This window comes from Thamnophis sirtalis, unplaced genomic scaffold, assembly GCF_051295495.1.
Source record: "Thamnophis sirtalis isolate CommonGarterSnake01/CBP01778 unplaced genomic scaffold, rThaSir2_p1.2 scaffold_4, whole genome shotgun sequence".
Taxonomy (NCBI): Eukaryota; Metazoa; Chordata; class Lepidosauria; order Squamata; family Natricidae; genus Thamnophis; species Thamnophis sirtalis.
In genome coordinates, this window is record NW_028261384.1 from 117,170,578 (window position 1) to 117,305,539 (window position 134,962).

At 42.0% G+C, this 134,962-nt stretch overlaps 2 protein-coding genes and 1 long non-coding RNA gene across 3 annotated transcripts; all 3 read right to left on the reverse strand.

Moving 5' to 3' along the window:
* Nucleotides 1-840: 840 nt before the first annotated feature.
* Nucleotides 841-11,218, reverse strand: LOC148046309 (immunoglobulin superfamily member 1-like). Its single transcript, XM_087714667.1, has 4 exons — nt 11,209-11,218; nt 5,610-5,912; nt 3,596-3,886; nt 841-1,058 (listed from the first exon to the last, which is right to left on the reverse strand). Exons 1-4 carry the CDS (start codon nt 11,216-11,218, stop codon nt 841-843), a joined length of 822 nt encoding a protein of 273 aa, XP_087570793.1.
* A 14,392-nt stretch (nt 11,219-25,610) lies between these two features.
* Nucleotides 25,611-39,056, reverse strand: LOC148046310 (uncharacterized). Its single transcript, XR_015696484.1, has 3 exons — nt 39,031-39,056; nt 26,668-26,763; nt 25,611-25,649 (listed from the first exon to the last, which is right to left on the reverse strand). It is a non-coding gene; the product is annotated as an uncharacterized LOC148046310 (long non-coding RNA).
* Nucleotides 39,057-39,171: 115 nt separating this feature from the next.
* LOC148046311 (immunoglobulin superfamily member 1-like) lies at nt 39,172-100,675 on the reverse strand. The gene is made up of 8 exons (XM_087714668.1): nt 100,648-100,675; nt 100,486-100,521; nt 94,432-94,716; nt 91,242-91,544; nt 83,623-83,913; nt 44,009-44,290; nt 41,195-41,251; nt 39,172-39,293 (listed from the first exon to the last, which is right to left on the reverse strand). The coding sequence occupies exons 1-8, from the start codon at nt 100,673-100,675 to the stop codon at nt 39,172-39,174; spliced, it is 1,404 nt and encodes a 467-aa protein (XP_087570794.1).
* Between the last annotated feature and the right edge of the window lie 34,287 nt (nt 100,676-134,962).

Below are 134,962 nucleotides of genomic sequence, written 5' to 3' on the forward strand. Positions count from 1 at the left end.
TTTATTCATCCCCACTTCCTGTGTTCATGTCCAATGTTTATACTTATACCTGTTATCTTGTAAATAAATAAATGAAATACATAAAACAAGTAAATAAAATCTTAGAATGTATGATTAAATACATGTGTGATTACCTGTGATTATTTAGACAGCTTCATTTTGTTGTTGTTAGTTGCGAAGTCATGTCCAACTCATTGCAACCCTAACACTGAAGGCCTTCCCTCGTGAAAGCTAGCCTGCTGCTGCCTCCACCGCCCACACACTTTCAGCCACGTGGTGTACCCCAGCTCACGGCTTTCATGGGGGAAGGCCTGAAGACCTTCCCTTGCGAAAGCTAGCCTTCCACTGCTGCCACTGCCACCGCCGCTAACCTGCTTTTGGCCACATGGCATATGCCAGCTCACAGCTAGTGAAAGCCGCGAAAGCTAGCCTGCCGCTGCTGCCCACCCGCTTTCGGCCACACGGTGTACGCCAGCTTGCGGCTTTCATGAGGCAAGGACTGGAAGGCTTTCCCTCATGAAAGCTGCAAGCTGGCGTAAGCTAGTCTCCCGCTGCCTCCCTTCGCACTTACTTGCTTACCTGAGGGAAGCAGCAAACTGCTGGAAGGCAAAGCGAAACAAAGGGAGGACCGATCAGCAAGCGCAATGCGACAGCTGCTTTGGAAAGAGCGCCACACTTTTAAACAGGTCGCCTCCAGCCTGCTCACTGATTGGCTGGATTCCAACCAATCAGTGAGCGGCGGGCTGGACTAGTTTAGTGTGGACAGGCGGGTGTGCAAGCGAGCTGCGATGAGATGGCCAGGATGAGCGAGTGACAGAGCCAGGGCAGGTGTTCCGGACATTACTTCCCGGTCCACCGGTCAAACCTCCTCTCACCGGATCGGTAAATTTCACCAACCGGTTCTTCCAAGCCGAGACGAACCGGGAGAAACCCACTACTGTCGCAGTCACACAGCAAGTTCAAAAGACTGATAGTGTTTTGTTCACAATCTTCCTCAGTGGGAGCTGCTAACAATAAATCATCCACATGCCTGTTCTGTAGTATGGTGCTCTTGGTTCCTGGGTGGGAGGGTGGGGGTCTATCAGAAGCAAGAGCTTCCCCAAATAGGGTTGGGCTATTTTTATACCCCTGAAGTAACACAGTCTGATGCATCTGACTACCTTGCCCATGCTCATTTTCTGCCCATTGAAAAGAAAACAATTCCCTCATGCAGATAATCCTCATCTTCCAATAGTTCATTTGGTGACTGTTTGAAGTTGTAACATGACATAATCATTTTTCACACTTATTTCAGTATCCCTGGGGGTTTTGTGATCAAAATTCAAACATTTGGCAACTGATTCACATTAATGACGATTGCAGCGTCCCGGGGTCCTATGATTTCCTTTCTCAATCTTCTACAAGCAAAGTCAATGGGGAAGCCAGATTCATTTAACAACCCTCTTACTAACTTAACAACTCTAGTGATTCACTTAACAACTGTGGTCAGAAAGGTCATAAAATGAGGAAACATGAGGGAGAAGAATTAACAACTTTCTCACTTAGCAACAGAAATTTTGGGCTCAATTGTGGTCATATGTCAAGCCCTATCTGTACTGCCTGTCAAGAGTTTATTTACCTCAGCAGCCAGTTTAGAAATTGAGTAATAATTAGTCAATTACTCAATAAGGGCTCTGAGATTGCAGTTTTCTCACAAATTGAGATCTGAGTTTCCTCTTTCCAGTTTATAGCTTACTTAATTGTTTCAGTTCCTGCCTGAGCAGCAAGAAAGGCTGCTCTTTCTCCATCTTCCCTCCATTTTTCTCCTCTGATCCACACCTTCCTTGCTGATTTTTTTCTAACTGCTCTACCCTTTCCTTCAAGCTTCTAGTAGAAGCCCATTCCATCTCTCCATATTTTCACCCAATCTCTCATCTTTTACCACATTTGCACACCTTTCTTTCCTAAAAAAGCCCTCACTGAAAATATTGCCACACAGCAGCAGCCACGAGGTGACCACATTCACTGCCTCCTGCTCCTCAAAAATAATAAGACCTCCCCAAAAATAAGGCCAAATGCTTATTTCAGGGGTCAAAAGAAAATAAGATCCTGTCTTATTTTGGGGAAAATATGGTCCATAAAACTACAAATTTGTGTCAGTGTCTCTCACTTTATTTGAACAGGTGCTACGCAATTCCTGTACAAATAATAATCCTAGCTTCTTAACAAGTTTCTCCATCCCTTCACAATATATAAAACCCATTTCACCTTCCTCAGGATTTTCCAGTGGAGCTATCACACTCTTTTGCTGGGTGTCCCCATATTTCAATAAAGCATAACTATTATTATGTTATTATTTATTATTCAGATAATAAATTCCCACATCTGTCACCATTAAAAATGTTATATGTCTGCTCCCAGGCTTGGCTTATCATCACTCAGTTGCACACTCCCTGTCCTGGAAAATAGTCACACTCAAATCACTTTCACCCAAACATTCAGGCTGTCAACTCTCTGTGTTGACATTCCATGCAGATGTCGGCGGAGCCGGATCTCAGATTACAGTAGTTGGGTTGAGATGAATGAAAATATTGGATAACATGATTTATGACACAGACTGAAGGGAGGAAAGGAACACGGGGCAAGATTCAAAAGCATATAAGAAAGCAAAAAAGATGACTGTGAATAAGAAATGCCTAATGAAGAATGTCTAATGAAGCTGTTAATAAATCACTGCTTTTTATATTACAACATCGGGTCACTTATTATGAAGCAGGCATCATTAGGGTACTTTACAGACAGCCATCTTTTGCTTTTAAATATCGGGGATGTCGAGAAGGAAACTCAGAAGACTATGGCAAAAGGCCAGCTATCCAAACAGAGCTGGTGCTCTGGAGGGCCCACCCGTCCGCCCGCTCTCCTTACCACTATTTGAGCCTACCTGGGCATTTGCACATGCGCACGGGGTTTATGGTGCCTGAGTGATGCTCCACCAAGCAACTGGAGCATCATGGGCAGTGGGTATGCATGTGTGTGCTGTGCATGTGCACATGGTGGATGCCAGGCTCCATTGCAGTTTACCGGTTGCAACAGCAGCCAGAACCCAGCACTGAACTAGTTATTTGGCAACTTGCCAAACAAGATAAGGTTCGTGTTTGATAAACAACCCTCTGAAAGACTGGAGCCTTGTGGACTCTGAATGAAAGGAATTCACAGTTGTATAAATAAAAGGGGTTTTGCTGGGACCAAGACTCCACTTCTTGCTTGTTAAGGAAGCCTGGATCAGAACACTCCGCCTGCAGGGCTTAACAGGCTGGGCTTCACACTTCCTCTAGTAGAAGTGATGAACCTACGCATATATTACACAGTCCCTTTTCTTTTGACTCTACGCCTGCTCCTTTTCACACCTACAGTATATGCATAATGCATACGAAGTTGGCTGTATTTTTTTCACTTTCTCATTCTGGTTTTTTAAAATACTTTCCTTATTAAAGCATCTCATTCTCAGGTTTCCTCAAATGGTTCAGGATAAATGGTCCCCAATTTTACTCATGGTTCTTATTCAGGATATGGGGTTTGGAAGATAGCGGGGATTGGGGAAGAACTAATTCCTTACCTCTTACTTGAAGCTGCAGAGGGTCACTTAACTTTGAATACATAAAGGGTTTATTTTCAAGCTGATAGCAACAACTGTAGTTTCCTATGTGCTCCATCCTGACTCCCAAAATGGAAAACTCAGCCAAGGAACTGTCTGGTTTTGCCGTTTGGGAAGCTATGAAGTCTGTTGACTTATAGAAGGAATACTTCAGCCCCCCTTTTGGCCCCTGGCAGTAGATCCGGGCGTTTGTTTCAAGCATTTGCTGTCCCTTTGGTTCCATATAGATGGCAGGCCCTGTAATTCTGGGTTCTGAAGGCAAGAAAGTATTAGATAAAGAGCAAAGGTATTAGAAGCACCAAATGACAAGCCTTAAAAGTGGCAAGAACCTACAATTTCCCCCACTTTTAGATTTATGCAAAATCACTAGTAAGACTGATATACAGTCTATATGGGGTGAGGAATTTGCTGGATAGGAAAATAAACACAGAGAAATAACTAAAGGAACAGCTTTCCTAAACTTGAACAAGGCTACACATTCATTGTTAACTTAAAAATAATTTTGTGTTTCCACTGAGCGTTCCATAACAAACTTATCAACTCCATCTAAATGTAATTTCTTAATCCTTTTAGAACATAGAATAATAGAATTGGAAGGTACCTCAGAAGCAGAGGTGAAAGGCTACAGGTTCGGACCAGTTCCCCTGAACCATTAGCATTTTTTTGATACCGGTTTGGGCAAACTGATAGTTCTGACGATCAGTTGTGTGACAATCAGCTATGCCGCATGATTTATATTCATTAGAAGGCGGAAATCCTGCTTTATCATCCATAATATTCTAGATTCCTATTCCTTAATGCATCCTGCAATCTTAATATATAATATTAATATTTATATATAATAAAAGCACTTTTCCCATGCTTTATGCAGTCAGTGTAGTGTGCGTTCTTTTAATAGATCTTAGGAAATAGTGACATAGCAGATTTTGTATATATAACAATAGCACTTAGAGTTATATACTGCTTCACAATGCTTTTACATTCCTCTCTAAGCAGTTTACAGAGTCAGCCTCTTGCCCCCAATGATTTGGGTCCTCATTTTACACACCTTGGAAGGATGAAAAGCTGAGTCCACCTTGAGCCTGGTGAGATTTGATCTGCCAAATTACAGGCAGCCGGTAGGCAGCAGAAGTAGGCTGTAGTATTGCACTCTAACCACTGCACCATTGCAGCTCACACATATGTATGTCAGAGATGGGTTGCTACCGGTTTGCACCGGTTCAGGCGACTCAATAGTGAAAATTGCAACTGGGTTGCCGAATTGCCGAACCAGTAGGGGCGGCAGGCTCTCCATGTCCCCGAACCAATTCCCCAGCTGCCGTGGCATCTTTTTTGGCATTTTAAATCTTATTTACAGGCAACTGGACATGCGCGGAGCAAATCGCGTGGGCACCGAACTGGCAGTAACGCCAGCAGCAACCCACCCCTGATGTATGCATGCATGCATGTAAGTATGTATCTGGAGCAAGTTTGTGTAGTAGTTAAAGGATCAGGCTAGAAACTGAGAGACGGCACATTCCAGTCCCTCCTTCCTAGGCATGGAACTTACAGGGGATCTTCAGCCAGGAGACTGTGAGCTCTAGTCCCTCCTTAGGCAAACCAAGAAAGGATCTTGAGCCAATCACTCACTCTCAGCCTCAAGAAGGAAATGGCAAATCCCTTGTAAAAATCTTGTCAAGGAAACTGCAGGAACTGCTAGTCCAACCAATCATCAGGAGTCACAAATTAACTCAAGGGCCTTCATTCTACAGCCTGAGCTATTACCATACAACACAGGGAAGATCACAATATGATTATTACATTTGTATATTCTTTGATGTTCAAGAGAATAATAGCAATTTAACTGATGCATGAAGAGATGAAGGAAAAAGAAAATTCAAGTGCTAATATTATTTGTATTCTAAGTACAGAAAATACAAAAACTCTGAACTCTCTTTTGTGAAGTAACTATGAAGAATAGGAATCCATATATTACCCGTTATATTGATATATATTTCACTACTGATCTTCGAGTATATATTGTATTTGTACTCCTGGTTGGAGACTTGATAGTCACAAAAGTAGATCCCTCCATCTGATTCTTGGGCACTGAGAGTAAGGAAATCAGTCACTGTGTTCTTAACAATTTGGGCTGCTGGTGCATGTAAAGCCCCCTTTTTATAGAGGTTAAATGTTACAGTTTGGTACAATTCCTGTTTGCACTGGATGACGACTTCTCTTCCTAGGACAACCAGGCCTTTGGGAATCACTGAAATTGAGGGGCTGGGATAATATTGTCCTGAGAAAGGGGGAAAAAGATGTAATTTTAATACTGCAATATTTGCAACAAACTGAGTCATTAAAGTGGCAAGATACTGTATTTGCATTTCAGAAGGAAACAAACAACTACGGTTAGGTCCAAACCCAGCTGGGAAGGGAGGCAAAGACTCAGGATAGGATCTCAGCTGATCTAAACCTGTCCCCTTTTTACCTGTGTGGCTCCTGAGATGAATGTAGAAATATTGTCACAGCCATCAAGTTGCTTTAATGATCCCATCCTGGAGACTTTGATTAGGCAAGTGTTAAATTAGCACCTTCTCAATTTTTTAAAACCCTTTTTGCTCTCAGTGACAGAATGGATGGTGATCAAGGAATGAAACTTGATCAGTGACCACTTCCCCACTGATTCCCTCCTTTTTCAGCAGAAGAAGAGGCAAAAAGGGGATCGTGTCTATTTCTCTATTATGTCAGGGGTGTCGACTCCATTTCATTGAGGGCTGCATTAGGGTTGTGTGACATTGGGGGCAGGGATGGGCGTGGCCAGCTTGATGTCACCCATGTCAGGAGTGCCTGTGGGGCCCAAGCACTCTGCCAGTGAAAATGAGTCCCTGAGCTCCGTTTTCAGCTGCAATGGCCTCCTGCAACCCTCTGCCAGTGAAAATGGAGCTCAGGAGAGTCGAAGGCAGCCCTCGTTAGCTCCATTTTGGGCTGTGATGGCCTCCTCTGTCAATGAAAACGGAGCTTGGGAGGGCCGCACACGGTCCTCCCGAGCTCTGTTTTAGCTGGCAGAGCCACCACAGACTGGTCCTTTGCTGTTTCCATTCCTCCTGCATTTTGGGGGAATGCAGACTTTGGTTTCCATTTATAGGTGGAGGAAATACAGGTGGTCCTTGACTTCCGATCACAATTGAACCCAAATTTCTGATGCTAAGTGAGACATTTGATAGCTGAGTTTTGCCCCATTTTAAGACCTTTCTTTCCACAGTTGTTAAGTAAACCACTGCAGTTGTTAAGTTAGTACTGTGGTTGTTAATCGAACCTGGTTCCCCATTGACTTTGCTTGTCAGAAGATCACAAAAGGGGATCACATGACCTCGGAAACACTGTGATTGTCATAAATATGAGTAAGTTGCCAAGCCTCTGAATTTTGACCATGAGGATAAAGCAGTGGTCATAAGTGTGAAAAGCGGTCATAAGTCACTTTTCCAATTCTGTTGTAACGTCAGATGGTCACTAAACAAACTGTTGTAAATTGAGGTCTACTTGTAGTTAGGTTAGTCTCATGGATGAAAGCAGCACGGAAAAGGACTTACTTTGCACAAAGATATAAACTGGATTGCTGTAGGATGACCAAGTTGAATATATATGATATATACATTCGTATCTTCCCTGATGTGATTCTTCAGCATTGGAAATATGAAATTCAATCTCATTGTCCTCGGTATATTATGATTTTCTTTCCTTAGACTGAAGGTGGATTTCCCTTTTGCGTACCAATCCCTCTTACAACTGATGCTTATATTCTCTCCCACATCAACCAAGTTACTGGGATTCACCGAGATGGAAAGTAAGAGATGATGACGTTGCCCTGGATAAGAGGAGAAGATGAAAGCAGTTGTTTGTGTAAGAGATTGGTAGGTTGTACTTTTAGCCAACAAACAATATTTAATGTGACATATGAGAGCTATATATGAAATTGTGCTAAACCTGAAACAGCAGCAACATTTTCCTTGCTCAATGACTCACACTCACATGAATTTAGAGAGAGAGTGTGTGCGTGCGAGAGAGAGAGAGAGAGAGAGAGAGAGAGGGAGAGAGAGAGAGAAAGGCTGCACGAATGCAAGATACTGTAGTTGTCTGAAAAGAAAAATAATTTGGGCCACTCTGGTTCCAGGAGTTGATCCCAATGTATGGAGGGATTTCCCCGCACCCCATCCTTTGGAAGGGATACCATCTCCCACCTTGATTTGGGGAAGAAGGGCAGAGTTATTTCACGTGAGATTTTTTTTTAAAAATTGATGAGAGAGGAAATATTCAAGAAGGCAAGAGATGAACCATTACAATACAAGGGAAAATAATAGGTGGTCTTGAAGCAGGTTCCTCGGAGAGTGAGAGACCTACAGAAACAATATCAATTATTGACTGTGATGCTGATTAAATGTAATGTAAACTACAGATGGCTGATACCTGAGAGAATACAATTGGAATGACAAAAGATACAGATTGGATTCACTAGACAAAGCAATGGAATTTTAACTTTCTGAAAGAGGAGGTGGGGTGGGGGATCCTTGCTGCACCAAGCTCAGAAAGCAGCGATCCCACTATCTCCCCCACACCTCCTCTTTCTCCCTCTCATTCTCTTTTTGGGGGGAAGGAGGAGAAAGAACAAAAAGGAGAAAGAGGGAGAAATGGCTGCAGGGAGAGCGGCGCCCGAGAGAAGCGGGCAAAAAAAAAGCAAGAAAAACCTTCTGATGGCTGAGCTGCTTGGCCCGGGACCGAGCCTCCTCCTCGCCACACTGCCGCCACCAGAAAGCCGTCGCTCTCCATGCAGAAAAACGGCATGCATCAGCGCGTGCACGCACAGGAGGGGAGGGAGCTTTGCCCCTAGTCGGGCGCTGAGAGCGAGCCAAGGGGAGAGATGGAAACCACTGCCCTCTAAAGGCCACTTCGGGAATGACACTTCAGACAAATAAAAACTTTTTTTTAACGGCGTCCTTTTAAAAATTGTTTTCTTTCTTTTGGAAAATCGGGACTTTTTGAACACGCTGCGGGACATAACCGTGACTGTCCCGCCAAAAGCGGGATGTCTGGTCACCTTATTCATGATGCAACAATTAAAATGTGTAGACTTTGGTGAAAAATTTATAAATACGATCAAGACAATATACTGTAGTTTTCGGACTATAAGACGCACCTTTTCCCCCTCAAAAGAGGGAGAAAATCTGAGTGCATCTTATACACTGAATACAGCATTTTGGCCTCCTGAAACCCTGTCCCTTCACAAAAATGGATGTGCAGAGGGTTTGGGAGGCCTGCAAAGTGCTCCTGGGGGCTGGGGAGGGCAAAACTGAGTGAAAAATGGCCTGGTTTTTTGCTCATTTTTGCACCCCCCCAGTCTCCAGGAGCACTCTACAAGCCTCCCAAAGGCTATGCATGCCCTGTGTTTTTGCAAAAATGGGCTATTTTTTGCTCATTTGTGCCCACCCAGCCCCTTGGAGCACTTTGCAGGCCTCTCAAACTCTCTGCATTCCCCGTTTTCCACAAAAAAATGAGGCCTGCAGAGAGTTTGAGAGGCTTCCAAAGTGCAAACACTTTAAAAAAAAATTACCTCTTCAAAATCTTGGTGCATCTTATATTCCGAAAAATATGGTATACCGCTCAAGGGGCAAAAGTGATGGTGAATGGGGACATGACAGGGAATTTTTATATAAAAAAGACACTAGACAAGGAAGTCCATTGTCACCACTATTACTTATATTGACATTGGAAGTGTTAATTAGAAACATTAGGCAGGATCCAGAAATAAAAGGGAAGGAAATAAAAATATAAGTTACAAACATTTGCAGATGACCTAATATTCATCTTAGAAGAACCATTAGAAATCAGCCCCAAACTAATAAGAAAAATAGAAGAATATGGAGAAGTTGCAGGACTGAAAATAAATGAATAAAAAACCAAAATAGTAGTTAAAAACTTTACAGAGAAAAAGAAAAATGAACTGACAAAGAAAATAGATCTTCTGATAGTAAAGATGGTGAAATATTTAGGAATTTACTTAACAGCACGATGCACAACAATTAAAGAAGATAACTACATGAAGTTAATGCAACAAATTAAATTGGATTTGAAGAAATGGAAGACCTTACAACCATCAATGGTAGGAAGAATAGCTACTATAAAAATGAATATATTGCCGAAGCTACTCTTTTTATTTCAAACAATTCTGATAAGATTAGAGAAAAAATATTTTGAGGAACTGAATAAAATAATTTTGAAATATATCTGGCAAGGGAAAAGAGCAAGAATAAGATTGAAAATGCTACAGGAGTCTTAAAGCAATGGTGGGGTTTGAGTTACCAGACTGGGAGCTGTATTACCAGGCATCTGTACTTATGTGAGTGAAAGAATGGATAAACCTGAGGCCTAGAAGATTACTGTTGCTGGAGGGACATGATTTACAATTAGGTTGGAGTGCCTTTTTGTGGTACGGAAAAGAAATGCAGTACATGGATATTTTCAAAGACACTATGTGAGGAATGCCCTATTCTTAGTGTGGGAAAAAGTTATAACTTTTAAATGAGGAAGGAGAACTTAAAACCAGGCAGGAATTGCAAAACCAAGGGGTGGATTCAGCATGGTGGCCACACCTGCAAATACAGTCTAGATATGAGAAAGATGCCAAGACATAAAGAACCAACAGCACTTGATCGGATACTATTATGGACAGATGAAAAACTAATAAAAGAAACGATATAGTTACTTATTAAGCATTAAAATGGAAGATGAACAAGTGAAAGAAACAATGATAATATGGGCAAATCTTTTTGGCTATACTATAGAACTAGACAAATGGCAAAAACTTTGGGATAGGAAGTATAAAATGACAATGGCCACCTCATATAAGGAAACCTATACAAGGTGTTCTATAGGTGGCATTTGCCACCAGCAAGGCTAGCAAAGATGTCTAAAAATATGTCTGCCAAATATTGGAAATATAATCAGGCTCCAGGTACTTATTATCATATGTGGTGGACATGTGTGAAGGCAAAAAAATTTCTGGAGGAAAATATATGCATGGTTAGAAAAGATAATTAAGCAATATATAGATCTAAAGCCAGAAATATTCTTCAATAAAAGGGATACATATTTAATATGTGTTGACAGCAGCAAGAATTGTATTTACACAATATTGGAAAAAAGATGAAAATATAATTCGGAAAATATTAGACTGTGCAGTGACGGATAGACTGACATTAAACATAAAAGATGAAGCAGATACAGAATATTACTCAACATGAGATATGTTTTGCCAGTGGTAAGATATAAGAGGTAGAAATTAGAAGAAGAAAGATTATTACTGCATATAAGTAAAAAATGAGTTAGTATGACTACGAATATAAATAAACATAATTAGTTTTGTTATTATAATTATGATTTTTACTGTTACTATTACTGTCAGAACATTTGTTATTTCTCCATATGTAGCTAAAATATAAAATATAAAAAAGAAAATAAATGGATTTGCTTTGGGGAGACCATGATATGTAATTCTCATTTTACGTCCATCCAATAGTTGTGTATCTAATGAGACTCACCTTCAGCCATCCATCTATGCTGAGTCAGCCACCATCCTGGAAAAAAAATGATTCCATTAGTGTCAAAATACCTGACCAGTAGAAATTGACACAGGATCTTTGACCTTGGCCCCATGTCTCCATCCCTACTGCTCCCATCTTCTGTTTACTAACAATACCAACCCAGGATCAGATTGAAAATGAGCCTCATGCTGGGATTTTTGTAGGCAGCAGAACTTCTGGCTTCCTGGATCTTCTGAGTTGTCCTGTCCTGTCGCTCAGAGGAACAGATTAGTGCTGAAATACCGCAGGAATTATGGAAAAGATCTTGTCCTGCACCCCTCCCCCCAAAAAGCAGTTTAATTCAGACAAACATTTTCTTCTTCTGCCTGATGATTCTCTAAACTTCCAGTTGTGAAAGAAAGAAAATAGAGAAAGTGACAGCAATCTATGGGTGTGTTGAAATGGAGGAACTGAAGAATCATTTGCAGGAGACCCAGAGTTTTAAGGCTCTGAGACATTCTCTTTGAAGTGGGGGGACAAGGAACCCCCCCCCCCAAGGTCCAAGTTTTTCTCACATTGCCTAGCAGATGGAAAAAATAGAGCTAGAATCATAGAGTTGGAAGGGACCTTGAAGGTCTTCTAGTCCAGTGTTTCCCAAAGTGTGGTACGCGTACCCCCAGGGGTACGGGAAGAGATTGGTGGGGGTACACATTGCACCGGAGTTTGGTGGGGATCACGTGGGAATATCCACTGCACTGTGCTTAGCTGCGCCCACAGAACAAGGAAAGAAATAGGCGTGTATCGCAGTTTTTACATGGGAACTGGGGCCATCGTACATCGTATCGTAACTCATTATGGTGGGAACTTCTGCGCATCCTTCGCACAGCTTGGATTCGGCCATTTTTAAACTGCGGTTACATTAACAGTTGACGTTGAGCCACGGAGCTGTTTAAACGCCAAAGAATTGCAGTGTTATCTAACGGTTAGACAGTCTTGTGAGGCGTGACACAGAGACAACTTACTTCTTTAATAGTTAGTTCCGGGTGCCTGTTATCGTGCTTTAGTAAGTTCCACTGATTTTGATTATTTTTATAAAATACAATTTTTATCCTTAACAGAGATTATGGATCGCTGGTTGAAATCTGGAACTACTAACAGAAAAAGTCCTGAAATACATCTTGCCTTTTCCAACTTCATATTTATGCGAAGTTGCTTTTTCTGCATTTGTAGACATTAAGTCGAAAAAAAGGAACAGACTATTGGACGTGGAACCGCATCTCAGATTAAAATTAACAACCAGGGAACCAAATTATGATGATCTGTCATCTCAACATAAACAATTTTATCCTTCTCATTGAATCAAATAAATGTTCTTTATAATATAACTTTCGTTTATTTTGCGTATGTACCAAAAAAAGAAAAAAGAAATATATTTTGATTTTTATTCAAGCATGTTTTTTATGAGGGGTACTCAGCATTACGAAAATTATAGAAGGGGTATACATATGTCAAAAGTTTGGGAAACACTGTTCTAGTGCAACACCTTGTCCGAAGTAGGACCATCCTGTACAAGTGGATATCAAATCTTTCATTGAAAACCTCCAGTAATGGAAAAAATAGAGCTAGAATCATAGAGTTGGAAGGGACCTTGAAGGTCTTCTAGTCCAACACCTTGTCCGAAGTAGGACCATCCCGTACAAGTGGATATCAAAACTTTTCTTGAAAACCTCCAGTGATGGAGAACCCACAACTCCAGAAGACAAGCTGTTCCATTGATTGATTGTCATTTTCGGGAAATTTGTCTTTAGTTCCAGGTTAGATTTCTCTTTGATCAGCTTCCACTCATTGCTTTTTGCTCTACCCTCAGGTGCTTTGGAGAATAGGTTGATCCAATCTTCTCCATGAAAATCCCTCAGGTGCTGGAAAACACGTATCATGTCGTCCCCGCCCTCTTTAGCCTTCTCTTCAATAGACTGAACACACCTAGTTCCCTTAGCCATTAAACATACAACTTAGCCTCCAGACCCCTTATCATCTCTGTTGCTTTTCTCTGTACTCTTTTTAGGGCCTCAGCATCTTTTTTGTATCTTGGTGGCCAGAGCTAGACACAGTATTCCAATTGTGGCTTCAGTAGTGCAGTAAAAATACCATGAGCAAAAGCACTTAGACTTATTTACCGCTTCACAGTGCTTTGCAGCCCTCTCTAAGTGGTTTACAGATTTAGCATATTGCCCCCAACAATCTGGGTTCTCATTTTACCAGTCTCGGAAGGATGGAAAGCTGAGTCAACCTTGAGCCAGTCAGGATTGAACTCTTGACAGTGGGCAGAGTCAGCCTGTAATACTGCATTCTAACCACTGCGCCACCCCGGCTCATAGAGGAAGTGACATGGAGTCACTTTTGCAGTGCGTGATCTTGATGGTATCCCTCTGTTAATGCAGCCCAGGATGGCATTGGCTTTTTTGGTAGCTGCAGCATACTCCTGGCTTATATTTAAGAGGTTGTCTACTAGGCTAGGGCCCCAAGATCCCTCTTACAGCTGTTGAGCCAGGTACCACTTATTCTATACCTCTGAGTTTGGTTGGTGCGATGGAAGGAGGATTGGGGGGAATTTTGTATTGTAAAACCAACATCCAATCCACTTCTCTCTCTCTCTCTCTCAGTTTGCTTGTATCCAAGGGACTGTCTTCTCCCAGTTGTCTCCACTTGTCCCATTTGGTCAGACGGGTTGGACATGTTGCAAGAAATGTTAACTGGTGGGGACCAGGAAACGAACCTTCTCTGCCATATTCCCTGCCCTCTAGAATATTTTCCCTTTTGCTATTTGGATGACCCTGTTTGCCTTCCATAAGACTATGAAGACTTGGATGCTTGCCCAGGATTGGAGCCCAGAGTGTCTTAAGGGGCCTTTTTATGGATTGAATTAACATCCATATTAATAACACTACTTGGTGTCATTTTTACAAAATTAATTAATTTAATCCAATTTTAATATTGCCTATCACACTTGCACACACCTGGAGGATTTACAAATAAAACAGTAAAATGATATAAAAGCTATAGTTAAAAATAAGTGTGCTACACAAAAGTACATTTTGTATCGTTCTGTTTTTATGTTTTACTAGCTGTACCCGGCCATGCGTTGCTGTGGCCCAGTCTGGTTAAATGGAAAAGAAAGAAAAGAGAAAGTGCAAGTTTCTAATATGTTTCATTTCAAAATGCTTTTGGGTATACAATAATTTTTTGTTGTTCCATTATTTGTGCAATGAGCACTTGAGCTTGTATGGTTGGGGAGATAGAATATTCCATGAAAATCATCCTGGCTCTTGCAGGAGATGGTGACATCTTTTCCCAAAGCAACCATCCCACTGAAGTTGGTAGATGTCAAAGGTGTGGGAAGAGTTTGACCTGGACAAGACTAATAATAATAATAATTATTGATCAAATGTGGAAGGTGGAGCATCTGTTTATCCTCAGAAATGGAACAACCAAAGGCAAAATCAGGACTCTTTCTGTGTTTGGAAGCATATTTTTCTTTACGAAGAGTGGCCAGTTCTTTTTGGAAGAAATGATTTCCATCAGGAGCACTTAACCAGAGAATAGACCAGCAATAATATCCATTTGTTGCTATATATTACTATTACTGCATATCACAAACCTCTAGTTTATTCAATATTTTATATTTAACATTTTCTAGTTCTGCTTCTGTGTATTTATTATGTATTCCATTTATTATTTATTCTAGGACATCATACATAGATTGCAACATCCAGAGGTTTAAAAAGAAAAAAAACCTACGCCAGTGATGGCTACTTTTTTATTGTTGCGTGCCGAAAGCACTCGCCTGCGTGCCCATTCACCCACAACCAGAATGCAATGTGTGCTCCGCCCCCTGTGCATGCACACGCAATCCGCCCTAAATGCAACCACCTTCCATGTGCAACCCCCTGTGCATGCGCACGTGACTCCCTGTGCTCTTCTTCCCCCACGCATGCACCCTGTCCCCCTCGCCCATTTTTGGCTTCCAGGTTGGTGCAGGAGGCTTTCTGGCCCAAAACAGGGCACAGAGGGACCTGGATGGCCTCCTGCACAAACCTAAAAGCCAAAACGTGGCAAAGAGGGGGGGGGGCGCACGTTCCCATGCCCCCCCACCCCATTTTGGGTCTGGAAGTCCTCTGAACCAACCTGGAAACCAAAACGGGGCACATGGGTGCTGCACAAAGCCCCAAAATGTGATGCAAGCAGCCCCCCACGCATGCACCCTGCCCCCATGCATTCACATGCCGTCCCCCACATGCGTCCCATCCCACATGCATTCATGGCAGAGACCCAAAGATCAGCTGGCCAATGGGAGGCACACTTGCATGCACGGTGGTGCTGGGCTGGGACGACGGCTGGGGTGCCTACAGAGGGAGCTCTGCGTGCCACCTGTGGCATATATGCCGTAGGTTCCCCATCACGGACCGATGCCCAACTTCTGTCATTGGTCAAAACCAGTTGGTCTTTCTTTCTATATGAAAGAATTCAGGTCTTAATTCTTTTTTGTGCCTTTCTTTTACCTGTGCTCTCTTTGGTTTCCTCACTCTCTATAATAGAAACATTTATAGTAATGGGAGCCAAACATTTCAAATGTGACATCTGCTTAGTTTAAAACAGACCGATCTGCCTTTAGTAACGCTATTTTGACCTTGAAACCCGGGATTTGGCTTTGAAATGTTTTGCACACCTGTCATTTACTCTCCTTGAAAAAAAAATATCTTTGGAAGTGAACAACCTCAGGACAGGTTTCTATAAGGAATTATCTCTTCATGCTTAGCCTGTTAAAAAGCGCCCTCTAGAGGAGGAGGCTGGAGAATGATGTGTCTCACCTATGTCAGGAATTTTTCGGCTTTTAACTCTTGCTTAACTCTGCTTGAGTGATCATAAAACAATTAAAGTCAGACTAGATGAGGCATGTCGTTCTCCTGCCTCCTCCTGTAGAGGGTGCTTTTTTAGAGGCTTTTTTAAACAGTTAAGCAGAGTCATCCACGGTGACTCTGGCAGCAAGTAGCTCAGCCTGACCTCAGCTCTTGCCTTTTTTCTTTTACATTTTTTTTCTTTTCATGATGACAGTGGTGAGACTCTGCCTCCCTTGAGTGCATGTCCTGGTCTATATGCATATCACCCAAAGAAGCCTGTAAAGAAAAATATTGAAAGCAGTTCAAAATCAGCAAAATTGAGGCCATTTTTTCCCCAATTGCATCTGTAAAGGTTTCTATGAGGCTTGCACTCAGCTTTAAATCTGCCTTATTCATTCATCGGACCACAGTGCAAAGAGGTTGGGTGCAGCTGTAATTATCCTAACACTTAGTTAACCAAGTGACTCCAAACTCAGACAAATGCTTTGCCAGTCTGAGGGGAAAGGAACTGTGATTGAGTCAGCTAATATTCCTTTTCCTAAAAAATCAGGTGAAGGAGAAAATGCCATCTGGAAACCATTCTCTCTGTCTTTAGGCATAAATAAGCAACAAGGCTATCATTTGCAGTAGGTGAAAAAAAAATTGCCTAACATCCTTTCCCCCCCAGAAACTCCAGACTGTGGTTGATGTACCTGATAAGTCTTCTGTTCAAAGGGAAGTCTTAAAAAAGCAAGGCTGATATTTACACATCAGACAGAGTGAAGAAGTCACAATTGGGCTGAAATCATTATAATACCAATTCTAAGTAGCAAAAAACTCACAAATTGAATGATTTGGAGAAGGCACTATTTTCTTTTATTATCTATTCCAGGTTATACTGTGTTTCCAGTGGTGGGATTCAGCCACTTAGCACCACTTCGGGAGAACCAGTTGTTAACTTTCTGAGAAGTTTGATGAACTGGTTATTGGAAGAAATCATGAGGGCAGAGAACCGGTTGTTAAATTATTTGCATCCCACCATTGCGTGTTTTCCCGAAAATATGACCTACTCAGAAAGTAAGTCCTAGCTTGATTTTTACATGTGCACCCAATATAAGCCCTAACCCCCAAATAAGCCCTAGTTAACACCCTGCCCACTCCAGGGTGCACAGGTAAAATTAAACTAGGGTGGGGATGGGGGGGTGGAGCTGCCCTACTACTTACCTTCGGACAGTTGCAGCCAGGCCTCGTACCCCTCGGCCCATTTCTTCTGCTGCAGCCGGCAAGGATTTCCTGAAGGCCTCTATAACTGATAACAGAGCTCCAGATCGATTTGGAGCTCTGTTACCGGCTGCAGAAGCCTTCAGGAAAGCCTTGCTGGCTTTGCCAGGGGAAGACATTACTGAAGGCCTCTGATAGCAAAAAAGAGCCTGGGGGGTGACATGCGCAAGTGAGGTGAATCAGCGGACAGCTTCCTCCCCTGAAAATAAGACCTGGTGCCTTTTCTGGTGGCAAAAGACATAAGACAGGGTCTAAGTTTTGGGGAAACACGATATGATGAACAAATAACAAGGTTATTTTCATTCTGGCTTGATTTTTAGGTTTTAATCCATTCAAATAGCTGGGTGGCTGTCTTCTACAATCCTGGGTTTTCTAGAATTCACTAGGTCTTAATGAAAAATTTTCTGAGCCGGATATCAAATGAGAACATCTTTTCTTCATTAGTATAAGCATCCGTCCCCAACATGGTATATTCTAGAGATGTTGGACTGCCACGTTCATTCCTACAAACAAAGGATTCTTTGCTTGCTGCAGTTGATGGGAATTCTATGAGGATATGGTGCCACCAAGGCGAGTTGGTATGATGGACTATGATGAAGAGGCATATTCCCAAGGAGGGTGTGCACAATCCAGAAAAAGGGGCAAGATAAGAGGCAGAAGACAGGAGGAGAAGAGGAAATAGAGGAGGAGAATCAGGATAATCACTCCCTATATCCCCATTAAGATGAAAGTAGTAAGGGTTTAGACTGGCAAGATTCTGTCCATTGTCTGTAAACAAATCATTATTGGGCTTAACCTGACAAAGATGTCTTCAGACCAACAGATTGGAGGAGGTAGGTGCAAAATAAACTATTTCCGTGTAAATTCACAAGGAGCACCCTACTGCTCAAGGTTGCCTAAGAGAAAGTGTCAACCATCAGGGAAATCAGTGTAGGAGATGACCAAGCTGGGCCCAAGGGAGAGGTCAAATGCATCATCAGATTCAATGTCCTTCATGCCCACAAGAGATCTGCAACCACCCCACCTTGAATGCCTTTCTTATCTCCTGCTATTTTCCCTTGACCGTTAGTAGTTCAGATTCTTGTAGAGAGCTAAAGCTTACAATAAATTTTTATACTCATTTGAACCGCCTGATTCTCTTGATTTTCCTGGCACTTGAAAATTAGGAGATCCAGGCAGTTCAAATGGATATAAAGATATATTGTGAGCTTGAACTCTCTACAAGAATCTGAGCTACTAATGGTCAGAGCAGTATAGTGGTGGATAAGGAATTAACAGTGGGCTGAACTTAGATCTCTTGTGGGTGCAAAGGGACTCATGACTGATGATGCATTTGACCCCTCCCTCGGACTCAGCCTCATACCAGAATCAAAAGCATGTGATTCATTTGCTCCTCCCCTTTCCTATGACAAGAAAAGGGAAATCTTTTTTACACGGTGCAAGATTTAAATCCTATCAAGTGGTAGAAAAATGGACCATTTTTGGAAAAAGCTGCAGATGAGATCTTCTCTTAGAAGAAATGTTGGTTTTAAATTCTTTCTTGGTAAAACCTGCCTGTTTAGCATGGATTTTGTTTTACATTAACTTTAGGCTAAATGGCAGATCAATGTTATCTTGAAGGTTAAAAGATAACTTGGATTGTTTTGAATGAGAACATGTCCCTTTCATCCCAAGCATAGGTATAAAAAAGGAGTATATAGCTAAGATATAATCATAAACAGTTAAGATTTTGATAGAGGAAAATAACTATGAAGATGTAGCTCAGGGTTGAAGTGAGTGAGTGAAAAGTCTTAGATGACTGCAAAATAGCCAGAAGATCTCCTACGGTGACTTATAGTTTCAATAGTTGGAAAAAATAGATTATGGATAGTCCTCAACTTATAACCATGCATTTAGTGACTACTCGACGTTACAACAGCATTGGAAAAAGTATCTTGCAACTGATCCTTGTGCTTACAAACCATTGCAGCATCCCCACAGCTACGTGAACAAAATTTGGGCACTTGGTTACCAGCATGTGTTTATGATGGATAAGCATCCCGGGGTCATGTGATCATCATTTGCTACCTTCTCAGATAGCTCCTGACAAGCAAAGTTAATAGTGAAGCCAGATTCACTCAATGACTGCATGATTTACTTAATAACTGCAGTGATTTGCTTAGCAATGGGTCAAAAAGGTTGTAAAATAATGGACTTGCTGGACAATGTGAATTCTGTCCTCCTTCGCAACGGACGGTCAGCATATTGTGATCATAGACTGTATCAGGACAGCAACACATTCAAGGGCTGGGACTTGTAGCTCTCCAAAGGTGAAGAGTAGCTCCTTAAAGGAGGATGCCTTGGCACAAACTGTTTACACTGTTTTTATTACTTAGAAATTACTAAGCCAATCCAGCAGGTGGCCCCCTCCAATTGATTTCAAGTCATTTTGAAAAATGAAATAAGATCAGGTTTAAGTAGGCATTGGATAGGAAAGTAATTGTTCTTTGTCTCTCCTGTACAAACATCCATCTTTTCCTGCCTTTTGGAAACATCAGAGGCTCCAGTTGGCATGCAAATGTTTGTCCTTATTGCCAATGCCCAAGGATCAGACGGAGGGGGTCTATTCTCCTAATTATGTATTCAGACAAAGCTCTGAAGTCGGGTACTAAAAGTTTAATAACAAATATACATCTACATAAAAGGTAAGGACAGGATTCATTTTCTGCGCATTTCTTCCACAAAGGAAACTTTCTTGGTTTTCCATGTTGTAAACTTGAAATGAGCATCTAAATCTGCAGGAGTTGCAGTCTTGTGAATTGTGAACTCACTGAGGCCTCAGCTATGACTGAGTTCATATATCATTCTAATTAGGGTCTTTCTTATGTACTGTTTTAAATAATACTGAACAACTAATAAAGTTGAAGTTAAATTAGCAGACGTCATAATATCATAAAAGGCAAAACTAAGTTTGCTATCTTTGGGTCAGATTGGAAGGCACAGTACAGGTAGCTTACAATCACAATTGAGCCCCAAATTATGTTCTTAAGTGAGAAATTTATTCAGTGAGTTTTGCCCCATTTCATGACTTTTCTTGCCACATTTGTTAAGTGAATCACTGCAGTTGTTAAATTAGTAACACAATTATTAAAGTCCCCATAGGTTTTGCTTGTCAGAAGGTCACACAGGGTAACCCTGGGACAATGCAAGCATCATAAATGTGAGTCAGTTGTCAAGGATCCGAATGTAAATCACGTGACTATGGGGATGCTTCAATAGTCATAAGTGTGAAAAACACAATCATAGGTCACCTTTTTTCAGTGCCTTTGTACATTTGAATGGTCACTAAGTGAATTGTTGTAAGTCAAGGACTACCTATAACTCCACCAGTTATTGTTATCATCTCAGAGGATGCCCCATTGTGTGTTGAAGACTATCTTTTAATTCAATTATTGACTAAGAGTGTATAGGAAGGAACCATCGTTACAGATCAGGAGTAGATTTCGATGTTAACAGCTTCCTTCAACTTTGGTTAACGATGGATGGTGAGAGTGATGATGAGCAGTTTTTCACCTATTTTGTTGTTCATATTTCCTTAGTTAAATCAAAGTTCTATCGTTCATTCTTCCATTTTTCAATATCTTCTTGTACAGTTTTAGTATCAATAATGATCATTTATATATTTAGGGTGTTTCTATTCATATTATTTCCAGTTCTTCAACCCATATAATTCTACTATTAATACACATGTTTAGATTAATATATATTTATATCTATTTCCTTAATTACCCATTGCTTAGTTCTAACCTTCCACTGTTATTCATATTTTTATACATATTTAGTTACTACTAAATATGACTGACTATACTCAGTCATTCAAAATCTTTCCCATTCTTCATATCTATTTATATTACAATATTATACTGATGTTTATCACACTGCTAAAATAATAATCCAACCTGTATAGTTCTGATATTAATTATACACATTATTGAAATATATTCATAAAAATATTATTTTACTCTATTTTTCTTTATCCTTCATCTGTTACCCGATTCCAAACCTTTAATCTTATTTTCTTTTTAGTTTCCCTCCCATATTTGTGTCTTTTATTCCCTCTATTTGACTCTGCAATCTAACTTTTGCTCCCAACTCTATCCTTTCCCACTGTCTAATTCCAGAACTATCCATTCCATCTCCTATCTCTTTTCCCCAGTTCTCTTCCTGTTCCTCCCATTCCCTTTGAAAATATTTTACATTATTTCCCTCCTTTTTTAGTTCCTCAATCGCTATTTGTTTTGGCAACATCTCCTCCTTGTTATTTTCTTTTTTGCTGATTTCTCTCCACTTTTCTCTCTGTTTCTTCTGGTAGCTCTATTCTTCCTTCCTTGTCCTGATCATTGTCCGTTATTATTTGTATTAAATTTCCCAATTTTTGGTCTATACGATCAAATATTTTCTCAATCCTTTGAGAAAACTCCATTCTGTTTAGGTTCTCCTCACTTCCATCTTATGTTGCGTCTGTGTTTAGTCGATCTCTTTTTTAGTCCACTGTCCAGAGTTCAATAATTCAAAAAGCCAATCTTCCTAGTCACAATTTTAAATGTCTCATCAATAGTCAATCCAAACAATTTAAATTTACCAGGAGGTTATCTCTTCAAATTAATTTATATGTTCAATAATATTCAATGATGTTCAGGGCTCTTAACTGAAGTCCTTAATTAATAATCAAATCTCTAGTGGTCTTAGAGTAGATATTTCCAATCTTTTGGAATAATTATTTCCAAGTTTCCATTTTTCCCTTTTCGTCAGCAGATGGCAGTCTCGCTTCTGTCTGCTGCAACTTCTCTGTAATATTGTTACTGTGTTTCCCCGAAAATAAGGCAGGGTCTTATTTTCTTTTGACCTCCAAAATATGCCTTAGCCTTATTATTGGGGGAGGGGCTTATTATTTTGGAACCAGGCTCTTTGGGAGTCTGCTTGAAAGAGACCAGCCACCCGGCAACCCCCTTCTCCAGCTGGGCAGAACTTCTCTCACAGACTCAGTGGTATCCTGAAGATCACTGTTCCCTCTAAGGTGCGCAGCTGCGCGGGCGCGCACATGGCAAGAAAACACCGCGCAGGACTTTTCAACTCCCGCGCAGTGATTTCCACAGGCTCCGGAAGCTGGGGAGGAGGTCCTTTGCAGTCCGGACTAACTGCTGCTGCCTCCTCCTCCTCTAACAGCACTGCTGGATTTGCTGCCCGGCGCTGCGGATTTGAGGAGCCTTTGAGGCTACAGGAGCCAGTAGGAAGGCGGCGGAGGGGCGGGAGCAGGAAAAAAAAGCCCCGATAGCCTGAGTGTTTTCCAGTGAAAGTTTTTTCCCTACTTTTCTTTGTTTGCTTTTTTGGCCTCTATTCCTTCTCTTCTCTTCTCTCCTCTCCTCTCCTCTCCTCTTTTCTTTCTTCCTTTTTTATTTCCTTCCTTCTTTCTTCCTTTCCTCTTTCTCTCTCTTTCTTTTTTCTGCCTCTTTTTCTTATCCTTCCACCCTCCTCTCCCCTTTCTTTTTCTCTTTCTCCTCTTTCCTTTTTTGTCTCTCCCTCTGTCTCTGTCTCTCTCTCCCTCTCCCTTCTTTCCTTCCTCCCTTCCTTCCTCTCCCCTCTTTGTTTGCTTCTTTAAATGCTCCAATTGCTAATCTATATCAGTTGGTAATTTATTCATAACTTGCTAATATCACTGCAGACTATTGGATAGTAAGGGGGAAAGTATAGTCCTCAACTTACAACAGTTCACTTAATGACTAAAGCTACATCAGCACTGAAAAAAGTGAATTACAGCTGTTCTTCACACATGATCATTGCAGCATCCCCATGGTCATATGATCAAAATTTGGATCTTTGGCAACTGCCTCATATTTATGATGGTTGCAGTGTCCTGGGGTCACCTTTTGCAAACATCTGCCAAGGAAAGTCAGTAGGAAAGTCAGACTGACTTAAAAACCAGGTTACTGATTTAACCGCAGTGATTCACTTAACTGTAGCAAAAAGGTTGTAAAATGGGGCAAAACTCACTTAACAAATGTCTCACTTAGCAATAGAAACTTTGGGCTCAATTATGGTCCTAGATTGAGGACTACCTGTATAGGGAGATTTCTTTACTTAATGGATATTTACATGGTAGAATTGAGTTTCAAATAACACTAATTTCGTTGTCTTGGGTGACATCTATGAAAAAAATCCAGGTGCTCAGGTATGAAAATGTGCTGCTCAAACACTATACTTTTCCGCTCACACTGAAAAAAAATTAGAGGGAGCATTGCTGAAGATGCCAAGCTGCACGACTGGCGGGGGGGGGGGACCAGCCCTCGTGCGGCTTGAGACCTTCTAGATACTGCTGGGTTAGTGCGTATTGCTGTGCCCAGCTGGAGGAGGGTGTTGCATGAGCACCTGTTTCCACCCACTCGCGTATCTCTCAGTTCTCAACACGACCTGGGCCAGCTGTCCCTACAGGGCCAGGGCCAGGCCACGGCTGCCGTCTCCTACACTGCCACTGCCAACCCAACACTGAGGATGGCTTCTTCTGAAAGTCCGGTCAGGCCAGCCGGCCTGCTGCCGAATCTTCCGGGAGCCGGGGTAGAGAGTTTTTTGGCAGCCAGGCCACAACCATAGAATGGTAAGCCCACTCCCAGAGCGGCCACTGCCGGAAGGCTTAGGCAGCTTGGCGCCTTTGAAATGCCGCTGGGCTAGTGAGTAGTGCTCTGCCTGACTGGAGGGGGGAGATTGTCCACTGGGCTTATTTTGGGGGGAGGGTGTATATTTTTGCCCACGCCAAAAATCTGGCATGGCCTTATTTTCAGGACATGTCATATTTTGGGGGAAACACGGTAACAGTTCTGATTCCAAGTTTTCAATTATTCAAATAATTTTTAAATTATAAATCCAATAATTGAGCAATGTTTGTAAGGAGCAATTTGGGACTTTAATCCCAGCATTTTAAAATGCTCTCAACACCATGTCTTTTAGCTTTGAGGAACCAGGTTTCTGTTTATTATTGAAAAAGTATTTTTTTTCCTTTTTCAATTCTCCGGTATTTTTCTTGTGTGCCCATTCTCAGCTTCAACAAATAGCTTTAAATATGCTTCCCCCTTGGATTTCTGGGGTCAAGTTCCAATAAAAAGTATTTTCTCAGCCAGATGACACTCCATTCACTTTCTCCTCTCCAGCACAGTCCTGGGTATTCAGGCTGTCCCCGGCTTCATGGCAGCCATTTTGACTGCCGCTGCTCCTCGTCCTTCCCAATCAGGGAGGAGAGGTGCGGCTCTCCTCGACCTACCAGGCGGTCCTGCCTTAGTTCACCATCCCTTCAGAGTGGCTATGGTCCAAAATTGGACCCTCCAACAGGGAGAGGTCGGAGCTGACTGCAAAGCTTGCCGATCAGGCTTCCGAGGGCGCCAGAAGTACAGCCAGAAATGGTGGGGAAATATTTGTATTTATTAGTTTGTCAAACATGTATAAGATAGAAGGCATAAATATAAACATGGATAGAAATGAATACAAATTGATGGGGACAGTAGGACAGGGACGTTATGCAGGCTAGTACACTTATGCAGGCCCCCTTTATGGACCTCTTAGGAATGGAGGAAGGTCCACAGTAGACAGTTGAAGGTTGAAGCTTACTTCACTGTCCAAAGTAACATAGTCAAGACCATTCTGATGACCTCATTTCTGGAGCCCCCAGTATGATCCGGTCCTTACATTTGGAATTAATATTATTCAAAGTTCCAACCATTGGAACTTTGAATCCACGTTGTAAGTAACCCTTGGGATATCTATAGTAACTTTGAATGGTCACTAAGCAATCAGTTGTAAGCGGAGGGATATCTGTAATTCAAATATTGACCAAGAGCATATAGGAAGGAACCATTGTTACAGATCAGAAGTAGATCTCAATGTCAACAACTTCCTTCAACTTAACAATGGATGGCAAGAGTGATGATGGGAAGAACCTGTGCCTCAGTGCTAAAGGATCCACCACTGTCCTAAGTAACGTAGTCCAGAGAATTCTGGTGATCTCATTTCTGGAGCCCCCAGTATGATCCTTACATTTGGCATTAATTATTACACATTGGTGGGGAAATAAAAGTAAGCCATTCTTGCTTGTCTTCATCTCAGGAGTGTCTCCCCACCCCCAAGGTCTTACGACATATATGACTGAAAATCTGTATTTTTGACTATTGATGCATATCAGTAAAGTTCAGAGGTTTGCCTAGGATTGGTTGCCTGTTGGGATTTCAATGGCTGGTGATTCAAAACAGCTTCCGGATGTTTTCCAGCATCCGAGGTCTAGAAAGAAAAAGAAAGGCTTAGAAGGCATACTTTCCTTCTATGTTGCAATACAAGCACATGAGGTGATGTAATGGTGGGTGGGAATGAACTTGGAAGGGGAAGAAATGCTGCCTAAGGAATGAGAAGATAAAAGGAGGGGGAGCCTGCAGATGAACAATGGGCCGAGAAAGAAGCTTAGAAAGGATACATCCTAACTGCGCATGTAGTAAAAAGAAAAAGTGGGTGCTTTGTACTTTGAGATTTGCAAGGTTGATGTTAGCCTCTCAAGTACTAAGCACCTTCTGAAAGCACAAATCTCTGGGGCAGATTCTTTCTATGATTCAGTGGTAGGATTCAAACATTTTTACTACCGGGTCTGTGGGTGTGGCTTGGTCAGCATGGCAGGGGAAGGAGACTGCAAAATCCCCATTCCCTCCTGATCAGGACTCGGGGAGGGGGGGGCAGAGAATAGATGGGGTGGAGCCAGTCAGAGAGGGTATTTACCAGTTCTCTGAAATACTCAAAATTTCTGCTACCGGTTCTCCAGAACTGGTCAGAACCTGCTGAATACCACGTCTGCTACGATTCTTTCACAAATTCATAGATTTCATAACTTCTTTCTGTGGGGAAAAATCTTTAACTTCTTTAAGGCAGCCTATGTTCATCTCCTACTTTATTTTTTCTTAATTCTCTTTCACTCTGCAATTAGGGAAAGTAAAGAGATATACAAGACTTTTCTCTTGGATTATAAAAAATCTTCCTGGGCCAATATTAAAAGTTTTCTAATTTTGTCACCTATTCCTAGAAAACTTCAAGTTTCTCTTTAAACCACAGGGTCCAAAAATGTGCTTTGCTTATCTCTCTGATACTATTGTCCATTATTTTTTATGGGGAACCTTTTTTATGCTGCTCTCTGAAAATGAAGGCAATGCAGTCATTACATGAGGCTTATAGACCATAGTTAGCATGCTGTGTTTAGAACATTATTTATCCACTTTTCTCTAATCATGTTTATTACAATATTATCTCCACTTACTTTTTCTTCTTTTGTACCATACCGCGACCAGTAGTGACAAGACAAGCAGGAAAAGGCTCACAGCCATACGTACCCATATGTATGTGTTAATAATACCTGTAAAGCCAAAATATTTGCATTTTATTCTTCATTTTTCATTTCAAACAGCCCTACTTTCTGTGAGTTTCTGTATCAGATCCAAAAAACAATGGCTGCTATAGACTAACGTGACTCTTCTACAATGTTTATAAGATACAGTAAATGATTTTTGTAAAATTATATCATTCTTCTCATTAGCTGTTTTGTATATTATAGCTCTTCTAACTAAGTCATCATGTCCTGGTTTGATTTTATAGGATAATATAAATATGTGCTCATTAATGGGTAAATTAGGGTGAGAAACATATCTACTATTTAGATAAACTTTTGAGCATCCTTTCTCATTGATACACCAGTTATTGCTTCTGCATGGTGATTCAACAACATCTGCCCTTTACAGAGATGGTTTTGATAGACAAACCCTAGTAATTAAGTAGAAAATCCTTTATTATAAGCATTTTTAAATAAAGTAACTGAGACAGGTAAAGCTAATGGAGGACAAAGAGGAATTATACACTTGATTAAGGTAGATTTGAAGATGCCTTGAAGGACACATCCTCATGACGTAGATTTGCTCATCCATCCATAGCCAAGGATGCTTTAGATTTACCTAATTCAGTGTTGAAGTAGTATTTTCACCTTGCTACGTGCCACTTTTGTAGCAACTGTAGTGACGGTGATGAATCAAGGACTGAGACCTTCTGAGCTCCTAAAGGTTGTTTTTGGCTGCTATGAACTCTTTTTTAGTTCTGATTTCTCTCTATGTCCATTTTAGCTTTTTGAGAGCAAACATGACCAGGCACTGGGGTTTTGCTGTATAATGCTTGGTCTGTGCCTCACAATATCCTAATCAGGCATTACACAAACTCCTTATGTACTGTGCTCCTTATTTGCACAGTTCTAGCAGTCTCACATATTAGACACAACAACAACAACAAAAAAATAATAATAATCCCATGGGTGATAGACAGTTTGTGGGGTGGAGTGTTACTGGTGAAGCAATGAGTCCACCCACCAGTGTTGGTCAGCTGTTTTTAGACAGAGCAAATCAGCAAGAGAGTGACCTTGAGAGACAGGAGGAAAAATGGCATTTAAAGCAGCATTGAAAAGATCTCTCATCCCACAGAAATAATGAGGGGGTAAGACACCCCTAACACCCCTCAGGGTATGTGTTCTGTTAAGATGCAGTCTGTTGTGCCTTTAAATGGCTTTACTGTACTGCCGTAAAATGGCTTCTACTGTACAGCACAGTGGAATTGCCATGGTAACTGTTTCACAGTACTCCACAAGGGGGCTCCCTCTGGTAAGAGGGGAAATCTAACATTAGAAATTACATTTGGTCCGTACATTTCCCCCCTATAAATAAATACCCTGGCAACGCCGTGTTACCGGCTATAAATGATAAAGTACAGGTAATCTTTAACTAGAGATCATTTCTTTAGTAACTATTTGGAGTTGTGATGGGGCTGAAAAAAATACAATCCTTACACTTACAATCATTTCTTGCACTTAATTATTGCTGTATCACCATCATATGGTATGGGATGCTTGGCAACCAGCACAGATATATGACAGTTTCCAGTATCCTGTGCTCATGTGATCATGATTTGCAACCTTGGGTGAGTGGGTCGGTGGGTGGGGTTTCTGGCAAAAAAATAATAATTTAGAAGAATGAATTTGCATTTATGACTGTGGCATTAACGGCCATTGGTGGTCATTAACGGCTGTCATAAAATTGGCCATAAAATCAGGTATGGCTTGACTTATGGCCACAGTAACTTCACAGGTTCCAATCCCAATTGCGGTTGTAAATTGAGGACTACCTATAAATCCAGGAAATGGAAAATCAGAGAGCATGAAAAAGTGTATAGGTGTAGGGATGAAGGGGAAAACAAGACCAGTTGTTCAGCCATGAAAAGAGAAGTACGAAGGAGAACTTCTCAAATCCCATGAAGGGACATCCCACAGGAGGAAGTCAAAACTTGTTCATTTCTTTCCAAAGTACAAGGCATAGAATAATGGAACTACTTTCTGTGAATTTCGGTATCAGATCCAAAAAACAATGGCTACTATAGATTAACATGACTCTTCTACAATGTTTATAAGATTCAGTAAATGATTTTTGTAAAATTATATCATTCTTCTGATTAGCTCTTTTGTATATTATAGCTCTGCCAACTAAGTCATCATGTCCTGGTTTGATTTTATAAGATAATATAAATATGATATGTCCTCATCAATGGATAAATTAGGATGAGAAACATGATGCTATTTAGATATAGCTGAAATAAGTTTTTGAGCTGTTTTTTTTCCCCGTGTGGCCAAATCACGAAAGTGTCATCAACATACCTAAGCCAGACCCAAACTCTGGCTTGGATATGTTGATGACACTTTTGTGATTTGGCCACATGGGAAAGAAAAACTGAACAACTTCCTCACACATCTCAACAGCCTACACCCCAAAATACAATTCACTATGGAAATAGAAGCAAACAACCAACTTCCCTTTCTGGATTTCCTAATCTACAAAAAGCCCAATGGCTCCCTAGGACGCACCATCTATTCCTGCCAATGGTGTGGAAATATGCATCACTACAATAGAAGCCCAGCCCCTTTGTGTGTGTGTGTGTGTGTGTGTGTGTGTTTGTGTGTGTGAGGGGGGGCGAATGCAAAGAAAGGAGTAGGGCTTTGATAGCATTGTTGCATCACCCTCTTTCCTGTTTTGACCAGTCCTTCCAAGCAACCCTGATTTCAGCCCAGAGCAAGTGCTTGGAGTCCAGGCCCAGAGTGGAATTTTTCAAGAGTAAAATTCTGTGATTCAAAATTCAGTCCAAATCACAGTCATAAGAATTCTTTGCAAAGATTAAAAGAAAGCTAATGTGAAGGGGACAATCCAAATTGGTAGGTGATGGATATAAAAAAATCATCATTGTGAATGTTGAAAATCCATGTAATACATTTAAGGAATAAAAATCAGGGTCAAATATACAGTAGATTAGAGTAAGCAGAAATAGAATTCCATCCGCCATTAAATCTGCAAAAAGATCCATAACCTCAGGTGTCTTTATCTGTTTTCCATTTCCATCCTATTTTCTGTAAGATCTCCACACGCTGGAAAGTAACCACAAATAATTGCCTTGGAGCCAGCCAGGTTCTGTGTCCTACAATTTTAGCAATGCAGCCAAACAAAGCAATATTCCTTAACACGTAGGCCCAAGAAACACGATAAGAAAAAAATGAGTGACTGAAAATTATCAGTATCCTTCCCCTGCCACGCCCACAGACCCGGTAGTAAAAAAAATTGAATTTCATCACTGCTTTGTCCCCAGGTGCTATTTGGGAAGTGAGCATCTTTTGATTAGTGGAACCATCATGGTGGCTATTTTGAGAAGAAGAAAGCTCTCAAGGCCGTCATCATGGTCCTTTCCCAAAGCATCCTTCTGCTTTTCCAGACATGCTCACTTAACCCCCAAACCTGCTGCTCTCTTGGTGGCTGAGCACCAGTCTCTACCTCTGGAAAATCTTCCACCAGGGATTTCTGAGCGAAGAGATTATACAATCATTAAAAAAAGCATATGCCTCATTGATTGGAGGTGTCAGGTGCAACTTCATTTAATAATCAGGAAAGAAACCACTCAACTCCATTTGTTTGAAATCAAGTGTACTTTTACTAATTATAAACGAACAGTAGCAAAGCTAAGCTGAATCTGCTTAATTAGGCGCGAAAGCAAAGAATATGATGTATAATTCAATCCCCTCCCCTTGGCACCCCAGTCCATAGTCCAATTATAATGCACCCAACTGTCAGGTGGGAGATATCTTCAAAAGACATCACCAGGATGGAATGCCGGACAGTTAACCTTGGTGAGAAACTCCCTTCCTCCACATGCGCAGTCATCTCCAGTAAGGGCCTTTTTTAGGTTAGAAAGAAAGACCTGAGTGACCTCTACCTTAGAAGTTTCTTGACTTCTAGTAACAACAGGAGCAGCGAGGCTCTTCGCGGGAATGACAGGCTGGACCACACTGAGCTTAGAACAGTTGTACTGAGGGAGTCTGGACAAAGCATCAGCCATAAAGTTTCCCCCCCCTGGAATGTATTTCAAGGTAAAATTGAATCTATTGAATGCTGAGCCCAGTGCATCTGCTTAGGAGAAAGTTTTCTGGGCGTTCTCAAAGCTTCCAAATTCTTATGGTCAGTCCATACCTCGAAAGGGTGTTTGGCGCCCTCCAAAAAATGGCACCACATGGACAAAGCCCAGCAAACAGCAAAAGCTTCTTTCTCCCAAATGGCCCAACGTCTCTCCGTGTCGGTTAGTTTGCGAGAGGGGTAAGCGCAGGGTTGTAATTTACCTTGGCTATTAGCTTGAAGTATTACAGCTCCCACTGCCACATCACTGGCGTCAGCTTGGACCACAAAAGGTGCATCCATGTCCAGGTGTTTGAGGACTGGTTCCTCTGCAAAAAGGCGCTTTAACTTCTCGAAAGCAGCTTGACAGTCCATAGTCCAATCCAGCGGTTTGCTAGGTTTGGGTTTGGTCCCTCCTTTAGACTTAAGGAGGTTAGTTATGGGGAGAGCTATCTTAGCAAAGGAGGGAATAAATTGACGATAGAAATTAGCAAAACCCAAGAACTTCTGCAATTGCTTACGTGTATGAGGGGCCTCCCACTCGGTGACCGCTTTGACCTAATCGGGGTCCATTTCAATGCCCCTGTGGGAGATGTGATAGCCCAGGCAATCAACCTTCTCCTGATGGAATTCGCACTTGGATAATTTGGCGTAGAGTTCAGCCGCCCGGAGTTTTTTCAGCACTGTGCGAACAAGCCTCATGTGTTCTTTACGTGTCTCCGTGTATATAAGGATATCATCTAAATAGACGATTACCCCTTTGTAAAGATGGTCATGTAAAACCTCATTAATTAGCTGCATGAATACCGCTGGCGCCCCCTGGAGGCCAAATGGCATTACCCAAAATTGGAAACAACTAAGGGGGCAGTTGAAAGCAATTTTCCATTTGTCCCCCTCTTTAATTCTGACTCTATAGTACTCTTCTCTTAGGTCCAATTTAGTGAAAATATGGTCCTTCCCCAGTTGGGCCAGCATGTCCTTCATCAGTGGTAATGGGTACAGGTTCTGAGTTGAGATGCAGTTCAGGTTTTTGAAGTTCACACATAATCTGAGGGAGCATCTTTCTTTTCTCTGAACAATACTGGCCCTGCTACCTTGGGCCTCGCTGGCTCAATAAAGCCCCTTTCCAAGTTTTTATCAATGATTTTCCTCATTTCCTCCATCTCTCTAGGGGACATTGAATATATTTGGGGCTTTGGAAGCTTTACTCCAGGTAAAATATCAATAGTGCAATTTGTAGGCCTGTGAGGGGGCAATTTATCAGAAGATTTCTCACTAAAAACATCCTTGGGGTCCCAATATTCCTTTGGAATTCTTTCCTCCCCCTCAATTCTCTCCTGCCCCCTGGCTGCCAGTGTGGGGGTAGTAGTATCAGAGTCTGGAGCTTCAACTTTCCCCTCAGGGGGTGTGGTTGTTCGAATCCGTAACCAACCCTCTCTCCAGTTAATGCGTGGGTTCCATCTACGGAGCCAGGGGAGTCCGAAAATAAGGGGCCGGTCCATCCCAAGCGCCACAATAAAAGTTATTAATTCTTAGTGAGTACCCATCCACATCTCGATGGGTTCAGTGGAAAAATGAGCAGGGCCGCCTCCCGCAATAGAACCATCAATTTGGCAAAAAGCAATAGGGATTTTTAAAGTCTTTAATTTCAAGCCCAGCTTCTCCACCATCTCAGGGCTTATCATGCAACGGGAACACCCAGAATCTAATAGAGCTAGAAGTTTCTCTGTTACGCCAGAAGAGGGCACTCTAAGCTCAATTGGGATAAGCATAGGACCCAGCGATGAGAATTCTCATCATCAGATTCGTCAGACGAGCTGGGGCTTCCGTCTTCCTCCTCCTCTGGCTAGAAGCATCGAGAAACATTCTCAATAGCGAAGGCAGCCTCCTTCCTCTTGCTTGGAGTCCTCTCAAGTTTCCCCTCCCTCCGGGGTGTGGTGGAGCGGGTTGAGTCAGTTTGATGCGGCAATTCATAGCCTGATGCCCCTCCTTTCCACAGCAGAAACAAGTGAAAGACTTGGCTTTGCCTGCAAAACCTCCCCTGCCTTCACTCCTTGGGCGAGGGGATTTAGGAGGTGCTGGGGGGGGGATTTCTCAACTTCTCCCTCTCTCATGCAACGAAGTCTGACTAAATCCAATTCCACATCTGCCGCGTTCTCATACCAAGCTTCTAAACGACGGGGAAGGCGTCTATTTATGCATTGCTGGTAAACATCTTTATCCAAGCCATCAGCAAATTGATCCAGCAAGGCCTCTTCCGACCACCTCCTCATATAGGCTGACAATTCCTGAAATTCTTGCACATAGTCAGGCAGTTTTCTTTCCCTGTTTAAGGGCCGTAAATTTCAGCCTAGCGCGACGCTCGGTCAAAGGGTCGTTGAACCTTCTTCTCATAGCTGCCATAAATTCATCAAAATTCCTCAGGAGAGGGGAATTGCATTTATGTAGCCCGACCACCCAGTCGGCTGCTTTCTTCTCCAAGGCCATTAACACCATTCTCACTTTAGTTTCATCTGTCTCTAAATCAGGCCCATATATTTCCATATAATTCCAGACCTGAATAATAAACAACCCGAGACCTCCGGGTTCTCCATCATATTTTATGCTTAAGGGTGGGACCTTAGTCATCTGGCATTGCCTGGCCCCCCCTCCTTTTGGAATGTCTCTAGCTGCAGGGGGGGGGGAGGCTGGTTCTGGGTTTTCTTGCGCACATCCCCCTTCGGCCCCTCCAGTTTCCCTTAAGCTATGCATTGAGTACCTTTTTTCCAGCTCCTCTGTTGGCTCCCTTTCCACAGCTCTCTCTCGAATTCTACATTCATTCCATGCCTCTTTGAGGAGCCTCATGGCGTGGGAGAGTTTGTAGTCTTCTTCTCCAGTGCCACTCCAGTCAGCCGCTGTTTTTTTCTTGGGCCTCCTTCTCGTGACTCCAGCTTGTAATTCCTCAGGTTCCTCTTTCTGTCCCACACCCCAAGTCCATCTGGGACGGACGGCAGGTTCTTCCACTCTCAGTTCGGCTAGTCTTTCTGTTAGAGATGGTCCCGCCACTGCCCCCACTTCTTCCTCCTGGTCGCTTCCATGCAAAGACATTTTCTTTTCTTCTTGTGAGGGCACCCCCCTCGGTAGTTGTTCGCTCCGGGTTGGGTGCGAGGTGCAGATTCAGCTTATTGTCAGGTGCGACTTCATTTAATAATCAGGAAAGAAACCACTCAACTCCATTTGTTTGAAATCAAGTGTACTTTTACTAATTATAAACGAACAGTAGCAAAGCTAAGCTGAATCTGCTTAATTAGGCGCGAAAGCAAAGAATATGATGTATAATTCAATCCCCTCCCCTTGGCACCCCAGTCCATAGTCCAATTATAATGCACCCAACTGTCAGGTGGGAGATATCTTCAAAAGACATCACCAGGATGGAATGCCGGACAGTTAACCTTGGTGAGAAACTCCCTTCCTCCACATGCGCAGTCATCTCCAGTAAGGGCCTTTTTTAGGTTAGAAAGAAAGACCTGAGTGACCTCTACCTTAGAAGTTTCTTGACTTCTAGTAACAACAGGAGCAGCGAGGCTCTTCGCGGGAATGACAGGCTGGACCACACTGAGCTTAGAACAGTTGTACTGAGGGAGTCTGGACAAAGCATCAGCCATAAAGTTTCCCCCCCCTGGAATGTATTTCAAGGTAAAATTGAATCTATTGAATGCTGAGCCCAGTGCATCTGCTTAGGAGAAAGTTTTCTGGGCGTTCTCAAAGCTTCCAAATTCTTATGGTCAGTCCATACCTCGAAAGGGTGTTTGGCGCCCTCCAAAAAATGGCACCACATGGACAAAGCCCAGCAAACAGCAAAAGCTTCTTTCTCCCAAATGGCCCAACGTCTCTCCGTGTCGGTTAGTTTGCGAGAGGGGTAAGCGCAGGGTTGTAATTTACCTTGGCTATTAGCTTGAAGTATTACAGCTCCCACTGCCACATCACTGGCGTCAGCTTGGACCACAAAAGGTGCATCCATGTCCAGGTGTTTGAGGACTGGTTCCTCTGCAAAAAGGCGCTTTAACTTCTCGAAAGCAGCTTGACAGTCCATAGTCCAATCCAGCGGTTTGCTAGGTTTGGGTTTGGTCCCTCCTTTAGACTTAAGGAGGTTAGTTATGGGGAGAGCTATCTTAGCAAAGGAGGGAATAAATTGACGATAGAAATTAGCAAAACCCAAGAACTTCTGCAATTGCTTACGTGTATGAGGGGCCTCCCACTCGGTGACCGCTTTGACCTAATCGGGGTCCATTTCAATGCCCCTGTGGGAGATGTGATAGCCCAGGCAATCAACCTTCTCCTGATGGAATTCGCACTTGGATAATTTGGCGTAGAGTTCAGCCGCCCGGAGTTTTTTCAGCACTGTGCGAACAAGCCTCATGTGTTCTTTACGTGTCTCCGTGTATATAAGGATATCATCTAAATAGACGATTACCCCTTTGTAAAGATGGTCATGTAAAACCTCATTAATTAGCTGCATGAATACCGCTGGCGCCCCCTGGAGGCCAAATGGCATTACCCAAAATTGGAAACAACTAAGGGGGCAGTTGAAAGCAATTTTCCATTTGTCCCCCTCTTTAATTCTGACTCTATAGTACTCTTCTCTTAGGTCCAATTTAGTGAAAATATGGTCCTTCCCCAGTTGGGCCAGCATGTCCTTCATCAGTGGTAATGGGTACAGGTTCTGAGTTGAGATGCAGTTCAGGTTTTTGAAGTTCACACATAATCTGAGGGAGCATCTTTCTTTTCTCTGAACAATACTGGCCCTGCTACCTTGGGCCTCGCTGGCTCAATAAAGCCCCTTTCCAAGTTTTTATCAATGATTTTCCTCATTTCCTCCATCTCTCTAGGGGACATTGAATATATTTGGGGCTTTGGAAGCTTTACTCCAGGTAAAATATCAATAGTGCAATTTGTAGGCCTGTGAGGGGGCAATTTATCAGAAGATTTCTCACTAAAAACATCCTTGGGGTCCCAATATTCCTTTGGAATTCTTTCCTCCCCCTCAATTCTCTCCTGCCCCCTGGCTGCCAGTGTGGGGGTAGTAGTATCAGAGTCTGGAGCTTCAACTTTCCCCTCAGGGGGTGTGGTTGTTCGAATCCGTAACCAACCCTCTCTCCAGTTAATGCGTGGGTTCCATCTACGGAGCCAGGGGAGTCCGAAAATAAGGGGCCGGTCCATCCCAAGCGCCACAATAAAAGTTATTAATTCTTAGTGAGTACCCATCCACATCTCGATGGGTTCAGTGGAAAAATGAGCAGGGCCGCCTCCCGCAATAGAACCATCAATTTGGCAAAAAGCAATAGGGATTTTTAAAGTCTTTAATTTCAAGCCCAGCTTCTCCACCATCTCAGGGCTTATCATGCAACGGGAACACCCAGAATCTAATAGAGCTAGAAGTTTCTCTGTTACGCCAGAAGAGGGCACTCTAAGCTCAATTGGGATAAGCATAGGACCCAGCGATGAGAATTCTCATCATCAGATTCGTCAGACGAGCTGGGGCTTCCGTCTTCCTCCTCCTCTGGCTAGAAGCATCGAGAAACATTCTCAATAGCGAAGGCAGCCTCCTTCCTCTTGCTTGGAGTCCTCTCAAGTTTCCCCTCCCTCCGGGGTGTGGTGGAGCGGGTTGAGTCAGTTTGATGCGGCAATTCATAGCCTGATGCCCCTCCTTTCCACAGCAGAAACAAGTGAAAGACTTGGCTTTGCCTGCAAAACCTCCCCTGCCTTCACTCCTTGGGCGAGGGGATTTAGGAGGTGCTGGGGGGGGGATTTCTCAACTTCTCCCTCTCTCATGCAACGAAGTCTGACTAAATCCAATTCCACATCTGCCGCGTTCTCATACCAAGCTTCTAAACGACGGGGAAGGCGTCTATTTATGCATTGCTGGTAAACATCTTTATCCAAGCCATCAGCAAATTGATCCAGCAAGGCCTCTTCCGACCACCTCCTCATATAGGCTGACAATTCCTGAAATTCTTGCACATAGTCAGGCAGTTTTCTTTCCCTGTTTAAGGGCCGTAAATTTCAGCCTAGCGCGACGCTCGGTCAAAGGGTCGTTGAACCTTCTTCTCATAGCTGCCATAAATTCATCAAAATTCCTCAGGAGAGGGGAATTGCATTTATGTAGCCCGACCACCCAGTCGGCTGCTTTCTTCTCCAAGGCCATTAACACCATTCTCACTTTAGTTTCATCTGTCTCTAAATCAGGCCCATATATTTCCATATAATTCCAGACCTGAATAATAAACAACCCGAGACCTCCGGGTTCTCCATCATATTTTATGCTTAAGGGTGGGACCTTAGTCATCTGGCATTGCCTGGCCCCCCCTCCTTTTGGAATGTCTCTAGCTGCAGGGGGGGGGGGAGGCTGGTTCTGGGTTTTCTTGCGCACATCCCCCTTCGGCCCCTCCAGTTTCCCTTAAGCTATGCATTGAGTACCTTTTTTCCAGCTCCTCTGTTGGCTCCCTTTCCACAGCTCTCTCTCGAATTCTACATTCATTCCATGCCTCTTTGAGGAGCCTCATGGCGTGGGAGAGTTTGTAGTCTTCTTCTCCAGTGCCACTCCAGTCAGCCGCTGTTTTTTTCTTGGGCCTCCTTCTCGTGACTCCAGCTTGTAATTCCTCAGGTTCCTCTTTCTGTCCCACACCCCAAGTCCATCTGGGACGGACGGCAGGTTCTTCCACTCTCAGTTCGGCTAGTCTTTCTGTTAGAGATGGTCCCGCCACTGCCCCCACTTCTTCCTCCTGGTCGCTTCCATGCAAAGACATTTTCTTTTCTTCTTGTGAGGGCACCCCCCTCGGTAGTTGTTCGCTCCGGGTTGGGTGCGAGGTGCAGATTCAGCTTATTGTCAGGTGCGACTTCATTTAATAATCAGGAAAGAAACCACTCAACTCCATTTGTTTGAAATCCAGTGTACTTTTACTAATTATAAACGAACAGTACCAAAGCTAAGCTGAATCTGCTTAATTAGGCGCGAAAGCAAAGAATATGATGTATAATTCAATCCCCTCCCCTTGGCACCGCAGTCCATAGTCCAATTATAATGCACCCAACTGTCAGGTGGGAGATATCTTCAAAAGACATCACCAGGATGGAATGCCGGACAGTTAACCTTGGCGGGAAACTCCCTTCCTCCACATGCGCAGTAAGATGGTCAGGTCAGCGGCTAGAATCTTCCTCCAGCACATCATGATTCCCCTCCCAAATACCCCCCCCCCTGTTACAATGGCAGCCGAAGCAGCAGCAAAGCAGAGGCTGACAGGAGGCAAGAAATGGGAAATCATGTTAATTTTGGTCTATATTCTCAAAATCCAACTCAGACCAGATCTGAGCAATTTTCTCTCTCTTATCGCAATCCTTAGAGCCTGATTGAAGATGTTCATCAGGCCCCTCCCTTCCTCAAAGGAGTGGTTCAAGATCTGTGTTCTTGGTCCCAAGGATAATTAACCAAAGTTAAACCTAACTATGCTTAGTAGGTTGCAGCTGCTAAGTTTCTCATTGGTTCAACAGGTTTTGTCAATGGGGTCTGGAGAAAGACAGTCCCCTTTCTTATTTATGAAGGGCAAAAATCAGACCTTTTCTTAGCCCCTGGGACTCTATGAGGGGATTCCCACCTGAACTACTGGACCCTCCGGGTATCGTCTTCATGGTGGGATTCATCATTTCAGTATCTAAAAAGAAGAAGGATTCAAGAAAGAAATTCATTTATTCCTCTATATTTCATCAATATTTCTTGTGAAATCTCTTAGCAAATACACATTTGCAACACATCTTCATTTATTGGCAAAGAAAAGGGAACCCCCCATAAAACAATGAGGATGGAAGCCCAGCATCATTCTACACACAACATATGACCCCCACCCTCCAATGAACAACAACAGTGAGTTAACATAACCCGCCACCAGCTGATTCCCAACAAGAGAGGAATAAAGGAATAAAAGGAATAAAAATCAGGGTCAAATAAACAGTAGATTAGAGTAAGCAGAAATAGAATTCCATCCACCATTGAAGATGCTAAGTTTCTCATTGGTCCAACAGGTTATGTCAATGGGGTCTGGAGAAAGACAGTCCCCTTTCTTATTTATGAAGGACAAAAATCAGACCTTTTCTTAGCCCCTGGGACTCTATGAGGGGATTCTCACCTGAACCACTGGACCCTCCGGGTATCGTCTTCATGGTGGGAGTCATATTCTCCGGATCTAAAAACAATCAGGATTTTTGAGTGGAGAGATTATACAATCATTAAAAAAAAACCATATGTCTCATGGATTGGAGGCAAGAAATTAGAAATTGTGTTCGTTTTGGTCTATATCCTCAAAATCCAACTCAGACCAGGTCTGAGCAACTTTATCTCTCTTTATCACAATCCTCAGAGCATCCTTGAAGATGTTCATCAGGCCCCTCCCTTCCACAAAGGAGTGGTTCAAGATCTGTGTTCTTGGTCCCAAGGATAATTAACCAAAGTTAAACCTAACTATGCTTAGTAGGTTGCAACTGCTAAGTTTCTCATTGGTTCAACAGGTTTTGTCAATGGAGTCTGGAGAAAGAAAGTCCCCTTTCTTATTTATGAAGGACAAAAATCAGACCTTTTCTTAGCCCCTGGGACTCTATGGGGGGATTCCCACCTGAACCACTGGACCTTCCGGGTATCATCATCATGGTGGGAGTCATCATCTCCGGATCTAAAAACAATCAGGATTCAAGAAAGAAATTCATTTATTCCTCTGGATTTTAACAATATTTTTTGTGAAAATTCTTAGCAAATACACATTCGCTACACATTTTATTTATTGGCAAAGAAAAGAGAATTCCCACTCAAAACAATGGGAATGGAAGCCCGGCACCACTCTACACAAAACATATTAAAGGGGGCATGCATAAGCGCACCAGTGTGCATAGCGTCCCTGTCCCACTGTCCCCATTTATTTGTATTAATTTCCTTCATTCATGTCCATGTTCATATTTATACCTACTATCTTGTACATGCTTGACAAACCAATAAATAAATAAAATGTGATCCCTCCTCCAATGAACAATAACAGCGAGTTAACCTAAACCGCCACCAGATGCTTTCCAACAAGAGAGGTTCGTTCTGCTCTGGGCACACTGCCACACCATGGGAATCGATCTCAAGTTGGTCACATGATCAACTTCAGAGGATAAGCAGAGCCCACCACTAAAGGTCCTTGCAGGTCCTGTCTTGACCAAGTTCCTTCTCCTCTTCTCTCTCTGCATAAAGGAATACTCACATTGCTAATACTGCCCCCCTTCCGTGTTTCCAATTTCAGCAACTGCTGTCAAGGGATAACTTTAAAATATTATCATCCAAATCCTATGCTTAACCCCAACAATCACTGCAAGCACTCACCATTGGAGCAATATCCTTTAGTGTTTACAATTGTTCTAATCTGGTGATGGGAGACCTTAAAAGTGCAGATGGTCAATATTGCAACATGTGTCTGTTCACCTTTCTGTCTCTCTATCTCTTCTCATTCTTCTGAACATTACTTTTATTGTTACAACCGAGCTATACAGAGCTTGTAGGTCTGCATATATTCTCCCCTTATTAGAGAGATTGCCAGGGAGGGCAGACCATTTTTATCTAGGCTTTCTCCTCCAGGACACTAACCTGTTTACCATGTATGCAGTGGCAAAGTTCTGTGCTGCTGCAATGTCCATAAGAAAAAAATTGACTACAGAAGTATAGTACCATCTTGTATCAATTATCTGGACATATCTTTAACAACCTTTGGACCATTATGTTATTATCCACTTTTAATGTCAATATTTTTTAATTATATTTTAATGTTAGTATTTTTTAATATAGTGTAAAAACTATTGTGTATTGCTGGTCTTTCACCGTAATAAAGATTTTTACTTACTTCCACCAGGGATTTCTGAGTGGAGGGATTAAACAATCATTAAAAAAAAAACCCATATGTCTCATGGATTGGAGGCAAGAAATTGGAAATTGTGTTCGTTTTGGTCTATATCCTCAAAATCAAACTCAGACCAGGTCTGAGCAATTTTATCTCTCTTTATCACAATCCTCAGAGCCTCCTTGAAGATGTTCATCAGGCCCCTCCCTTCCTCAAAGGAGTGGTTTAAGATCTGTGTTCTTAGTCCCAAGGATAATTAACCAAAGTTAAACCTAACTATGCTTAGTAGGTTGCAGCTGCTAAGTTTCTCATTGGTTCAACAGGTTTTCTCAATGGAGTCTGGAGAAAGAAAGTCCCCTTTCTTATTTATGAAGGACAAAAATCAGACCTTTTCTTATCCCCTGGGATTCTATGGGGGGATTCCCACCTGAATCACTGGACCCTCCGGGTATCATCATCATGGTGGGAGTCATCATCTCCGGATCTAAAAACAATCAGGATTCAAGAATGAAATTCATTTATTCCTCTGGATTTTAACAATATTTTTTGTGAAAATTCTTAGCAAATACACATTCGCTACACATTTTATTTATTGGCAAAGAAAAGAGAATACCCTCTCAAAACAATGGGAATGGAAGCCCGGCACCACTCTACACAAAACATATTAAAGGGGGCATGCATAAGCGCACCAGTGTGCATAGCGTCCCTGTCCCACTGTCCCCATTTATTTGTATTAATTTCCTTCATTCATGTCCATGTTCATATTTATACCTGCTATCTTGTACATGTTTGACAAACCAATAAATAAATAAAATGTGACCCCTCCTCCAATGAACAATAACAGTGAGTTAACCTAAACCGCCACCAGATGCTTTCCAACAAGAGAGGCTCGTTCTGCTCTGGGCACACTGCCACACCATGGGAATCGATCTCAAGTTGGTCACATGATCAACTTCAGAGGATAAGCAGAGCCCACCACTAAAGGTCCTTGCAGGTCCTGTCTTGACCAAGTTCCTTCTCCTCTTCTCTCTCTGCATAAAGGAATACTCACATTGCTAATACTGCCCCCCTTCCGTGTTTCCAATTTCAGCAACTGCTGTCAAGGGATAACTTTAAAATATTATCATCCAAATCCTATGCTTAACCCCAACAATCACTGCAAGCACTCACCATTGGAGCAATATCCTTTAGTGTTTACAATTGTTCTAATCTGGTGATGGGAGACCTTAAAAGTGCAGATGGTCAATATTGCAACATGTGTCTGTTCACCTTTCTGTCTCTCTATCTCTTCTCATTCTTCTGAACATTACTTTTATTGTTACAACCGAGCTATACAGAGCTTGTAGGTCTGCATATATTCTCCCCTTATTAGAGAGATTGCCAGGGAGGGCAGACCATTTTTATCTAGGCTTTCTCCTCCAGGACACTAACCTGTTTACCATGTATGCAGTGGCAAAGTTCTGTGCTGCTGCAATGTCCATAAGAAAAAAATTGACTACAGAAGTATAGTACCATCTTGTATCAATTATCTGGACATATCTTTAACAATCTTTGGACCATTATGTAATTATCCACTTTTAATGTCAATATTTTTTAATTATATTTTAATGTTAGTATTTTTTAATATAGTGTAAAAACTATTGTGTATTGCTGGTCTTTCACCGTAATAAAGATTTTTACTTACTTCCACCAGGGATTTCTGAGTGGAGGGATTAAACAATCATTAAAAAAAAACCCCATATGTCTCATGGATTGGAGGCAAGAAATTGGAAATTGTGTTCATTTTGGTCTATATCCTCAAAATCCAACTCAGACCAGGTCTGAGCAATTTTATCTCTCTTTATCACAATCCTCAGAGCATCCTTGAAGATGTTCATCAGGCCCCTCCCTTCCTCAAAGGAGTGGTTCAAGATCTGTGTTCTTGGTCCCAAGGATAATTAACCAAACTTAAACCTAACTATGCTTAGTAGGTTGCAGCTGCTAAGTTTCTCATTGGTTCAACAGGTTTTCTCAATGGAGTCTGGAGAAAGAAAGTCCCCTTTCTTATTTATGAAGGGCAAAAATCAGATTTTTTCTTAGTCCCTGGGACTCTATGGGGGGATTCCCACCTGAACTAGTGGACCATCCGGGTATCATCATGGTGGGAGTCATCATCTCTTGATCTAAAAACAATCAGGATTCAAGAAAGAAATTCATTTATTCCTCTGGATTTTAACAATATTTCTTGTGAAATCTCTTAGCAAATACACATTCGCTACACATCTTTATTCATTGGCAAAGAAAAGAGAATTCCCCCTCAAAACAATGGGAATGGAAGCCCGGCACCACTCTACACAAAACATATTAAAGGGGGCATGCATAAGCGCACCAGTGTGCATAGCGTCCCTGTCCCACTGTCCCCATTTATTTGTATTCGTTTCCTTCATTCATGTCCATGTTCATATTTATACTTGCTATCTTGTACATGTTTGACAAACCAATAAATAAATAAAATGTGATCCCTCCTCCAATGAACAATAACAGCGAGTTAACCTAAACCGCCACCAGATGCTTTCCAACAAGAGAGGTTCGTTCTGCTCTGGGCACACTGCCACACCATGGGAATCGACCTCAAGTTGGTCTCATGATCAACTTCAGAGGACAATCCCACCACTAAAGGTTCTTGCAGGTCCTGTCTTGACCAAGTCCCTTCTCCTCTCCCCTCTCTGCACATTGCTAATACTGCTTCGCCCTTCCGTGTTTCCAATTTCAGCAGTTGCTGTCAAGGGATAACTTAAAAATATTATCATCCAAATCTTATGCTTAGCCCCAATGATCACTGCATGCACTCACCATTGGAGCAATATCCTTCGGTGTTTACAATTGTTCTAATCTGGTGATAGGACACCTCAAAAGTGCAGATAAGCCTCTGGTCAATATTGCAACATATGTCTATTCACCGTTCTGTCTCTATCTCTTCTCATTCTTCTGAACATTAATTTTATTGCTGTGACCTATTAAAACAAGAATGATCTGTCTCTTCTTGCCTCTCCATCAGCCTTCATGTCAATCTTTCTCTTTCCTTGTCTCTCCTGAAACATTCAATGGTCCCAAGACAGATACTTGCCTATCAAGGGTCTCTGACTGGCCTAATGTTTACCAATCTATACGATATCCATTACTGAAAGTTCTGTTTCAGTCCGAGATCTTCCAGAAATTCAGTCCATCTCAGATGGGCAAATGGAGAATTGGAATGACTTACCTCTCGAAGGGAACTCCAATGGGTCACTTGGCACTGACCAGACAAAGGGACTCCTTTTGTTGTGGTACTGGCAGGTATAACTTCCTGCCTCTTCCAACCTTCTCCAATGGAGGAAAAATTTCACTCCCTTTTCCCCTGGCTCTGCAGCCTTGTAAGCTATTTGCTGGCTTGAGTTCATAAGAGCAAATGTCAGACTACGTTTATTCCCCACACACTGTATGGAGAAGTATAGACCTACTATTTCAATTAAAATCTGGATGGAAGGCTTGGTCATGCTGGGATCTAGAAGGAAGAAAGATGCAATGAAATCTCACAGATCCTTGTATGCAAATAACTCCTACTTCATTCAGCCACAAATAAAATCCCCCCCTTTTCAGTCTTTTGGCAATAAATGGATCGTCTTCTCCATTCTCAATACTTTTTCCTTTCAAATATTTATAAGAAAACCTATTTATTTCTTCCCCATTCTATTATTCTATCCAAGGCCTAAGCGCCCAAATTTTCCTTATCTCACATTCTGTCTCTTCAAAGTGATATACTAATCAATGTTAGCTCACAAAGAATGGCATCTATAAAAGCAAAACGATATCAAAATGAAGTTATCGGTGCCACGATGCAAGTGCGCAAATGGCTGCATTGTCTCATGAGGTGAAGAACATCTGATGCAAAGATGTAAGTGACCACATATCTATTTGGCTATCCTCATGCACACGTAGACACGCTTTGTCAGGGGTGAAATTCAGCAGGTACTGGAGAACCGGTGGGGGAAATTTTGAATAGTTTGGAGAACCGGCAAATACCATTTCTGGCTGGCCCCAGAGGGGTTAGGGAATGCAGATTTTGCACTATCCTTTCCCTGCCACTCCCACTAAGTCACACCCACAGAACCGGTAGTAAAAAAATTGGAATTTCACCACTGCTCTTTGTCCAACCCAGTGGGGGCCCAGGCATAGATGTGGATTTGGCATTTCAAGGACTGCAAAAGAACCTAAGTCACATCAGGAGAAGAAAATGAACCAATTTTAATCCTGATTAACATTATACAGAAGGGAAATCTCTTGCAAAAATGCCTTTTAATTGAAGCAACTTGGCTTTCCATTCAGGCATTACAAATGCTAATTTCCACACCTCCAGGCAAATAAAAATTTGACTTTGGGGTTTACTGATTAGACACGTTTATTGTTATAGAAATGGCTGGTTTATATTATTAAGTAAAAGTAAAAAAGTTGAAGTTTGATGTTACTGTCGTCTTATTCTACTGCACCAAAAGGAGTCAGGAGTTTTCTTTCTTTTCCCTTCTTTTCTACACTTTTCTCTTCCCTTTCCCCTCCCCCATTTTTCCTATTATTTGCTTTTTGTATTTTATATCATAAATGAATAAAAAGGGCAAAATACAAACAAACAAACAAACCAAAATGCAGAGAGCTATTTGCCCAAAATTGTCCTATAAGCTTCTCTAGCAGTGAAAGGAAATATTTGGCTGATGAAAAATTGTGAAACTCTTTGTAGTGCCAGTTTTGTGAAAACCAAACAGTTACTAAGCAGACCTCACCTATTAGGTTGAGATAAATTGTAGCACTTAAATCTGAGCATCGCCATCCATCTAGGCAAGATCTGCAGCGGTATATGCCGCCCTGTGATTTTCTAAGATTGGGCAAGGAAAATGCAGCCTGTTTGGATGTTGCCTCCTTAGTGTCTACAACTTTCCCTCTATCACTTGAGCTTGCAAATTTGACGAGATGGAAATTTCCATGAAAATCATCCTGGCTCCAGCAGAAGAAGGTGACATCTTCTCTCAAAGCAACCATCTCATTGAAATTGGTAGATATGAAAGGTGGGGAAAGAATTTGACCTGGACAAGACAAAAAATAATAATAAACGTGGATAAAATATGGAAGGTGGAGCATTCTGTTTATCCTCAGAAATGGAACAACTAAAGGCAAAATCAGGACTCTTTCTGTGTTTGGAAGCAGTATTTTTCTTTATGAAGAGTGGCCAGTTCTTTTTGGAAGAAATGATTTCCATCAGGAGCACTTAACCAGAGAATACACCTGCAATAATATCTATTTTGTTGCCATCTATGCAACAAAACCATTTACGCATTCAGATTTTTGATCCTGAAGGAGTATATGAATCAATATGAATCAATATTGGCTTCTGTTTATATTATTGTATACTGTCTGAAATTAGTTGTTTTCTAGCATAGCAAATTGTAACCTTAATACTGGACTTCAAATGTTATCTCACTGCTGCGTCTCGCTTCTATTCTTGGCTTCAAAGCTTGGCACATTTTTGGAAGCTAGTAGAAGAAATTGTTACACGGGAATATCAAAACTGTATAGATCAGTGATGGGCAACCTTTTTGGCGTGGAGTGTCAAAAATCGGCAAAAAATCGAGCATAACGCATTGTGTGTCACTTCGAAGAAAACATAATTTTGCGCAATTTATAGTTTAAACTACAAAAATGTATAATTGCAATATATAATTGTATTTAATAAACCAAAAACAAATTATTTAACATACCTGCTTAGTAACTTCTTTGTTCATCAGTCGATTTCGTATGTTGCCCTTGATATTATTGAACTTGTTTGGGGTGCCGTGAACCAGGGCTGTGGAGTCGGCTGCTTCCAGCTCCACGTCCTCATCAACATGCCGCTCCAGCTCGCCCCTGCTATGAATATTCCTAGTGACGCGAGGGCGAAGAATATGAATATTCATAGCGGGGGCGGGCCGGAGCGGCATGTTGATGAGGACGTGGAGCTGGAAGCAGCAGACTCCACAGCCCTGCCGTGAACTGAGATAAGTGTGGTGCGGTCGTAACCGACAGTCCCAGGAGTAGACTCTCTGTGCCGGCCTGACTGGAGAGAGGCGCGCACTGTTCCCGCGCTCCTCTCCTGCGGGTCCTCCCTCGCCGCGCTGATGACGTGTGTGCGCACGGCACGCACGCCTTACCAGCAGCCCCTGCGCTCAGAAAGGGGCGGCGGCGATACAGTAAGTGAGTGTGGGCAGGGGAGATCACACGTCCCGCCCCCCCCCCCGTTCCTCCAGCACAGATTCTTTCATCCTTGGCGGCCGTGCAGGAGCCGAGGATGAATCGCATGAAATCCTGTGCGTGTCACCCCAAATGGCTACGCGTGTCAGCACTGACACGCGTGTCATAGGTTCGCCATCACTGGTATAGATAAACGAACCCAACTAGGGAGTTTTCCTGGCTCATAAATCCTTAAAGCATTCTGCCGAAAAACAACTTGGCAAAGGGGAGCAGCCAACCCTTACCCAAGGCTATAGGAATACTCCACAGATAAGGTAGACAGAGACAGGAGCTTGAACAAAAGAATGCTTTAAAGATAATGAATCTTTGTCTCTGATTGGATAAACTTTGTTTCTACCTGCCTAAAATGTATATAATACTCTGTAAGGAATACAAGGTGTGGCTATTCCTTACATGCTTTTGTTTGTATGCTTTGGATATAGTTTTGTCACCCAGCTTTTGCTATGGCCATAAATAAAAGCTGATATTTTTTGGAAGCCTCGTCTCGAGTCTCACTCTTTGGCATCTCAGTGGCTCAGGGAAAACTGCTGGAACCCTACAATACCATTGATGAGACACTGCAATAGAATTCAGCAAATAGGTTGATGATGTGTTTGAGCCTAGAAAGTAAACCAGGGAAGATCTTACTCCATGTCTCCAACCTCTAGTTCTGTGATGGCGACCCTATGGCATGCGAGCCACAGGTGTTGCCCTGTCAGCTCCAGCGCGCATGCGTGCGCTGGCCAGCTGGTTCTGCCTTCATTTCTGGCCATTTTTCACCCTCCGGAGGCTTCCCTGAAGCCTCTGGAGGGTGAAAAACAACCCAACGTACAAACCGGAGGTTTGGGAATGGGCCTCTGAGGGGGAAGGGAGAGAGGCCATTTTTATTCTCTTCAGGTTCCTAGAAAGGGTCTGGAGCCTGGGGCGGGGGAAAAACAGGTCTACCGTGACATCACGTGGCAAAAGCGGGGGGAGCACGGGGGGGAGTCACACATGCATGTGCAGGGGGTGGGCGCATAGAATTATGGGTGTGGGCATGCGCATGCTCCCTCCATGGTTTTGGCATGTGATGGCAAAACGTTTAGCCATCACTGCTCTACTTCATTCAATATTTTATATTTCACATATAAAAAGGGATGTGCCTTGAGCAGCTGCTTCATCTTGTCCCTGGAGAAGAGAAGCAGCATTGCCTTGGTGACCGGCATTTATCACCTTTCTGGGCCTGAGTTTCCCATAACATCTTCACACCCGGGGATTGGCTCAATCGTGTATTGGACTTTGGGAGGGGCTCTATCTGCAAAGGTTTATTCTAACGAAGCAAGTGGAAAAAGTTACTTCCCGCCTACGTCTCTTGCTGTCACAATCTTCCAATAAAAGTTTCCCTTTGAAATGGCTTTTGTTTCAAGAGTTCTGCTTTCTTGAGAAGACTGGCATTAGGCAGGAAGTTCAAAAGGGTCAACCCAGAGAGACAACAGCCCTACCATGGGGACCATGCACCCAAAATCCAGGGCAGCAATCAAGAAGATGCTGAATGCTGGGGAGAAACCTCCGCCAAAACCCAGCAGGAGGAGATCCTCAGTGCCTGGGCTGAGGAGGACATCGCCTCTAGCAGCTCTACAAAACCTAAGTGGTCCATCAGGGAAGAAGGGAGGATGGAACAGCAGAACCAAGAAAGTCAATGATGGGATTCATATATTTTACTACCGGTTCTGTGGGCATGGTTTGCTGGGTGTGGCCACGTGGTCATGTGACTGGGTGGGCTTGGCCAGGTTGTCATGTGACTGGGTGGTCATGGCCAATTTAGCAGTCCATTAGATAATACACTGCAGCCCCCTTTTCTATTCTTCTTTTTAACACTGCATGAAATTTTTGCTCTAGGTTTTTTTTTACTAGGGGGGAGGCAATTCCTGGGGATTTCTGGGAATTTCTCCTCTGTGTTAGAGGCACCAAAATAATTAAGATGACATAAGTTCTCCTGCTGAAGGAGGGGGTTGGACTAGATGACCTCCAAGGTACCTTCCAGCCCTAGATTGCTGTGCTGATCTTCTGGGGCAGCAGGACTGCACAGGAGGAACTCTAGAGACAGCATGCCAGCTGGGAATCATTAAGAGGTGCACGGACAGGAAGCGGTTGTGCTTCCAGAAGACCAAGTGGCTGACGCACATATGCACGTTTGAAACAGGAAGATCATTTTCCTGGTGTGTGCATGCACATGGGGCAGCTGCTCTTCCATTTTCTGGCGTACCTGCATGGGTGAAAACCAGCTGGCCAGCATGCTGGAACCCGAAACAGCATCAGGAGACACCTCCACGTGCCCAGAGAAATGGCTCTGTGTGCCACTTTTGACATGTATGCCATAGGTTCACCATCACAACTATATACCTTATCAAATACAGCTTGACGGGTCTTTGGCACATTAACTTTCAGATAATGTTCCCTGTTTTATCATACATTATTTCAAATATTCACTGCAAATCATTCAGATTGTCAGCCAACCAGAGGTCATCATTTGCAAACTGCACACAGAGAAGTTATCCACAAAACACCAAACGTGCAGCAAAGATGCACACAAACACCACCACAACTCCTTTTGAATACGTTTCCTCCAAATTATGCTGTCTCACAAACACTCTAATGCATACATATCCCTATAACTCAGCTTGAGCATCTGATAATCTAATTAAGTAAACTGAGGTCAAAGAACATGTTTAACCCAGTTAAAGTAGCATGAACTGACACAACCTATTATGATACAAAAGACAAAGAAAAATTAAAGGTAACTGAGTTTTATGCATAATACAGATGTAATTGCCAATTTTAATGGGACCACTTAAGAGTAGATTTAGCTATTGAATCATGGCCCACCCAGAGTCAATCAACATTGAAATCGGCAGCATATAAATCAAATAAATATATTTCCAAGAAAAAAGATGTTCTTTGAGATTCTGAAAAGCAAGGGATTCCTCCCAAATTTCACTGTAAAAGAGACTTTTGAAATAAATAATGTACCTTGAATGACTCTTGTAGTCAATGTCTGGGATAAAAAATATTCATCAGTGGAAATGATTGCTTTTTGAAGTGCTTACATTGTACTTCTGTCTACGCTCAAATTCTCCAGATGCAAATAATTATTTCAGATGGTCCATAAGCATCCAGAAAGTCAACCCCAGAACCTCCCAGCATTTTGGGAAAGGGAGGCAAGACATAAACACCCAATTTATTGACTCACCTCTAGAAATCCAACACTGCCTGGCCAACCACCATCCTGGAAAAAAGATCAGGCCATTAGAAGCACAGCAACCAAGAAATAGAAAGCGATGTTGACTCCCCCCCCATCAAACAGCATATATGAGTCTCTTTCCATTCCATATCAGGTACCAACCACAGAAGAAGATGTTGAGGGATAGCTTCATCTTCAAAGTTCCCTCAGCCCTATAGCCAGGATAGTCTTCTCAGCTCTTCTTGTGTGCAGAAAATGGTCCCCACTGAGGATTTGTGCCTCCTAACACAGAACACTGGCTGGACTATTGTCTAATCGTAAGTTCTTTGAGATCCCACTTTGGTGTTATTCACAGTCAACTGGCCACGTCATCTGCAAAACCACATCCCATTCTTCTATTACAGAAGAAGCATAAAATACCCCAAGGGGAAGGAGTGGGCTACATACACTCATAGTTGTGAGATTCCTCAAGATGAATCTGGATATATTAATGATTTTTAGGGGCATTAAGGGCTTTAGTTTTTCAGGAAAAGGATTGCAGTTTCTGGGATGGAGAGCATCTGGCTTTGTCTCCTTCTTCCTTTGACCTCCTTGGGGGATGATGGCTTGTTCTGTAAAGAGAAGGAAAATGACCTACTTTCATGAAAAGCATGAAAGATTGTGCAAAGCAAGTAGAAGCTTCCAAACTTGTTATATAAGAAGAAAACCAATCGTCCTTACAGCCCTAAGCAACATACACAGGCATGAAGAACAGATGGTATGGCATCTCTGAAGAATACAACTCCCAACAGCTGTAGAATGAAGGATCAAGTATAATACATCCTGGGAGCTGGGATTCAGCAACATTCAAAAGGCCACCTAATCTCCAGCTCCTGTCATGATAGCTGGCACCCAGCTAACCTGCAGTCTTTTTTTCCTGTCATATTTTTAAAATAAGTATAGTTCAAAGTTCGCTAATTCATCTTGTGAGACTGGGCATATGAAGCTATGCATTAAGATGGAACAGGCACTGTTCTGACCCAGTGATGTAGATTAGCCGGGGCAGCAATTTAACTCCACGCTTAGGACGTTCTTTCTTTAGATCAAGTTTATTATCAGGCATTCTTAATAGCAAAACTTACAGTTCAGGGTTAAGATACTTCTGACTTTCCATGATCTGTCCCATCACGTAGTGTAAAAAGTCTGTGGTCTTTCTATTCCTTTGATGAGCGGAGATGAAGAAAGGGATGAAGGGGATGAGCGGTGGCTGCCATCCTAGTTAACAAAGGGCGATTCAGAGAGTGTCCGATAATAAATCACTTTTCCCGGGCAGAATACCCGCTGCCCAATCAGAGAACATAGATGTGGTCACATGTTATGGAACTACATTTCCCATTTGGCAGTTCTGCCTATATTTCCCATAAGGTAGTTTCTTAAAGGAGACAGTTCTTAATTCCTACATTAGCTATATAGTGTTGGGACAGCACACTCCCCGCCTGGAATTATAAATTCCACTACTTAGTAACTTTTAACAAACTTTTAACTTACTAACTTTTAAAGACGAACAAAAACATGGCATAAAACAATGCAAACTTGACTATATAATTAACTGAGTTACACAAAGACATAGCATGACTATCTAATTAACTAAGATAAATAAAGGCATAACATCAAACATGTAACTAATTGACTAATTAACTGATTAACTGGGTTACACAAAAGCATAGCATCAAACAGTGCAAACAATCATTTTAGTCATTTTTTTTTTAGTCATTTATTTGACATTTATAGGCCGCCCTTTTCCCTGAGGGGACTCAGGGCGGCTTACAATTAATAGGGAGGGAGTGTAAGACAGAACACAAGAAAAAAAGAAAAATGTGAATAAAAAAAATAAACCAGTAAAACACAACATTCATTCAGCATTCGGGTGGGGCGAGGTTAGGGTCTTATCCCCAGGCCTGACGGGATAGCCAGATCTTGAGGGCTGTGCGGAAGGTCTGGACGGTGGTGAGGGTGCGAATCTCCATGGAGAGATCGTTCCAAAGCGTCGGAGCTGCAACTGAGAAGGCTCTCCTCCGCGTAGTCGCCAGTCGGCACTGACTGGCGGATGGAATTCGGAGGAGGCCTACTCTATGCGATCTGATGGGACGCAGGGAGGTAATTGGCAGAAGGCGGTCTCTCAAATAGTCAGATCCACTACCATGGAGGGCTTTATGAATGGTAAGTAGCACCTTGAAGCGCACCCGAAGATCAACAGGTAGCCAGCGCAGCTCACAGAGGATCGGTGTTATGTGGGCGAACCGTGGTGCGCCCACGATCACTCGCGCGGCCGCATTCTGGACTAGCTGAAGTCGCCGGATGCTCTTCAAGGGCAGCCCCATGTAGAGCACATTGCAGTATTCCAGCCTAGAGATCACAAGGGCTCGAGTGACTATTGTGAGGGCCTCCCGATTCAGGTAGGGCCGCAACTGGCGTACCAGGCGAACCTGGGCAAATGCCCCCCTGGTCACAGCTGACAAATGATGGTCAAAAGTCAGCTGTGGGTCCAGGAGGACTCCCAAGTTGCGGACCCTGTCTGAGGGGTATAAATTTTGACCCCCCAGCCTGAGTGATGGAACGTTGGCCAAATTGTTGGGAGGAAAACACAACAGCCACTTGGTCTTGTCTGGGTTGAGTACCAGTTTGTTAGCTCTCATCCAGTCCCTAACGGCCTCAAGACCCCGGTTCATCACGTCCACCACTTCATTGAGTTGGCACGGGGCGGACAGATACAACTGTGTATCGTCCGCGTATTGATGGTATTTTATTCCGTGCCTCCGAATGATCTCACCCAGCGGTTTCATGTATATGTTGAATAGTAGGGGGGATAAGACCGAGCCCTGCGGCACCCCATAAGTTAGGGGCCTCGGGGACGATCTCTGCCCCCCCACCAACACCGACTGCGACCTGTCCGAGAGGTAGGAGGAGAACCACTGCAAAATAGTGCCTCCCACTCCCACCTCCCGCAGTCGTCGCAGAAGGATACCTAAATCATGTAAGCAGAAAGCCTGCAAAGCTTGAGGTTCAATCTTCTAGTTCAGTCTTTCGTAGCAGCAGCACTAGGTCGGCGATTGATCTGGTGTAGAGCTTCTTGGTGGAAGTCTGCTTTGCGATCTGAGCTTCCATCTGGCGAACTAGTTCATCATTACAGGGTAGGGCTTGGTGCACAAGTCCCATAGGCCGTGAGTTCCAGTGGATACAAGTCCCTTAGGCCACAAGTTCCAATACATGTCTTTGGGAACGAAGTTCCCTGCTGGTGCTGGCCAGTCACCTGTCTTCTGGGTCAGCAAGGTGGCTGGGATGAGGACAGTTGGTTTTTCAGAATCCAAAAACTCTGGAACCAAGGCTTGAGAGTTGATGACGGCTTCCCCCTCTACCACGACGATGATCATTGCTAAACCCAACATGAGAGGCTTCTGTCTGGAGAGGTGTTTGAAGCGAGTTGGTTCTTGGGACTGGTTGACAGGTAGTTGTGGTGCTAATTTCACAATTCCCATGATGAGACTGATGTTAACGTTGTTCTCCCCACGGTTGACGATGTGAACGTTGTTCTCCCTGCCGTAGACAATGTGAACGTTGTTCTCCCTGCCGTAGACGATGTGAACGTTGTTCTCTCCACCGTAGACCCTGATGTATCCTACGGCTGTCATCACCTTCATTGTGGCGATAGGCAAGATGGGGACATAATTACGCTGCACAAAAACACTTTGGAGACAACTCACCATATTTGCCATTCTTCCTTCTGTTGGTTGTGCTGTATGTTGCTGGATCACATGAAACATAAGTAGCTTTGATGGTCTTCTCTAACAAGGAACAAGTAGAACATCGGCTGGATGTTGTCCAGGATGGCTATGGCTTCCTTTCTGAAGTGATGGAGCATGGTGAGCAGACTGTTGGTGAGGTCAGGTCCTTTGAGAAGCACTTTGTTCAGAGAGGAGCCTTGGGATTGCACGCTGGTATTGAAAACTGCTCGAATCTGGCCTGGCTCTTGTGGCTGGTACTTTCTAAAGGATGGCAGGTGCCAGCATTCCTCATCAATTCTCGGACGTGGAGCAAGTTCTGCATGTCCATTCTGGACCATCTTGTCTGGGAACTCCACTAAATGAGCTTTCATGTTTATGATTTGTCTCAGATTGAAGAGGCGAGAGAGAGGTTGCTCATAGTTATTTGGAAACCGTTGACTTGGTATGCGAAAGGGTAATGGAGCCATCCAATTCTTGGTGGCATTCTGTTGGAATTCCTTGACCATGAGCCTCAGAAATTATTTGTTCTCTATCGACAAGGTCAAGTAATCTTCTTTGCTGGTCTGGAAAACTGTTGTTCCTAGAACTGGTTTGACTGACAAAGTCGAGAAGTATCCTTGATACGGTCTCGAGTGGGAAGTTGTCTCATTATTGAGAGCGGAGTTTGCAAAGACATTCGCCTGGGTTGGGACCTGTGGTTGATTGACACATACCGTCCCAAAAATGCCCCTTCCAAGTTCTCCCTTGAGGGCGAATGGGGAGCCCTTTGGACCTTTGACCACTTCTTGAGGGGTGAAAGCATTGGAGGTGTCTGCTCCTGGCAAGAGCAGGATTTTGGCTTTGGGATCTAGAGCAGGAGAGTAATTACTCATGTGCTTCAGGTGAGGTGTGGTGCTTGCCATCTCTGGTGCCGCAATCTGACTGCGATCATCTGGTGGGTTAATGGCGGCAGTGGGAACTGTGCATTCTCATCTAACACTTCTATGCAGAGTCTATCCACTTTCCTCCCCACCGTGCACAACTACATTTCCCACAAGGCAGTTCTGCCTACATTTCCCATAAGGTAGTTTCTTAAAGGAGACTGTTCTCAATTCCTACATTAGCTATATACAGTTGGGACAGCACCTATGCAGTGTAGATTTCAGAAATCCATCACGGCAGGTTGTGCCCAAAATGTCTGTCTGCCTACGCAGAGTTTATTTGGCCTTTTTCTACAGTTTCAACCAGCAGAACAGAGCATAGACAGCAACAGTATTGCTTATGGGTTAATTCCCACTTTTTTCCCTTGTGAATCCAGAAGGCTATCCCAGCCAAGGTTGAATCTCACATAACTCCCTGATACGGCCTGTCTCTGCTCGGTAAGATCATAGGCTAAAAGATCAACGGCTACTGAGATTATGGCAGTTTGCTGCACATGTCTTTACGTAAACTTATCTCTTATTCCTTCATCTCACTCTTTTTTATTTTGTTTGACAAGGCATCATAGGAGGGACCTGTAAAAGAATCATAATCAAAAAAGGAACATCCTTGCAATTGTTTATACATGGCATCTACTTGACCCTGAGTCAATGTAGGAGAGGGTTTAGGGCAAAAAGCTGTCATGCACATATTTTGCAAAGGGAGGGAAGACACTGAATCAGCACCCACCAATCAAAATAGCACAAATGGTGACTAAATAATGTGGAACAATAGACCTGTGGCAACCAAGCCTAAAAGCTTTCCCACCACGATCTTAAGGTATCAAATTTCAAATCAGAGGCCAAATTGTGTAAATTATTTAATTGGTGCTGGATAGTTCTGGATTCATCTGAAAGATTGAAACAACACATCCCTTCAGAACTTTCACAACCCATATGCTGGCGAAGAAGCAAGTAATCAGTAGCAGCACGATTTTGCAAAATAGCTTTACGCAAAGCTTGTAGCTCATGGTTAATTGCTGAAATAGCTAAAGAAGTAGCATTAATTGTTTTTACCAAATTACACAAAACAGCATTAATATTAAAATAACCATGAGCAGCAAGTGCTGGAACACCCACTATGAATATAGCCAATGCTACATATTCTACTTTATTAAGCAAAGCTATCTCAAAGTCACAAGTGATGTCTGAAATTGCTGTTTGGAAAGCAACACAGGAATTAACAAGCTAAAGCAACATTGCTTCACTAATATTAACTGGAATGTAATTAAAAGTTTCTTGACCATATATAAAAAACCATCCTTGCAGGAACCAAACATAAGCAAAGTGAAAGGAAATCTCAAAGCTGTACAGTTGAACTAACATGAAGACAGTGAGGCTTTTTACTTGGAGATGTACAATTAACTTCTTTAGTGCACGTTGTATTCTCAGGAACTGCTACTATTGGAGTATACAAAGCAATTGCATCTGAGGACGGATCATAGGCAGCCAACCCACAACTAGATACAGTCTTATAGCTAAAGTTTTCATTCAATGGCAATCTACTCAGTGAAGTGTTGAATTACTGCAGGCGGGATACAAACAGGAACCAAGCATGGAGAAAGCAAATGTTCCATGTCACATGATTCAGATAAGCAAAAGACATCCGTGTGTGTGATGTTAGCTGCACCTATAGATTTTCGCTTCAGTCTCTGTTCAAAAGAGTTTTTGGGTGAGATGACAGCAGCTATCGCTAAAGGGAAGCAATTAGGAATTAAACACAAACAAATGATGACTAAGGAATTGGCAGTTACAAGTGCGAAAATGGCAGCGCATAAGTTCTCAGGGGTTTGTTCCACGTATTGTTGTTGCAGCATTGCTTGCGCTTTAGTGGTCAGGGTTTTTCACATCACTGGACAGCTGGTCCGACAAGATCGTATTGGCCACTGTGCTGTCTATAAAGTCACCTTGTTCATCTCTAAAACTGGATTTGCGGACTGGTACCGCGATATCCTTAGCTGGACAAACACTACGTGCTAAAATCCACAAAGACCTTGACTCCGCCTTCCATCCTTCCGAGGTTGGGAAAGTGAGGAGCCAGATTGTTAGGAGCAATATGCTGACTCTGTAAATTGCTTAGAGGGGACTGTAAAGCACTGTAAAGCAGTATATAAGTCTAAATGCTGTTGCTATCAACTCTTCACAATCATGAAGATAGATTTTCTCCAGGGTGACCTTGAGCGTTGGACTTGGTCCACCAAAATGAAGTTCAGTGGTGAGACAAGTAAGGTCCTCCACTTAGGTAAGACGCAGGTACAAAATAAGCAGTACCTTGTCAACAGTAGTGACTGGGAGAGGAATCTAGGAACCCTGGTGGACCAAGACTTTAAGTGTGAGCCAGAAATATGCTGCAGCTCCCAAAAAAGCCAAAGCAGTCCTAGGCTGGGGATAGCATCAAGATCGCTCGGTCATACTATCACTCTCTGCATCCAGTTCTGGTCATCAAGATACAAAAAAGTTGCTGAGTCCCTAGAAAGAAGGCAGAGCAAAGCAACAAAGATGACAAGGAGTCTGGATGCTAAGTTGTAGGATAACCGGCTAAGGGAACTTGGTAGGCTTACTCTGATGGAGAGAAGGCCTAAGGGGTGGCACAATAGCCATCTTCCAATATTAAGGGCTGTCACAGGGAAAAACAGGTTGGTTTATTCTAGATAGCACCAGAGGGGAGCGGAGGAAGCAGTGGGTGGAAGCTGGTCACAAGGACATCCAACATGGAACCAAGGAAGAATTTTGTGACAGTGGGAACAATTATTCAATGGAACAGCTTGACTCCCAGAGTTGTGGGTGCTCCATTAGTCTTGTCCTATTACTCTTGCAATGTGAGTTAACACTGGTTTGTTAATATAATTCTGGATCAATAGTGATATATTAAGGAGGTATGTGATATTGGGTATATGACCAGGTTTTAGTATCTACCAAGGTATCAAGAATTGTGGATTTTTTCAATCATGGGTTTAGATAAAAGAGTTACTGTATAATATTAAAGGGAGAAATCTGCACCTGATGTAACGAAATGGATGGATTTATGTTGTCTGCCAACACTAAACTTCCCCCCTCCCTTCGCCAGACAAAAAAAAAGTTTTAAAAGATATAGTAGAACCTTTTGGGGATGTTTTCCTTCCCTCTAGCCAGGGGTGGGTTTCAACCGGTTTGCGGCGGTCCTTGCGAACCGGTTGGTCGGCGAACCTGGAAGTAAGTAACTTCCAGGAACGGCGAAGGGCGCGCCCGCCCACGGTCCTTACCCGGTTTTGATGAGTTCTGCGCTTCCACGCATGCGCAGGAGCAGCTGGAGCATCGCGCAGACGCTAGTACGCATGCGTGCACCGCACGCGTGCACAAGGACGCCGCCGGCCCCGTTCCAACCGAACCGGTTGGAACGGGGCAAAAAACCCACCCCTGCCTCCAGCCCCTCCTTCCTTCCCCCATTTTTTCTATGATTCATGCATTTGTATTTTTTTGCAGTTTGCATAATACAATTGCTTTAAAAGTGAGCACTTTTTAATTGGCAAATATCTCCTTATTCCCAGATAAGTTCCCAAGTTCCTTAGATCATAGTTTTTTAAAGGAGACAGTTCTTAATTCCTACACTAGCTATATACTGCTGGGGCAGCATAGACCCAATATTGATCAGGTTCACAGCATGCAGAAAAGCAAGTTTTATCTCTTTCATTCTGGCTTCATTCTTCATCAGAATTGCACCCTTGGGCTGCAAGTATCAATGCATTTTCTTAGTTTAACATGAATTCCAGAGAGCTGGGTCAAGTTTTGATCTCTATGACAGTTGGGGAGGAAGCATTAAGGTTCCCTCCGTGGTTGTGGTAAAGATTGTAAAAAAGAAATCTGACTTATTAAAGTGTCAGTGTGGTTCCAGTGGTGTATTTAGCCACAGTAACCTCAGTCCCCAGAGGAGATTGGGAACTTGTGTATCAAAGGAAAGCAGATGCCTGAGTTGAAAAATTTCAGACAGAACTGAAATAAAGTGACATGGTGATTTTTCACATTGTCTTCTGTTGTGGCATCCCCATGGTCACATGATCCAAATTCAGACAATTGGTCACTGATTCTTATTTGTGGGGATTGCAGTGTCCTGGGGTCATGTGATCCCCTTTTGCAACCTTCTGACAAGCAAAGTCAACTTGGAAGCCAGTTGTGATACGATGGTGGATATGGTGGATGTTACCATCCATCCATAATTAGATCCCCCTTTGGTTGCTTTGGAGCTGTTGCTCCCAGCTTGCAAAAGTAGGATTTTTTGGAACTAGAGGACCTTGAGAATCTGACCTTGGTGGGTCTTAGTCAAAGATTGGGATTCAGTTTGGAATTACATGGTAACTACCGTACATCAAAATCTCTTATTTCTCCATTCTTTCCATCTCTGCAGATAGCAGTTTCAAGTGACCATGTGATTCCTCGAACAGGATCTTAAATTCTATCAGTCTGACAATTTTTTTAAAGGATCCATGCCCATCCTGGTTAATTAAGATTTGCAAGGTCATGGTGTGTGTTTGGATCTATGTGAATGTTTCTTTGTGTGAAGGGATGGTGTTATTTGCCCTGAATAAGATGGTGACATGAACTCTCTTTAAAAAGGTATGGATGGATCTGATGGTCTTAGGCAACTTTTGTCCAGTCTCCAACCTTCAGTTAGGAAAATAGTTTGGAGGTAACATTTGTGAGTCCATTTGTGAATGACCTCTGACAGATCCCAAGTGGGAGTGGTACAACAATCCAGACTCTTCTTGGTCTCTCAGTAACTTTCAACACTATTGACTATAGTATCCTTAATCTACAGGATTAAGAGTGGGAGGCACCATGTTGAATGATTCTCCATTCTCCTTTCACTGAGCCGAGGTGGCGCAGTGGTTAAATGCAGCACTGCAGGCTATTTCAGCTGACTGCAATTCTGCAGTTTGGCTGTTCAAATCTCACCGGCTCAGGGTTGACTCAGCCTTCCATCCGTCTGAGGTGGGTAAAATGAGGACCCGGATTGTTGTTGGGGGCAATATGCTGACTCTGTAAACCGCTTAGAGAGGGCTGAAAGCCCTATGAAGCGGTATATAAGTCTAACTGCGATTGCTATTGCTCTTAGGTGGGTTGTAATCAGTGTTGGCAGGGAGTGGGGGGATGCAAGATTTTGCCTCCTTATCTGAAGGGTATATCAGGGCTCATTGTGTCCTGTTTAAAACCCACTAAAAACAGTAGGTGAGACTCTTTCCTGGACCAGGATTTCTTTCTCACAGTCACTCATGCTTTAATCGCATGACATGTGGACTATGGTATTTGTAGTTGGCCTTGAAGATCTCTTGGAAGTTGTGAGGCAGCCACATGGACAATTATGGACATCCCTCAGAGTGTCCATGAGTTATCTCTTCTGAATAACCTACGCTGGTTGCTGGTGTGCTTCTAGGTGCAATAAAATAACAGGTTGCAATCTGAATGGCATATGGCCTTGTTTGTTTGTTTGTTTGTTTATACTTCGCATTTCTGAACTGACCATCTGTAGGAGATGACTAGGCTGAGTCAGAGAGAGAGATCAAATGTGTCATAAGTCATGAATCCCTGTGCACCCTAAGAGAGATCTAAGTTCAGCCCACTTTGAATGCCTTCTTAGTCATTTCCTTTGACTATTAGTTGCCCAGATTCTTCTAGAGAACTAAAACTTGCAAGAAATCTTTATACACCAACACTGATGTTTCCTAAACTCCACTGAAGATGTTACTTATCCTGGTAACAAAACATTCAGAAACAAACCCACAACCTCGGAGATCGAACGCTCACCCTCATCCTAAACCCAAGCAACAGATATTCACCATTATCTCAAACAAATGGTTGTAAGTCAAGGACTAGTTGTAGTGTTGCTCAACTTCCAGCCAGTCATTTTGTAAACATCACTTCAAGTGGAACTTTAAAATAATATTGCAGGATCCAATCTGGGTCGGTCATGGGGACCAGAGGTTTTGTCTTCCAAGCTTATGTACTCGTGCTGAAACTCACATGGTGGCTGATCCAGATTTGACCCTGCAACATCATTCTTGGACACATATATTTACTTTCATTTGTATTAAAATGATATGTTATGTGTTAGATACCAGAAACATTGGTAATGGTTTACACCAAGTCCTTTGTTCCAGTGGGAACAGAGATTCAATCTGATTGGTCGAAGGGTCTGACAGCTCCATGTCAGACTAAACCTTTACTGGATTGTACATAGTGCTAATAAAGAGCTGTTTATTACTCTGAAGCCTGAGGGTGCCTTCATTGACACAATCTAACATTATGAAATGGCTGTAGCAACTTCTCAATTGAGGCTGTCTCAGAATTTCATCTATAGAACAACTAGATGAAACAGCAAGTTGTTTGGAGAATTGCAAGCAGCTGATCCCGGCAGCCGGTTAGGAGGGCAGCAATGAGGAATCTGGCCACAAAGCTTACCCATTCCATCTGTCACTTCAAATAGCTCTTTCATTTCACCTAACTACAGGGTCAGCCCTGGTTATGGTGGCTTTGCTGGCTGTAGGTAACCTGGATGTGAAGAATGTTAGTGTATAAGCTAAATGTATATGAAATGGAGGAGCTTCACCAAACTGAAATACAGGTAGTCTCGACTTACAACAGTTCATTTGGTGACCATTCAAAGTTACAACAACACTGTAAAAAGTGACTTATGACCAGTTTTCACACTGATGATGTTTATAGCACCCCCAGAGTTGTGTGCTCAAAATTCAGACACTTGGCAATTGACTCACATTTATGACGATTGTCCAGGGATCATGTGATCCCCTTTTGCGACTGTCTCACAAGCAAAATCAATTGGAGAGTCCGATTCACTTAACAATGGTTTGACTAATTTAACAACTATGGTGATTCACTTAACAACTGTGGCAAAAAAGCTCGTAAAATAGGACAAAGTCACGTAACTAATGTTTCACTTAATGACAGAAATGTTGGTCTCAATTGCAGTCGTAAGTCAAGGATTACCTGTAAAGCTAAGCTGAGTGAAAAGCAGCGTTTCAGGCACATAAATGTGAGGAACTACTCAATTCAGAATGACTCAACCTTCAGCCTAACTACACCCAAACCAACCAGCCACTTTTTGGTTTGCTGCAGTTTACGAAATCAGGTTCCTTTGATGTGTGGCTCAGCCAAGACTTTCTCAGATTAATTGCTATATAACCACATCAGAGGCTTTGATAATTACAAGAGACATTCTCTATTCCTTCCTTTGGTGGAGGATATTTACCTATCTTGACTAAGCCTCTGGGGTTTCCTGGTGATCTCCTAGTCACAAATCTACTTTGATTAGCTTTCTGGGATTAACCAAGATCGACAACATGCACTTAGTCTGGCTAAATTTTGTGATAGAATGGGGATTTTGAAATTACTGGAGAAAAAAAATCCACTTAAGTTTTTTGCAGAACTATAACTATCACTGTGAGAAAAATATCTGACTTTTTTGGATGAAAAGTCCTAAACCATGTTAAACTTCCCATGATAGGAAGAATTGATCCTGGTCAAGTTTAAATAAATAGTTTCAGCACACCAGCAAAATGTGTCTAGACCTAAGCACCAAGCAGAGAAAACTCTACATGCATAACTGGGAGTCAATTTGTCTGAAACAAACAAACAAACAAGAAACAAAGAACAGATTTTTTCTTTGTGACACTTCTGTGTTCCCCTAAAAATGAGCTGTGGTGGCGCAGTGGTTAGAATGCAGTATTGCAGGCTAATTCTGCTGAAGGTCAGCAGTTCAATTCTCACCAGCTCAAGGTTGACTCAGCCTTCTATCCTTCCAAGGTTGGTAAAATGAGGACCCAGTTTGTTGGGGGCAAAATTGCTTAGAAAGGACTACAAAGCACTGTGAAGCGGAATATAAATCTAAGTACTGTTCCTGCGGTGATGTCACTTCCACAAGGGCGAAGAAATAGTAACTCTACTAGTTTTCCTCAAGTTTCTGTTGTAAAGATCTTGAAAAAGGATGAACTGAACCTGGAGGAATCAATAGGAGAGAGGAGAAATCCGGGTGCCGAAGGAGGAAGCAAGCAACTTCCCTATCGGATAAGGGAAAACCCTTTGAAATCACTGGAGAAGAAATCAATGTCCATGGCCGATTTTGGGTGGTGACTACCGCACATGAGGGAGAGAAAATAGCAACACAGCAGCATTGGTGAGAATATTTAAAACTACTAAAATGGTATAAATTCTATTAAAGACTCATTCAGCTAGAACTTCAAAGCTTTGAAACTTGCTGGATACAGCTTAATATCGGCAGCTACAAGAAGAGGGAAAGCAAGAAATTTCCTATAGCAATAGAAGGTTTGGAGTGACTTGAGAACAGAACTAAATAAGGAGATATTTGGAAACTAAATAGAAATTGGAGCCAGACAAAATAGTGACAATTTTGAAAAAGAGGAAAGAACTATTTTGGAATACCCGAGAGAAAGTGAAATATAGAAAAGCAAATATTGGACTTTTCGGAGGAAAAAGAAAAACCCTATATGAAAGAAAAGTAACAGCTACATCTATTGGAGAAAGAAATAAGAATTAAATAACAATATACAGTATACAGGATTGCTGATGCAATCTGGAAAAAGATTTTGTTTTTTGTGATCTCTGAAATCTGATTTAAAAAATAGAAGGAGAACATTGAAAGAAGAAATATAAATATAAACTGAACTGTAGTGAGATAAAAGATTGTTAAATGGTATTGAATCATATTATATTTGGAAGAGATTGGGTAGAGGATATATGAACTATTGTGAACTATTGGTAATACTTTAAAATTATCAATGTTATAAATAGATGACATAATATTATATTAGAAATAAAATTAAGGAATTATTAGCTTAAACATATTGTTTACCGAGAGAATAGTAAAAAAAAAAGTAATATAGTGTTGAAGTGGGGATGCTAGTTTGTAATTATTAAAGAGATGATATAAGATTGCATAGTCAATCAAATTAAGGAAGTGTTAGGTTAAATATATTCAATATTGTATGAATATTGTGTGGATTGACTTGCATACTAACCCGAATATATAGAAATTAAGTTGTTAGATTGTAGGATTGAATGATACTGAATTGAATTGAAATGTGCATGTAAGAGGGAAAGTTCAAAGATTGAAGGGGCTGGTATAAGAGAGTGGAAACAAGTAGTGGGCAGAGAGAAGTATATGTTATTGTGGGGAAAAATTGTAAGGAAATTAAAATAAAAAATGACAAGTACAACAACAATTAGTAAAACGAATAGAAAGGCAACATCCAATCCAACATCAGCAACATCTTCACCCTCAAATCAGTGCACAATTAAGAGCACACTGGGTATAAAGAAAGCGAGCTCAACAACGAACCTTCAGTGTATGCAAGATGCATTAGCAATGATACAAGAAACAATGCTAAAAACACAAGAAACAATTACAAAAACACAAGAAACAATTATAAAAAAATCACAAAGAAATTAGGAGAAATCATGAAGAAATTAAACTAGAAATGGGAGAAATGAAGAGTGAGATTAGAAGAATAGATGATAGAGTAGAGAAAATACAAAGTAAAATAACAAACAATGAACAAAAAATTCAAAAAGTAGAAACAAAGGTAGAAAAAACGGAGAAGAGAATAGAGATGGTAGATGAAAAGCTGACTACACTAAACAGACAATTAGGGGGGAAATAGTGTTTTTGGAACTAAAAAAAACAGCTTCTTTCTGTGCTTTCAAAATATAGTAGAAGAAAAGGAGGAGGATTTAGGGGAAACAATTACAGAGAATGTTGTGAATATATTACAAAAAAACAAACAAGAAATGAGAAGGGACATAGACAAGGTGTATAGAATCCACACAAAATATGCCAGGAGACACAGGCTCCCAAAAGAAATCCACATACGCTTTACTAGAAAATCGGTAAGAATGAAGTATATAAGAAAGTGAGAGAAGAACAAATAACATATAAAGGAAAAGAGATACAAATCCTGAGACAAATCCTGAAAATAGTGAGAGACCAGAGAAGGCAATATCAATTCCTTATACAACAACTAATAAGGTACAATGTAATGTTCAGAGGGAATGATGCTTACCTGGCAGGATAAAAGACACAGTTGAGAAAGCACATGAGTTCTTTGAACATCATTTCACCGCTGAGGAAGAACAAGAAAGTAAAGAGGAACCAGAGAGTAGAAGTCAAGAAGAACAGTCAGTTGAAAACAAGGAGGAAGAAAGAGAACAAAGAAGAAGACAGAAAAGAGAACAAATAAAACAAGAAGGTAGTAAAATAGGAATAGAGACAAGAAATGCAAGGAAACTAAGGGTGGCATACAAATAACACAATGGAATTAAGTTACTCTCACTAAATATAAATGGATTAAACTCACTGGAAAAGAGAAGGCAATAGCAATAGCAGTAGACTTATATACCGCTTCATAGGGCTTTCAGCCCTCTCTAAGCGGTTTACAGAGAGTCAGCATATTGCCCCCAACAATCTGGGTCCTCATTTTACCCACCTCGGAAGGATGGAAGGCTGAGTCAACCCTGAGCCGGTGGGATTTGAACCGCTGAACTGCTGATCTAGCAGTAGCCTGCAGTGCTGCATTTAACCACTGCGCCACCTTGGCTCTTTGACTAGAGCAAACTTTGACTAGATTATAAAAAGTGAATATGAACATAGTATGCCTTCTATAGGTACATATTAAAAACCAATATAACAAACTACTAGAATATCCAAAGTTAGGAAAATTATTTACAACATTAGCACAAAAAAAGAATTGCAATATACATCAAAGAATGGATAAATGCAAAAAGAAATATGCAGATGAAAAGGGGAGGATTTTAATGTTAGCAATAGAAACAGAACCAAGAAAAATTCTTCTCACAGCAATATACGCTCCCCCAAAAAACTCAAAAAGAATTTTTCAAGAAGATCCACCAAAAAATAACAGAAATAGAATATGAGGATATATGTCTAATTGGTGGCTTCAATGCTATAACAGATATCAACAATGACTACAAGAGTAACAAAAGAAATAAGAAAAAAATGAATGCTATCATTGACCTTTTTCAAAATGGTGCAGGAATTGAGCCTGAAAGATGTATGGAGAGAAAGGAATATAGGAAACAAACAATTTACATATTATTCAAAGCCCACAAATCATGGTCAAGGATAGATATGATTTGGTCAACTCAATAATTGAGAAGAGATACAGAACAGATTGAAATAATGACAAACACCTGGGTGGATCAGAACCCAATAAAAATAACATGGAAAGGACCAAAAAAGAAAAAGATGGTCAATGAATCCAAGAATAGTGAATGATAAAAATATATAAAAATGATAGAAAGAGAATTAAAACTTTCCTATGAAGTAAATAAGAAAGAAAAAACATGGTTACAAAATTTATGGGATACTACAAAAGCTTTTACAAGAGAGTTGACAATAGCGTATTTGGCAAGGAAAAACACGGAAAAGAGACAAAAACAAGAAACATTAGAGAAAGAACTTAAAGAATTAGAAATTGCCCCTCAAAAATCCCCACAAGAATCAAAAATAAAGGAGAAAAAAGAACTAATAAAACACAAATTAAATGTGATGACACAAGAAGAGATGCCCCCCCCCAAAAATCAAATTTGCAAAACAAAACTATTTTAAAAATGTGAATAAACTTGGAAGATTGTTAGCAAACAAATTGAACAAAGAAAAAGAAAAAAGAATAATACATCACTTACATCTTTTCATCTTGAAAGGGGAAACATACAATACTGGAAAGAGGAAAAAAATAGTACAGAAATTTTTCGAGAATCTGTACAGCAAAGAAAATATATTACAAGACAGTATCGAACAATGCTTAAATACAAGGAATCTAAATGAAATTGAAGAAGAGACAAGAGAAATGCTAAACAAAAAAAAACACAGTGATAGAATTAAAGAAAGCATTGAAGAGACAAAAAATAATAAAACACCGGGCCCAGAAAGTATGCCTGTAGAATTTTATAAAGCCATGCAAGAGCAGACAAAAACAGTGATTTTAGACTTATTTAATGAAGCACTTATAGAAGCAAAGTTACCAAAATCATGGAGGGAAGCATATATAACATTGATATCCAAAGAGGATTCGGACCATCAACAAATAAAAAATTACAGACCAATTTCTTTACTACACGCAGATTATAAAATCTTTACATCAATAATGGCAGAGTGAATTTAAAAAATATTAAATGAAATTATCCACACAGATCAAAATGGCTTCTTCCCAAAACGTCAGTTTAAAAACAATATGAGGATAATTATAAATACACTAGAATATTATGAAGAGAATCTGGAAAAACAAATTGCACTGGTCTTTTTAGATGCCCAGAAGGCCTTTGATAAGTTGAGTTGGCATGTCTTTATATGCCAATTAAAAATGAGATTTGGAGAAAAAATTATTAAAATGATAGCATTAATTTATTTGGCCCAGATAGCAAAAATAATAATAAATAGTGATACTACAGAAGAAGTTAAGGTATGGAAAGAAGTGAGACAGGGTTGTCCATTATCACCTTTATTATTTATCCTATCACTGGAAGTTCTAATAACAGAAATTAGAAACAATCAAGAAATAAAAAGATTAAAAATTAAAAGAGGAATATAAAACACAGGCATTTGTGGACGATATGGTATTCATATTAGAGGATCCATTAAAACCAGCAATTAAATTAATCCAAAAAATAGAGGAATTCGGTAAAGTAGCTGGACTTAATAACAACAAAACAAAGATCATTACGAATAATTTTACTAAAATACAAGAGCAAGAATTAGAGGAAAACATGGGAATGCAAATAGCAAAAAAAGTAAAGTACCTAGGAATTTGGCTGACAGGGAAATGCTCAACAATTAAAGAAGATAATTATGTTGAAACGATTCAGAAAATTGAGAAAGATCTGAAAAATTGGAGGAAACTACAAATATCCTTAACAGGAAGAATTGCCATCATTAAAATGAATATACTACCAAAATTTTTATTTTTATTTTAAGTGGTGCTGATTAGGGAATTTTTTTTTACATAGATTTAAACAAATTAATTGCTCAGTTTATTTGGTCATGGAAAAAAACACGAATTAAATTAAAATTGTTACAAGACAGTAGAGAAAGAAGAGGATTTGGACTTCCCGATTGGGAGCTTTATTACCAAGCAGCAGCAGCTCTCACCTGGATAAAGGACTGGATGAATTTAAAAACAGAAGATTATTAACAATAGAAGGTTACAATTTGGAATTGGGTTGGAACGCCTTTATCTGGAATGGGAAAGACAAGATTCATAGCTATTTCCAAAAACATTTAATTAGAAAAGCTCTACTACAAACATGGTTAAAAATCAAAACAAAACATTACAATTAAATCCCAACCTGGCTATCCACCATGGAAGCTCTGATATAACTGAACGTATTGGACATAAACATAAGGTGACCAGATTTTCAGATTGGTAAAGGGGGACACCTTTGACCGGGGCGGGGGGGGGGGTTGATTAAAAATTTTATACGGAACAACAAAATTTTTCATACAACGCAAAAATAGTATTGCAATATTTTTTTTATTTCAACATAACTATAATTTACAAATATAAATTGTAACTGTTGCCAAACTTCAAAATTTTGATCACATGACCACGAGGATGTTGCAACGGTCACTAAGTTTGAAAATGGTCGCTAAGTGTGAAAAATGGTCATCAGTCACTTTTTTCAATGCCATTGTAACTTTGGTCACTAAGCCCATTATACCACCTTTCTTACCACAGTTCTTAACTGAATAACTGCAGCTGGTATTTTGTATTTTGGATAGAATCTTTTTTAAAATAGCCTAAGACAATTTAAAAAAAGAATCCACAAGAATAAATTGAAGTAAAACATTTCAAACTATTCTACACAGAATAAATTGAAGTAAAACTATTTTTAAAAATTCTATGCACAATATATTTCAAAGTATTGTGCATAGAATTTTTAAAAATAGTTTCACTTCAATTTATTTTGGATAGAATCTTTTTTAAAATAGTCTAAGACAATTTAAAAAAAGAATCCACACAGAATAAACTTCCCATTCCCCTCCTGACATCAGTAGACCTGAACTTTGGAACATTCCAAGTGATTCTTTAATGTCAATAAAGAGTGAAAGTTTTCTGCATCTTATTGCTGCCATGTGAACAGTTCTTGGAGTTTAGTGGCCTGGACATGATGCTCCAAGTCTGAGGGATCCTAAGAGGAGTTAAAGTGGCAGAGGAGGGCAGTGAAAAGGAAGGAACGAGCAAGGGTAGAATTGCTAACCCCAACCCCTCACAGGTGTGCCTACCATCTCCTTCTCCAGTATCATTCCTGAATCAGTGGTCACTTGAGGACTTATTGCATAGATTGGCAGCACAGAGATCTTTGTGGTCCTGATGACCTCCTTATTGATTACTGCTGGCTGATCTCTTTTTCTTCCCCTCTTCTTCTAACATATGTTCCATCAGAGCTGTTTAGACTGGCCTTCCAGTGTATAGGTTTGCCATCACTGAAAGATCTTCGGCTCTTGTAATGGTATGTGAGAGACAGAAGGAAGAGCTGCATCTAGGGCAACGGACGGATAAGCAACAATTTAGCCCTCAGAAAGAATATATGTGAGACAAATGTCTCAGAAGGGACCCTTCTTAGTTTCTTGAGTTGTAAAGGCAACAGGGGGGAAACGTACTAATAAGGGAGAATATTTGTAGTTCATGGTTGACATGAGGGGTTCTTGGTGCTCTCCGTCTTGGTTGTTTTCTTGCAGACGTTTCATTATCCAAATTATTACTAATCAGTATCAGCACTGATGATGTAACCTAGTTTGGATAATGAAACATGTGCAAGAAAACCATCATGCTCAGTGAACATCAATAACCCCTCATGTTGGGGCGGAGCCTGGATGCCGTGACGTGACAACGTGCGATCTCAAAGCTCTGAGATCAGACTCGATACTTTTATTGCTGGGGGGTTCTAACGGACCTAAATCATCCAGAAGAGATGATGAACAGGAAGATTACATCTTGCTGATCTCAGGGATATCGCAAAATCTCCGAGAGAGCAGGTTTAAAGTCTTCATCTGGCAGTAAAAATTCCAGACTTTTAAGGCTGACAAAGTCAGGGCAATTTGAAGGAAAAGTTTTTCAGCTGGTAAGAAAATCTTATTGTTTAAAGAAAAACAGACTAGTACAATGGTTATGAATAAAATTTTAGAAATAGCAGAAATGAATAGATTGACAATGCTGATTAACGAAAAAGAAGACACAGACTTCTACAAAGTCTGGGAGAAATTATACAAATGGTTTGATAAGAAAGACAATAAGAATTAAGATATAAAATGAGATAGTTGATTAACCTAAAATGACTTAAGCAACAACTTAAATATACAATACACAAAGACTAAGTGACAAATGAGAGAAGAAATGTATTAAAGGTGAGAATTCACCTACAAGTAATATCATTAGACCACAGTGTTGGAAAAACTTGATGATCTGATAGGAAAAATCCGTTATAAATACCTGCATGGAATTAGTAACCTAGTCTTATACTAGGCAAGGTGAGATGAACTATGTGAGATGAACAGCGCAGTCTGCGCTGTAATTATATAAAGAGTTTTATCTCTTTTTTGTATTTTGTAAATCTTGCCTTTTTTATAACTTTCAATTAAGAAAAAAAAAAGAATCAGGTCACCCCCTGAAAAGGAAAATATGTAAACAGAACAATGGAAAGAGGGGATGGAGTGAGGAGTAGAAGGAAAGTAGAAGGGGGGGAGAAAGAAGAGGAAAAGGAGAGAGGGAAAAGCAGAGGAAGAAATGGAGGGAATGCAAGAGTAGGAGAGAGGGGAGGAAAGGGAAGAAGAGGGGAAGAGCAGAGGAGAGGAAGGGGAAGGAGAGAAGGGAAAGGAGAGGAGGAAGGAAGGAGAGAAGAAAGGAGGGAAGGAAGGAGGGAAGGAAGGAGAGGAGAGAAGAAAGGAGGAAAGGAAGGAGAGAAGAAAGGAGGGAAGGAAGGAGAGAAGGAGAGAAGAAAGGAGGGAAAGAGGGAGGGAATGAAGGGGAGAAGAAAGGAGGGAAGGAAGGAGGGAAGGAGAGAAGGAGAGAAGAAAGGAGGGAAGGAAGGAGGGAAGGAAGGAGGGAGGGAAGGAAGAAGTAGGATTGTTGTAAAATAAGATGTGTGTATGGGATGGTAAGAAAGCAATCTCAATTATATTGTCAATTGTAGGGGAGAAAAATTGTTATAAATACATATTATTAACAACAGTTATGAGATTATATAATTGTGAATGTATATATGAGAAATAAAAAATTTAAATAAAAAAATGTAAATAGAAAAATGGACTGCCTAAAATTTTTTAAAACTATTTAAATTAAAGAACAGAAGAACTTAGCGGCGATTTTGATCTTTCTAATGGTTTTGGACAGTGGTTATCTTACTTTTTAAATGTTATTCACATGGATTGATTCTAAGTAAACCCTTTCAAATGGATAGATTACTCCAACATTTCTTCTGACTCTCTGTAAACTGGCTGTAAGCTAATTGACTACAATTAGACTGTTTACATCTTGACACTTTTATTGCTTGGCTGTTCTAGCTCAAGATCTGATAAGATTGTACAGCTGTTCCTTTTGTAATCTGCTTTCACTTGCGAATGTTTCAGAGCTTTTAAGAAAAAATACAACTGCGTATAAACATGGTGTCTCTTCAAGCGTCTCTCCAAGCAATACTTTCAGCTTTGAAGAGGGTCTTTGATACAGAGGACAGAATTCAGAGAAAATTCGATTATTTGGTATTTTTGGCAACAAATTCTGAGGATCAAACACAAAATAAGATGGAAATTCAAAAAATTGAAATGGAAAACGGAGATAAAGAATTTGAGCTTGTTGATATTCGTGACAATTGTTTTATTTCTGAGGGAGGAAAGAATGGAATATTTGAAGAGGAGTTAAATGGAGAGACAATTTACTTCAAAGGACAGAGCATAGAAGGAAAGAAAATATCAAAGAATTTGGGGACTATGACATACTATTTGTAAAACATTTGATACCACTGCTGAGAATTAAAGACAAGCTGATAAAGGAAACAAAAAGAGGGCGTCAACATTATATGAGAGATACCACAAACAAGAAGGTGCAAAGATTTCTTCGTATGGACTCATTCAAAAACATGCTTGGAGAATTGGATCCACAAATGGCAGCAGATATAAGACTGTTCGGTTATTGGAGATATACAGGTTGATAGATGGAAGAGTGTAATTTAAAATTAGCTAAACCTAGTTAAATCCATTGGTAATAGGTATAGTTAAATAAAAATTGATAATGATAGTAATGTATATAATGTTGAGCCGTTAGGATAAGTAATAATTGGATATGAGAAGGGAAGGTTAGAAATATTTTTGGACTATATATAAAGATTATTAATAACAATAATAATTATAATAAAAAAACAAAACTATATACAGCTAAATTTTATCTAATAGGGGGGAAATGCTATGATATAGGATATAGTTAAATAAACAAAGGATAATAATAATAATAAATTATATACATGGAGGATTAGAAAACCTGGTATTAAATATTATGGATGTTTAGCTAAAACAGGATATGAGGACTTAATGTTAATGGAGGATTTTATAAATAAGTAAATGAAATGCCAGCATGTAGTTATGGATTGAATCTTGGTATACTTAAGGATGAAGGATGTTTAAATAACTGTAGTCAAATAAAAGTGGAGGTATGATGATGTCAATATAGTAAATATTTGAGTTAAGATATTTGAATTAATATGAATTATATTTGATGACGGTGGAAGAGATGCACAAAAGCATTTTGTAACCAGCTGATATACTTTTTACAATATATGTTTGTTTTGAAAATAAATAAATAAATAAATAAATATTTTTTTTAAAAAAATAACCCTTCATGTTAACCCTGAGCTACAATATTCTTTATTGGTGCCACATATGGGTATTAAATGCTTCAGAAAATACATGGGAAAATATATGGGAAATATTTGCCTGCAGGGACACTTCCACCAAGGAACAAGTTTTCTTCCTGAATAGACACCTATGAAAGAATCTCTGAGGCCACCCCCTCCAACACTAACAGGGCAAATCACTAGAATATAAACTGAGAGCAAACCCCACTCCTTACTAGCACTGATGATGTTACTGTTATATATCCCCCCCCCCACTTACAGTGGTTTCCACCAAGGTCCTCTGTTCTGGTGGGAACAGGGGTTTAATCCCATTGGTCAAGAGGTCTGACAGATCCCTTTAAGAGGGGTTGCTGTCCGACCCAGCTCCACTGGATGTTTTCCTATTTGCAATAAAGAGCTGTTGTTACTGAAGCTTTTGTGTGCCTATCCATTACCTGATCTAACACTGGTGATGAAACTGGGATAGGAAGGCAACTAGGCGAACAAAATGAGCAAAGAGATTCTGCAGGTGACCTCCAGTCGTGCCAGCAGATGGCGTCTTAGGTGAGGGTCCCTTATGCTGCAAATGAACTGCTCCACCAAGTTATCATCCAGGTTCGCAAATTCACACTGGATCACTGCCATGCACAGAGACTGTAGGAATTGGCTGACAGTCTCTGCTGGGTTTTGTACGCATTGGCGAAATGCGTAGCAGCGGGCGATCCGAGAGGGAATGGGAGCATAGTGGTTCCTCAGTTTGGTCATTAATGTCTCCCAGCTTAATTGATAGACAGGCAGAGGAGAGGCTAGGTCTCTAGCGGAGGTGAACATTGCCGGACCACAGCAGCTGAGGAAAAAACTGCACTTTTCCTCAGGTGGCAGGTTGTAGTTATTTGAGGCGATTAGGTAGCACTCGAAGCGCTCCAGGAACCTGGCCCATGACTCACCAGAGGTTCCAAACGGGCGAATGGAGGCAGGGCTGCCATCTCGAGTCTCGTGAGGCGAGGAAGCAAAGCGAAAAAAATAGATGGAAAAAGTTTAGAGGATATTCACGGCCTTGCGGTTGACAGTCTTCTCGCTCGTCTTAGGTAGACGTTCAGTGGAATCGCCGGTATCCCACCCTCGTCGCCAGTTTTGAAGATTGACGGAAGGATGAGGCAGGAGCCAGGACTGTAGAATGATCAACAGCTTTATTACAGGTTAGAACTATGACAAGGCGATTCAGCACCTTCCCTGCTTGACAGCTATTTATACAGAGCTGTCAAGCAGGGAAAGCCAATAAATGCGCCCCTAATGGCCCACGTTTACCCAAGCTGCACCTTAGCCAATCAGGGCACAGCTTGGCTTGTTGCTAGCCTCTAGGTCGTACGTCGAGGACTTTCTGAGTCCTCAACACCGCTGCTCCTCATCTTCAGATGAGGGGGCTTTTCCAGTGAGGGAGGAGATATGTGGCTCTCCTCGACCAGCCAGGTGCTCCCACCTTACTTCAGTAGCGCTTCAGGGTGACAATTATCCGAAATGTGACCCTCCAACAGAGAGAGGTCGGAGCTGACGGCAGAGCTTGCAGATCAGGCTTCCGAGGGCACCGAAAGTACAATCGGAAGTGGTGAAGAAATATTTGTATTTATTAGTTCGTCAAACATGTACAAGATAGAAGGCATAAATATAAACATGGATAGAAATGAATACAAATTGATGGGGACAGTAGGACAGGGACATTAGGCAGGCTAGCACACTTATGCATGCACCCTTTACGGACCTCTTAGGAATGGGGTAAGGTCCACAGTAGACAGTTGAAGGTTGAAGCTTACTTCACTGTCCGAAGTAACATAGTCAAGACCATTCTGATGACCTCATTTCTGGAGCCCCCAGTATGATCCGGTGCTTAGATTTGGCCCCTATAATTACACATCAGTGGGGAAATAAAAGTAAGCCATTCTTGTATTCATCTCAGGAGTCGTCCCCTCAAGGCCTTTTTTGTATTTTTGACCACTGGTGCATATCAGTAAAGTTCGGAGCTTTGCCTAGGATTGGTTGCCTGTTGGGTTTTCTGTGGCTGGTGATTCAAATTAACAGAGGAGACTTCATCCAGATGTTCTCCAGCATCCGAGGTCTAGAAAGAAGAAGAAAGGCTTAAAAGGCATACTTTCCTTCTCTGTTGCAATACAAGCACATGAGGTGATATAATGGTTGGTGGGAATGAGCTTGCAAGGGGAAGAGAAGCTGCCTAGGGAACGAGCAGATAAAAGGAGGGGGAGTCTGCAGCTGAACAATGGGCCAAGAAAGAAGCTTAGAAAGGATGCATGCTAACTTCTCAGATGGTAAAAAGAGAAAGTGGGTGCTTTGTACTTTGAGATTTGCAAGGTTGATGTAAGCCTCTCAAGTACTAAGCTCCCTCTGAAAGCACAAATCTCCCGGCATCTCTGGGGCAGATCCTTTCTATGGATTCAGTGGTGGGATTCAAATATTTTACTACCGTTTCTGTGGGCGTGGCTTGGTGGGCGTGGCAGGGGAAGGATACTGCAAAATCCCCATTCCCTCCCAATAAGCTGGGACTCGGGAGGCAGAGAATAGATGGGGCCAATCAGAGATGGTATATTTACCGGTTCTCTGAAATACTCAAAATTTCTGCTACCAATTCCCCAGAACTGATCAGAACCTGCTGAATACCACCTCTGCTATGATTCTTTCACAAATTCATAGATATCATAGCTTATTTCTGTGGGGAAAAATCTTTAACTTCTTTATGGCAGCCTATGTTCATGTCCTACTTTCTTTTTTCTTAATTCTCTTTCACTCTGCAATTAGGGAAAGTAAAGAGATATACAAGACTTTTCTCTTGGATTATAAAAAATCTTCCTGGGCCAATATTAAATGTTCTCTAATTTTGTCACCTATTCCTAGCAAACTTCAAGTTTCTCTTTAAACCACAGGGTCTAAAAATGTGCTTTATTTATCTCTCAAATACTATTGCCCATTATCTTTTATGGAGAACCTTTTTTATGCTGCTCTGTGAAGCTTTTTTATGCTTTTGTGTGAAAATGAAAGCAATGCAGTCATTACATGAGGCTTATAGACCATAGTTAGTATACGAAGTGTTTAGAATACTATTTATCCACTTTTCTCTAACCATGTTTACTACAATATTATCTCCACTTACTTTTTCTTCTTTTGTACCATACCGCGACCAGTAGTGACAAGAGAAGCAGGAAAAGACTCACAGCCAAACGTACCCATATGTATGTGTTAATAATACCTGTAAAGCCAAAATATTTGCATTTTATTTTTCATTTTTCATTTCAAACAGCCCTACTTTCTCTTTCGGTATCAAATCCAAAAAACAATGGCTACTATAGATTACCATGACTCTTCTACAATGTTTATAAGATGCAGTAAATGATTTTTGTAAAATTACATCATTCTTCTTATTAACTGTTCTGAATATTATAGCTCTGCCAACTAAGTCATTATGTCCTGGTTTGATTTTATAGGAGAATATAAATATGATATGTCCTCATCAATGGATAAATTAGGATGAGAAACATGATGCTATTTAGATATAGCTGAAATAAGCTTTTGACACGAAAGTGCCATCAACATATCTAAGCTAGACCCAAACTCTGGCTTAGATATGTTGATGACACTTTTGTGATTTGGCCACACGGGAAAGAAAAACTAAACAACTTCCTCACACATTCAACTGCCCACACCCCAAAGTACAATTTACTATGGAAATAGGAACAAACAAACAACTTCCCTTTCTAGATGTCCTAATCTACAAAAAAACCAATGGCTCCCTAGGACACACCATCTACCAGAAAAAAACACACACCAACCGCTACTGAAATGCACAATCCCATCACCACCCTGCACAGATCAACTCTGTAGCCAAGACCCTCATCTCCAGAACCAAATGCCTAGCCGACAAAGACCACCTGAAAACTGAATTACACACTCTCACAAAGGTATTAATCTCCAATGGATTCCAAAGAAAAACAGTTACCAACCTAATCCAAAGGGAGTCTCCCCCCAAAAACCGAGACACAGAACAGGACAACGGCATTGTCCTCCTCCCTTACATCAAAGGCACCACAGATAAAATCAGCAAAATTCTCCACAAACACAATATCAAGACAGCCTTCAACACCCACCAAAAAATAGCCAACATCTTAAGAAACCCCAAAGATAAAATCCAGCTAGAAAACCAAGGAGTCTGGTTGTAAGTTGAGGACTACCTATAAATCCAGGAAATGGAAATTAGAGAGCACGAAGAAGGGCGTAGGTGCAGGGATGAAGGGGAAAACAAGACCGTCCGGTTATTCAGCCATGAAAAGAGAAGTACGGAGAACTTTTCAAATGCCATGAAGGGATATCCCACAGAAGAAAGTCAAAACTTGTTCCTTTCTTTCCAAAGTACAAGACATAGAATAATGGAGCTAAGTTATAGTAAGAGAAAGTTTGAGTGAAAGTTACCGGTAGTAAGAACTTCCTAACAATAAGAACCCTTCAGCAGTGAAAACAGTGAGGTGCTGGGACCTCCTTCATTGGGTATAAGCTGACAGTCATTTCCCTGGGATAATTTAATATGAATTCCTGCCAGTGGTGTGGAAAAAGAAAATATGCACCACTACAATAGAAGCCCTGCCCCTTTTTGTGTGTGTCTGTGTGTATGTTTGTGTGTGTGTGTGAGAGAGGGGGGCGAATGCAAAGAAAGGAGTAGGGCTTTGATAGCATTGTTGCATCACCCTCTTTCCTTTTTTGACCACTCCCTGAAAGCAACCCTGATTTCAGTCCAGAGCAAGTGCTTGGAGTCCAGGCCCCGAGTGGAATTTTTCAACTCTGGAATTCTGTGATTCAACATTCACTCCAAATCACAGTCATAAGAATTCTTTGCAAAGATTAAAAGAAAGCTAATGTGAAGGGGACAATCCAAATTGGTAGGAGATGGATATGAAAAATCATCATTAAGAATATTGAAAATCCATGTAATACATTTAAGGAATAAAAACCAGGGTCAAATATACAGTAGATTAGATTAAGCAGAAATAGAATTCCATCCACCATTAAATCTGCAAAAAGATCCATAACCTCAGATGTCTTTATCTGTTTTCCATTTCCATCCTATTTTCTGTAAGATCTCAACATGCTGGAAAGTAACCACAAATAATTGCCTTGGGGCCAGCCAGGTTCTGTGTCTACAATTTTAGCAATGCAGTCAAACAAAGCAATATTTCTTAACACGTAGGCCCAAGAAACACAATTAGAAAAAAAAAGAGTGACTGAAAATTAGCAGTATCCTTCCCCTGCCACGCCCACAGACCTGGTAGTAAAAAAAATTGAATTTCATCACTGCATTGTCCCCAGGTGCTACTTGGGAAGTGAGCATCTTTTGATTAGAGGAACCATCATGGTGACTATTTTGAGAAGAAGAAAGCTCTCAAGGCCGTCATCATGGTCCTTGCCCAAAGCATACTTCTGCTTTTCCAGACATGCTCAGTTAACCCCCAAAGCTGCTGCTCTCTTGGTGACTGAGCACCAGTCTCTACCCCTAGAAAGTCTTCCACCAGGGTTTTTTGAGTGGAGGGATTGTACAATCATTAAAAACCCTCATATGTCTCATTGATTGGAGGCAAGAAATTGGAAATCGTGTTCGTTTTGGTCTATATCCTCAAAATCCAACCCAGATCTGAGCAATTTTATCTCTCTTTATCACAATCCTCAGAGCATCCTTGAAGATGTTCATCAGGCCCCTCCCTTCTACAAAGAAGAGGTTCAAGATCTGTGTTCTTAGTCCCAAAGATAATTAACCAAAATTAAACCTAACTATGCTTAGTAGGTTGCAGCTGCTAAGTTTCTCATTGGTTCAACAGGTTTTGTCAATGGGGTCTGGAGAAAGACAGTCCCCTTTCTTATTTATGAAGGACAAAAATCAGACCTTTTCTTAGCCCCTGGGACTCTATGAGGGGATTCCCACCTGAACCACTGGACCCTCCGGGTATCGTCTTCATGGTGGGATTCATCATCTCAGTATCTAAAAAGAAGAAGGATTCAAGAAAGAAATTCATTTATTCCTCTATATTTCAACAATATTTCTTGTGAAATCTCTTAGCAAATACACATTTGCAACACATCTTCATTTATTGGCAAAGAAAGGAGAACCCCCCCCCCCATAAAACAATGAGGATGGAAGCCCAGCACCACTCTACCCAAAACATATGACCCTCCCCCCTCCAATGAACAACAACAGTGAATTAACGTAACCTACCACCAGCTGTTTTCCAACAAGAGAGGCTTGTTCTGCTCTGGGCACACTGCCACACCATGGGAATCGACCTCAAGTTGGTCACATGATCAACTTCAGAGGACAAGCAGAGCCCACCAGTAAAGGTCCTTGCAGGTCCTGTCTTGACCAAGTCCCTTTGCCTCTCTCTCTGCATAAAGGAATACTCACATTTCTAATAATCCCGCCTCTTCTGTGTTTCCAATTTCAGCAACTGCTGTCAAGGAATCACTTTAAAATATTATCATCCAAATTTTATGCTCATTTCCTGATCTTTGGCTAAACAATGTCAGCAGTTGCTGTCAATGGATGAGATTATCATCCAAATCTTATGCTTAACCACAACAATCACTGCAAGCATCACCATTGGAGCAATATCCTTCAGTGTTTACAATTGTCAAAGGTGTGGAATGATTTTGACCTGGACAAGACCAATAATAATTTCCGAGTTTATCCTCAAAAATGGAACAACTAAAAGCAAAATCAGAACTCTTTCTGTGTTTGGAAGCATATTTTTCTTTACCAAAAGTGGTTAGTTCTTTTTGGAAGAAATAATTTCCATCAGGAGAAATTAACCAGAGAATAGACCAGCAATAACATCCATTTTGTTGCTATATATTATCATTACTGCATATCACCAACCTCTAGTTTATTCCAGGTTGGTGCAGGAGGCTTTCCTGGGGTACAGGGGGACCTCATGCAGCACGTTAGACCCTATTTTCATTTCCAGTTTGGTCCAGGTGGCTTTTCAGGCCCAAAAGAGGGCATGGTGGGACCTGGATGGCCTCCTGCACCAATCTAAAAGCCAAAACGGGGCACGGGGGGGGGGGTGCATGTCCCCATCCCCCCCGCACCCCATTTTGGGTCTGGAAGTCCTCCTGCACCAACCTGGAACCAAAAATGGGGCACAAGGGTGCTGCATAAGCCCCCAAATGTGATGCAAGCAGCCCCTCACGCAATACAAGTACCTGAGGTGATATAATGGTGGGTGTGAATGAGCTTGCAAGGGGAAGAGAAGCTGCCTAGGGTACAAACAGATAAAAGGAGGGGGAGTCTGCAGCTGAACAATGGGCTGAGAAAGAAGCTTAGAAAGGATCCATGCTAACTTTTCAGGTGGTTAAAAGAGACAGTGGGTTCTTTGAACTGAGATTTGCATGGCTGATGCCAGCATCCCAAGTACTAAGCTCCCTCTGAAAGCATAAATCTCCTGCCATCTCATTTTACCACCTGAGGAGTTATGGCAGATAGCAATAGCAATAGCACTTAGACTTAAATACAGCTTCACATTACTTTACAATCCTCTCTAAGTGGTTTACAGAGTCAGGATATTTCCCCCAACAATTTGGGTCCTTATTTTGCCCACCTCAGAAGGATGGAAATCTGAGTCAAACTTGACTTCTCCAGATCCTTTCTAAGATCCTTTCTTTTCCTGTTGTTCAACTTCAGGCTGCTCACACTTTTACTTGATCATACCCCGGACAGGATCTCTTTTCCTTTTCTCATTACATTTCATATTTACATTTCCAAGAAGGACTGGGAAACGTATTCCCTTAAGACCGTGAAAAGCAAAAGATCATTCCCAAATTTCATTGCAGGAGAGACCTTTGAAATAAATACCTTGACCGAGGGCTTCTGGGAAAGAAATGGCAAACTGAAGATGGGGTCAACCCCATCCAGAACCAAAGATGTTAAAGAATGTGGTAAGTTATTAAAATTGTTTATATATATGTATGTGTGTATGTATAAGTGTGTGTGTATGTATGTATGTATGTATGTGTATGTGTGTGTGCATATATATATATATATATATATATATATATATATATATATATATATATATATATATATATATATATATATATATATATATATATATATATATATATATATATATATATTAGTATAGATCTATTTCAAGCTATTTAGCTCTCATCAGCTAGCCATACCCTTACTGGGATTTGAACCTGGGCTATATTACATACTAGGCAGACATCTTAGCCATTAGGCCACAGGCTCTTATCCGTCATCAGCCAAGCCAGGGTGAAAGGTATCTATTAGATTTTTACAACCCCCGGTATGCCCAAATATGGGAGGAAGATCACTACTTCCATTCTCTGTCCTTCGGCTCGTCACAAGAGACCATCCAGGCAGAAACCCAATATTTTTACTGTTGCCTTTTTGTTACATTTTGTTGTATTTGTGCTGATAAATAAAGGGAGACTAGTATAATAGTATAACTAGTACTTATTATACTAGGAGACTAGTATAATAGTATAACTAGCACAAAGAACAATCAACCAATGGAACAATTTGCCTTCGGAAGTTGTAGGAGCTTCATCACTGGAGGCTTTCGAGAAAAGTCTTGACTCCCATTTGTCAGAAATGGTGTAGGGTCTCCTGCTTGGGTGGGAGGTTGGACTAGATGACCTACAAGGTCCCTTCCAACTCTGTTAATCTGTTTATCTGAAGGGTAAAGTCATTTCTTTATATATTTCTCTTCTTTTTGTTACAATTTGTTTTTTTTTTCCTTTTCTATTTTTTCTTTTCTGCACTTTCTATTATTTATTTTTTACTTTATATTTTACTTTGTATTAGTTGTGTGTGTGTGTGTGTTTGTGTGTGTGTGATTAAAAACTAACATATATAAAAACAGGGAGCAGCCGCTCACCCTGATATTGGTACTTTGTTGGTTGTGGAACATTTGCAAGGAGGGGGATGCATTGGCTCAGAGGTTTAATGAACTCCTGGCCAGAAATGGTTTGGCCTTCAGCAGTTTGAGCCCGGCTCCATGAGATGGAGTGAGCTCCTGTCGCTCGATCCCTGACTCCCGCCCACCCAGGAGTTCAAAAGCATGCAATATTGTGAGTAGAAAAATGGATACCACTTTGATGGTGCTGGTAGTGGTGGGGGTGCCTCTGTATATGTGTAGAACAGAAACCGCTGCTGGATCTGGCCGGATGTGAGGCATCGCAACACAAGGTGAGACCAAGGGAGGAGCCCAGAACAGCCAGCAACTTGAGTACCGCTAGTTAACTGGTGTAAAACTAATTTCCCCCCCGCAGTGCGCCAAGGATAGGTACACAAGCATCAAACAGAATGAGCTAGCAATTTAGGCTGCTAGGACTGCCTTGTTTCTAGCATGTGTAGATTTCTCTGACATTGTGTGCCACAGGCTAAATAAATAAATCTGCAAAGAATCCAAGCTCAGGATTCTATTTATGTCTCTTTCTCCATGTTGTGGCCTGACGGCAGCCTGCAAAACTGGCAAAAGTGGGCCAGTGAGGAGGTTGGGGAGGAACAGGGGCCAGTCCTGAGGGCTGGGGAAAGCTCAGACGAGGGCTCGGCCTCAGAGGCAAAGAGGGAGCTAGACTGCAGCGAGGCAGAGGAACAGCTGGAGCCTGTTCCCAGTGTGCGCATGCGCAGAGCTGCCAGAAGACAAGAACAATTAAGAAAGCATGCTCAACTTAAGAGTAAAGCTACACCTTGGAGATGATTGGGCCCTCCCATAGGAAACAAAAGAGGAGCGAATGGGGAGGGGGCTTTTGCAGGAAACAATAAGTTTCAATGAGTCATGTCAAAAGATAAAAGTTCTGTTTGTAACTATAAGAGACTGTGTGCCAAGTTTTGTCTTCCCCTGCATTTGGAACTAGTTCAGTGGTGGGATACAACTGGTGCGCCCCAGTATGGGCGTACCGGTGCCTGCTGGCAGCACCAGGCACCGTTCCAGTATGGTGCTCCAGAGGGCCCACCCGTCCGCCCGCTTTCCTTACCACTATTTGAGCCTATCTGGGCATTTGCACATGCACACGGGGTGTATGGTGCCTGCGTGATGCTCCGCCAAGCAGCTGGAGCATCATGGGCGGTGGGTATGCATGTGTGTGCTGTGCACGTGCACATGGTGGATGCCTGGCTCTGTTACAATGTACCGGTTGCAACAAGAGCCAGAACCCACCACTGAACTAGTTATTTGGCAACTTGCCAAACAAGATAAGGTTCGTATTTGATAAACAACCCTCTGAAAGACTGGAGCCTTGTGGACTCTGAATGAAAGGAATTCACAGTTGTATAAATAAAAAGGGTTTTGCCAGGACCAAGACTCCGCTTCTTGCTTGTTAAGGAAGCCTGGATCAGAACACTCCACCTGCATGGCTTAACAGGCTGGGCTTCACACTTCCTCTAGTAGAAGTGATGAACCCACGCACATATTACACTGTCCCTTTTCTTTTGACTCTACGCCTGCTCCTTTTCACACCTACAGTATATGCATAATGCATATGAAGTTGGCTGTATTTATTTCACTTTCTCATTCTGGTTTTTTAAAATACTTTCCTTATTAAAGCATCTCATTCTCTGTTTTCCTCAAATGGTTCAGGATAAATGGTCCCCAATTTTACTCATGGTTCTTATTCAGGATATGGGGTTTGGAAGATAGCGGGGATTGGGGAAGAACTAATTCCTTACCTCTTACTTGAAGCTGCAGAGGCTCACTTAACTTTGAATACATAAAGGGTTTATTTTCAAGCTGATAGCAACAACTGTAGTTTCCTATGTGTTCCATCCTGACTCCCAAAATGGAAAACTCAGCCAAGGAACTGTCTGGTTTTGCCGTTTGGGAAGCTATGAAGTCTGTTGACTTATATAAGGAATACTTCAGGCCTCCTTTTGGCCCCTGGCAGTAGATCCGGGCGTTTGTTTCAAGCATTTGCTGTCCCTTTGGTTCCATATAGATGGCAGGCCCTGTAACCCCGGGGTCTGAAGGCAAGAAAGTATTAGATAAAGAGCAAAGGCATTAGAAGCACCAAATGACAAGCCTTAAAAGTGGCAAGAACCTACAATTTCCCCCACTTTTAGTTTTATGCAAAATCACTAGTAAGACTGATATACAGTCTATATGGGGTGAGGAATTTACTGGATAGGAAAATAAACACAGAGAAATAACTAAAGGAACAGCTTTCCTAAACTTGAACAAGGCTACACATTCATTGTTAATTTTGCATCTTGGAGCGAAGGGAAAGGACGCGACAAGCGGGTATGCAACAGCAACCTTTATTGAGGTCAGAGTAACTACGATTCAACGTGGCGTGGTTCGCGCCAAACATTTATACCCCCGGGTTTGAACGAGGAGCCAATGGGGCGTCGAGTAGCTCGACCTATCAGGGCGAGGATTGAACCGGCTCCGCCCGGGAACCAATCAGAAAGGGGGTCCTTATTCCCGCGCTTGTATTTCCCGCGCTAGTATTCAACACCCCTCCCCCCCTAGTCAAAGAGTTCCTTAGGAAGGGCAAACATAGTCTTTCAAGTAGGTGGGACGGTGACGTTCTCGTCCCGACCTTCGTGGCTCCCCGGCGGTTGTCGTCGGGGGGGAAACCGCCGGCGGAGGTGTGTCCGTGGTGGGGCGGTGAATCTGCGACGCGGTCCCAAGAGATGGCGCTGGCCCCGGGCCCGGTGTCCGATGTCCGTTTGCCCGGGGTGGCGTCTCTGTGGCAACAGGAGCGTCCGACAGTGGCCCCGTGCAGTCTGGTTGGGGTGTAGGTTCAGAGTCTCGATAAGGGCTTCGAGGAAAGGAGTAACCGGGTGAGGCGCGTCTGTCCGAAAAGTTCGTATCGGCTTGTCCCCTGTTCCCCGGGTGGAGGCGGTCCGTTGGGGGGAAGGTCATCGAGGGTGGCTCCTGCTGAGAGCGGGTGTCTGAGAGGTTCGGGCCGTCTGTTTCCGCGGGGAGGCGTCGCCTTAACTGGTCCACGTGGCGCCTCCATTGTGTTCCGTCGGCCAGGTCGACCCTGAAGGAACAGGGGCCAGTCAGGGCTGTGATGGTTGCGGGAACCCACCGTGGATCCCCAGAAAAGGAGCGGGCCCATACAGGATCCCCTAGCTTAAATGCGTGGGAAGGAAGGGCCCCCAGGTTGCTCGGCAGATCCCCTGCGTAAAGTGGATGGAGCCTGTCTAGGGGGGTTCGCAATCTCCTACCCATCAAGAGCTCCGCGGGACTTTTATTAGTCGTTGGGCAGGGTATGGAGTGCTGGCTCAAAAGGTAAGCCGCCACTCTTTCTTGCCAGTTGCCCTGGTCCATGCGGCCCAAGGCTTCTTTGGCTGAGCGAACTGCGCGCTCCGCCCGGCCGTTGCTAGCTGGGTGATAAGGGGCTGTGGCTGCGTGTCTGATTCCTTGTTCGGCCAGGAATTCTTGGAACGTGGTGGAGGTAAACTGGGGCCCGTTGTCGGAGACTATCACATCCGGTAACCCATGTGTGGCGAACATCTTGCGAAGGGCCCTCACTGTACTCTCTGCTGTGGTGGAGGTCATGATTACCAGCTCCACCCACTTGGAGTAAGCATCGACTACTATCATGAAGTTTCGGCCGTGGAAAGGGCCGGCAAAGTCAATGTGTAAATGGGACCATGGGCCTCTAGGGATTTCCCACTCACGAGGGGCGGCTGTGGGGGGATTCGGCCTAGAGTTTTGGCAGATCCTGCATCGGCCTACGTAGTCTGCAATTTCCGAATCTAGCAAGGGCCACCACACATAGCTACGGGCTAAGGCTTTCATTCGCGCTATGCCTGGATGGTTTTTGTGGAGTGCGGGCAGGATTCGTGTCCGCAGGGCTGTGGGGATTACTACCCTATCCCCCCAGACAAGACAACCCCCGTGAAGGGCGAGTTCGGCTTGTCGTACTTTAAATGGTCGGAATTCTTCCGCTACCTTTTCCGCGGGCCAACCCCTCAAAACCCATGAAGCTACTTGGGATAGGACGGGGTCAGCCTTTGTGCAGGCTGCGACGTCCGCGGCAGAGACGGGGAGGTCGGATTCGGCGATGGACAGAATAGAGAGCGCGGGCACGTGGGCTGTGTCCGTCTCTGGCAGAGGGCAACGGCTCAGGGCGTCTGCGTGCCCTAGCTGTTTGCCCGGACGGTATAACAGAGTATACGAATACGCCGTTAGGAACTCCGTCCAGCGTGTCATGCGGGGAGACAAAATGGGGGGGGTTGGCTTGTCGCCTGCCAGTAGCCCCAGGAGGGGCTTGTGATCCGTGACAAGGGTGAAATTCCTACCATAGAGGTAGTCATGGAACCGCTTAATGCCGGACACTGCAGCCAGGGCTTCTTTATCGATTTGGCTGTAGTTCCGCTCCGTGGAGGAGAGTGTCCGGGAATAGAAAGCTATGGGGGCCTCTGAGCCGTTCGGGAGGACATAGCTCAGGACCGCCCCTATGCCATAGGGAGAGGCGTCGCAAGTCAGAACTAGGGGCATCCTATCGCTATATTGAATTAGGACTGCCGACGAGGTTAAAATGTCTTTTATAGCCGTGAACGCGTGCGCTTCACGGCTACCCCATTGCCAGGCCGCTGACCGGTCAAGCAGTCGGTGTAGCGGCTCAGCTAGCGACGCCTTGTGGGGGATAAAAGGGGCGTAGAAGTTTAAAAGCCCCAGGAACGCCTGCAATTCCGCCCTAGAGGTGGGTGCGGGTGCGTTTTTGATGGCGGCGACTTTGGAAGGAGTGGGGTGGATGCCTTGGGCATCAATGAGGAACCCCAAGAATTCTACTTTGGGAACAGCAATTTCGCATTTGCTGCGCTTTAGTTTCAGTCCTGCCTCCCTAAAACGTGTGAGAACCTCCCGCAGTGTTTTCAGGAGTTCCGAATGGCTGGGGGCTGCGACCAGGACGTAGTCGAAGTAGGGAACGACGCCTGGGAGCCCGTGGAGCAACCGCTCCATGAGGCTCTGAAAAATCCCCGGGGCAACCGAAACGCCGAATTGGAGGCGGCGGCAACGGAAGGCCCCGCGGTGGGTGACGATGGTCTGGGCTGTAGCCGCATCGTCGTCTACGGGAAGCTGCTGGTAGGCCTGTGCCATATCTAGCTTGGCGAAAATGCGGCCTTGTCCTAAGGAGTGGAGTAGGTGTTGCACTACGGGAACCGGATATGGATTTGCCTGCAGGGCCAAATTGATGGTCGACTTATAGTCGGCACATATTCTCACCGATCCGTCGGGTTTGACCGGGAGGACTATGGGTGTTTCCCAACGGGCGTGATCTACGGGCTCGATTACCCCCTGCTCTATAAGCTTATCAAGTTCAGCGTCTACCTTTGCTCTCAATGCGAAGGGGACCCGGCGTGCCTTCAGCCTAATGGGGGCGACCTGGGGATCAAGGCAGAGGGAAATGGGGGTGCCCTTATAACAGCCCAATTTCCCATCGAACACATCTGCGAAGTCATCTAGAACGCTATCTACGGTGAGGGGGACTACCCTGTGCACCCCTTCTATGGTGAGGCCCAAGGCGGGAAACCAATCCAACCCAAGGAGAGCGGGCAGATCGTTCCTGACGATTAGAACTGGGAGTTTCCCCTTAAAATCCCCGTATTCCACCTGGATGTGGAATATTCCAGCAGTGGGAATCCCATTTCCCTGGTAGTCTAGGAGGGAGACCCCGACGGGGCGCAATTTGCTCTGGGGAACCCCGGGACAAAGGCGGGAGAACAGGGCCCAAGATAGGAGAGAACGGGAAGACCCGGAGTCCACCTCCATTCGACAAAGCTGACCTTCGAGTCGGACGGCGGTGCTTATTTTGCGATCGCCGGCGGGAACGTGGGACGCCTGGTAGACCACGCAGTCGGCGCTGGAGGGCTGGTAGGTTGAGTGGCAGTCCTCAGCTCGCCTCGCAGGACGTGGCTGTTGGCGGCGTTGCGGTGCCTGGCGCTGGTCGCTGGGCTGCATAAACGATGGGGCTGGCAGGAGAGCCCGGCAGACCCTGGCGAGGTGCCCTTCTCCTCGGCAGCGGCGGCAGACGGCAGAACGGAACGGGCAGGATGCGCGGCTGTGGCGGCCGCCGCATCCGCGGCAAGGTGCGTTTGAGGCTGGCTGAGCGGGCGTCGGTGGTTGCTGGGGTGGCCTCCGCTTCGGCTGCGTCCTCATTTGTCCGACGGTTTCCTCCTCCTCCTCCTCGTCTTCAGCAGGAGAGAGGTCGTCGACGAGGTTCGTCTGGGTGGAAGGCCCCGCGGCGGTTTGCGCGGGGGTTTTCAGCTGGAGGCGTTCAATGTCGGCCGTGGATTGTTCGGAGAGCTCCGCTGCTCGCGCGGTCTCCACGGCTTGCATCAAGGTAATTTTGTGATTCCGGAGCATGCGGCTGCGCAAATGCACATCGCGGACCCCGCATACAAACTGCTCCACGAGGTTCTCCTCCAGGTCTGCAAAATCACACTGGGCGGCCACTGTGCGCAAAGCCTCTAGAAACTGGCTGATGGATTCGTTGGGCTTTTGCACTCGGCGGCGGAAGGTGAAGCGGTGCGCGATCAGAGAGGGTGAGGGAGCGTAGTGGTTCCTCAGCCTGGACATCAGCTCGTCCCACCCAAGTTTGTAGGCTGGCCTCGGGGTGGCCAGGGCTCTCGCAGAGGCGAACATGGAAGGCTCACAGCAGGACAAGAAGAAGCTGCATTTCTCCTCGTCGGTCTGTGCCTGGTTCTTCGAGGCGATTAAGTAGCACTCGAAACGCTCCATGAAGCCGTCCCATGATTCTCCGGCGGCTCCGAATGGCGCGAAAGGAGGAAGCGATGATGCCATCGTGGTGTGGAGCCAGAGAGAGAGAGGAAGAGGGCGGAGAAAATTTTGCGTTCGCTGCCGGAGTTCTCAGCCTGAGGATAGCGTTCGTGCTGGTTCAGACGCGGTGGCAGCTGGCTTGTTCTTCTCCGTGGTCGCGGGAATCGGAATCCCACCTTCGTCGCCAGTTTTGCATCTTGGAGCGAAGGGAAAGGACGCGACAAGCGGGTATGCAACAGCAACCTTTATTGAGGTCAGAGTAACTACGATTCAACGTGGCGTGGTTCGCGCCAAACATTTATACCCCCGGGTTTGAACGAGGAGCCAATGGGGCGTCGAGTAGCTCGACCTATCAGGGTGAGGATTGAACCGGCTCCGCCCGGGAACCAATCAGAAAGGGGGTCCTTATTCCCGCGCTTGTATTTCCCGCGCTAGTATTCAACAGTTAACATAAAAATAATTTTGGGTTTCCACTGAGCGTTCCATAACAAACTTATCAACTCCATCTAAACGCAATTTCTTAATCCTTTTAGAACATAGAATAATAGAATTGGAAGGTACCTCAGAGGCAGAGGTGAAAGGCTACCGGTTCGGACCAGTTCCCCTGAACCGTTAGCATTTTTTTGCTACCAGTTCGGGCGAACCGATAGTTCTGACGATCAGTTGTGCGACAATCAACTATGCCACATGATTTATATTCATTAGAAATCAGAAATCCTGCTTTCTAGCGAATCTAAATCATGCGGCATAGCTGTTCCCCCCTCCACTGTTCTATTTAACTTTGCAGACTCAGAAAAAGCTTCTTAATCCTCCTTTTTCAGCACTGCGCTCTATGAAGTGAACCGGTAGCAGACTTCAGAGCATTTCACCCCTGCTCTGAGGTCTTCTAGTCCAACCTCCTGCTTGAGCAGGATACCGTATACCATTCCGGATAAAAGATCTTCCAGTTTCTTTTTGGAAGCCTCCAATGATGGAGCACCCACATATTCAGAAGGCAAGCTGTTCCATTGTTTGATTCTCACTGTTAGGAAGTTTTTCTTCTCCTCAACCCACTCATTCTTCCTAAGGTTTGTTTAGTCATATGTTCATTGTCTTTATAGGATCAAACCACATATGTCTTCCATAATCTCATTTGTGCAATCCACATTTTTTCAGCACTCACTCACTCACTCACTCACTCACTCACTGAAAATATATGGCCACCCATTGCACCTAAGTGATTCTGGGCACCTCACAACAATTAAAAACAGCAACCTAACATGTTAAAAACCAATATTTGATTATGTGCCATCAAATCATTTTCAGTTCCTAGTGACCACATATTTCCTGCCACATACATCTACCTTGGTCTCTCATCCATGATATTCTAGATTCATATTCCTTAATGCATCATGCAATGTTAATATATAATATTAATATTTATATATAATAAAAGCATTTCTCCCATGCTTTATGCAATCGGTGTAGTGTGCATTCTTTTAATACACCTTAGGAAAGAATGACTTAGCAGATTTTGTAAATATAACAATAGCACTTAGAGTTATATACTGCTTCACAATGCTTTTACATTCCTCTCTAAGCAGTTTACAGAGTCAGCCTCTTGCCCCCAATGATTTGGGTCCTCATTTTAGACACCTTGGAAGGATGAAAAGCTGAGTCCGCCTTGAGCCTGGTGAGATTTGATCTGCCAAATTGCAGGCAGCCGGCAGTCAGCAGAAGTAGCCTGTAGTATTGCACTCTAACCACTGCACCATTGCAGCTCACACATATGTATGTCAGAGGTGGGTTGCTACCGGTTTGCACCAGTTCAGGCGAATCAGTAGTGAAAATTGTGACTGGGTTGCCAAACCAGTAGGGACGGCAGGCTCTCCATGCCCCCGAACCAATTCCCCAGCTGCCGTGGCATCTTTTTTGGCATTTTAAATCTTATTTACAGGCAACTGGACATGCGCGGAGCAAATCGCGCGGGCACCGAACTGGCAGTAATGCCAGCAGCAACCCACCCCTGATGTATGTATGCATGCATGTAAGTATGTATCTGTAGCAAGTTTGTGTAGTAGTTAAAGGATCAGGCTAGAAACTGAGAGACGGCACATTCCAGTCCCTCCTTCCTAGGCATGGAACTTACAGGGGATCTTCAGCCAGGAGACTGTGAGCTCTAGTCCCTCCTTAAGTAAACCAAGAGAGGATCTTGAGCCAATCCCCCACTCTCAGCCTCAAGAAGGAAATGGCAAATCCCTTGTAAAAATCTTGTCAAGAAAACTGCAGGAACTGCTAGTCCAACCAATCATCAGGAGTCACAAATTAACTCAAGAGCCTTCATTCTACAGCTTGAGCTATTACCATACAACACAGGGAAGATCACAATGTGATTATTACATTTGTATATTCTTTGATGTTCAAGAGAATAATAGCAACTTAACTGATGCACGAAGAGATGAAGGAAAAAGAAAATTCAAGTGCTAATATTATTTGTATTCTAAGTACAGAAAATACAAAAACTCTGAACTCTCTTTTGTGAAGTAACTATGAAGAATAGGAATCCATATCTTACCCGTTATATTGATATATATTTCACTACTGATCTTCGAGTATGTATTGTGTATGTACCCCTGGTTGGAGATTTGATAGTCACAAAAGTAGATCCCTCCATCTGATTCTTGGGCACTGAGAGTAAGGAAATCAGCCGTTTTGTTCTTTGAAACTTGGGATGGTGGTGCATGTAAAGCCCCCTTTTTATAGAGGTTAAATGTTACAGTTTGGTACAATTCCTGTTTGCACTGGATGACGACTTCTCTTCCTAGGACAACCAGGCCTTTGGGAATCACTGAAATGGAGGGGCTGGGATAAGATTGTCCTGAGAAAGGGGGGAAAAGGTGTAATTTTAATACTGTAATATTTGCAACAGCCGGAGTCATTAAAGTGGCAAGATACTGTATTTGCATTTCAGAAGGAAACAAACAACTACGGTTATGTCCAAACCCAGCTGGGAAGGGAGGCAAAGACTCAAGATAGGATCTCAGCTGATCTAAACCTGTCCCCTTTTTACCTGTGTGGCTCCTGAGATGAATGTAGAAATATTGTCACAGCCACCAAGTTGCTTTAATGATCCCATCCTGGAGACTTTGATCAGGCAAGTGTTAAATTAGCACCTTCTCAATTTTTTAAAACCCTTTTTGCTCTCAGTGACAGAATGGATGGTGACCAAGGAATGAAACTTGATCAGTGACCACTTCCCCACTGATTCCCTCCTTTTTCAGCAGAAGAAAAGGCAAAAAGAGGATCATGTCTATTTCTCTATATCAGGGGTGTTGACTCCATTTCATTGAGGGCTGCATTAGGGTTGTGTGACACTGGGGGCAGGGATGGGCATGGCCAGCTTGATGCCACTCATGTCAGGAGTTCCTCTGGGGCCCAAGCACTCTGCCAGTGAAAATGAGTCCCTGAGCTCCGTTTTCAGCTGCAATGGCCTCCTGCAACCCTCTGCCAGTGAAAATGGAGCTCAGGAGCATCACAGGCAGCCCTCGTTAGCTCCATTTTGGGCTGTGATGGCCTCCTCTGTCAATGAAAACGGAGCTTGGGAGGGCCGCACACGGTCCTCCCAAGCTCTGTTTCAGCTGGCAGAGGCACCACAGACTGGTCCTTTGCTGTTTCCAGGGGGTCCCCATGGGCCGTATCTAAACACTCATGGGCTGGATCCAGCCCACGGGCCTTGAGTTTAACACCCTGCTCTAGATAGTTCTTGGTGACGTGATACTTATCTCATCTTAGATAATGCTTCCCCTTGTAACTAACTATGGCAAAATCCGTGGCACGACAAAACCGTGCTCGACTAAGCCGCGCCCGATTAAACCGTGTCGCTGATGTCATCAACAGGGCAACAACAGCGAGCGCGGAGAAAGAAGGGCGCTTTAAATAGCGCTTTGAAAGCAAGCCGATTCAACTTAAGGTAAGGGTTAGGTTTAGGGTAAGCTTTAGGGTTAGGTTTAGGGTTAGGTTTAGGGTTAGGTTAATGGTTAGGGTTAGGGTTAGGGTTAGGTTAAGGGTTAGGGTTAGGTTTAGGGTTAGGTTAAGGGTTAGGATTAGGTTTAGGGTTAGGTTAAGGGTTAGGTTTAGGGTTAGGTTAAGGGTTAGGTTTAGGGTTAGGTTAAGGGTTAAGTTAAGGGTTAGGTTTAGGGTTAGGTTTAGGATTAGGTTTAGGGGGCTTACGTTTAGGGGGCTTAGGTTTAGGGGTTAATTTTAGGTTTAGCGTTTACAGCGTGCTTCTGTCTCTGCGCTGTTGTCGCCCTGTTGATGACGTCAGCTACGCGGTTTAGTCGAGCGCGGTTTAGTCGAGCGCGGTTTAGTCGAACGCGGTTTTGTGGTGGAACCGGCAAAATCATTCCTCAACAATGGCCAATATCTATTTGTCTCCAGGATATTGACTTCAACTCATCCCCAGTTGGTAAGAGCTACAAGTCACCTATTGCAATAGTAAAGTGATGGTTTCCTCTGATTCTGATTCCAGCTATGGAAAGGTGGTGAAGAAGTAAAGTCGGTTTGGCTTTGCTTATCTTTATTTTATTTCTTAACAAATTTATGTAGCCACCCAACTTACACATGGGTAACTTAGATGGTTTACAAAAATTAATCTTTGCCTTCAAATGATAAGGAACAAGAGCAGTAGGGTAGATTAGACATCGGCAACAGGATAGCAAATTCATGCCAGTACAATTTCCTGCTGGCTTAAAGACAGATGGAAAGATCTAAACTATAACACATTCCCTTAAACTAGCAGGGATGAATAAATCCATGCAAATTTATGTTTTTCTTCCCTCACTTTGTGGGGATGAGGACAAGGGAAGGACAGATATAGCAGCAGCCACATTTAAGAAAGCTTCTTAATTAATCTGTGGATACTACAGGCTAAGATGGGTGTCAGAAAGCAGTGGCGTTTGCACTGATAATGTTACCTAGTTTGGTAATGAAGCGTCTGCAAGAAAATAACCAAGCTCACAGAGCACCAGTTTAACCTTGAGCTACAAATATTCTCATCTATTGATAATTCTGTCATGCCTTTCATACATTGTCCTGCCTTGATCCTGAAATTTAGAAGGTATTATTTCTACTCTCCCATGGAGATATTGGGGTGGTTGGAAAAATGAGGAATAAACACTTGACCTGCTGAGCTTGGCTGAACAAGAGGCTCCACTCTGGAATGATCTCTCGAGAGCTTGGCAGGAAACAGCCTTGGGGAGAAAATGGCAATTTCCATTCCTTCTGCATTTTGGGGGAATGCAGACTTTGGTTTCCATTTATAGGTGGAGGAAATACAGGTGGTCCTTGACTTCTGATCACAATTGAACCCAAATTTCTGTTGCTAAGTGAGACATTTGATAGGTGAGTTTTGCCCCAATTTAAGACCTTTCTTTCCACAGTTGTTAAGTAAACCACTGCAGTTGTTAAGTTAGTACTGTGGTTGTCAATTGAACTTGGTTCCCCATTGACTTTGCTTGTCAGAAGATCACAAAAGGGGATCACATGACCCCGGGAACACTGTGATTGTCATAAATATGAGTAAGTTGCCAAGCCTCTGAATTTTGACCATGAGGATAAAGCAGTGGTCATAAGTGTGAAAAGCGGTCATAAGTCACTTTTTCAATTCTGTTGTAACGTCAGATGGTCACTAACAAACTGTTGCAAATTCAGGTCTACTTGTAGTTAGGTTAGTCTCATGGATGAAAGCAGCACAGAAAAGGACTTACTTCGCACAAAGATAAAAACTGTATTGCTGTAGGGTGACCAAGTTGGATATATACCATATATACATTCGTATCTTCCCTGATGTGATTCTTGGGCATTGGAAATATGAAATTCAATCTCATTGTCCTCGGTATCAGCTTCATCTATCTTATGATTTTCTTTCCATAGAATGAAAGTGGATTTCTCTTTTGCGTTCCCATCCTTCTTACAACTGATACTTAGATTCTCTCCCAGAGCAATCACGTTACTGGGATTCACTGAGATGGAAGGTGCGGGGTAACGTTGCCCTGGATAAGAGGAGAAGATGAAAGAGTTGTAATATGGATAACCTGAAAGCAGTTGTTTGTGTAAGAGATTGGTAGGTTGTACTTTTAGCCAACAAACAATATTTAATGTGACATATGAGGGCTATATATGAAATTGTGCTAAACCTGAAACACCAGCAACATTTTCCTTGCTCAGTGACTCACACTCATATGAATGTACAGGGAGTGTGTGTGTGTGTGCAAGAGAGAGAGAGAGAGAGAAAGGGAGGGAGGGAGGGAGAGAGAGAGAGAGAGAGAGAATGAAAGGCTGCACTAATGCAAGATACTGTAGTTGTCTGGAAAAAAAATAATTTGGGCCCCTCTGGTTCCAGGAGTTGATCCCAATGTATGGAGGGATTTCCCCCCACCCCATCCTTTGGAAGGGATACCATCTCCCACCTTGATTTGGGGAAGAAGGCAGAGTTATTTCACGTGAGATTTTAAAAAAAATTGATGGGAGAGGAAATATTCAAGAAGGCAAGAGACGAACCATTACAATACAAGGGAAAATAATAGGTGGTCTTGAAGCAGGTTCCTAGGAGAGTGAGAGACCTACAGAAACAATATCAATTATTGACTGTGATGCTGATTAAATGTAAAGTAAACTACAGATGGCTGATACCTGAGAGAATACAATTGTAATGACAAAAGATACAGACTGGATTCACTAGACTAAGCAATGGAATTTTATGATCACCATTTTAGCACAAATGAGGGGCAGGAAATGAGGGGAAAAATAGAATATAAAAGTCAAGAAGAATTAACAACAGAAGAAAAACTTTAGGAGTATAAAAGACTTGAATCAGAGCTACAAAAACAACTGCAAAAAGTAAATGGAAATGTAAAAAATCAAATGGAAATAATTAAATATAAATTAAGTGTAATGGAGAAAGAAGAATCAGCACAATGAATTAAAAGAGCAAAACAAAATTTCTTTGAAAACGTGAATGAACCAGGAAGATGGCTAGCATATAAGTTGAAAAAAGAGAAAGAGAAGAATCTGGTAACTAAACTACAACATGAGAAGAGAACATTACAGTATCAAAATGAAAGTAAAAAGAAAATAATCCAGGAGTTCTATAGGGAGCTATATGACCAAGAAAAAGTTTCAGAGGAAAAAAATAATGCAATACTTGAAAAAAGCCCAATTGCCAAAAGTTCCTGAAATGGTGAAGACTAAATGAAAGAATAATGATGATGGAACTAGTAGAGGCGATTAAAAGAGAAAAGAATAACAAAACACCAGGACCAGATGGATTACCAGTAGAAGTTCATAAAAATCTAAAAGATACATTAAGCTTATCAATGTTAGAGGTGTATAATGAAGTATTGTTAGAAACTAAGATACCACATAGATGGATGGAAGTAAACATTACCTTAATTCTGAAAGAGAACTCAGATAAAGAATTACAGGCCAATATCCTTATTATAAATTATTTGTTTCAATAATAGTTGAAAGGCTCAAGAGATTTTTGAACGAGTTTATACACTCAGATCAGTGACGTGCGGTGAGGTTTATGGCTGGTGAGGCAAGCGGGCAAAAGCGGCACTGCCGCCCCGGCGCTATGTCCGACATAGAGGTGGGACACCATGTCCGATATAGAGGCATCCCGCCTCTATGTCAGACATAGCGCCGGGGCGGTAGGGCGGCTTTTGCCTGCTTTCAAGAGGCAAAATCTGCCCTGCCGCTAACTTTACTCCAGTCAAGTAATGCGTTGATTGTGCTAAAACATTCAATTGCTGTTATTTTTACAATGGGTTAATGTTAACAGAAGTATCATCGGCTAAATAAGAAATGTGAGCTATATGTAGAATAATCTGTTCCAAAACACTTGAAGGAACTTCAACTGTTTGCTTAAACAAATTATGTCTTCTTTGTGGGATATTGGAAAGATTCCTGACAGCAAGTTAATGTGTCTTAAAACTTCATGGCGACTTCCTGTTTTCCATATCAAGTAGTGAAATAATCTTTCATTTGCCTAGGGCTGAATAAGATGTATGAACATGAAGCAAAGGGGCTTCATTTTGCTATAAAGTATAAATCAAGGGACATTGGTTTGGCTCAATCAACTAATCTATGATTTGTTTTTGGCTTAACCTATTGTATGAACACAGCAATTGTGATCTATAAATCCATAGTTTAGAACTGATCATGATATATAAACAAGATGTGTTACATTAGTATATTAGGCTAAGTAACCATATATTTTTTCCATTTTTTTTTATTCAAGGGATAAAATGCAAACTCACAGAAAATAACCAAGAACAGAACAAAACTAAACAGGACAAAATTGTTTGGGGGAGGGGGCATGATTTTGTTCCTTGATTTGGCAGATATGCCATCTTAGCAAAACGTTTCAAAAACCAATCCTTAAACCTAAATCATAGTTTGCCGGTTGCCTGAAGAAATATCATCTGTTACTGAGATGTATTAGAACTAGTTAAGCTTTCCTTGAAAGGTAGGAAAACCAAGTTTCTTAAGCGTTTCTTAAGCATTTTGAAGCAAATATCATTTAAAGCATATCCCGCTGAATGGCCGGCCCAGAAGGCATACCGGCACTTTAAAGTGCCGGCCGGCTCGGCCAGCGTTCAGCAAAACAAGGCCTGGTTTGTGGCCGGGCGGCATGTTTGCACTTTAAAGTACATGCTGCCCGGCCACAAACCAGGACATGTTTCGCTCTATGGCACGCCGAGGCGGCATGGCTTTAAAAAATAAAATAAAAAAATTAAAAATAAAAAATGAAAAAAAATGAAAAATTAAAATAGATGTGCCAGCCCGCGCGCCAGCAGAGGCTGGTAAACACACACACACACACATATACACATAATAAAAACAAATTACAATTACTTACATTACAAATAAATTGAATGAGGTGGGAGAATCATGTGCCTCATTTGCATAAGGAATATTTTGCTTTTTAACCCTTGGTTAACTCTTAAAAGGCGAAAAATTCCTTATGCAAAGGAGGCCCATAGTTCCCTAGCCTCCTCCTACAGATAGAACTAAGCAGACTCAGAGTCACTGTGACTTGGAGTCTGGGAGCAACTACCTTGGCCTTTTTAATTATCTTAAAAATTGTTTCCTTTTCCTCAGGAGACTGGTGAGGCCCCGCCTCCCCTGCCTCTAGTGACTGCACGTCACTGACTTGGATATAAATGGCTTTCTATCAAAAAGACAAATTAAAAATGTGAGAATTATCTTAGACACTTTGGAGTATTATAAACACATTCCGAAAAATAATTGGTGCTGATGGTTCTAGATGCCCAGAGAGCATTTGATAATGTAAACTAGTAATTCATGATTGCAACAATTAAAATGTTTGGACTTTGAGGAAAATTTTATAAATACGATCAAGACAATGTACTGTATTTTTCAGATTATAAGACACACCTTTTTTTCCCCAAAAGAGGGAGAAAATCTGGGTGCATCTTATACACTGAATACAGCATTTTGGCCTCCTGAAACCCTGCCCCTCCACAAAAATGGATGTGCAGAGGGTTTGGGAGGCCTGCAAAGTGCTCCTGGGGGCTGGGGAGGGCAAAAACGAGTGAAAAATTGCCTTTTTTCTCATTTCCACCCCCTCCCAGTCCCCAGGAGCACTCTACAAGCCTCCCAAAGGCTATGTATGCCCTGTTTTTTTGCAAAAATTGGCTGTTTTTTGCTCATTTTTGCCCACCCAGCCCCTTGGAGCACTTTGCAGGCCTCTCAAACTCTCTGCATCCCCCGTTTTTCACAAAACTTTCACCAAAAAAAAAACTTTTTTAAAAAAATTACCTCTTCAAAATCTTGGTGCATCTTATATTCCGAAAAATATGGTATACCGCTCAAGGGGCAAAAGTGATTGTGAATGGGGACATGACAGGGAATTTTTATATAAAAAAAGACACTAGACAAGGAAGTCCATTGTCACCACTATTACTTATATTGACATTGAAAGTGTTAATTAGAAACATTAGGCAGGATCCAGAAATAAAAGGGATGGAAATAAAAATATGTTACAAACATTTGCAGATGACCTGATATTCATCTTAGAAGAACCATTCGAAATCGGCCCCAAACTAATAAGAAAAATAGAAGAATATGGAGAAGTTGCAGGACTGAAAATAAATGAATAAAAAAACCAAAATAGTATTAAAAACTTTACAGAGAAACAGAAAAATGAACTGACAAAGAAAATAGATCTGATAGTAAAGATGGTGAAATATTTAGGAATTTACTTAACAGCACGATGCACAACAATTAAAGAAGATAACTACATGAAGTTAATGCAACAAATTAAATTGGATTTGAAGAAATGGAAGGCCTTAGAACTATCAATGGTAGGAAGAATAGCTACTATAAAAATGAATATATTGCCAAAGCTACTCTTTTTATTTCAAAGATTAGAGAAAAAATATTTTGAAGAACTGAATAAAATAATTTTGAAATATATCTGGCAAGGGAAAAGAGCAAGAATAAGATTGAAAATGCTACAGGAGTCTTAAAGCAATGGTGGGGTTTGAGTTATCGTACTGGGAGCTGTTTTTCCAGGCATCTGTACTTAGGTGAGTGAAAGAATGGATAAACCTGAGGCATAGAAGATTACTCTTGCTGGAAGGACATGATTTACAATTAGGTTGGAGTGCCTTTTTGTGGTACGGAAAAGAAACGCAGTACATGGATATTTTCAAAGACACTATGTGAGGAATGCCCTATTCTTAGTGTGGGAAAAAGTTATAACTTTTAAATGAGGAAGGAGAACTTAAAACCAGGCAGGAATTGCAAAACCAAGGGGTGGATTCAGCATGGTGGCCACACCTGCAAATACAGTCTAGATATGAGAAAGATGCCAAGACATAAAGAACCAACAGCACTTGATCGGATACTATTAGGGACAGATGAAAAACTAATAAAAGAAACGATATGGTTACTTATTAAGCATTAAAATGGAAGATGAACAAGTGAAAGAAACAATGATAATATGGGCAAATTTCTTTTGGCTATACTATAGAACTAGACAAATGGCAAAAACTTTGGGATAGGAACTATAAAATGACAATGGCCACCTCATATAAGGAAACCTATAAAAGGTGGCATTTGCCACCAGCAAGGCTAGCAAAGATGTCTAAAAATATGTCTGCCAAATATTGGAAATGTAATCAGGCTCCAGGTACTTATTATCACATGTGGTGGACATGTGTGAAGGCAAAAAATTCTGGAGGAAAATACATACGTAGTTAGAAAAGATAATTAAGCAATATATAGATCTAAAGCCAGAAATATTCTTGTTAGGCATACTACCAGAAAGCTACAATAAAAGGGATACATATTTAATACATGTGTTGACAGCAGCGAGAATTGTATTTACACAATATTGGAAAAATATGAAAATATAATTCGTTAAATATTAAACTGTGCAGAGATGGATAGACTGATTTTAAAAATAAAACATAAAGCAGATACAGAATATTACTCAACATGAGATATGTTTTGCCAGTGGTAAGATATAAGAGGTAGAAATTAGAAGAAGATTATTACTGTATATAAGTAAAAAATGAATTAGTATGACTATAAATATAAATAAATTAACATGATTTTTGTTATTCTAATTATGATCTTACTGTTACTATTATTGTCAAAACATTTGTTATTTCTCCATATATAGCTAATATATAAAATATTTTTTTAAAAATGGATTTGCTTTGGGGAGACCATGATATGTAATTCTCATTTTACATCCATCCAATAGTTGTGTGTCTAATTAGACTCACCTTCAGCCATCCATCTATGCTGAGTCAGCCACCATCCTGGGGAAAAAATGATTCCATTAGTGTCAAAATACCTGATCAGTAGAAATGGACACGGGATCTTTGACCTTGGCCCCATGTCTCCATCCCTACTGCTCCCATCTTCTGTTTACTAACAATACCAACCCAGGATCAGATTGAAAATGAGTCTCATGCTGGGATTTTTGTAGGCAGCAGAACTTCTGGCTTCCTAGGTCTTCTGAGTTGTCCTGTCCTGTCGCTCAGAGGAACAGATTGGTACAGCAGGAATTATGGAAAAGATCTTCTCCTACACGTCCCCGAAAGCAGCTTAATTCAGACAAACCTTTTCTTGTTCTGCCTGATGGTTCTCTAAACTTCCAGTTGTGAAAGAAAGAAAATAGAGGAAGTGACAACAATCTATGGGTGTATTGAAATGGAGGAACTGAGGAATCGTTTGCAGGAGACCCAGAGTTTTAAGGCTCTGAGACATTCTCTTTGAAGTGGGGGAACAAGGAACCCCTCCCCCAAAGGTCCAGAAGGGCATTATCAAGTTTTTTCTCACATTGCCTAGCAGATGGAAAAAATAGAGCTAGAATCATAGAGTTGGAAGGGACCTTGAAGGTCTTCTAGTCCAACACCTTGTCCGAAGTAGGACCATCCCGTACAAGTGGATATCAAATCTTTTTTTGAAAACCTCCAGTGATGGAGAACCCACAACTCCAGGAGACAAGCTGTTCCATTGATTGATTGTCATTTTCGGGAAATTTGTCTTTAGCTCCAGGTTAGATTTCTCTTTGATCAGCTTCCACTCATTGCTTTTTGCTCTACCCTCAGGTGCTTTGGAGAATAAGTTGATCCAATCTTCTCCATGAAAATCCCTCAGGTGCTGGAAAACAAGTATCATGTCGCCCCCGCCCTCTTTAACCTTCTCTTCGATAGGCGGAACACACCTAGTTCCCTTAGCCATTAATCATATAACTTAGCCTCCAGACCCCTTATCATCTCTGTTGCTTTTCTCTGTACTCTTTTTAGGGCCTCAGCATCTTTTTTGTATCTTGGTGGCCAGAGCTAGACACAGTATTCCAATTGTGGCTTCACTAGTGCAGTAAAAATACCATGAGCAAAAGCACTTAGACTTATTTACCGCTTCACAGTGCTTTGCAGCCCTCTCTAAGTGGTTTACAAATTTAGCATATTGCCCCCAACAATCTGGGTACTCTTTTTTTATTATTAATTTTTTTTATTTTGTTACATAAACAACACATGCCCACACCAGTGGGAAAAGAAAAAATCAAAACATACAAAAAAAAAAAAAAAAACAGAAAACAAGGCAGGGGGGGGGGAAAGGGGAAAAAAAGAAAAAAAAGAAAAAAACACAAGTATATATTATAAAAAAGTATATCAGCTGGTTACAACATGTTTTTGTGCATATCTTCCATTAATTCATATTAATTCAAATATCTTAACTCAAATGTTTACCATATTGACATCATCATACCTCCACTTTTAGTTGACTACAGTTATTTAAACATCTTTCATCCTTAACTATGCCAAAAATTTAATCCATAACCACATGCTAACATTTCATTTACTTGTTTATAAAATCCTCCATTAACATCAAATCCTCATATCCTGTTTTAGCTAAACATCCATAATATTTAATACCAAAAATTCCATCCTCCATGTATATAGTTTATTATCATTCTCCTTTCTTTATGTAATTATATCGTATATCATAACATTTTCCCCATATTATTAACATTTAACTATATATAGTTTTATTTTATTTTTTAATAGTGATGATTATTGTGATTAATAACCTTTGTATATGGTCCAAAAATACTTCTAACCTTCCCTTCTCATATCCAATTATTATTTATCATATCAACTCCACATTATATACATTACTATCATTATCAATTATTATTCAACTATGTCTATCACAAATAAAATTAATTAGGTTTAGCTAATTTTGAATTGTATTCTTCCATCTATCAGCCTGTGTCTCTCCAATAACAAAACCTCCTTAATCCTGTTGCCATTCGTAGATCAAGTTCTCCAAACGTCTTTATGAGCAAGTCCAAACAAGAAGATCTTCGCACCTTTTTGCTTAAGGTGCCTCTCATATAATGTCGTTGTCCTACATTTATCCCACTTTTCAGCTTGTCTTTAATTCTCAGTGGTGGTATCAAAAGTTTTGCAAATGATGTTTCATAAAGTATAAATTCTTTAATGCTTCTCATTCCTCCTGCACTCTGTCTTTTGAAGTAAATCTTCTGTGTGGCTGCCCCCACTTCAAATGTTCCATTTTTTTCGCCCTCAGAGGTAAACCAGATGCCCGGAATGTCAGCAAGTTGAAAATCTTCATCTCTGACATCCTTCGTTTGTATTTCAGGAACATTCAAACATTCAACATTCCCACTTTTTTCTTCATATTTTGATGTTAAAAACAGCAAATAATCCAGTTTTTTTTTCAAATCTGTCGTACGTGTCAGATAGCTTTTGTAGTGCGGAAAAAATCATTTGAACTGAATCATTTGAAATTTGAACAGACGCCATTTTGTACGCAGTTAGTATTTTCCCTTTAGAGGCTTTAAAGTATTTGCAAGTAAAAACAAGCTGGGAGCTGTACCACTGTTCCCTGTAAGGTGCGCGGCCGCGTGGCCGCGCACATGGCAAGAAACCCCCGCGCAGAGGTTTCTAACTGCCGCGCAGAGGTTTCTTTCAAAGCAAACGTGGGGAAGTCCTTTGCAGGCGGCTAGAACTGGCCGCCTGCAAAGGACCTCCCCAAACTTGTTTCAGCGGCAGCTCTCAGCCTGGCGGCAGCGTCACACAGACTATGAAAGGAGGGGGAGGAGGAGGGAACCAAAGAGAGCTTTTACCGAGACTGCGCCCCACAGCCAGGACCGTCCTTGCGCCTCAAGCCGCGTTTCTTCCCGCAAAGCCCTTCTGGCGTCAAGCGGAACTCTCGGGTTGCCCGAAGGGCTTTGCGGGAAGAAACGCGGCTTGAGGCGCAAGGACGGTCCTGGCTGTGGGGCGCAGACTCGGTAAAAGCCTCTCTTTGGTTCCCTCCTCCTCCTCCTCCTCCTCCTTCTTTCTGGAGCCCCTTCCTCAAAGATTTGGTACCAAAGCAATGGCGGTGAGGAAGTTGTGTCTTTTGGATTTTGCACTGTTGTCTTTTCAATGGTTCTCAGACTGGTTGAACCTTTAGCAGCTGGGGTGATATTCTTTACTGTTAAGGTTACAATTGGATGTGTTGGACAAATCTTAAAAGATGAAACTTTTATTAAAACGTTTGACTTAACTAAAAACGTCTTCCTTTTTCTTCTTCTTCTTAAATATGATTTATTTATTTATTTATACTTCAGAAGTTTGATGACCGTTGTACAAACTAATCCAACCTAAATGTAGAGGAGGAGAAGAAGGGGGGGATTTAAAAAGAGCAGAGGAAAAAGAAAAGAAAGCATGAAGAAAACATAAAGAAAGGGATGGGAGGGAGGGAAGGAAGGAAGGCACTTTATGTTGAAACAGAAAATATTATATAAGGAAGAAAATGGAAATAACTTAGGAAGGAAGGAAGGAAGGAAGGAAGGAAGGAAGGAAGGAAGGAATTGCACTTAATATTGAAGGAAAAGAGAATGAAGGAAAAAGTATTGGAAGGATTGAAAGAAGGAAGGAGGAACAAAGAATTACACTTGAAATGGAAAAGAAAATATAATGAATGAAAGAAGAAGTATAGGAAGGGAAGGAAGGAAGGAAGAAAGAAAGAAACAAAGACTGTTGAAACAGAAAAGATAATATAAGGAAGAAAATGGAAAGACGTATAGGAAGGAAGGAAGGAAAAAAGGAAGACAATGTTGAAATGGAAAAGAATATAAGGAAGAAAATGGGAAAAAGTATAGGAAGAAAGGAAGAAATGTACTTAATATTGAAACAGACAAGGGAATGAAGGAAAAAATATTGGAAGGATTGAAAGAAAGAAGGAAGAAAGAATGGAAGGAACAAAGACAATGTTGAAATGGAAAAGAATATAAGGAAAAAAATGGAAAAATGTTAGGAAGGAAGAATTACACTTAATATTGAAACAGTTGAATATAATGAAGGAAAAGGAAACAGGAATAAGGGAGGGACAGAGGACTTCAGCTCCCAGAATTTCCCTGGCTGAAGAATTCTGGGAACTGAAGTCCACCCCTCGTAAAGTGACCAAGGCTGGGAAAAGAATCCGCACTAGGGACAATGCAAGCTATGCTTCACCCCGTCAGTCCATCTTAGCGTGCAAGAAAGACATCAGACAACGCCATAGTTGCTATGGTAGCATTTGGCTATGCGCAGCGATGCTCTCCTGGTCTTTATGGGTGGGAGGGGGGCAGTTGAGCTATGATGCTAATCCCCTCGTGGGAACACAGAGGGTGGGAGAAGAGAACCAAAGAACTTCAAACTCCAAGGTTCTGGAGTGGAGAATAAGGGGATCAACTTTGTCTAAATGATATTGACATATAAAGAACGGTTGTAGGAACTGGGTATGTCCAGTTTGATGAAAAGAAGGACTAGGGGAGACATGATAGCAGTCTTCCAATATCTCAGGGCCCAGGGTTGCTCCAAAGAAGAGGGAGTCAAACTATTCTCCAAGGCACCTGAAGGCTGGACAAGAAGCAATGGATGGAAACTAATCAAGGAGAGAAGCAACCTAGAACTAAGGATAAATTTCCTGACAGTGAGAACAATTAACCAATGGACCAACTTGCCTCCAGAAGTTGGGAATGCTCCAACACTGAAAGTTTTAAAGAAGATTTTGGATAACCGTTTGTCTTAAGTAGTGTAGGGTTTCCTGCCTAGGCAGGGGGTTGGACTAGAAGACCTCCAAGGTCCCTTCTGTCATTCTATTCTACGATTAGGGGACTGGAGGCTAAAACATATGAAGAATGGTTGCAAGAACTGGGTATAATGAAAAGAAGGAATTGGGGAGACATGATAGCAGTCTTCCAATATCTCAGGGGTTGCCACAAAAAAAGAGGGAGTCAAGCTATTCTCCAAAGCACCTGAGGGCAGGACAAGAAGCAATGGGTGGAAACTAATCAAGGAGAGAAGAAACTTAGAACTAAGGAGAAAATTCCTAACAGTTAAAACAATTAACGGAACAGCTTGCCTCCAGAAGTTGTGAATGCCCCAACACTGGAAGTCTTTAAGAAGATGTGGGATAGCCATTTGTCTTAAGTGGTGTAGGGTTTCCTGCCTAAGCAGGGAGTTGGACTAGAAGACCTCCAAGGTCCCTTCCAATTCTATTTCTATTGTATTCTCTATATTCTATTCTTTCTCTGTTCTATTCTAATCTCTTCTGAACTAAATGTTTATCTAGAACTCAAATAAATAGCTGCTTTTTGGTTTTATTTTTTTAAATATTTATCAGTCTCTCTTTTATTCCATACTTCTGGTTGAAAGACTATTCTATGTCATGCTAAACAAATGCATATTCTAGTGGCCGCGGGAGCTCATTGGCATCTTCAGCAGCAGCCCTGCCTCCTGTGAAAAAACCGAAGATGGAGCAGATCCACGCAGATGACGTTGCTGCAACATGACTGGAGGAGGAATTCTGGGAGTTGAAGTCCACAAGGCTTAAAGCTGTCAGGTTTGAAGACCCCTGGGTTTTTTTTCCTAAAGGGTTAGGGGTGCGAGGGTCTTGTAACTTGACAGCTTTAAGACTTGCACGCTTCAATGCCAGAGTTTCTGAGCCAACATTTTGGTTGCTAAGCAGGACCATTGTTAAGTGATACTGATATTATATAACACTTTTAATTAAGCGGGTACCTTGAATAAACATAACTTTGAGTTTCAAATAATACTGATTTCGTTGTTGTCTTAGGTGACGTCTGTGAAAAAAATTCAGGTGCTCAGGCATGAAAATGTGCCGCTCAAACACTATACTTTTCCGCTCACACTGAAAAAAAATTAGAGGGAACATTGAGCTGTACAATCTTATCTGATCTTAGACCAATCCAGCCAAGCAATAAAAATGTCAAGTTGTAGGGAGCCAAAATATAGTAAATTGGTTTACAGCCACTTACAGAGAGTCAGAGGAGATGTTGAAGTAATCTTTCCTTTGTCCATGTAAGTAGCATTTAAAACATTTAAGAAATAGGGTAACCACCGTCCATAAACCCATAAAGAGATCCAATTCGCTGCTAGATTCTTCTGTTCTTTGGTTTCAATTAGCTTAAATTTTTATGCGGACCGTGTCTCTCTGAGTAATAAAATCACCTTACCAGCGGGAAACACTCGCGCCATTCATAGGGGCAACCTGCAGTTTCGGTTAGCTTACAGCTAATCCAGAAGTCATTGGCAAAGGAGGTTAAATTCCAAGCCCCCAGGGACCTTGTGAACGTCTCTGGGGTCACTGGATCTCCTCCAACCTTTCACTGTCTCTCCGGGACAGCTTGGGTTCAAAAATGAACCGTCCAATTCCTTCGGAATAGAGGAATTTCAGGAATAGCCTGAAAATCCGTCTTCTCATTGCTAAGCCCCGCCTTTTTTTTCTCGGGACTTGATCTCAAGTTGGTCTCATGATCAACTTCAGAGGACAAGCAGAGCCCACCAGTAAAAGTCCTTGCAGGTCCTGTCTTGACCAAGTCCCTTCTCCTCTCCTCTCTCTGCATAAAGCAATACTCACATTGCTAATACTGCTCCCCCCTTCCGTGTTTCCAATTTCAGCAGTTGCTGTCAAGGGATAACTTTAAAATATTATCATCCAAATCTTATGCTTAACCCCAATGATCACTGCATGCACTCACCATTGGAGCAATATCCTTCGGTGTTTACAATTGTTCTAATCTGGTGATGGGACAACTCAAAAGTGCAGATAAGCCTCTGGTCAATATTGCAACATGTGTCTATTCACCGTTCTGTCTCTATCTCTTCTCATTCTTCTGAACATTAATTTTATTGCTATAACCTATTAAAACAAGAATGATCTGTCTCTTCTTGCCTCTCCATCAGCCTTCATGTCAATCTTTCTCTTTCCTTGTCTCTCCTGAAACATTCAATGGTCCCAAGACAGATACTGGCCTAATGTTTACCAATCTATATGATATCCATTACTGAAAGTTCTGTTTCAGTCCGAGATCTTCCAGAAATTCAGTCCATCTCAGATGGCAAATGGGGAATTGGAATGACTTACTTCTCGAAGGGAACTCCAATGGGTCACTTGGCACTGACCAGACAAAGGGATTCTTTTTGTTGTGATACCGGCAGGTATAACTTCCTGCCTCTTCCAACCTTCTCCAATGGAGAAAAAATTTCACTTTCTTTTCCCCTGGCTCTGCAGCCTTGTAAGCTATCTGCTGGCTTGAGTTCATAAGAGCAAATGTCAGACTATGTTTATTCCCCTCACACTGTATGGAGAAGTATGGACCTACTATTTCAATTAAAATCTGGATGGAAGGCTTGGTCATGCTGGGATCTAGAAGGAAGAAAAATGCAATGAAATCTCAGAGATCCTTGTATGCAAATAACTCCTACTTCATTCAGCCACAAATAAAATCCCCCCCTTTTCAGTCTTTTGGCAATAAATGGATCGTCTTCTCCATTCTCAATACTTTTTCCTTTCAAATATTTATAAGAAAACCTATTTATTTCTTCCCCATTCTATTATTCTATCCAAGGCCCAAGCGCCCAAATTTCCCTTATCTCACATTCTGTCTCTTCAAAGTGATATACTAATCAATGTTAGCTCACAGAGAATGGCATCTATAAAAGCAAAACAATATCAAAATGAAGTGGGGGAAATTTTGGGTAGTTCAGAGTATTGGCAAATACCACCTCTGGCTGGCCCCAGAGTGGTGAGGGAATGCAGATTTTGCAGTATCCTTTCCCTGCCACTCTCACTAAGCCACACCCACAGAACCGGTAGTAAAAAAATTGGAATTTCACCACTGCTCTTTGTCCAACCCAGTGGGTGCCCAAGCATAGATGTGGATTTGGCATTTCAAGGACTACAAAAGAACCTAAGTCACATTAGGAGAAGAAAATGAACCAATTTTAATCTGGATTAACATTACACAGAAGGGAAATCTCTTGCAAAAATGCCTGGGCATTTTAATTGAAGCAACTTGGCTTTCCATTCAGGCATTACAAATGCTAAATTTCCCACCTCCAGGCAAATAAAAAATTGACTTTGGGGTTTACTGATTAGACTGGTTTATTGTTATAGAAATGGCTGGTTTATACTATTAAGTAAAAGTAAAAAAGTTGAGGTTTGATGTTATTGTCGTCTCATTCTACTGCACCAAAAGGAGTTGGAAGTCAATGCCTTTTCTTTCTTTGCCCTTCTTTTCTACACCTTTCTCTTCCCTTTCCCCTCCCCCATTTTTCCTATTATTTGCTTTTTGTATTTTTGTATTTTATATCATAAATGAATAAAAAGGGCAAAATACAAACAAACAAACCAAAATGCAGAGAGCTATTTGCCCAAAATTGTCCTATAAGCTTCTCTAGCAGTGAAAGGAAATATTTGGCTGATGAAAAATTGTGAAACTCTTTGTAGTGCCAGTTGTGTGAAAACCAAACAGTTACTAAGCAGACCTCACCTATTAGGTTGAGATAAATTGTAGCACTTAAATCTGAGCATCGCCATCCATCTAGGCAAGATCTGCAGCTGTATATGCCGCCCTGTGATTTTCTAAGATTGGACAAGGAAAATGCAGCCTGTTTGGATGTTGCCTCCTTAGCGTCTACAACTTTCCCTCTATCACTTCAGCTTGCAAATTTGACGAGATGGAAATTTCCATGAAAATCATCCTGGCTCCAGCAGAAGAAGGTGACATCTTCTCCCAAAGCAACCATCTCATTGAAATTGGTAGATATGAAAGGTGGGGAAAGAATTTGACCTGGACAAGACAAAAAATAATAATAAATGTGGATAAAATATGGAAGGTGGAGCATCTGTTTATCCTCAGAAACGGAACAACTAAAGGCAAAATCAGGACTCTTTCTGTGTTTGGAAGCAGTATTTTTCTTTATGAAGAGTGGCCAATTCTTTTTGGAAGAAATGATTTCCATCAGGAGCACTTAACCAGAGAATACACCTGCAATAATATCTATTTTGTTGCCATCTATGCAACAAAACCATTTACGCATTCAGATTTTTGATCCTGAAGGAGTATATGAATCAATATGAATCAATATTGGCTTCTGTTTATATTATTGTATACTGTCTGAAATTAGTTGTTTTCTAGCATAGCAAATTGTAACCTTAATACTGGACTTCAAATGTTATCTCACTGCTGCGTCTCGCTTCTATTCTTGGCTTCAAAGCTTGGCACATTTTTGGAAGCTAGTAGAAGAAATTGTTACACGGGAATATCAAACTGTATAGATAAAGGAACCAAACTAGGGAGTTTTCCTGGCTCATAAATCCTTAAAGCATTCTGCCGAAAAACAACTTGGCAAAGGGGAGCAGCCAGCCCTTACCCAAGGCTATAGGAATACTCCACAGATAAGGTAGACAGAGACAGGAGCTTGAACAAAAGAATGCTTTAAAGATAATGAACCTTTGTCTCTGATTGGATAAACTTTGTTTCTACCTGCCTAAAATGTATATAATACTCTGTAAGGAATAGAAGGTGTGGCTATTCCTTACATGCTTTTGTTTGTATGCTTTGGATATAGTTTTGTCACCCAGCTTTTGCTATGGCCATAAATAAAAGCTGATACTTTTGGGAAGCCTCGTCTCGAGTCTCACTCTTTGGCATCTCAGTGGCTCAGGGAAAACTGCTGGAACCTTACAATACCATTGATGAGACACTGCAATAGAATTCAGCAAATAGGTTGATGATGTGTTTGAGCCTAGAAAGTAAACCAGGGAAGATCTTACTCCATGTCTCCAACCTCTAGTTCTGTGATGGCGACCCTATGGCATGCGAGCCACAGGTGTTGCCCTGTCAGCTCCAGCGCGCATGCGTGCGCTGGCCAGCTGGTTCTGCCTTCATTTCTGGCCATTTTTCACCCTCCGGAGGCTTCCCTGAAGCCTCTGGAGGGTGAAAAACAACCCAACGTACAAACCGGAGGTTTGGGAATGGGCCTCTGGGGGGGGGGGGGGAGGGAGAGAGGCCATTTTAATTCTCTTCAGGTTCCTAGAAAGGGTCTGGAGCTTGGGGAGGGCGAAAAACAGGTCTACCGTGACATCACGTGGCAAAAGCGGGGGGAGCACGGGGGGGAGTCACACATGCATGTGCAGGGGGTGGGTGCATAGAATTATGGGGGTGGGTATGCGCATGCTCCCTCCATGGTTTTGGCATGTGATGGCAAAACGTTTAGCCATCACTGCTCTACTTCATTCAATATTTTATATTTCACATATAAAAAGGGATGTGCTTCGAGCAGCTGCTTCATCTTGTCCCTGGAGCAGAGAAGCAGCATTGCCTTGGTGACCAGCATTTATCACCTTTCTGGGCCTGAGTTTCCCATAACCTCTTCACACCCGGGGATTGGCTCAATCGTGTATTGGACTTTGGGAGGGGCTCTATCTGCAAAGGTTTATTCTAACGAAGCAAGTGGAAAAAGTTACTTCCCGCCTACGTCTCTTGCTGTCACAATCTTCCAATAAAAGTTTCCCTTTGAAATGGCTTTTGTTTCAAGAGTTCTGCTTTCTTGAGAAGACTGGCATTAGGCAGGAAGTTCAAAAGGGTCAACCCAGAGAGACAACAGCCCTACCATGGGGACCATGCACCCAAAATCCAGGGCAGCAATCAAGAAGATGCTGAATGCTGGGGAGAAACCTCCGCCAAAACCCAGCAGGAGGAGATCCTCAGTGCCTGGGCTGAGGAGGACATCGCCTCTAGCAGCTCTACAAAACCTAAGTGGTCCATCAGGGAAGAAGGGAGGATGGAACAGCAGAACCAAGAAAGTCAATGATGGGATTCATATATTTTATTACCGGTTCTGTGGGCATGGTTTGCTGGGCGTGGCCACGTGATCATGTGACTGGGTGGGCTTGGCCACGTTGTCATGTGACTGGGTGGTCATGGCCAATTTAGCAGTCCATTAGATAATACACTGCAGCCCCCTTTTCTATTCTTCTTTTTAACACTGCATGAAATTTTTGCTCTAGGTTTTTTTTTACTAGGGGGGAGGGGTTGGCAATTCCTGGGGATTTCTGGGAATTTCTCCTCTGTGTTAGAGGCACCAAAATAATTAAGATGATATAAGGTCTCCTGCTGAAGGAGGGGGTTGGACTAGATGACCTCCAAGGTACCTTTCAGCCCTAGATTGCTGTTCTGCTCTTCTGGGGAGCAGGACTGTGCAGGAGGAACTCTAGAGACAGCACTCCAGCTGGGAATCAATAAGAGGTGCGCAGACAGGAAGCGGTTGTGCTTCCAGAAGACCAAGTGGCTGACGCACATATGCATGCTGGAAACAGGAAGATCATTTTCCTGGTGTGTGCATGCACATGGGGCAGCTGCTCTTCCATTTTCTGGCGTACCTGCATGGGTGAAAACCAGCTGGCCAGCATGCTGGAACCCGAAACACATCAGGAGACACCTCCACGTGCCCAGAGAAATGGCTCTGTGTGCCACTTTTGGCATGTATGCCATAGGTTCACCATCACAAATACAGCTTGACGGGTCTTCTGCACATTAACTTTCAGATAATGTTCCCTGTTTTATCAGACATTATTTCAAATATTCACTGCAAATCATTCAGCTTGTCAGCCAACCAGAGGTCATCATTTGCAAACTGCACACAGGGAAAGTTATCCAAAAACACCAAAAATGCAGCAAAGATACACACAAACACCACCACAACTTATTTTGAATAGGTTTCCTCCAAATTATGCTGACTCAGAAACACCCTAATGCATACATATCCCTATAACTCAGTTTGAGCATCTGATAATCTAATTAAGTAAACTGAGGTCAAAGAACATGTTTAACCCAGTTAAAGTAGCATGAGCTGACACAACATATTATGATACAAAAGACAAAGAAAAATTAAAGGTAACTGAGCTTTATGTATAATACAGATTTCATTTATTACATTTATAGGCAATGTGGCCCTTTCTGCCACAGCGCTGGCAGAGGGCTTGCCTAAATCTGCATTCAGCTCTTTCGTGGTTGCCTACGCACCCACTACATGCAGGTTTAGGGTCATCCCTGCCTCTTTGAAAGCTCTTTTTGTTTGCCTCATGAAGGCGATTGATGTCCTCCTCCGCTTTGGGGTCTGACTCTTCACTCACCTCCCCTTGGTGAACATCAGCCGTGCTGTACATTCCCGAGGGGTGAGCTTTGTGTGATAGCGGCCAGGGAGGTCGCAGCCAGTTCGAATGTGGACTGGAAAGACAGGTCAGCCTTCGCCAAAAGTCTTAGATCGTGAATGCCGCAGACCAAATGGTCGAGAAGGGCCTTGTCGAGGTCTCTAAACTCGCAGTGGAGGGCTGCCGACCTTAGCGCGGCCACGTAATTGTTGACGGACTCTCCTTCACCCTGGTTCCGTTGATGGAACCCATGCCGGTGGGCTATTTTGGATGGTGATGGAGTGTAATGGCTCTTCAGTTTCGCCATCAAAGTCTGCCATGGAACCGCCTTGATGGGGTTGGGGGCTGTGAGAGCCCTTGCTGTGTGGAAAACATCGGACCCACACACTGACAGGAAAAACGCGCATTTTCGTTCATCTGTTAAATCTGTAAGGTCTTGCGCGACTAGGAAGCATTCAAATCGGACTGTATAGGACTTCCAAGTCTCAGAGCCCTGGCTGAATGGCGCAAACGTTAGAGTGGCCATTCCTGTCAGATCGGTAGCGATGTCTCGTCACGAAGGGTAGCTCGGTTCCTAAGTGACTTCAGCTAGTGACTTCAGCTAACTCGCGACCTCAGTTCGGCAATCCCACCCTCGTCGCCAGTATTGTGTACTAGGACTGTGGGTTATGGCCAGAATGACTGAGGCGGAAACAGGAATAAAGACTACCGAGTTTATTCCCTGTAACATAACAAGCTAACAGTTGGAATCGGCTTGAGACAGGAACAGCGGATTCTCATCTGACAGCTCCCTTTTTATACTCGGGGCTGTCAGATGGTAAGCCAATCAGCTGTCGACTATCTCCCGCCTAAACCAAACTTTATTGAGCATGCTCAGAATGTGACACTGTCCTTTTGTATATCTTAACATATTAATATATAATTATTTCCCCCCACTATTTTCTACCCCTATTTTAACTCGTCCCCTTTCATATCACTATAATATTTAAAGATCTGTTTCCCACCCATTTTATTGTTCATATTTCCTTAGTTAAATCAAAGTTCTATCCTTCATTCTTCCATTTTTAAATATCTCCTTGTACAGTTTTAGTATCAATCACTATCATTTATACATTTATGGTGTTTCTATTCATATTCTTTCCAGTTCTTTAATCTAATATAATTCTACTATTAATACACATATTTAGATTAATATATATTTATATATATTTCCCTAATTTCCCCTTGTTTAGTTCTAAATTTCCACGGTTATTCATATTTTTATACATATTTAGTAGTACAATCAAAATTTATTTTTCCCATTCTTTATATCCATTTATATCACAATATTATCCTGATATCTATCACACTGCTAAAATAATAATCCAGCCTGTATAGTTCTGATATTAATACACATTATTGAAATATCTTCATAAAATGTTATTTTACTCTATTTTCTCTTATCCTTCATCTCTTAACCACTTCTGAACCTTTAATCTTATTTTCTTTTTAGTTTTCCTCCCATATTTGTGCCTTAGATCTTTTATTTGACTATGCAATCTAACTTTTCCTCCCAACTCTATCCTTTCCCACTGTCTAATTCCAGAACTATCCATTCTATTTCCTATCTCTTTTCCCCAGTTCTCTTCCTGTTCCTCCCATTCCCTTTTAAAATATTTTACATTGTTTCCCTCATCTTTTTAGTTCCTCAATCGCTATTTGTTTTGGCAACATCTCCTCCTTGTTATTTTCTTTTTTGCTGATTTCTCTCCACTTTTCTCTCTGTTTCTTCTGGTAGCTCTATTCTTCCTTCCTTGTCCTGATCATTGTCCGTTATTATTTGTATTAAATTTCCCAATTTTTGGTCTATACGATCAAATATTTTCTCACTCCTTTGAAAAAGCTCCATTCTGTTTAGGTTCTCCTCACTTCCATCTTATGTTGTGTCTGTGTTTAGTCGATCTCTTTTTTAGTCCACTGTCCAGAGTTCAATAATTCAAAAAGCCCATCTTCCCAGTCACAATTTTAAATGTTTCGTCAATAGTCAGTCCAAACAATTTAAATTTACCAGGAAGTTATCCACGCCTCTTCAAATTGCCTTATATGTTCAGTAATATTCCATGATGTTCAGGGGCTCTTAACTGAAGTCCTTAGTTAATAATCAAATCTCTAATGGCCTTAGAGTAGGTCTGTATCTAACAGATATTTCCAATCATTTGGAATAATTATTTCCAAGTATGCATTTTTGTCAGCAGATGGCAGTATTGCTTCCGTCTGTTTCTACCTCTCTGCAATATTGTTAACAGTTCCGATTTCAATTTTTCAATTATTCAAATAATTTTTAAATAATAAATCTGATAATTGAGCAATTTGTAAGGAGAAATCTGGGACTTTAATTCCAGCATTTTAAAATGCTCTCAATACCACATCTTTTAGCTTTGAGGAACCAGGTTTCTGTTCATTATTTAAAAAGTATTTTTTTTCCTTTTTCAACTCTCCGATATTTTTCTTGTGTGCCCATTCGCAGCTTCAACAAATAGCTTTAAATATGCTTCCCCCTTGGATTTCTGGGGTCAACTTCCAATAAAAAGTATTTTCTCAGCCAGATGACACTCCATTCACTTTCTCCTCTCCAGCACAGTCTTGGGTATTCAGGCTGTCCCTGGCTTCATGGCAGCCATTTTGATTGCCGCTGCTCCTCATCTTCAGATGAAGGGGCTTTTCCAGTCAGGGCGGGAGGAGGAGGTGGTTGAACCCTCTGCATATCGGCTGTGGACTATTCCGAGAGCTCAGTGGCTCTGGCTTCGTCCACGGCCTGCTGCAGGGTGACCTCTGGTTGTGCCAGCAGACAGGGTCTTAGGCGAGGATTCTTTACACCGCAGATGAACTGCTCCACCAAGTTATCGTCCAGGTCTGCAAATTCGCACTGGATCGCCACCACACGCAGTGACTGTAGGAATTGGCTGGCAGTCTCTGCTGGTTTTTGTACGCATTGGCGAAATGCGTAGCGGCAGGCGATCCGAGAGTGAGTGAAGCATAGTGGTTCCTCAGTTTGGTCATTAATGTCTCCCAGCTTAATTGATAGACAGGCAAAGCAGAGGCTAGGGGTCTAGCGGAGGAGAATGTTGCGTCCTCCTGATGCAGCCAGCCGGCTGACCACGCCCTGCCGCAACCTGATTGATCCAGGCGCGGCTGCCGGCCAGCGGGAGAAGGACGCTTCTCCCATTGGTTGGCCGCCTGACAGCTATCAGTATAAATAGAGGCACCCAGGTACACCCACGTCACACCTATCCTCCGCGAGCTGCACTGGCTACCCATTAGTCTCTGAATCCGCTTCAAGGTGCTGGTCGCTACCTATAAAGCCCTACATGGCATTGGACCTGGATACCTGAGAGACCGCCTCCTGCCGATTACCTCCCATAGACCGATTAGATCTCACAGGTTAGTCTCCTCCGGATTCCATCCGCCAGCCAATGTCGGCTGGTGACCCCCCAGGGGAGAGCCTTCTCTGTTGCAGCTCCAGCCCTCTGGAATGATCTCCCTGTCGAGATCCGGACCCTTACTACCCTCCCGGCCTTCCACAAAGCCACCAAGTCCTGGCTGCTCCAGCAGGCCGGGGGGCTTGTGAAACATCCCACCCCACGGAAATTGTGAATGTTGTGGTTTTTGTTTTTAAAGTGTTGTCTTTGTCCAGTTTTCCCTTTCCCTTGTCTATTGTGAGCCGCCCGGAGTCCTTCGGGAGTGGGCGGCATACAAGACAAATAAATACAAATACAAACAAATAAATACAATAATCCAAAGGGAGACTCCCCCAAAAAACCGAGACACGGAACAAGACAACGGCATCGCCCTCCTCCCTTACATCAAAGGCACCACAGATAAAATCAGTAAAATTCTCCACAAACATAATATCAAGACAGCCATAAAACAATGACCAAAAAATAGCCAACATCTTAAGAAACCCCAAAGATAAAATCCAGCTAGAAAACCAAGGAGTCTGGTTGTAAGTTGAGGACTACCTATAAATCCAGGAAATGGAAAATCAGAGAGTACGAAGAAATGCATGGGTGCAGGGATGAAGGGGAAAACAAGACCCTCCGGTTGTTCAGCCATGAAAAGAGAAGTACGAAGGAGAACTTCTCAAATCCCATGAAGGGACATCCCACAGAAGAAAGTCAAAACTTGTTCATTTCTTTCCAAAGTACAAGGCATAGAATAATGGAGCTAAGTTATAGTAAGAGAAAGTTTGAGTGAAAGTTACCGGTAGTAAGAACTTCCTAACAATAAGAGCCCTTCAGCAGTGAAAACAGTGAGGTTCAGTTCAGTTCAGTTCACTTTATTTGTATGCCGCCCTTTTCCCTGGGGGGACTCAGGGTGGCTCACAGTTCAAAAGGGGTGGGGGAAGGACAAACAATTTACAACATAAAAGCATTACATCATTTAAGAACTCAACAGTCATACAATTCGAGTAGGGGTTAAAATCTTTAACCCCAGGCCAGCCGGGATAGCCAGATTTTAAGTGCAGCGCGGAAGGTCTGGAGGGTGGTGAGGGTCCGGATCTCCACAGGGAGTTCGTTCCAGAGGGTCGGAGCAGCCACCGAGAAGGCTCTCCTCCGAGTAGTTGCCAGTCTACACTGGCTGGCTGATGGAATTCGGAGGAGGCCTAATCTATGCGATCTTATCGGTCTAGTGGAGGTGATTGGCAGTAGGCGGTCTCTCAAGTACCCAGATCCAATACCATGAAGGGCTTTGTAGGTGACAAGTAGCACCTTGAAGCGCACCCGGAGATCAACAGGCAGCCAGATAGGTGTTACGTGGGTGAATCGAGGTGCACCCACGATCGCTCGCGCGGCTGCATTCTGGATAAGCTGAAGTCTCCAAATGCTCTTCAAGGGCTGCCCCATGTAGAGTGTGTTACAGTAGTCCAGTCTTGAGGTCACAAGGGCATGAATGACTGTTCTGAGGGCCTCCCGGTTCAGGTAGGGATGCAATTGGTGCACCAGGTGAACCTGGGCAAATGTCCCCGTGGTCACAGCCGACAGATGATGTTCTAAAGTCAGCTGTGGGTCCAGGAGGACTCCCAAATTGTGAACCCTGTCTGAGGGCCATATAATTTCACCCCCCCAGCCTGAGAGATGGAATACAAGGCCAATCTTTGGGAGGGAAAAACACAAGCCACTCGGTCTTGTCGGGATTGAGTGCAAGCTTGTTCACACCCATCCAGACCCTGACAGCCTCCAGGCACTGACACATCACTTCAACCACTTCACTGAGTTGGCACGGGGTGGACAGATACAACTGTGTATCGTCCGCATATTGATGGTATTTTATCCCGTGACGACGAATGATCTCACCCAGTGGCTTCATGTAGATACTAAACAGGAGGGGGGACAGGACCGAACCCTGCGGCACCCCATACTTAAGGGGCCTAGGGGTCGACCTCTGCCCTCCGACCAACACCGACTGTGACCTGGCCGAGAGGTAGGTGGAGAACCACCGAAGAATGGTGCCTCCCACCCCCACCTCTCGCAACCGTCACAGAAGGATACCATGGTCGATGGTATCGAAGGCCGCTGAGAGGTCAAGGAGCACTAGGATGGAGGCATGGCCCCCATCCCTGGCTCTCTAGAGATCATCAATCAGTGCGACCAAAGCAGTTTCCGTGCTGTAGCCAGGCCTGAATCCAGACTGAAAGGAATCCAGATAATCGGTTTCATCCAAGGACCGCCGGAGCTGAAAGGCCACCACTTTCTCAACAACCTTTCCAACGAAGGGGAGATTGGAAACTGGACGATAGTTACTTAAGATGGCTGAATCTAAAGACGGCTTCTTCAGGAGGGGTCTCACCACCGCTGCCTTTAGAAGGGGCGGGAAGGATCCCTCCCGAAGAGAGGTGGTAACTATCGTCTGGATTGAGCCATGTGTCACCTCCTTGCTGTTCGCGACCAGCCAGAGGGGCACGGGTCCAGTATGCAAGTGGAGGCACTCACCACTCCCATGGCCTTGTCCCCTTCCTCAGGTGTGACAAGTTGAAAATCAATCCATAAATTCCGCTCAAGACCTTCCCCCGGTACCTTGGCTGGCTCTGAGCAATTGGAGTCCAGGTCTGTCCGAATCCGAGTGATTTTATCCGCTAGAAACTGGAAAAACTCCTCAGCTCTACATTGTAAAGGGTAACCCGCATACCTCCTTTCAAGAAGAAGCGGGTTATTCTAAACAAGGCGGCTGGGCGCGATTCAGCGGACGCAATCAGAATGGCAAAATGTGCACTTTTTGACGCCCGTATTGCCATGAGATAGGTTCTGATATAGGCTCTCATCAGTGCTCGGTCTGACTCAGACTCACTGGCCCTCCAGTGGCGCTCTAGGCGTCTCTTTTGGTGTTTCATCTCCCGGAGTTCCTCAGTAAACCAAGGAGCTCTCCTGGATCCACTACCTCAGAGAGGCCGTAAAGGCGCAATCCAGTTTAGAGCCTCCGCCGCCGCTGAGCTCCAAGTAGCAACCAAGGTCTCCACTGGACTGTGGACGAGAGTATCAGTTATAACACAAAGCGCCGTCTGAAAACCTGAAGGGTCCATTAGGCGTTTGGGGTGGAACCACCTAATCGGTTCCTCCTCCCTACAATGGGGGATTGGCCTCCAAAAGTCAAGCCTCAGTAGGAAGTGGTCTGACCACGACAGGGGCAAGATCTCAGTACCCCTCAAACCAAGATCACGACTCCACTGCTCCAAGAGGAATACGAGGTTGAGCATGTGACCCGCTATAATTTTTTCTCCAAATCTCATTTTTAATTGGCATATAAAGACATGCCAATTCAAGTTATCAAAGGCCTTCTGGGCATCTAAAAAGACCAGTGCAATTTGTTTTTCCAGATTCTCTTCATAATATTCTAGTGTATTTATAATTATCCTCATATTGTTTTTAAACTGACGTTTTGGGAAGAAGCAATTTTGATCTGTGTGATAATTTCATTTAATATTTTTTAAATTCGCTCTGCCATTATTGATGTAAAGATTTTATAATCTGCGTGTAGTAAAGAAATTGGTCTGTAATTTTTTATTTGTTGATGGTCCGAATCCTCTTTGGATATCAATGTTATATATGCTTCCCTCCATCATTTTGGTAACTTTGCTTCTATAAGTGCTTCATTAAATAAGTCTAAAATCACTGTTTTTGTCTGCTCTTGCATGGCTTTATAAAATTCTACAGGCATACTGTCTGGGCCCGGTGTTTTATTATTTTTTGTCTCTTCAATGCTTTCTTTAATTCTATCACTGTGTTTTTTTTGTTTAGCATTTCTCTTGTCTCTTCTTCAATTTCATTTAGATTCCTTGTATTTAAGCATTGTTCGATACTGTCTCGTAATATATTTTCTTTGCTGTACAGATTCTCGAAAAATTTCTGTACTATTTTTTTCCTCTTTCCAGTATTGTATGTTTCCCCTTTCAAGATGAAAAGATGTAAGTGATGTATTATTCTTTTTTCTTTTTCTTTGTTCAATTTGTTTGCTAACCATCTTCCAAGTTTATTCACATTTTTAAAATAGTTTTGTTTTGCAAATTTGATTTTTTTGGGGGGGGCATCTCTTCTTGTGTCATCACATTTAATTTGTGTTTTATTAGTTCTTTTTTCTCCTTTATTTTTGATTCTTGTGGGGGTTTTTGAAGGGCAATTTCTAATTCTTTAAGTTCTTTCTCTAATGTTTCTTGTTTTTGTCTCTTTTCCTTGTTTTTCCTTGCCAAATACGCTATTGTCAACTCTCTTGTAAAAGCTTTTGTAGTATCCCATAAATTTTGTAACCATGTTTTTTCTTTCTTATTTACTTCATAGGAAAGTTTTAATTCTCTTTCTATCATTTTTATATATTTTTATCATTCACTATTCTTTGATTTATTGACCATCTTTTTCTTTTTTGGTCCTTTCCATGTTATTTTTATTGGGTTCTGATCCACCCAGGTGTTTGTCATTATTTCAATCTGTTCTGTATCTCTTCTCAATTATTGAGTTGACCAAATCATATCTATCCTTGACCATGATTTGTGGGGGTTTGAATAATATGTAAATTGTTTGTTTCCTATATTCCTTTCTCTCCATACATCTTTCAGGCTCAATTCCTGCACCATTTTGAAAAAGGTCAATGATAGCATTCATTTTTTTTCTTATTTCTTTTGTTACTCTTGTAGTCATTGTTGATATCTGTTATAGCATTGAAGCCACCAATTAGACATATATCCTCATATTCTATTTCCGTTATTTTTTGGTGGATCTTCTTGAAAAATTCTTTTTGGGTTTTTTGGGGGGGGAGGGCGTATATTGCTGTGAGAAGAATTTTTCTTGGTTCTGTTTCTATTGCTAACATTAAAATCCTCCCCTTTTCATCTGCATATTTCTTTTTGCATTTATCCATTCTTTGATGTATATTGCAATTCTTTTTTTGTGCTAATGTTGTAAATAATTTTCCTAACTTTGGATATTCTAGTAGTTTGTTATATTGGTTTTTAATATGTACCTATAGAAGGCATACTATGTCCATATTCACTTTTTATAATCTAGTCAAAGTTTGCCTTCTCTTTTCCAGTGAGTTTAATCCATTTATATTTAGTGAGAGTAACTTAATTTCTTGTTCCATTGTGTTATTTGTATGCCACCCTTAGTTTCCTTGCATTTCTTGTCTCTATTCCTATTTTACTACCTTCTTGTTTTATTTGTTCTCTTTTCTGTCTTCTTCTTTGTTCTCTTTCTTCCTCCTTGTTTTCAACTGACTGTTCTTCTTGACTTCTACTCTCTGGTTCCTCTTTACTTTCTTGTTCTTCCTCAGCGGTGAAATGATGTTCAAAGAACTCATGTGCTTTCTCGACTGTGTCTTTTATCCTGCCAGGTAAACATCATTCCCTCTGAACATTACATTGTACCTTATTAGTTGTATAAGGAATTGATATTGCCTTCTCTGGTCTCTCACTATTTTCAGGATTTGTCTCAGGATTTGTCTTTATTTTCCTTTATATGTTATTTGTTCTTCTCTCACTTTCTTATATACTTCATTCTTACCGATTTTCTAGTAAAGCGTACGTGGATTTCTTTTGGGAACCTGTGTCTCCTGGCATAATTTGTATGGATTCTATACACCTTGTCTATGTCCCTTCTCATTTCTTGTTTGTTTTTTTGTAATATATTCACAACAATCTCTGTAATTGTTTCCCCTAAATCCTTCTCCTTTCTTCTACTATATTTTGAAAATGCAGAAAGAAGCCGGTTTTTTTGAGTTCCAAAAACACTATTTTCCCCCTAATTGTCTGTTTAGCGTGGTCAGCTTTTCATCTACCATCTCTATTCTCTTCTCTGTTTTTTCTACCTTTGTTTCTACTTTTTGAATTTTTTGTTCATTGTTTGGTATTTTTACTTTGTATTTTCTCTACTCTATCACCTATTCTTCTAATCTCACTCTTCATTTCTCCTATTTCTAGTTTAATTTCTTCATGATTTCTCCTAGGTTCTTCGTGATTTTTTTTATAATTGTTTCTTGTGTTTTTGTAATTGTTTCTTGTGTTTTTAGCATTGTTTCTTGTATTATTGCTAATGCATCTTGCATACACTGAAGGTTCGTTGTTGAGCTCGCTTTTTCTATACCCAGTGTGCTCTCAATTGTGCACTGATTTGAGGGTGAAGATGTTGCTGATGTTGGATTGGATGTTGCCTTTCTATTCATTTTACTAATTGTTGTTGTACTTGTCGTTTTTTATTTTAATTTCCTTACAATTTTTCCCACAATAACATATACTTCTCTCTGCCCACTACTTGTTTCCACTCTCTTATACCAGCCCCTTCAATCTTTGAACTTTCCCTCTTACATGCACATTTCAATTCAATTCAGTATCATTCAATCCTACAATCTAACAACTTAATTTCTATATATTCGGGTTAGTATGCAAGTCAATCCACACAATATTCATACAATATTGAATATATTTAACCTAACACTTCCTTAATTTGATTGACTATGCAATCTTATATCATCTCTTTAATAATTACAAACTAGCATCCCCACTTCAACACTATATTACTTTTTTTTTTTTACTATTCTCTCGGTAAACAATATGTTTAGGCTAATAATTCCTTAATTTTATTTCTTATATAATATTATGTCATCTATTTATAACATTGATAATTTTAAAGTATTACCAATAGTTCACAATAGTTCATATATCCTCTACCCAATCTCTTCCAAATATAATATGATTCAATACCATTTAACAATCTTTTATCTCACTACAGTTCAGTTTATATTTATATTTCTTCTTTCTTCTTTCAATGTTCTCCTTCTATTTTTTAAATCAGATTTCAGAGATCACAAAAAACAAAATCTTTTTCCAGATTGCATCAGCAATCCTGTATACTGTATATTGTTATTTAATTCTTATTTCTTTCTCCAATAGATGTAGCTGTTACTCTTCTTTCATATAGGGTTTTTCTTTTTCCTCCGAAAAGTCCAATATTTGCTTTTCTATATTTCACTTTCTCTCGGGTATTCCAAAATAGTTCTTTCCTCTTTTTCAAAATTGTCACTATTTTGTCTGGCTCCAATTTCTATTTATTTTCCAAATCTCTCCTTATTTAGTTCTGTTCTCAAGTCACTCCAAACCTTCTATTGCTATAGGAAATTTCTTGCTTTCCCTCTTCTTGTAGCTGCCGATATTAAGCTGTATCCAGCAAGTTTCAAAGCTCTGAAGTTTTAGCTCAATGAGTCTTTAATAGAATTTATACCATTTTAGTAGTATTAAATATTCTCACCAATGCTGCTGTGTTGCTATTTTCTCTCCCTCATGTGCGGTAGTCACCACCCAAAATCGGCCATGGACGTTGATTTCTTCTCCAGTGATTTCAAAGGGTTTTCCCTTATCCGATAGGGAAGTTGCTTGCTTCCTCCTTCGGCACCCGGATTTCTCCTCTCTCCTGTTGATCCCTCCAGGTTCAGTTCATCCTTTTTCAAGATCTTTACAACAGAAACTTGAGGAAAACTAGTAGAGCTACTATTTCTTAGCCCTCGTGGAAGTGACATCACCGCAGGAACAGTGCTTAGATTTATATACCGCTTCACAGTGCTTTATAGTCCTTTCTAAGCAATTTTGCCCCCTACAAACTGGGTCCTCATTTTACCAACCTTGGAAGGATGGAAGGCTGAGTCAACCTTGAACTAGTGAGAATTGAACTGCTGAAGTTCAGCAGAATTTGCCTGCAATACTGCATTCTAACCACTGCGCCACCACAGCTCACTTTTAGGGGAACACAGAAGTGTCACAAAGAACAAATCTGTTCTTTGTTTCTTGTTTGTTTGTTTGTTTGTTTGTTTCAGACAAATTGACTCCCAGTTATGCATGTAGAGTTTTCTCTGCTTGGTCCTTAGGTCTAGACACATTTTGCTGGTGTGCTGAAACTATTTATTTAAACTTGACCAGGATCAATTCTTTCTATCATGGGAAGTTTAACATGGTTTAGGACTTTTCATCCAAAAAAGTCAGATATTTTCTCACAGTGGTAGTTATAGTTCTGCAAAAAACTTAAGTGGATTTTTTTTCTCCAGTAATTTCAAAATCCCCATTCTATCACAAAATTTAGCCAGACTAAATGCATGTTGTCGATCTCGGTTAATCCCAGAAAGCTAATCAAAGTAGATTTGTGACTAGGAGATCACCAGGAAACCCCAGAGGCTTAGTCAAGATAGGTAAATATCCTCCACCAAAGAAAGGAATAGAGAATGTCTCTTGTAATTATCAAAGCCTCTGATGTGGTTATATAGCAATTAATCTGAGAAAGTCTTTTCTGAGCCACACATCAAAGGAACCTGATTTCGTAAACTGCAGCAAACCAAAAAGTGGCTGGTTGGTTTGGGTGTAGTTAGGCTGAACGTTGAGTCATTCTGAATTGAGTAGTTCCTCACATTTATGTGCCTGAAACGCTGCTTTTCGCTCAGCTTAGCTTTACAGGTAATCCTTGACTTACGACTGCAATTGAGCCCAACATTTCTGTCATTAAGTGAAACATTAGTTACGTGACTTTGTCCTATTTTATGAGCTTTTTTGCCACAGTTGTTAAGTGAATCACCATAGTTGTTAAATTAGTCAAACCATTGTTAAGTGAATCGGACTCTCCCATTGATTTTGCTTGTGAGACAGTCGCAAAAGGGGATCACATGATCCCTGGACAATCGTCATAAATGTGAATCAATTACCAAGTGTCTGAATTTTGAGCACATGACTGTGGGGGTGCTATAACATTCATCAGTGTGAAAACTGGTCATAAGTCACTTTTTACAGTGTCATCGTAACTTTGAATGGTCACTAAATGAACTGTTGTAAGTCAAAACTACCTGTATTTCAGTTTGGTGAAGCTCCTCCATTTCATATACATTTAGTTTATACACTGACATTCTTCACATCCAGGTTACCTACAGCCACCAAAGCCACCATAACCAGGGCTGACCCTGTAGTTAGGTGAAATGAAAGAGCTATTTCAAGTGACAGAGTGGAATGGGTAAGCTTTGTGGCCAGGTTCCTCATTGCTGCCCTCCTAACCAGCTGACTGATCCAGCTGATCTAACTATATCAGCTGCTTGCAATTCTCCAAGCAACTTGCTGTTCCATCTAGTTGTTCTATAGATTTAAATATTGAGACGAGCCTTGATTGAGAAGTTGGTACAGCCATTTCATAACATATCATTTTAATACAAATGAAAGTAAATATATGTGTCCAAGAATGATGTTGCAGGGTCAAATCTGGATCAGCCACCATGTGAGTTTCAGCAAGAGTACATAAGCTTGGAAGACAAAACCTCTGGTCCCTGTGACCAACCCAGATTGGATCCTGCAATATTATTTTAAAGCCCCACTTGAAGTGATGTTTACAAAATGACTGGCTGGAAGTTGAGCAACACTACAACTAGTCCTTGACTTACAACCATTTGTTTGAGATAATGGTGAATATCTGTTGCTTGGGTTTAGGATGAGGGTGAGCGTTCGATCTCCGAGGTTGTGGGTTTGTTTCTGAATGTTTTGTTACCAGGGTAAGTAACATCTTCAGTGGAGTTTAGGAAACATCAGTGTTGGTGTATAAAGATTTCTTGCAAGTTTTAGTTCTCTAGAAGAATCTGGGCAACTAATAGCCAAAGGAAATGAGTAGGAATTAAGAAGGCATTCAAAGTGGGCTGAACTTAGATCTCTCTTAGGGTGCACAGGGACTCATGACTTATGACACATTTGATCTCTCTCTCTGACTCAGCCTAGTCATCTCCTACAGATGGTCAGTTCAGAAATGCGAAATATAAACAAACAAACAAACAAGGCCATATGCCATTCAGATTGCAACCTGTTCTTGTATTGCACCTAGAAGCACACCAGCAACCAGCGTAGCTTATTCAGAAGAGATAACTCATGGACACTCTGAGGGATGTCCATAATTGTCCATGTGGCTGCCTCACAACTTCCAAGAGATCTTCAAGGCCAACTACAAATACCATAGTCCACATGTCATGCGATTAAAGCATGAGTGACTGTGAGAAAGAAATCCTGGTCCAGGAAAGAGTCTCACCTACTGTTTTTTAGCGGGTTTTAAACAGGACACAATGAGCCCTGAGGGATATACCCTTCAGATAAGGAGGCAAAGTCTTGCATCCCCCCACTCCCTGCCAACACTGATTACAACCCACCTAAGAGCAATAGCAATAGCAGTTAGACTTATATACCACTTTCAGCCCTCTCTAAGTGGTTTACAGAGTCAACATATTGCCCCCAACAACAATCCGGGTCCTCATTTTACCCACCTCGGAAGGATGGAAGGCTGAGTCAACCCTGAGCCGGTGAGATTTGAACAGCCGAACTGCAGAATTGCAGTCAGATGAAATAGCCTGCAGTGCTGCATTTAACCACTGCGCCACCTCGGCTCAGTGAAAGGAGAATGGAGAATCATTCAACATGGTGCCTCCCACTCTTAATCCTGTAGATTAAGGATACTATAGTCAATAGTGTTGAAAGTTACTGAGAGACCAAGAAGAGTCTGGATTGTTGTACCACTCCCACTTGGGATCTGTCAGAGGTCATTCACAAATGGACTCACAAATGTTACCTCCTAACTATTTTCCTAACTGAAGGTTGGAGACTGGACAAAAGTTGCCTAGGACCATCAGATCCATCCATACCTTTTTAAGGAGAGTTCATGTCACCATCTTATTCAGGGCAAATAACACCATCCTTTCACACAAAGAAACATTCACATAGATCCAAACACACACCATGACCTTGCAAATCTTAATTAACCAGGATGGGCATGGATCCATTAAAAAAATTGTCAGACTGATAGAATTTAAGATCCTGTTCGAGGAATCACATGGTCACTTGAAACTGCTATCTGCAGAGATGGAAAGAATGGAGAAATAAGAGGTTTTGATGTACGGTAGTTACCATGTAATTCCAAACTGAATCCCAATCTTTGACTAAGACCCACCAACATCAGGAAGGTTCTCAAGGTCCTCTAGTTCCAAAAAATCCTACTTTTGCAAGCTGGGAGCAACAGCTCCAAAGCAACCAAAGGGGGATCTAATTATGGATGGATGGTAACATCCACCATATCCACCATCGTATCACAACTGGCTTCCAAGTTGACTTTGCTTGTCAGAAGGTTGCAAAAGGGGATCACATGACCCCAGGACACTGCAATCCCCACAAATAAGAATCAGTGACCAATTGTCTGAATTTGGATCATGTGACCATGGGGATGCCACAACAGAAGAAAATGTGAAAAACCGCCATGTCACTTTATTTCAGTTCTGTCTGAAATTTTTCAACTCAGGCATCTGCTTTCCTTTGATACACAAGTTCTGAATCCCCTCTGGGGAATGAGGTTACTGTGGCTAAATACACCACTGGAACCACACTGACACTTTAATAAGTCAGATTTCTTTTTTACAATCCCACAACCACAGAGGGAACCTTAATGCTTCCTCCCCAGCTGTCATAGAGATCAAAACTTGACCCAGCTCTCTGGGATTCATGTTAAACTAAGAAAATGCATTGATACCTGCAGCCCAAGGGTGCAATTCTGATGAAGAATGAAGCCAGAATGAAAGAGATAAAACTTGCTTTTCTGCATGCTGTGAACCTGATCAATATTGGGTCTATGCTGCAGTATATAGCTAGTGTAGGAATTAAGAACTGTCTCCTTTAAGAAACTATGATCTAAGGAACTTGGGAAATTACTTATCTGGGAATAAGGAGATATTTGCTGATTAAAAAGTGCTCACTTTTAAAGCAATTGTATTATGCAAACTGCTAAAAAATACAAATGCATGAATCACAGAAAAAATGGGGGAAGGAAGGAGGGGCTGGAGGCAGGGGTGGGTTTCTCGCCCCGTTCCAACCGGTTCGGTTGGAACAGGGCTGGCGGCGTCCTCGTGCACGCGCGCGGTGCACGCATGCGTACTAGCGTCTGTGCGACGCTCCAGCTGCTCCTGGAGGATTGCGCAGGCGCTGTATGCGTCCTGCGCATGCGTGGAAGCGCAGAACTCGTCAAAACCGGGTAAGGACCGCGGGCGGGCGCGCCCTTCGCCGTTCCCGGAAGTTACTTACTTCCGGGTTCGCCGACCAACCGGTTCGCAGGGACCGCCGCAAACCGGTTGAAACCCACCCCTGGCTGGAGGGAAGGAAAACATCCCCAAAAGGTTCTACTATATCTTTTAAAACTTTTTTTTTGTCTGGCAAGGGGGGGGAGTTTAGTGTTGGCAGACAACATAAATCCATCCATTTCGTTACATCAGGTGCAGATTTCTCCCTTTAATATTACACAGTAACTCTTTTATCTAAACCCATGATTGAAAAAATCCACAATTCTTGATACCTTGGTAGATACTAAAACCTGGTCATATACCCAATATCACATACCTCCTTAATATATCACTATTGATCCAGAATTATATTAACAAACCAGTGTTAACTCACATTGCAAGAGTAATAGGACAAGACTAATGGAGCACCCACAACTCTGGGAGTCAAGCTGTTCCATTGAATAATTGTTCCCACTGTCACAAAATTCTTCCTTGGTTCCATGTTGGATGTCCTTGTGACCAGCTTCCACCCACTGCTTCCTCCGCTCCCCTCTGGTGCTATCTAGAATAAACCAACCTGTTCTTCCCTGTGACAGCCCTTAATATTTGAAGATGGCTATTGTGCCACCCCTTAGGCCTTCTCTCCATCAGAGTAAGCCTACCAAGTTCCCTTAGCCGGTTATCCTACAACTTAGCATCCAGACTCCATGTCATCTTTGTTGCTTTGCTCTGCCTTCTTTCTAGGGACTCAGCAACTTTTCTGTATCTTGATGACCAGAACTGGATGCAGAGAGTGATAGTATGACCGAGCGATCTTGATGCTATCCCCAGCCTAGGACTGCTTTGGCTTTTTTGGGAGCTGCAGCATATTTCTGGCTCACACTTAAAGTCTTGGTCCACCAGGGTTCCTAGATTCCTCTCCCAGTCACTACTGTTGACAAGGTACTGCTTATTTTGTACCTGCGTCTTACCTAAGTGGAGGACCTTACTTGTCTCACCACTGAACTTCATTTTGGTGGACCAAGTCCAATGCTCAAGGTCACCCTGGAGAAAATCTATCTTCATGATTGTGAAGAGTTGATAGCAACAGCATTTAGACTTATATACTGCTTTACAGTGCTTTACAGTCCCCTCTAAGCAATTTACAGAGTCAGCATATTGCTCCTAACAATCTGGCTCCTCACTTTCCCAACCTCGGAAGGATGGAAGGTGGAGTCAAGGTCTTTGTGGATTTTAGCACGTAGTGTTTGTCCAGCTAAGGATATCGCGGTACCAGTCCGCAAATCCAGTTTTAGAGACGAACAAGGTGACTTTATAGACAGCACAGTGGCCAATCCGATCTTGTTGGACCAGCTGTCCAGTGATGTGAAAAACCCTGACCACTAAAGCGCAAGCAATGCTGCAACAACAATACGTGGAACAAACCCCTGAGAACTTATGCGCTGCCATTTTCGCACTTGTAACTGCCAATTCCTTAGTCATCATTTGTTTGTGTTTAATTCCTAATTGCTTCCCTTTAGCGATAGCTGCTGTCATCTCACCCAAAACCTCATTTGAACAGAGACTGAAGCGAAAATCTATGGGTGCAGCTAACATCACACACACGGATGTCTTTTGCTTATCTGAATCATGTGACATGGAACATTTGCTTTCTCCATGCTTGGTTCCTGTTTGTATCCCGCCTGCAGTAATTCAACACTTCACTGAGTAGATTGGCATTGAATGAAAACTTTAGCTATAAGACTGTATCTAGTTGGGGGTTGGCTGCCTATGATCCGCCCCTTGATGCAATTGCTTTGTATACTCCAATAGTAGCAGTTCCTGAGAATACAACGTGCACTAAAGAAGTTAATTGTACATCTCCAAGTAAAAAGCCTCACTGTCTTCATGTTAGTCCAACTGTACAGCTTTGAGATTTCCTTTCACTTTGCTTATGTTTGGTTCCTGCAAGGATGGTTTTTTATATATAGTCAAGAAACTTTAAATTACATTCCTGTTAATATTAGTGAAGCAATGTTGCTTTAGCTTGTTAATTCCTGTATTGCTTTCCAAACAGCAATTTCAGACATCACTTGTGACTTTGAGATAGCTTTGCTTAATAAAGTAGAATATGTAGCATTGGCTATATTCATAGTGGGTGTTCCAGCACTTGCTGCTCATGGTTATTTTAATATTAATGCTGTTTTGTGTAATTTGGTAAAAACAATTAATGCTACTTCTTTAGCTATTTCAGCAATTAACCATGAGCTACAAGCTTTGCATAAAGCTATTTTGCAAAATCGTGCTGCTACTGATTACTTGCTTCTTCGCCAGCATATGGGTTGTGAAAGTTCTGAAGGGATGTGTTGTTTCAATCTTTCAGATGAATCCAGAACTATCCAGCACCAATTCAATAATTTACACAATTTGGCCTCTGATTTGAAATTTGATACCTTAAGATCTTGGTGGGAAAGCTTTTAGGCTTGGTTGCCACAGGTCTATTGGGAAATGTTCCACATTATTTAGTCACCATTTGTGCTATTTTGATTGGTGGGTGCTGATTCAGTGTCTTCCCTCCCTTTGCAAAATATGTGCATGACAGCTTTTTGCCCTAAACCCTCTCCTACATTGACTCAGGGTCAAGTAGATGCCATGTATAAACAATTGCAAGGATGTTCCTTTTTTGATTATGATCTTTTACAGGTCCCTCCTATGATGCCTTGTCAAACAAAATAAAAAAGAGTGAGATGAAGGAATAAGAGATAAGGTTACGTAAAGACATGTGCAGCAAACTGCCATAATCTCAGTAGCCGTTGATCTTTTAGCCTATGATCTTACCGAGCAGAGACAGGCCGCATCAGGGAGTTATGTGAGATTCAACCTTGGCTGGGATAGCCTTCTGGATTCACAAGGGAAAAAACAATGAGGAGAACAACGTTAACATCAGTCTCATCATGGGAATGGTGAAACTAGCACCACAACTATCCGTCAACCAGTCCCAAGAACCAACTCGCTTCAAACACCTCTCCAGACAGAAGCCTCTCATGTTGGGTTTAGCAATGATCATCTTCACCACCGTCGTGGTAAGCCGTCATCAACTCTCAAGCCTTGGTTCCAGAGTTTTTGGATTCTGAAAAACCAACTGTCCTCACCCCAGCCACCTTGCTGACCCAGAAGACAGGTGACTGGCCAGCACCAGCAGGGAACTTCGTTCCCAAAGACATGTATTGGAACTTGTGGCCTAAGGGACTTGTGTCCACTGGAACTCACGGCCTATGGGACTTGTGCACCAAGCCCTACCCAGTAGTGATGAACTAGTTCGCCAGATGGAAGCTCAGATCGCAAAGCAGACTTCCACCAAGAAGCTCTACACCATATCAATCGCCGACCTAGTGCTGCTGCTACGAAAGACTGAACTAGAAGATTGAACCTCAAGCTTTGCAGGCTTTCTGCTTACATGATTGTTTGCACTGTTTGATGCTATGCTTTTGTGTAACCCAGTTAATCAGTTAATTAGTCAATTAGTTACATGTTTGATGTTATGCCTTTATTTATCTTAGTTAATTAGATAGTCATGCTATGTCTTTGTGTAACTCAGTTAATTATATAGTCAAGTTTGCATTGTTTTATGCCATGTTTTTGTTCGTCTTTAAAAGTTAGTAAGTTAAAAGTTTGTTAAAAGTTAGTAAGTAGTGGAATTTATAATTCCAGGCGGGGAGTGTGCTGTCCCAACACTATATAGCTAATGTAGGAATTAAGAACTGTCTCTTTTAAGAAACTACCTTATGGGAAATATAGGCAGAACTGCCAAATGGGAAATGTAGTTCCATAACATGTGACCACATCTATGTTCTCTGATTGGGCAGCGGGTATTCTGCCCGGGAAAAGTGATTTATTACCGGACACTCTCTGAATCGCCCTTTGTTAACTAGGATGGCAGCCACCGCTCATCCCCTTCATCCCTTTCTTCATCTCCGCTCATCAAAGGAATAGAAAGACCACAGACTTTTTACGCTACGTGATGGGACAGATCATGGAAAGTCAGAAGTATCTTAACCCTGAACTGTAAGTTTTGCTATTAAGAATGCCTGATAATAAACTTGATCTAAAGATAGAACGTCCTAAGCGTGGAGTTAAATTGCTGCCCCGGCTAATCTACATCACTGGGTCAGAACAGTGCCTGTTCCATCTTAATGCATAGCTTCATATGCCCAGTCTCACAAGATGAATTAGTGAACTTTGAACTATACTTATTTTAAAAATATGACAGGAAAAAAGGACTGCAGGTTAGATGGGTGCCAGCTATCATGAGAGGAGCTGGAGATTAGGTGGCCTTTTGGATGTTGCTGAATCACAGCTCCCAGGATGTATTATACTTGATCCTTCATTCTACAGCTGTTGGGAGTTGTATTCTTCAGAGATGCCATACCATCTGTTCTTCATGTCTGTGTATGTTGCTTAGGGCTGTAAGGACGATTGGTTTTCTACTTATATAACAAGTTTGGAAGCTTCTACATGCTTTGCACAATCTTTCATGCTTTTCATGAAAGTAGGTCATTTTCCTTCTCTTTACAGAACAAGCCATCATCCCCCAAGGAGGTCAAAGGAAGAAGGAGACAAAGCCAGATGCTCTCCATCCCAGAAACTGCAATCCTTTTCCTGAAAAACTAAAGCCCTTAATGCCCCTAAAAATCATTAATATATCCAGATTCATCTTGAGGAATCTCACAACTATGAGTGTATGTAGCCCACTCCTTCCCCTTGGGGTATTTTATGCTTCTTCTGTAATAGAAGAATGGGATGTGGTTTTGCAGATGACGTGGCCAGTTGACTGTGAATAACACCAAAGTGAGATTTCAAAGAACTTACGATTAGACAATAGTCCAGCCGGTGTTGTGTGTTAGGAGGTACAAATCCTCAGTGGGGACCATTTTCTGCACACAAGAAGAGCTGAGAAGACTATCCTGGCTATAGGGCTGAGGGAACTTTGAAGATGAAGCTATCCCTCAACATCTTCTTCTGTGGTTGGTACCTGATATGGAACGGAAAGAGACTCATATATGCTGTTTGATAGGGGGGGGGGAGTCAACATTGCTTTCTATTTCTTGGTTGCTGTGCCTCTAATGACCTGATCTTTTTTCCAGGATGGTGGTTGGCCAAGCAGCGTTGGATTTCTAGAAGTGAGTCAATAAATTGGGTGTTTATGTCTTGCCCCCCTTTCTCAAAATACTGGGAGGTTCTGGGGTTGACTTTCTGGATGCTTATGGACCATCTGAAATAATTATTTGCATCTGGAGAATTTGAGCGTAGACAGAAGTACAATGTAAGCACTTCAAAAAGCAATCATTTCCACTGATGAATATTTTTTATCCCAGACATTGACTACAAGAGTCATTCAAGGTACATTATTTATTTCAAAAGTCTCTTTTACAGTGAAATTTGGGAGGAATCCCTTGCTTTTCAGAATCTCAAAGAACATCTTTTTTCTTGGAAATATATTTATTTGATTTATATGCTGCCGATTTCAATGTTGATTGACTCTGGGTGGGCCATGATTCAATAGCTAAATCTACTCTTAAGTGGTCCCATTAAAATTGGCAATTGCATCTGCATTATGCATAAAACTCAGTTACCTTTAATTTTTCTTTGTCTTTTGTATCATAATAGGTTGTGTCAGTTCATGCTACTTTAACTGGGTTAAACATGTTCTTTGACCTCAGTTTACTTAATTAGATTATCAGATGCTCAAGCTGAGTTATAGGGATATGTATGCATTAGAGTGTTTGTGAGACAGCATAATTTGGAGGAAACCTATTCAAAAGAAGTTGTGGTGGTGTTTGTGTGCATCTTTGCTGCACGTTTGGTGTTTTGTGGATAACTTTCTCTGTGTGCAGTTTGCAAATGATGACCTCTGGTTAGCTGACAATCTGAATGATTTGCAGTGAATATTTGAAATAATGTCTGATAAAACAGGGAACATTATCTGAAAGTTAATGTGCCAAAGACCCGTCAAGCTGTATTTGATAAGGTATATAGTTGTGATGGTGAACCTATGGCATACATGTCAAAAGTGGCACACAGAGCCATTTCTCTGGGCACGTGGAGGTGTCTCCTGATGCTGTTTCGGGTTCCAGCATGCTGGCCAGCTGGTTTTCACCCATGCAGGTACGCCAGAAAATGGAAGAGCAGCTGCCCCATGTGCATGCACACACCAGGAAAATGATCTTCCTGTTTCAAACGTGCATATGTGCGTCAGCCACTTGGTCTTCTGGAAGCACAACCGCTTCCTGTCCGTGCACCTCTTAATGATTCCCAGCTGGCATGCTGTCTCTAGAGTTCCTCCTGTGCAGTCCTGCTGCCCCAGAAGATCAGCACAGCAATCTAGGGCTGGAAGGTACCTTGGAGGTCATCTAGTCCAACCCCCTCCTTCAGCAGGAGAACTTATGTCATCTTAATTATTTTGGTGCCTCTAACACAGAGGAGAAATTCCCAGAAATCCCCAGGAATTGCCTCCCCCCTAGTAAAAAAAAACCTAGAGCAAAAATTTCATGCAGTGTTAAAAAGAAGAATAGAAAAGGGGGCTGCAGTGTATTATCTAATGGACTGCTAAATTGGCCATGACCACCCAGTCACATGACAACCTGGCCAAGCCCACCCAGTCACATGACCACGTGGCCACACCCAGCAAAC

Coding starts and splice junctions, on each gene's coding strand:
- LOC148046309 (XM_087714667.1), bottom strand. Junction 3,887..5,609: donor AATATATATCAATATAACGG/GTAATATATGGA, acceptor TCTTGCCTTCAG/AACCCAGAATTACAGGGCCT. Junction 1,059..3,595: donor TCTGCAGCTTCAAGTAAGAG/GTAAGGAATTAG, acceptor CCTCCCACCCAG/GAACCAAGAGCACCATACTA.
- LOC148046311 (XM_087714668.1), bottom strand. CDS start 100,675: ATGAGACTCATTTTCAATCTGATCCTGG. Junction 94,717..100,485: donor GCATAGATGGATGGCTGAAG/GTGAGTCTAATT, acceptor CCTCTTATCCAG/GGCAACGTTACCCCGCACCT. Junction 44,291..83,622: donor TCTGCAGCTTCAAGTAAGAG/GTAAGGAATTAG, acceptor TCTTCCTTCTAG/ATCCCAGCATGACCAAGCCT.